This window comes from Pteronotus mesoamericanus, unplaced genomic scaffold (genome assembly GCF_021234165.1).
Source record: "Pteronotus mesoamericanus isolate MK-2021 breed Mesoamerican mustached bat unplaced genomic scaffold, CSHL_Meso_final contig_2, whole genome shotgun sequence".
NCBI lineage: Eukaryota > Metazoa > Chordata > Mammalia > Chiroptera > Mormoopidae > Pteronotus > Pteronotus mesoamericanus.
This window is the reverse complement of record NW_026555084.1, coordinates 28,519,218-28,635,000: the sequence shown is the minus strand read 5'-3', so window position 1 is coordinate 28,635,000 and position 115,783 is coordinate 28,519,218. Positions and strand designations below refer to the sequence as shown.

Here is a 115,783-nt window from a genome sequence, read left to right as displayed (position 1 = left end):
CGCAACCTTTCAGTTATAAGATGAAGCGCTGGGGTGTCGGGAACGCCATGACTGCTGGTAACGCCGCCGTGCGGTGTGCTTGAAAGGTGCTGGGAGTGGGTCCTAACAGTGCTCATCACAAGGAAAAACACGTATTTTTCTTCTCCTTTTTTTCTTGTGTCCATACGAGATAATGGATGTTAATTAAGCTTGTGGTAATCCTTTTACAATATATGTAAGTCAAATATTATGCTACATATACATTTTAAATGTATACAGTGCTGTATATAATTATATCTCAATATAACTGGAGAAAAAAGAGAAATGTCTATTTTTTTTTGAAAGAGAATTGACCTACCCAAAGATGTCTGACCTTTGTCCCCTCTCTGAGATGATAACCTCTAATTTATGCTAATGAGGCAACTCAAGGCTGGAGGGGTCGGGGAATGCGGTCAGCCACGCCATTATGCCACTGCGGTGTCAGCCCCACCTCTAGGGAGAGGGCCCAGGATAAGGTCAACGGAGGGGCCAGCGATTCAACCAACCGTGCCTGCGGGACGCCACCCCAGCGAAACCGCACGCGGAAGCTCGGGCGAGCTGCCCGCTTAGAAGTACTCCGCGCGGGTCACACAGCAAGGCGCCAGGGAGGGGACACGTTCTCACACCGCAGGAAGGCGACGGCGGGAGCCTCCTGCTGGGAACCTTTTGAGACCTCACCGTCTGACGGCACCCGATCGGCCCTCCCGCTGTAATAAAGATGTGCGGTGCTTTCCGGAGTTCTGGGGCGTTCTAGCAGATTACTGTACCTGAGGGCGCCAGGGGGACTCTGGAATGTGTAGCCAGTGGGCCCGAAGTGGGAGTGGACTGAACGCCCCCCGCCACCTGCAGCTGCGGGTGTGCGGGAGGGCAGTCTGGCGGAGGCCCAGCCCTAAGCGGCGGGGCAGGCCGACTCCATCCGCTGGCGCCAGAAGGCATAGCCTCGAGTTTGGCAAACGTGTTGCCCAGTCCCAACGGAACCATCTTAAATAGGGTCGAAGGACCTTCCTGGTCCAGTCACCCAGGCCCTGTCCTTCACAGGGCGCCGGACATTATAATGAGCTCCAAAGTGCAGGAACAACCTCTGCAGTCACCTCTCCTATGTGACCTTCCAAAGAGAGTCAAGAGGGAGAGGAGGGGTGGAAACAAGAGAAGGGAAGCAGAGAGGAAAGGAAAGGCTCAGGGAGGACACGTGTGGCACACTGGGGCACTGCCGTCCTGCCGCGTGACCGTGGCGCTGCCGGGCACTCGGCACCTCGCCGGGCCCAGGGCAGCTGGACTAAAGCAGCAGGTGGGCGGTGGCCATTGACAAGGACATCTGATTTGTAAACCAGTAAGGTTGTGGCTCCTTTAAAGATGTACTTAAGTTCCATTTAAAGAGCAGTCATTCCTGAAACCTCGAGATGGACCTAACGTGCCTAGCACCCCCTTCCTGGTAAAGACCTGCGCAGCTGCTGGGACGGAACTAAGCCCCAGCCGGCGCTCACTGTCCTTCGCCTGGCAGAAGGGCGTGCCTGAATGCCAGCCCCGGAGAGGACCTGAGCTCGCCTGCCTTCTACCCAGATGCAGAACCTCAGATCAACTTTTCCACAAAAGAAAAGTTTCCAAGATGCCACCCATACTTGGAAAAAGCCAGGTTAAAATACTATTCAAGTCAAGCTTTCTTGATATTACTCTATCTTTCCCCAGGAGGATTGCACTAAAACAAATTCGGACACCTGTGGCCTCTTCCTGCAAAGCAAAAAGCCAGCAACAACCCCAAGCTGATAAGATTAATCTAAAGAGCAAATTATGGTGTAATTTCCTATGCTGATACTTTGTAGTTAATTTTAAAAAAAGGTTTCATTTTCCTATTGGTCTGATTTCACAGGAACATTTTACCTGTTTCTGTGAGGCATATTTTTTCTCCTGGAAGAGAGGTGCTGATTGGCCCCAGCCCGGTGTAAAGAAAATTTCCAATGTAAACTCATTTTCCCTTGGTTTCAGCAATTTTAAATCTATATATAGAGATATCGTTGTCAGAATTGCATTGTTAGCTTCTCCTGGTAAACTAATTGTCTCGCATTGTCATTGCAAATAGAGATCTATTCATGGGTCTCCCCTCCCAACTGATTCCAGCTCTGGTCTGCTTACTAGCATGTAGCAGCGACTTCATCCTTGGACGCAAGTACAACATCCCCTTAGAAGAGACCATCAAAACACTGAACATCCTCACAGAGAGAAAGGTGAGTAAGCTATCTGGCACCATCTATCAACGTAGGGTAGTGCTGTGGGTGTTTCTTGGACTGCGGGAAGAATACAATAGCTTCCAGAGACGTTGGTCGTTGGTAGAGGGTGAGGGGAGACCTGTCCCCTGGTGCTTTGTTTTCCCCCTGAGGGACTGTAGGAAGTTTTCTTAGTTTGAGGGAGTGAAGGCTGCCTGCAAGGACTATTCTGCGCAGTTGGAGGTAACCCTCTCTCCTGTCTCTCGTTCCTGCCCAGGCCAAGGACCCACAGTGCATGGAGCTGACGGTGGCAGACGTCTTGGCCGCTCCACAGGTAGGAACTGTCTGGGGTGGTCTGCTTCGCAAATGGGTGACTTGGGACAGGCGGGCCATCCACAAATGTCTGAACAAGAAACTTTTTGAACAGAAAACAGGCCGAAATTAACTATGAGATGTTACATGTTTTCAAAGAATGAGAATTCTGATCTTTACTCTTAAAACCTGCTTTGGTGTTTCTGGTTGCACTTGATTGAGAAGGTGCGCAATAGAAACCTTGGCCTCTGGGATCCTAACTCAGCTCCCGGTCAAGGAAGAGCCCTTTGGGACTCACCCAGCTCTGGCCTAGCACCTGGATTATAGGAGATGCTCAGTGAATGCTTGTTGAAGGAGAGGATTTTCTGGCCCATACGTTTCCGAAAAACCAAATGCTCTCACACAAAACACAGATATTGAGATTACAGGTTGAGGAAGCTTTCATTTTGTCTAAGAGACTTCCTACGGCTACAGAGAGGGTTTTGCCAGAGGCCCTCCTCTTCCGCAGCCTGGTCAGCGAAGGGCCCACCAGCCCCAGGCTGGCTGTCCTTGGACCCCCGGCTCGCTCTGTCCTGCCAACGCCCCTCGAGCCTGGTCCAGAGCCTCCTGCCAGACAAGGTCCAACTCATCCCTGCCTCTGGCTGCTCGGGCATCTCACCTTCCCGCCTCCTGTGCGTCTCACCCCCGCCCCTCCATCTGCAGTGGGAGGAGATAGATTTGACAGCTGATAGTGCATTTTCTCTGACAAACACATGACTACAGATATATCAATAGCTTTGTGCACATCAGTTCCTGTTTTCATGGAAACACATAACTGAGAATGAAAAACCCAAAGATTCAATTTACCAGTGGTCTCCTAACCACTTGCTTTCCACGTGCACTGGGGGTAGCTCGGCCAGGAGTGCAGCCCCGTGGTTTGGGCAGGGCCACACTCCAGCGCCTGCGTCGCAGACGGACCCGTCCTGCTTGGCGAGAAAAACTCTTCTTCGGGTCTTTACCTGGTTCCCTCATTTCGTTAAAAATTATGCCAGGAATTTGATATACAGTAATATATAACATTATAATATAGTTATATATGTTATGTAAACAAACATATATAAGAATACATATTATATAATTTTGTCCTTCAGAAGCTCATTATGTATCAGACTCTATCAGTAGGTTAGAAGGACTCGAAGATTGTTTATACATATAAAATTATGTATGTTAACGTGATATAGTAATATTTTATATAAAGACATATACATAAATATTTTATATATATATAGAAAATAGACAAGGGTCCGCGGCCTAGTGTGCTGGATCTCCAGAGAGCCTGACCGAAGTCCAGAGCAGGGCAGGGGCCGGAAAATGAGCCAGCCTGTGGCTTTAGAGCCAGCTCTGCCGTCAGCCGCTGTGTGGCCTTTGCAAGTCTCCACTCCTCTTTGAGCCTCAGTTTTCACATCTGAAGAAATGAAAGTGATTTTGAAAGTTGGTTGGAATCCAGCTCTTAAGCGGAAAGTGTAATTGTAAGATGATACAATTCTTGATCGTCTGACAAAACTGGTTGTAGAGAAGCAAAGTGCAGAAGCAAGCTGGCTGGGCTATGAAGGATTTCTTGGGTGGACGGTGAACTGGAGGTATTTCTGCCAAAGAGGCCTAAAGTTCATAATTTTTCAGAAGGCTCTATGTCAACCCTCAAAAAATTTTTTAAGTGAAAGTAAAGGATTTTCTTATAAACAGCACTGGCTGACTAAATTTGGGCAGAAGTAGAGATAACGGATATGACACATAGGACCCAATTTTTATGACGCTCGGTGAAGCCAGTCACAACCCAAGTTAGAGCTCTACCGGAGTCACTGCCACGACTTCCGCAGAGTTCTAACTTGGCATCAGCTCCCGGACGCGCTCTGTCAGTCTGACATTCCCACGAGGGGGCTCCCTTCTGGCACAGGCCTGGGCCTCCCCCTTGAGACTCCTTTCTGCACAGCGAGGTCACTGGGCCGTTGAAGCGCGCCCCTGCCCCTGAGCTGTGCTGGATGCACGCAGGCACCGAAAGCTGGACAAGGAGCTGTAAGGTGTCAGTACGGGCGTCTTCCTGTTGCTGCAGTACCAATGGAGCTAAAACTTTGAGGCCCTTAGCTAAAGCAGCCTTTAGAATGAGGTGTTTTTAAAGTTTTCCATTTGATTCAAACTCTTTTCATTTCCAATTTTATCCAATTACCCTTTAACAAATGTCTTTAGAGGGTTTTCCTCTATCACATGGCCACATATGCAAAACTAAGAGGCAGTTTAATTTCTATGCTCCAAGCCTGTTTCTCAAAAGTCTCATTAGGTTTTAATGGAAAAATAGGCGAAAGGACGCATCTCCTCTTGGCCCTCGAACCTCGCTGTTCTCTCTACAGCCGCACGGGGTCCACCCCAGGTGCGTCCCCAGGTAGCACGCCCTTGCCTCGGCCTCGCCGCCTCTGCTCACCTGCAAAACCCCCGATTTGTGGGAGGTTCTTGGCTCCCTGAGCCCAGAGACACTGGTGTTGCTCTTCAATTTCCAACTAGAATCAGGGCCCAGGAGGGCTCTTAACCAGTTTGTTAAGCATGTGCCCTGTCCGGGTCCTGCCCACGGGCCAGCACGCCCGCCAGGGAGGCAGGAAGCTTTTGCAGCTAGGGATTCCGGCGCTTCTTGAATTAGCCTAGAGAAACAAGAGATGAGCACAAAGATTTACACCGACGACGTACTGCGGCATTATTTACAGAAGCAAAAACACTGCAGTAATAGGGGACTGACCAATTATGGTATAAATACGTCACGTGTTCCTACAGAGCTCTCGATCCCCTTTTCCAAATACTTTCGAACGACTTAAGAAAATGCTGGTACTATGTGTTAAGTATAAAAAGTTACAAAGCAGTACCGATACCTGGTCCCTATTTTGAAAAGAGTATTTTTAAAAACACTGGAAGATATTTACCAAAATATTAACAGTAGTTCTCTTTGGCTGGTGGGATAGTGCATGAATTCATTTTTTGTTGGGATATATATGATTTTTGTAGTAAACTTACATTACCTTGATAATGAGGAAAAAAATATGTAACAAAGCTGCTTGGACAGTACTTCTGAAATAAACCCCCGCCCCCGAGATATTGCTAATGCACATTTGTGATGCCGAGGGTGGGGGCGGGGCCCGAGAGTCTGTGTTTCTAACAAGCTCCTACGTGAGGCCTGTACCGCTGCCCGGGACCACACTGTGGATGACAAGGGACCAGAGCACGTCCCGGCGGAGACCAGGGAGAGCTTTGTCGGAGCCGGACGGGGCTCGAGCTGTCCTGCTCTCCAGGCCCTGTGACTGCGTGTCGGGGGGAATGCGAGGACACACCAGGCCTGATTCAGACTGAGGCACGATCCCTCTCTCAGGTTCCCAGCAAGAGCTGCTTCCCTGCCTGGACGCTCCCTCCTCTGAGGGCCAAATGTCCCCAGGAAGAGGCAGCTGGCCAGGCCCCCATTCAGGGCTGCCAGCTTTCTAAGCACCCTCCGAGCGTGCACATTCGAGGTCAAAGGCCCCAGACAGGAGCCCTGCCCAAGGCCCAGCGCAACGGCACACCCCCTCGGAAGCTTCCCCGGTCCCCTGAGACCAGACCCCTGGGACACCTCACCCCGCCCCTGGCCCCCACCTCACCGTGGGAGAATGTCTTACGTCCTCACCTGGACCTGAGTTTCTACGTGAACTGCCGTCTCCCTTGGGGATGGCTAAGTGGAGGGTGCGGCCCGAAGCAGCGCTGTCCAGGCCAAAGGGGCGACCGTCACTAAATGGGGGAAACCTGGATTTTAAAACCGGATCGGAATGGTGGAGAGCACAGCCTGACTGTGAGCTCATGGAGGCGCATCCCACAGAAAGAACGACTCGTGTTGCGCAGAGAATGGCCCGGCCAGGCTGGGAGAGATGGTTCTGTCTTCAGGCCACCACTCTGCCGCTTGCCTGGCTCAGTGACTTTATTCAGGTACCCATTCAACAAAAGCCTTTAGGGAAGAGAAACGGGGAGCCCAAGGAGGAGGCCGCTGGGTGTGCAGAGCACCGGGAGAGGTGGCTGCGGAGGATCCCGGCAGAGGCGCATAGCTGGGTCACCCCGTGTGGGGAGCCGTGAACGCCTGAGCCACCGCTCAGCTAACTTTCCTGCGCCACCTGTCTTCCCGGGAAGAGAAACCAGAAGGGAAAACCTCTCTCCCAGGTTCAGACGGAGCTAGTATATGACACTCCAATATTTCTCTTTCTAGAACACAACTGAGAAGGAGATCTTGTGCCGGGTGGCGACGGAGCTGCGGAACGTGTATAGGCACCACCACGAGTGCGCGGCCGGGAGGCTCCTGAGCAAACTCGACAGGAACCTCTGCGCCATGGCCGGCAAGGTAAGCGGTGTCACGCTGGACGTGGCTCCTGCCCGCGCCCTCCCGGCTAAGTGCCCCTCCCTGAGCGGGAGCCCCCTGTTAACCGACGTGCACTCAACTGACAGGTACTTGTTGAGGCCCCGTGAGTGCCAGGTGCTGTTCTAGGTACAGGGGGTGCAGAGCTAAAGAGAAGAAGGCGGAGTCCCTGTCTCACAGAATGTTCCAATGGGGGAGGGCGGGGAATAGAAAAGCAAACTAACATGTCCTGTGACACGTCCTGCAATGGTTAGTGCAGTGCAGAAAAAATAGAGGAATAAAGAGCGTAGGGGTGAGGAGGAAGGAAGAGGGTTGATATAGTAGCTGGTGTCACCCTCTGAGAAGATATTTATATGAAGTGAGGGAGCAGACCTCCCCGGGGACAGAGGTGCAAAAGCCTCAGGTAGAAACGAGCTCCCTGTGTTCAGAGATGTGGAGGCGGCGTGAGCCAGGGGGCTTTTAGCAGGAGACCCCATCACACGGGCCTCTGGCTTCCGCCGCAGGTGTGGTGGGAAGCGCCCACAGGGTTCTGTGCAGGCCAGAGGCCACGACCGGATTGAGGGATTAAAAGGATCGCTCTGGCTGCTGCGAGGGAAACAGACTGAAGTGCGGGTCAGCACTGAAGCCAGACGGCCTGCTGGAGGCCACTGCAGAGCCCCGGGGGCGGGGAGGCGGCTGTGGTTTTGCACGGTGGGAGCAATAGAGGCTGTTAGATGTGGGATGCAACTAAAAACAGAGCGAGCAGGAGGAGGTGACAGAGCCAGTGTGCGGGGTGTGCTGGGGTGAGTAGAAGGCGACCTGGTTCCAGGCTGGAGCCCTTGGGGGGTGGCTGGTGAGGACAGATATGGGAGACCAAGGGCAAAGCAGGGCTTGCGGCTGAGCAGAAGACCAGGAGTTTAATTTTCTGCAGACTAAGTCTGCGTATGTGCTGGACAGCCAAGTGGAGGTGTTGGAAGATTGCTGGAAAAGTCTGAAACTTAGGGGAGAGGTCACAGAGCCTGCGGTGTAAGATGAAGGGTCCGCAGAAAGATGTCATTTAAAGGCGTAGACCTGGAAGGCAAAGAGAAAGGACAAGGCCACGCTCTGGGCCGGAGGCCCTAACAACCAGGGGTCAGGCAGAGGGTCCAGCAAGAGGCTGAAAAGGAGCAGCAAAGTGGGGGAAACTGGGGAGTGCGTGGTGCCCAGAAGGCAAGGGAAGACACTTCTGAGAAGGAGGGAATGGCTAAGTGTGTCAACTGTCCTGGAAAGTCAAGTACGATAAAGAGATGGCCACTGGATTTGGCACAACAAGGGCATTGGCGTGGGGACACAGATGGAGATGTGGGAATGCGAGGCGTGGGTGGGGCGCAGCACGTGAGCACAGGAAACCCCCTGGAGGTGCTCTGCTTTGAGGCGGCCCAGAGAGGGGCCACCAGCTGAAGGGCAGGTGTGGCCGAGGGGGGGTCTTTGAAGGAGGCTACACACTCAGCATGGTGCCGGGCCAGTGGGAAACGCCCCGCGGCCAGCAGAGAGCCAGAGGGGACGTCCTCTAAGGCCCAGGAACGGAACTGGGGACATCATCCCCTCCCTGGGCCTGCCACCTTATTTATCCATGAGCTAAGGTAACTCAACAGGGAGCTGGCATGACATCCGTTCTCTTTTAATCCTCTGGAACATCTTATAAAATCGGCACTATCGCTCCCATTTTACAAAAGAGGAAATGGAAGCGTTTTATAAGTGCAGAGGTCTGCCCAGAGCTGCGAGCCGAACTGAAGCGGCGGCCGGGTGGCTGGTCGGGGATCCCCTCCACTACACGCGCCGCCCAGCTGTGGCGCGGCTACTGACCGGGCAGCGGCGGACAGCGGCCCTGGGCTGCCCCAGGCGGTGCGGGACACACCTCCCCAACACGGCGGCGCCCCCGAGGCCAGGCACGTAGTAAGGGTACAAGAACCATTTGTAGGAGTGGAAGCCTTATGCCCTGAACACAGCGAACCCGGCGGGCCGTGGGGCAGGGGCGAACGCCCAGCAAGCTGGCCTGAGGCCCTGCTCTGATCGGGTTCGGGCTCCACGGCCGGCTGGAGTGGGCGCGACTCGAGCAGGCACGTGCGACAGCAGGACACAAATACTGAGCGGCGCAAGCTAATGAGCTGTTTCTTTTGCAGACCACGTGTCCCGTGAGCGACGTCGGGAAGAGCACACTGAAAGACTTCTTGGAAAGATTAAAGAGGGTCATGAAAGAGAAGTACGCAAGGGGTTGAAGCTGACCGTTTTAATTTATGAGTTTTTAATGGCCTTATTTTAAAACTATTTATATATTTATAGCTCATCCTAAAATAAAATATATGTAGAACCTGACAGCATGATGCCGTTGTATACTAGTCCTGGCGCTTTACTCGGCAACTTTTGGGGAAATCACTTTAGTTTCCTGAGAAACTGGTACGGAAGTCAGAAAGGAGGGGCGTCTCTCCTCTCTCCAGCTGGGGACACAGGGCACAGAATGACAAACGAGGATGCGTCCATGTAAGACGGAAGTGAGGAAAGCGAGCTTGCAGAGCGAGCCCAGGAGACCGGTGACTAGCAAACCATTCTGAGTGGAAAAGATGTCAGCTGGGTGCTTAGACCATGCTTCTCCCATTGGCACAGGGTTGTTATATGGAGATTATAAGGGAAAAAGTAATTCTAGCACACGACGTGGCTCAGCGGGGAATAATATTTGAAGTCCTAATAATGTGAATGCTCTTGATTCTGAAGTCCTAAGACCGGCAGACGAAGCCCAGGGGAACCGTCACAGAGCAGGCCGTGGCTGCTACCAGGCTGACGCTGGCCAGGTGCAGCTGAACACGGTCACGAGGCAGAGCAGCAGGGGCGCGAGTGGCAGGGGCAGGCTCACTCTGCGAGGGGGCCGTGAAGCAACGCTGTCTGCCGCTGATGCATTAAGAACAAGAGAGTTTCATGTTTATTCAAAATTACAAAGGTAATAGAAGATCTAAAACTAATTTACTATAAAACATCTGGAAGGGATACATTAATGAGGTAAACCCTTGCTTTCCAATAGGGAAATCGACACGCAATATCTAAAGTTGATAAATCAAAACATAGTTGGCAAGAGAGGCCATGGGTGGCTGTGGTCGATGGGGACGGGCCCAGGGGGCGGCGGCCAGCACCTGGGGCACGGGGCTGCAGGCGCAGAGAGTGCCTGCGCATGGACGCAGGGTGTCCTTTGGGAGCAATGAATTGTTCTGAAATTAAATAGTGGTGACTACACTGAAAACCATCGAACTGTACACTTTAAAAGGAGGAATTTTACAGTACATGAGTTATAGCCCAATAAAGCTGTTATTTAAAAAAAATTAAAGGGGAAAAAAACGAGCGTCAATTCATTGAAACTTGCCTTCTGAAGACATGTTCTCTGCAAGAACATGGATCTGTGGCAATGAATGAGCGCTCTTTTCATCCTCGCTTACACATATGTGACAATTAACACTAGTACTAAAATTATACCAGAACATATAACATCTTTTTAACCCTATCAAAATAAGGGAACAAATCAAAAGCTTCAAGTCTCACCCTGACCACAGCCAGTTTCACCCTGCCCACATAAAATACCAGCATGCCAAGGGCAACAAGTAACTAAGAGAGTCATGGAGCCTTCTAAGGCCCCGCTGAGCGCATTAGTTTCCTTTCTTCTTTGATTGAGACTGATTTGCATTCAATGGCTAATGTGAGCTGTAGTCTGCCACAGGATATGCGCTGTGGGTTGGTGTGTGTGAGGCCTGGATGGTCAAAGAAAGGCTGTTGGGTCTTTAGCCTGGGCTGGAGAAGGGACACATGCGGCTCCAGCAGGTCTGCCCTGAGGTCAGCTTCAGTGGCCAAGATGCAGCTGAGTCTGTTTACGTCCAGACAGGCGAGGCTGGGCTGCGGAGCGGAGCGCCCCGTGTAAACCCCTGAGTTTACCAAGGGAGCGAGGCACCATGAACTGAGGACACACATAAAAAGAATGAGGGAAGGAACTTGGGGTTAAGTGAAAGTTGAGGTGTCTGTCACTTACGCACATTCATTTAGGAAACTTAGTTTAGCCACAGCCCATGCCGGCTTCACGGGACGTGCCTCCCGCCTGCGCTCGGAATGTGGGTGACGCAGGCGGCGAGGGTGGGGCCCCGCCCTGGTATCAGCTACCGCTCCCCGTTACCTATGAACGCATTGTATCTCTGACCGGCATTAGTTATTGAATAAATACATATTTGGGTGATAAATACTAACTGAATAAATGAATGAAAGAAGAAAACGTTTCTCAGAGAAAGACAAGTTCCATGTGATGTCACTCATACGTGGAGTCTAATGAACAAAGCGAACTAACAAGGAAAATAGAGACAGACTCACAGATGGAGAGCCGACTGACAGCCGTGTGGGGCGGGGGTTGGGGCTCTGGATGAAAAAGGTGAAGGGATTAATACGTACAAGTTGGTAGTTACAGATTATTCACAGAGACGTGAAGTGCAACATAGGGAATATAGTCAATAATGATGTGATAACTATGTATGGGGCCAGGTGGCTGCCGGAGATATTGGGGAGAACACTTTGTAAAGTATATGACTGTCTAGCCACGATGCGGCACACCTGAAACTAATGGAAAAGAAAACTGAACGGGAGCTGTAATTGAAAAACAACCCAACAAATAAAGTCTGATCCATGCAAGGGAATGAAAGAAGAACCCCGTTCACTCAAAGCTATGGCTGACTGTCTTTTATTGAAACCTTCCTGGGCCACAGTTAGAAACGTTGGCCTCTGATAAAAATGCATCGGGGCTCTCTTGCTGCTGCCATTAATTGGCATGTTCATGCCACTTGCCTGGCCCTGTTTCCCCTGCCTGCCGCCCCCCCCCCACCGCCTGTCTCTCCCTATGTCGTGTCAGTCGCCCTCCCAGGGTGCCCAAATCATCTGGGACTGAGGAATTTGGGGACAGAGCGCAGCACACAGCTCTCTCCTGGAGCAAGGCCTGGCCCGGCCCGGCCCCCGGCAGCTCTCACGCTTCGCTTCCCGGGTCCCACCAGCTGCCGCACGGGGCGAGGCAAGCACCCACTCTGGTCTCGGGGCTGACGCCTCAGTTCAATGTCTGCTCGCTGGAGTCCTCGTTCCCTGGTGGAAATGCTGCTTCCCATCATGCCTAGCACTTTCTGGACTGGCCATTGCCCCGAGCTCTCAGACATTCTCTCCAGCTCTCTAAGGTGTTTCTCTTCTAATCCATCCTTCCCATCCACTTTTTCCTAGTTCAACTTTCAGTCTTGAAGCAGCCAATCACCAGCGTTAAACCAAACACAAGCACGCGTTCACGGTTGGCGTGCTCACTGCACACCTGGGCACCTGCTGGGCAGCAGGAAGGTGCAGATGGTTCGTGCGTCGCGGCACCGGCCACGGCCACCAGTGCCAGAGAGCCAGTGGAGGGGAGGGGGGAGGCTTCTTAGGCTCCCGCCCGGGTGGGCCTCCAGGACATGACAGCATCTGCCCTCCTAGTGCCCCCCCCCCAGCCTTTCGTGATCTTTCCAGCAGTCATTTCTTTAACACACAAGCAGTGCGAACGACCCACGTAAAAGTCAGCCTGCTAACCGAAAACTCACCGCGGGATCCTGGCCCGTCTCTCTCCTCCTGGGGCGCAGCTGTCCCCAGCCCTTTCGCCTGACTTCAAACCTGCCACCCAGGCGCGTGGCATCTAGATTCAGCTCACTCCCGTCTGCCTGGAATGCCTCCTGGCCCCCCGGCCCCAGGCTGGGCTGCTCCTCTGGGGGGCAGCAGCCGTCTCAGACCCTTTGGTCACACGCAGGGGCAGCTGCTGGGGAGGACCACCCCGCCTGGCAGCGCCCTGGTCACCCTTCTTACTACAGCCCTCAACATGCTGTCACCCTCCGCTTCCTGGGCACCCCCTCCCCGGCCACCCGCGGAGGGAGGCCGGGAGCTCCGCGAGGCCTTGTGCCCGGCGCGGGGCACTGAGGGCTGAGGGCAGGGTGCCAAGGAGCAGGAATCAAGGTCAGCATGGTATTTGTCATGATTCTGGTACTTTTAGGTTGGGTTAGGCAATATCCTCTACCTGCTAAGATTGGTATCAACTCTGAGACATATTGTATTCAGTTGTAAAGTCCCAGTTAAATTCCTTTGCACAATTGGAGAAATAAAGCCTTTGATTAAAAACTAAAATTTCCCCAGCCCTCAAGAAAGGGATGGGGGAGGGGAGCAGGTGTGGAAGGATGTCTGATCTGTCATATTGTTTAGTCAGAGCCATAAACGTGTCTGGGTAAGACAAAGTGATGTTCTGATAACGTTGATAAAAGTGGCTTGAAGATTGGGTCACAGGAAGCCCAAGATAAATGCTGAGAGGAAACAGGTTCTTTTTGAAGTAGCCTCTTCATAATCATTTTCCCACACATTTGTTCAACTTCCGGAGGACTGAATATCTGATTTGCTTTGCAAATGAAACGGCTTAAGAATGTGACATTCAGATAATGTTATAACAAATGTGTTTGGAAGGCTCCTGCCGCTCGCTTTAAGCTGTGGCTTCAGAGCCGCTTACTGTTCCCGTGCGCACAGGCCAGCTGTGGTGCCCTAGGCCCACACTGGGGTGTTTTGGGTTTTGATTTTGTTTGTACTTGGTATTAAAAAAGATTTGGGGGGGGGTCTTCGTAAGAAGGTGGGAGGGACAGCGGCTGCCTGTGGAGGTGAGCAGGACTCAGCGGGGAGAGGACACAGCGTGAGGCGGCACTGCTTGCTGTCCTCGCTCCGCGCAGCCTGGGGGTCACAGAAGCCAGCAGCTGGGCGGGGCAAGAGCGCGGCCCTCGGGCGGCCAGAGGGGTCTCCTGCCATGGCAGAGAGCACATTTCAGTCCCTTGAAACTTGCCAACAAGCCAAAGCTTCTGGATCACCGCTGTGAATTTAAGGTCTCCTAGCACAGTGCCTGGTAATCAATAAATACTTGTCAAAAGGACCCATTATTAACAATAATCCAAGCAATGTTATTGTTTTAAAGATATTTAAGCTCATTAATAATTTTTGAAAGAGCACAGTATCACTACCACTCAGAAATGTCTTCTTTTACCTTTTAGTGAGATACATTCTGCATACACACTTCTTTAAGTTTCTGTTCTCAAACACCTAATGAAAAGGATAAAACTTGGATAGAAGATATTTTTTAATCCTCATCTGAGGATATATATATTTTTTATGGATTTCAGAGAGAGGAAGGGGGGCTGGGGAGAGAGAGAAACACCGATGTGAGAATCATCAATTGGTTGCCTCCTATACGCACCCTAACTGGGGATTGAACCCTCAGCCTAGGTGCGTGCCCTGACCAGGGATCAAACCTGCAGCCTTTTTGCCCATGGGACCATGCTCCACCCGGCCACCCGCCAAATATAGTAAAGTTTCTGCTGGGAGACCTACACCAGTATGAGTTTCTGGGTGTGAAATTAAACAGGCCTCTCTTAAATGCATGAAAACAAAACCCTGCCTATTAATATCAAGATGATCATAAACACAAAAACAGTTCGGTAAAGAAGCAGATCACTATTAGAGGCATTAGGTAAACATTTTTATTTGTTATTTAACCATGCTGCACATATATACAATATCAATATATACAACTTGAACAAGTACAATTTATACATAAAATACAGTGTAAAGTGTGGTTTTTGAAATTAATGCAACAAACTCATTGTACAATTTGTAATTTTGGCCAGTATACACTATTGTAGTAATGCTACTGAAGTTAATGATTTAAACTAGTCAGACTACTGTATAAGTTCAAAGGCACTAGGAAGACCTATGTTTTCTTCTAGTATTTTAAATCAAGAAAATAAAGGTATACATTAAGAAACTGGGCAGACAACTAGCGAACTTTAATGTACATCCTACCCATTCCTTAATTCATGGCCCTGCGGGAGAGACAGGGACCTTCCCTAAGAGTTAAGAGGAAAGACTTTTTTTTAAAGACTAAAAAGAAACAACCCAAAACCACGAACATAATTTTTTAAAAATGTTACAGATAAAGAGGCACCACACCCCAATCCCAAAGTGACCTTAACTTTCTTGCTGCAAAGAAAGGTCCCCTTTTCCTAGAAAAGTAGATGACACAGCTTATCAAACGGACTCTATGTGTGGGATAAACACATAAATGCAGTTCCTCCTCCTTGATTAATCTTACACTTTATGAGAATCTAAACAAAAATGAGGACTGCTATTATATTTTAATATCCTAACTATCAGTATATATAATTACAAAGTATATTAAAGAACATACCACAAACAAATAACATTCTACCAAGGCTCCTTTTAATAAATAAATATTACTTTTTTAAATTAAAGAGAAAATTCCCATTCAAAAACCTATTTATAGGTGACACTCATTTTAAATCTATTTCATATAATGAGCAAGTTTGCTCATCTATAGCCTTGTATGAAATTAACACTGAGGTTATGAAATATTTATTTTGTGCACAAAGACACAGTAAATGTGAAGAAGCCACAGAACTGCCGTGACCGAGGCTACAGGACAGCTGTGCAGTCAGCACCCGCGTTTTCGTACGGTTGTTCAGGCCTGCCTCACACGTCTAATTTTGGTATTTCGTAAGATGAATATTTATTGCCCATCTGGTATAATCAGTTCTATCAATTCTAATGTAAATGTTGTTTAAAAAAAAACCAAAACGAAACACTGCCAAAGCAGCCTGTTCTTAAAATTTCTCCAGGCTTTGACTTCTTTTCAGTTTCTCTGTGTTACTGCAGTGGAGTGGAATAGAAAAAACCTAACACATTGGCTTAAGTTTTCTGTAATGTTTTAGAGCTAATGTATAAGTTACTCCTCTCTTAGGAACTGGACGGCTAAAGGCTAGAAACATGAACTTTTAAAAAGAAGAAGATTTCGCTAGAGTAATTACTACCAGAGTGAAAGGTGCATCTACAGTTGCCAAGACATTCTGCTCACACAAAGCTCTGACAAGACACAAGTCCACCTCAAGTCTTCACAGTACAGAAACGGTGCCTCACAGGGTAAAGCTATAAACTTCTATCTTACACATTACAAAGAAAACGCTGCCAGTTAAATGCAGTGCTTATTGCCTAGCAAATACACACCACACACAGGACGTTCGGCGCACACCTCCGGAGCGCACTTGAAATTTGTGAGCGCATTCTTCCTACCGCCTCAGAAGTCCGCCTCCTCTCGTCGCCCCCACCCTACACACAGCTTTGCAACAATGAACCAGTATGTCACCCACCTTCTTAAAATAACGTGAATTTAATACTAATTTGTTGTAAAATCCACAAAAGATGATTAATTGCTATAAGTGTAACATAATGCTCAAAGAAATAAAAATTGTGTAAGCAGCTGACAAGGAAATCACAATACTATTTATTACAGCTTATTTTACTATAAAATAAAAATTATTTTTATTTTTAGAGGAAGAAGGTCTAACTAGATTTGTCAATGGAAGACTATTTTCGTAAGTTATGAAGAAAGAACAAAACAATTTTACAGGCAAAGAGTTAAAATCTATTTTCCTTGTTTTGGCTGCATTTTCTGGAAAATGGAGACTTTCTCAATTGGGAGATATGCAGCAACTTTCATAAAAAATTTAGAACTCAGAGGGAAGCATCCATTAATCACACTTCAAAATGAATTTTTAAAAATATACACATACGGGCAAAGTTTAGTGACCAGTATTTAGCTTCTGAATTTTCTGCAACTGTAACTCCGTTATAGTTAGGTACAAACTCAATGTTTCAAGAGAACATGAAATCAAAACAAAAAAAGTATATTTGACTTAAACTCAAAAAGGCAAAAAAGGTCATGAGAGATCTAGTTGAAATATATTTTCAACTTTTGTTTTTTAAACATGTATATTTCTAAAGACTGACTATCAAATTATGGATTTTGTGCAGATCATCTGGTACTTAGAAAGCAATAACTGATAGTATAAAAATTAGAGCTATGGAAACAGACCAGGCGGGTGTTAGGACTGAACCATTTCTTAGATACGCAGCCCACACGCTCATCTGTAACAGCACAACGCAGGACAATCAGAACTGCTACTGTCTGTGTGCAGGACAGAACACACATTTTTTTCTATTTTGAATATCCAGTTACGTAACTATACAGTAGTTGAGTAAATTACTAGCAGATTTATGGATGCATTTAAGCTGCAACTCTCTATAGCAGGCGCTGCTCCCCCAACTTCCCTGCACTGTATAAATTGAAGAGTAATAGGACTATGTGAACAATTACCAGTTATGCAATTTTAATATATTAACTTATATATAGACTAAAAGTTATTAGACAAATTACTAGTTCCAGTCTTAGTCCGTGATTTACAGCTTTCGTTCTTTGAAATTACACAAAAGTCTTCAGTGTTTTAATTAAATACTTGTCCAGGTGTGAGGCTATCACTGATTTTTATGGAGACTTGAAGTCTGTAACATTCACTGAAGTAAAGAGTCGATGACGGTTTCAGGCTTTGCAGAACGCTTTCTGGGTGGGGAAGAGAAAAAGAAAACACGAAGACTTGACTGAAAGACGGAAACACAAGCACTTTACGTTATGCAACAGATAAAAACAAGGGGGCAGAAACAGGCCGAGGCCAGCCGGGTCTGACGCGTTAGGAGACCGAGTCACGCCCGCCCGCTCAGGCTGGGGACGGGCGCCTGGAGCAGGTGCCAGGGCACAGCGCCGCCCCGCCCCGGAGCGCCGAGGGGTTCCATGCGCGACGGCTCCCGAGGCTGGACCGGACAGCTCAGCCAGGCCAAGTGCGCTGCGTGCCTGCCAGACGGCAGCCCTGGTGACCCTCTCCAGGGCCGGCTAAAGGCGCAGTTTATTCAGAGAAAGGGAGAGGCCACATCATCTGGGGCGACACCGCACAGATGCCCAGGTCCTGGAAATGCAGCATTCATGGGCCGTGTTTATAGCGATTTTGCTCAGTATATTGAACTATGCATTTCTAATGAGGAACATCACATTGAACACCATCATGTAATATAATAGGAATAAACCATTTATTGTGTATATTTGTCTGTGTTTGTGACCATCTATGGCATTCATACCCCAGCAGGCTAATTCTGGTGCAGGGATGGTGGGTCTGGCTTATCAAAGGTTGGCTCACATGTATTTTTCCTTTGGTTAAACCAAAAAAGTATATATTTTTAAGTGAGCATTCTGAAAATTGTACCCAAATAACTTATTAAATTGTTTTAGGTCCACATAGTTTTTTAAAAAGTGACTAAAAATGGAGAGATCTCATGTAAATAACTTGATTTCTGGCTTCTCCTTTGAAACCAGAAGAGTCAGAAACAATGGGCCCTCTGTTCCCCACACCAGCGAGGGCCGGGTGGCCGCTCGCCCGGACAGGCTGCGCTCCGGTTGCCCCCGGCCCCGCCGCCGCCTATTTGTCACCTGCGCTGAGGCCAACTGTCTTAGCATTCACCAAAAACACTGGCATTGTTAGTTTTTGTACTAATTTCAGAGTTAAGAGGAAAATACTTCTATTAAAAGTGGAAAAGTGAAAGCTCAAGAGAGAGCTGTATCTCTCTGAACCGCTCCGCTCCATTCGGTAATATCACACACGTGGCTTCTGCTGGCAGAGGAAAAGCTTTGAACCCCTGGCGCCTAAGTGCTAACGGTGTAAAATTTGTGTGCTTTGAATGCGCTCCTGACTCCTCCTCCCTGAGCGCAACCACCCCAAATTTATAAATGTTCGGTTATGTCTGTGAGGTCAGGCAACACAAACACATTAAACCCACAGAGCCTCACCCTACATGTAACTCAAAAGTTCAGTGCTCAAAGCAGGGGGAAAAATAAACTTTTTATTCCCTCTCATTTCGGGAGCCTGAAAGTTTTACAACGAGTTTAACTAAGCCCCACAGCACTTGCTGCAGGGCAGGGAGAGTGGGAATGCGCTCCAGGCTGTTACAGCCCGCTACGGCACGGGCACCGGCAGCCTCCTCCACAGCCCAGACCAGCACCCAACGGGGAGGGGAAGGCAGCTGGAGTTTTCTTTAACTGGTGGCTGAGGAAATCAAAGTCCTTGGGACAATGTTGATGAGAGAAAAAATGAATCAGCTGGATGCTTGGGAGTCTAACCAGACAAGGTAATTAGCATCGCACTAAAAGAATTGGTATAAGAATTAAGGATTTAAGATAGGAGATAGCGTAAAAAGAGCAAAATACATTACAAATAACTTCTCTTACTCAACACAGCTAAAGGGGGTGGAAGGCCTTAACTCTTTAGTAAGATTTTATTTTCTCAAATTATAACTACATAAGCACTTTGATATTGAAATATATCAACCAAAATATTTATCATCTTAAGTAAATTTCCTTTAAATATATCTAATTAGCATATCTCATGGCCTTGATTCCAGGAGACTCAAAGACCGCCCTTACCTCCTGCCGGTCTTTGGCCTGGCCTTGCCCTTGGACGTCCGCGGCCGCTCCAGTTTCAGCAAGGACTGCCGCAGGCTCTCCTCCGTGTAGGCGAGATACACGTGGGAAAGGTCCACTTCGAAGGGCTACGCAAAGGAAACCAACACCAGCCGCTCTTAGGGGGAGACTTTAAACCAGATTTGGGGAAAGATTTAAAATACTGAATAAACTCTAGAAGACAGCCCCAGGAGACAAGGCCAAACACATGTCTAAAGACATCTTCCTTAAGGCCATGATCTCACAGGCATCCGGCGAGAGTTGGTGAGCGAGCCCCGACCACACCATAAATTCCTTAGGGGTAAAGCAAAGCTGCTGCCGTCTGCCCTAACGCTGCTATTTCCACCGGGGGACCGAAGACTAGGACTAGCTTTGAGGAGGGCATTCTGGTCTCTAACCAGAGCCCCATGACCCAGAAGGGCAGTGTAAGGGTGAGCCCAAGCAGCGCCCACTGGTCTCGCGGTGGGAATCAGGCTGCGGCAGTGCGGGTGGCGAGTGCCGCCCTAACACCCCAACCCTGGAGCTCCGCTCCCCAGTGCGCAGCCTGCTTTTTCAGGGCAGCTGGTTAACGGACACTGTGCTGATAACATCCTTTAGTGACCCGTATTCCTATAAAAAAACACTGTAATTTAAAAAAAGGGCACTCTTACATCTTTCTCTTTTTTATCAGGAATTGGAGTCTGCTTCCTCATGTTATTTCCTGTGTAGGCAACACATTTCTCAAAAAAAAAAAAAAAGAGGCAGAGAAAAATCGTTTTAATTAGCAATTACTACTGTGAATTAGCAAATTACAGTGAGACACCCTGATGTTAACAAATGCTGGGACAGAAAGGGGCCCAGGGACCCACCAGTCCTGCGCAGCCCGGCCCAGGCCACTCCTGCCGAACGGTCTGTGTGCTCTCACACAGCAAGTGAGGAAAGCGTCTTCTGCGCCCTTGGACTCTCATCTGAGTCACCGTCTGGACCACCCGCCTCCCCCCTGGAGCCAGAGAAATTCCTAGGCTACAGGCAGTGCTCCACAACTCCTGTGTCACCAAAGGGTGAAGGTCATTCTCACCAGCTGCCATTCTCCTATGTCTTCATTCCAGTGGACGTAGTTCTCAATCATTTCCTTTTAAAAGAGTCAAAGATGGTCTATTTTTAACATTTAATAACATTTAAAATACTGAAAAGTATTCATGAAACTAAAATCTTTATAATTAAGGGGAAATTTGTCTCAAAACATTACATATTACATGATATACTTTTTATAAATTTAAAAATATATGCTTCTAAGAAATATATAAAAATAACAAGCAAGAAAATGAAGAGCATTGGACTTGGGAGGAAGGTTATCTTGAGCTGGAAGAGGCAAAAGCATTGGGAGCAGGTTACTGCCATGGCCCCAGCTTTCGTTCAGGGTGATGGGTTCACTATAAAATAACTAATTAAATGCAGGCAGGCCATCCAAGGACCGATAAGGAGCGTACCAAGAACCAAAGATCAATTCTGTACACCTGATGTCTGAAGGAAAAAAATACTAAGGCTTATTTGTAGACAAATAAATGTCTTACAGCCGTATAGAGGTGCAAAGTAAATTTTTAAAAAATCATCATGCTCAAGTTTCCTAAAATGTACTAGAAAGATGAACATTTTGAGTAAAAAAAATAGAGGCTGAGATTCTTAAATCATATGGTATTAAACTAGTATTAAGAATTAGCATCCGCCCTGGCTGGTGTGGCTCAGTGGACTGAGCGCTGGCCTGAGAACCAAAAGGTCGCCAGTTCGATCCCCAGTCAGGGCACAGGCCTGGGTTGCAGCCGGGTCCCCAGTGGGGTTGTTCAGGAGACAACTGATCGATGTATCTCTGGCACATCGATGTTTCTCTCCCTCTCTTCCTCCTTCCCTTCCCCTCTCTCTAAAAAAAATAAATAAAATCTTAAAAAACAACAACTTAAAATTAGCATCCATCTGGAAATGTACAATGATAATGGTTGTACAACATTGTGAATTTACTTAATGTCAGTGAACTATACTCTTAAAACTTAAGATCATACATTCCGTGTTATGTATATGTTACCCCTGCCCACAGACACACACGTAACTGGCACCATAAGCGGGGAGAAAAAGTGAACATGGGAGCTCTGCCTATTCTGTTCACAGGACAAAGGACGCTGAATGGGAAAACAGCACCTATACCTTGATTCTGATTGCAACTACAGTAAGTCCTCACTGAGTGTCACTGACAGGTCCTTAGAAACTGAGACTCTTAAGTGGAATGAGATGTAGAATGAAACCAGTTTTATCACAGGCTAATTGATATAAACAAGAGTTAAGTTCCTATAGTTCTGGTCACAAAAGTATCACCAAACTTCTAAATAAAGACCCAAAACCACTATAACCACTGAAATAAATGTAAGATATACATATATTCAAGAAAGATTAAGAAAATCATCTGGTTGAGGGGAAGACGTTCGCAGGAGGCCGGCGGGTGCCCAGGCAGCTGGGAGCGCAAGGTGGCAGCCAGCCCCGCCCACGGCGCCTGAGCCCCACGGCGCGCATCACACACGCACACACCCGCTCGGCGGGGCCAACGCAGACACGCGGGTGGCCTCGCGGCCACATCTTTGGGGTGTGGGAGGAGCCCGAGAAAGCCCACGCTGGCATGGGGGGAACGTGCCAGCTCCACAGACAGTGGCCCCAGCTGGGAATCAATTTTTCCCCCCTCATCTACGCTATAACGAAATGACAATGACCAAAACGGTTTTGTTTGAGGACCTGCTGCACCTGAATCTGGGTTTCTCTAACGGGCTGAGAAACTCTTAGACATTTCAGACACTCAAACACAGAGTCATGTATTAAGAAAAGCTAGCAGGTGAAGTGAAATGTTATAGCATTATTGCAAGAAAATTTTATTGTTGACAACTGAAAAGTAATTTACCACCAATTGTATTTGTGGTAAATTACACCAAAATGTATTTACCACCAATTAAATGACAGATTATATTTCCTTATTCCTTAACCCCAGCCAAGTGACCTAATATCTAGATCAGAGAACTTCCTTCCCTTTTACCTGATAATCCTGAGGTATGAAGTTATCAATAATAAGCATCTGAAGTCGAAGCTCCCGGCTAAGTTGTCGAATGTTCTCTAGTAAGCCTTCGATTTCTCTCTGATGTTCTTGTTGGAGATCAGCCATCTACGAGAAAATCAATGCAAATATTAAAGACAAACAGATGTAAAATACAAAGCGGTCTGATCCGGCACAGGGCGCCGGTCTAAGAAACCCCGGCAGAGCTCACGCAGCCCTCCCACAAAAACACCGGAGCGCGGCCACGGACACCAGCTCTTCCGCATTCTGCGTGAAGGTTGGAAATTCAGTTTAATAGCTAAAATTAAAAATTGCACATAAAGGAGAAATTTTTATTTCTTTAAAGTTGTAAGTATACATTATGATTCCTTTACGATTCTTAATTATATTTAATCAAAGAAACTCTTCTTTAAAAAATTCAGAATGACATTAGTAAGAGGCTTCTGAGGGACCAACCTCTGACTTCGCAGCCATCAGCATAGTCCAAACTTTCTTTAATTTCTTGGTCTTTCCCTGCGCTTCCTCTTGCAAACTGGTGTATTTTTCTTCAATATCCAAGCGTTCTTGCTATGACAAAAAAATCAATAAACGGCAGAATAACTTCTTTGTTAAATCACAAGTTTATTTAACAAATAATATACTTGTTTAGTAGCCATTATCTTCTAAGCAACCCATAGATCTGCTTTAAAATAGTATTAAAATTATAGATATTTTGCTTTTCACCAGAAAAGTTAAGCACCTGAGGCTAAGTGTCCCCTAAAACCAAAAAGCCACACTACCTCTTTCTCCTCCAGTTCTCTGCGAAGCTGCTCCGCCCTCCTCCTCCTCTCTTCCAGCTCCATGTTCGATTCTTCAAGGAGTTTTTCTTGTTCTTCAGCTTTTGCCAACAAATCAACACCCCCAACAATTACCTTCTTCTCCAGTGCGGATAGTTTCTCTAGTAAAGACTGATGCTCCTGTCTGTTGATTGAAATGAAAATACTCTATGTCCACTGATTACTATTCTACCGATATCACTTACCAAAATTTGATAAGAATTTAGATGGAAAATGTCAAAATATGAATATAACTATGTAACACCTCTATCAAATAACATCACCGGGTTCATTAATTTATTATTTGCTCTATAACTAATTCAAATCTACTGCTTTTTTTTTCTTTCACGGAGGGGAATTAATCAAAACAGATCTAATTTTTAGAAATACGACATATAAAATGAAACCTTCTATCCAAAAATAGCTACTCTGAAGACAAAAATCAAGATTTAATTATTATTCAGTTTTCTTGTTTATACATCCTATGACAAATACCAGAAATTTAAATCACAAATCCGCATCCATTCAGTGACACTCACTGGGCCTTAAGAAGGTCTTTCTCCCGCTTTTCTAACTCAGCTCGAGCCTTGTTTCTTTCTTCTTCTTCCATGTCAAGCTTTGTTTCAAGTGCTTTTCTCTCTTCATCAATTTTTGCTTGCATTTCAACCATCTTATCTGGGGAAACTTTCTTTTTACCTATTTGAGTCATTTAATTACAACAGTCACTTTAGAGTCCGTGTTTCAGTCTCGTACAGAGCCTCTGAATTTTTATAAAAGATACATTCCTCCATAAGATAAAATCAAATACTAACATTTTAAGGAAATCAAATAAATATTTTATGTTCTTAGAAGAACTTTTAAACTAATTGCTAAATTCAAACTTTTCCAATTGTGCAATGGTAACTAAGGACAAAAGTAAGCAAAAGAGAAGCAAAACAGATGAGCAGGAAAAAAAAAAGACAAAGATTAACAGTAAAGCCAAAAGAAAAAACAACCCAAAACAAAACCCAAAAAACCCCCCAAAGATCTGTGTGTTCCCAAATAACATATATGGTCAAAAAAGCAATATGACTATTTAGTTACTTTTTCTGATAACCAGGTTAAAAATCAAGTGGTTTCTCAAAATACCTCCCCGAAATTTATTATAATAAGTGAGTAAGTAAAAGTCACATATAGATATAAAATAAACAGATAAAAATATCGGTCAGAACTTATAGCTAGTTTTTAATATATATCTTCCAAGTGTTTATAAAATCTTTGTTTAATAAAGTTACTGCAAATTATTTTATTTCACAGTATACTTTTAAAGGGAAAATTCTACACTAATTATATAACAGTTACACAGTAATTGATCCAGTGTTTTATAGTTGCTGAGCTGTTCATGGTATACTTTAAGTAAAATAACTCATCCTGTCAAATGCAGGATCCTAAATCTCTCTAAGTTAGATTAAATATGACAAGTGTCATATATAATGTAGAAATACTACAAAATAATCAAGCTGGAAATACTACTTCCAACTGATTACTTTGATTATAATGTCTAGTAAGTAGAGTGTTTGTTACACAAATAATAACATAAATAAAAGTGCTACATTGTTATAAAGAGTATTCAATAAAAGTTTATTGACTAAATTTCCAAGTCATGAAATCAAAGTGAAAAACCAAAAAAGCAAAATAAAAACTAGCATATTAAACTGGTTATGAAACTGAATCAAAGATAATTCATTTCTGGTAATACAATTTCTTTGAAACATACTTTCCTTCAGAAAAACAATGAGACTTTTCGCAGAATTGGTGTGAGGCGCTCCTGAGAGCTTTCTGTGTTTCTTAACTTCCTTCCCAAAGGACCACAGAAGAGTGTGAACCAGAAGACTTTATAAATTGTTAATGTCTCCACCCAAAAGCTAACCCCTCCTGCTAATAAGGAAAGAGAACTGAAAAATAATGATAATGAAGGTAATACAAATATATATATCTGAATATATTCTTTCAGGAACCATGAGACAAGAATCATGCATAGGCTTTAACTCTGTAGAATAAAATTATATTTAAAAACCCAAGGGTTTAAAATATAGTACTTTTCACTTCTATAGAAATATAAGTCCAAAGCAAACTTAAGCCATGAAACAAATAAGTTAAATAAAAAGAATAAATAAAAGCACTGATCCAAATTCATGCTCTGGTGTGGTGTGATTCATTGCATTCCAAAACACCTGATTCTGTGGGCTTCTTTGTCGCCTGTATTTAATGTTCTGAATTACACTATTAAAAGATAAAGAATTTCCCATTGGTAATACTGTTTCTTAGAAATTTGAAGGGGAAAAGTATAAGTTCAGGTATAAAGTAAGTGCATGCGTAATAATTCATAGCTTCCTTTCCACCTCAGAATCACCAATATGTTTTTCAAAAATGCAAACATATTAAGACAAAAAAAAAAAAAACTGTGTGAAGAAGACATGGATACTAATGGTATAGAGGAAATGATCTGATTAACATATGTACATTAATTTTTTAGACTTCTAGGCTTCTAATTATTTTGTTAACAGTTACCAACCCATTATGAGGCCATAAAGAAAATTATATGTAGAAATACAAAAGTACGTCTGTTGATGAATTACTACTATGCTTAAATTGCATTATTTATTCAAAAACATTCAGCTAATATTTTCAAACCGATGTTTTAGCAACAAAGATCTTATTGTGCTCTTGTAACATTTTCATAAAAATGACCACGCAGCCCTGCCTGGTGTGGCTCTGTGGGTGGCCGTCATTCCACAAATCAAAATGTCACGGTTCGATTCCCAGGCAGAGCACGTTCCTGGGTTGCGGGCCAGGTTCCCAGTCAGGGCTGTGTGAGAGGCACCCGATGGATGTTTCTCTTGCACATTAATGTTTCTCTCCTTCTCTTTCTCCCTCCATTCCCCTCCAAAAGAGTTCAAAAACAAAAACAAATTTTTTTAATGACTGTGCATGTATAGCTAGGTTCAATTTCAAAAGTCTAATATTTCAGTAACATGTCATTACCAGAATTACTCTAGTAAATTATTATATTTCTCCCGAAATCATATTTAAGCTAAATGTAAATATGTAGCAACTCTCCTAACCAGGCACTTAAAAACATGCGATCACTAAAAGTCACTTTTACATTGACTTTTTTAAAAAATCTTAAATCAGTAAAGCCAACCAACCAAAAAAAAGAAAAAAATGCTTCTTCTAATACTGCACGATAGAATTCAGCACAAATTTCCAGATAAATATTTTTTTAAATGTTAATATCATAGAGTATTTAATTAAGCCAAACAGGAGCGGTAATATTTCTGACTGCCCTGTGCCACAATGCTCTATCCAAAACTGTGAAGGGAACTTTGGCAAGGTAAAGTTAAAAAGGAGAATCTCAGGGAAGTGTTAACTGAATTAATTTGATTTTTTTTAAAGATTTTATTTATTTTTAGAGCGAGGGGAAGGGAGGGAGAAAGAGAGAGAGAGAAACATCCATGTGTGAGAGATACATCGATCAGCTGTCTCTAGCACACCCCCAACTAGGGACCTGGTCTGCAACCCAGGCATGTGCCGAGTGAGAACTGAACCGGCGACCTTTTGGTTCGCAGGCCGGCACCCAATCCAGTGAGCCACACCAGCCAGAGCAAATTAATTTCACTTTCATTACACAAGCACCCATGGGCATAAGCAACTGGGCACCTGATTCCTCACTTTTTAAACAAAGGGAAAAAAATGCTTGACTGTGAAATCATTTATATTTGTACTAAAGTCCCCAAATTTGACTTAACAAGTCTTTAAGAATTTAGGAAAAAAGATTATGCCAGCTAGTTCTGGTGATACCTGTATTTTTGTCTCTGTTGTTAATTAGGTCTAGCATACCGCGTGTGCTGGTCACAGTCAATTTAATACTTCTGAATTGTTCCCCTGAAAAGGTCATTTTAAAATAAGAATGTTCCTAATATCTTCCTGAATAAAAACTGAAATAAATTTTAAAAAAACCAATTTGGGGAAAAAGGAAGCTTTTTTTTTTTTTAAGGCTAGAGTTGAAGGATTTTTTTTAATACAAAAGATAGATACTTACCTTGTAAAAAACTATTAAATTTTAAAAAATGTAATATAGTTAAATGACCAAATTCTTTATAGTTTAAATAACTGTACCATGTGGAGTGCAAATCAATCACACCAACCTGCTTGATCTTTCAATAAGAAGTAGTAAGCAAATCGTAGACAGGAAGCATATGCACAGAGATGAGGAGGAAAAAAAGAAAAACATTATTTCTTATGTAAAACAAAGAAAATTATATAATAGCATTTATTTTATAGCATAAGCATAGCTGTAATCAAATCATTATCAAAACTAAAAAAGAGCAGTTTTATGTAAAAAGAAAAGCATATTCAACACAATTGGAGATGTAATTTAAGCGAGGATAACAGGAAGATTAATTTAGTCTAAGATCACAATTCAGATCAACCCCAAGAGCCCGCACTCCCCCCAAACTCCCGCGAATCGAGCGGTTCAGCACCGTGTGGGCGCAGTAATGGCGGACACGGAACTGGGAAACTGCTGAGCCCTGGGAAGGGTTCTAGAAGAGCGAAACAGGAAAGTGCGCCAATTTTTTTAAATGAGTAAGTTAAAAGCAGAAAAATTCACATCATACGTTTTCAAAATTTCCCAGTTCGATGTTCTTCCACTGTAAGGACTGGTTACAGGTGTGCCTCCCTTTAAGAAAATCCAACCCAAAAACCTCAACCTCGAATTAGATTATAGCAATTTGCAGTGATTGTTTAACAAAGGGATTTAACGAAGAATTCTTTTTGAAAAGCAAGCTCTCCCAATACATTTTATTTACCAACTTGGTTTAAAAGCAATTTTTTCAGGAAAAAAAATTGACTGCGTAAAGTGAAGTACACCTGTATAATAACGAACTTGCATTCAATCTATTAGTAGATTGTTATGGATAATTACAATAATGATTCTATAGAAGTAAATAATCAACTGATGATTCAAGCAAGGGAACACCTAAATAAAAAAGCCATTCCTGTTTTTTAAAGGGAAGGTATATACAAGTTACACACAGCAACCACATGCTGGGACAACCATCCCTGTACTTCACCAAGACACCCACATCACACAAAAGAGAACTGAATATTATGTGCTAAGCACACAAACAGTACCTAAAACTGCGTGAACCGAGCAAAGTACAACTCATTTCATAACGTACTTTAGTCTTTAAGGATTAAGATAAGTTTTAAAACCGGATATTAAATTATAATCCCTCCTACTCAGATATTTTCTTGTATTTCACAGTTTATATTACAAAATAATACCTCTATATGGTTTCTAAAGCAATGTCATGTATTTTATATTGTCCTCTGAAATTAACTGTTTTGGTAAAATTTAAGAATTGTCAATAAACAATACAATTCCTAATATTCTTGGAATTCTTCCTCTAGAAAGCTCAAAACGTAAGAACAATGACCAAATGGGGTTGCTATTAGTTTTGAAAGGTAAGTATATAGATAATGCTTTAAAAGACAGTAAGCTGCAGGATAGTACAAGAAAGTATCAATTCCCCTTTCTTCTGAAGATAAAATATAAATAAAATTAAGAATACTTTTCAATTTAATTAAGGTTTAAGGAAAAGTCTTTAGATTTGAAATAAGTTGGTAGATCCTGCATAAACAATTTCTTGTGGACCTGAATTCTCCAATCACACATTAGAAAATTTCTTAAATCAGGCAATTTAGAAATAGGGATAGATGGCCATTTGATATACAATACTATACAAGTTATCTTCACTTGTTTCAAACTTCACGTTTCTTTGATTTGGGAGCTCTCACTGTAAGCTACCGTAAGAATAGGATACCAAAACCTTTGCGACTGTAGGACATGTTATAATGGGTACTGGTGTACTTCCAAATACAATTTGGACTTCCAGAAATTCAGGATTTGGAACTACATGTCCCTTATACGGGCTACGATTAGAAATTTGTCACGAAGCACAAAAGGGAATGATTAAGAAGTCTTCTTTTATACAGCTTACTAGCTCTCTTTACATTATCTCAATTGCAAAAGCATGAATCTCTCTTCCATTGTCTCGAGCATAAGCGTAAACACACGTTTTAACGATCATGGGTCGCTGGAAGCAATGAAGGGGGCGGGGAGTCATCACATGCTTGGCCCGAGAAGTCCAACATGTGCTCTTAAGGTCATGACAGGGAGCAGTGCAGCATTTCTCAATGAAGCCCATGGGTTATGGAAAAGCCAAAGCTCTGTTAGAGAACTTAAGAGCTACCACTCACTAGGCAAGAACTTATCCAGAGGTTTCTCTATGACAGAACATGTGGAGTCTGAACTACTGCTGCTGCTACTGCCTGGAAGACAAAGAAATGAGCCCGAAGAGAACCAAAGAAAAAGGCAACAAGAAAAGGAACACATACACAGAGAAAACTTCAGTTCCAGAGAGAGAATTTTAAAGGACAATCAAGCTTTGTATTACAGAACCAAAACTTACTTTCCCTTAAAACCAGTCTTGGTAGGCTAGCCCACATTCTCTAATAACAAAGCCATGCAGAGGAAGGAGGAACTGTGCTCCTTTAAGTATCTAGTGTGGGCAAACCCCAGTATTCACCTAAAACACAGTCATTCAGAGGGCTGGAATGACAAGAATAAAAAATCAATGTCATTTGGTGACATTTAAGTCTCTTTAAACTATTTAGGTTGATGAGTTAAAGGAACTGAGTTTTAAGATTTGAGGTAGTGCACAATTACAATTATAAAAACGATGGCACGCCCTTCGTTACAGACAGGCCGGTTTGCCTCTGGTTTCGCTTGCTCCCTCTAAAATGTCAAACTGTCAGTTATAACTAGGTATATTTTAAGTGTCCATGGCAAACCTTTGAAAAGCTCTCTCAATACTTTTAAATTCCTAAGCCCGAAAGAATATTTTACTATTAAATATTTTAACATATGAAACAGTAGCAGCTTTTGCTATTTAAAATTTCATTTTTAATATATCTATTATCTGCTTTAGCTTTGAATAGTTTACTCTGTGATAAATAGTACGAACATAAAATCAATTCTTTAAATCAGGGTTTGGCAAACATTTTCTGTAAAGGTACAGATGATAAATGTTTAGGGCGCTGGCCAGGTGGCTAAGTTGGTTGGAGCATCATCCTGGGCACCAAAAGGTCGCAGGTCTCCTTGCTGGTCAGGGCACACCTCGAGGTTGCGGGTTCAATTCCCAGTCACAGAGTGTATAGGGGGCAACTGATCCATGTTTCTCTCTCACATTGATTTTTCTCTTTCTCTTTCTCCCTTCCTCTCTCTAAAAAACCAATAAACATATCCTCAGATGAGGATTAAAAAATAAATAGTGTTTAGGTTTTGTGGGCCATACAGTCTCGTGTGAAGGCAATCAGCCATACCTCACACATAAACAAATAAGCATGGCTATTTAATAAAATTTTATTTATAAAAACTGGTGGTAGGCTGAGTTTAGCCAGCAGAATACATTTTGCTAACTCCTGCTCTAAATCATGCTTTTCCTGTCTTTTGAAGTTACAAAATCTTTAGAGTTTGTAAATGTGCAAATCCTGATCAGGCAGTGATGGTTTATTTTCAGCAAGATCAGTTTTATGTCAATGTTCAATTTCCTTCAATGACCCCCATCTCCCTAAAGGGCGGGGCAGGCAGCTAGGCAATGGCAACAGATGTTCACTGGAAGACCTTGCGCTGATTAAGATCATTTTAATAAGACAAGCAAAATATGCACCAGCTTGAAAACAATGATCCACATTAATGGAAGAGAGTTCTGAAATAAATAAATGTTTAGGATAAAAGATTTGAAATGTAGGCCATTATAATATGTCTCTCTCTTTTACATATTATCAATATCTTTATCACAACAGTCTTAATTCATACTTTGCAACAAATGGCACAAAACGGTGACAATGGAGGTGTATTTTATAACAAAGAAAATTAAATTAAAAAATAGAATCCGTATACAAATTTATTTAAAAATTCAACAACTTGTAAAGCTTAATTGTACTTGAGAAAAACTCTACATTATCCTAATTTCCTAAGTTTAGTCTCCTAACACAGATGAAAATCCTCAAATAAAATTAAAAATCTACATGAAATTTAAAAATGGTATATCCACTATCACTGACTTACAATTATAAATTCTAAAAAAAAGAACACATGGTGTTCTAATTCAGCTAAAACAGGAGGTCGACACAGGAGAAAAAATAATGCGGAAAAAAATCATGCCCAGTTACCCAGGTAAGTGTAACTCTGAGTCACTATCGTAACTCAAAATGGCGAAATAAAAGGCATGCACTCAGCGTCCTTGAGAATGTTAAACCATCCTTAAGTAGCGATCCCAGGTAATTTCTAGAACTAAAAAGAACTTACCCCTTCTTTTCTTCCTTTTCTCTCCATCTTCTCCCACCTCACCCTCTTCATCGTCATCCTCTTCTGACCCACTGATATCAGAGCCTGATATTTCTTCACCTTGAACAGAAATATTAATGCAATGATTTCTATTCAGTACCAGGTCATTGGCTATTTAGAAAGTGCCTCTATCAACTTCATGAAATTTTACTGCCCTAAACAAACCTTGTATCAAAATTCCTTGACAGTATATCCCATATGCTAACCTCAGAAATAGACATAATGTGCACAAAAGGAGTTGAATTCTTATCTATTTAAATTTCACATAATAAAGTACAGTACTAAGTATATATAAAAATTACATGTTTGAGTTATTTTAGTCTTTTAAAAGTATGATCACTTTTGGGGGGCATTTTCTCTTCAGTTTTTTGTTTAAGATATTAAATGATTCATTCAACCTGTATATATTTTTAAGAACCATAAAACTGTCATCTAACACAGTGATCCCACTTTTAGAATTACATCACAAGAAATATTTCAAAAGAGACATGTATTTGTACAAAGATTATGCTAACTTAAAAGAAAATAATATTAGGGTCAGTACTATATTGCCTTCAAAGTAGTTATTTCAAAACCCACTGTCCGTATATGAAATGTCAAAGGAAACAAAAGTAATTGGGGAAAAAAATATACACTAATCACAACAAGGTAATATTTGAAGCTATAAATAAAGAATGGAAAGAGATCACAGGGTCTTGGGATAAGGAATTCATTAAAAAGTACTTTTTTCTTTAGGTCTAGAAACAATGACACCTCAGTAGCAATAAGCACACCTAATGCTCTAATCTTGGTTTCTAAATACCATTCTCCAGTGAAAGGAACCAAGGAGAAACAGCTGATTTTAAGGCTGCGGGAGAGAAAATACAAAATGAACCCAAAACATCTGTAGTGCCAGAAAATAAGAAGTGCTAAACAAACAAAAAAACTTGTGGGAGCCTGCCGGAAGGATATAGGAACAACCCTGAAACAGCTTCGAATGGCCAATGCTGAAACAATTTGAGCAATAAAATAAATAATATTGTATTATAAACCACAAACATCCATGAGTCCATACTGACATATGTAACTAACTGAATAAATAAATAAGTGGGGGAGAAGGGACTGCTCTTCATACAAGAGAATTACAAACACTAAACATCAGAAGGAATGATGAAAAGAGCAAGTCACCAATTAATAAATGCCACAGAATTACTGTTTCAGGCAATAGCCTTTGATGGATGCTACAATTAGTGGGAGAGAAACAGAACCTTTGTATAGCCTCCAAGTAGCTCCACACAAGATACATGTTAATTACAAAGGAAAAAATAAATAGATTTATAGTAGAGAAACCTTACAGAATAATTATGAGAGAACTACAGACAAACCCAAACTGAGGAACATCCTCCAAACATATGACCAGTACTCTTCAAAAGCGTTCAGACTGCGGGAGACGAAAAAAGCCTAAAGAACTGGAGACTGAATGAGATGAAAAAGCCACGGCACCTCCGTGCACAAAGGGGCCCAGACTGGGCCTGGGGTGGGGAGAAGGGGCAGGGGACGCCCTCAGACGCTGAAGGAGGCCTTCACATCGGCAACTCCTGAAGTTCCATAGAAGTAGTTTACTGGGGCGGCCTAAAAAACTTTACATAAGATCTGTAGATTAGTTAATAAGTTTGTATTAATGTAGATTTCCTGGCTTCAATCATTGTACTATGATTATGCAAGAAGTTAACATTAAGGGAAGCTGGGTCATGAGCAATATAGAAACTCTTCTTAATACATTTGTAAGTTTTCTGTAAGTGTGAAAGTATTTCAAAATAAAGTTTAGAAAGTATTCTTTTAACATTTTTACCTACTTTTTATTATTTACATAATTAAATCTATTAACTCTGTCAACTGTGCCACAAAAACAAATGTCCTAAGAGCATAAATAAAATGAAATGTGTTAAAAATAAGGTCAGCATTGCCATATGATCCAGGAATTCCACTTCTGAGTACATGCTCAAAAAAGTTGAAAGCAGGGACTCAAACAGGCCTACAACAGCATCACTCATAACAGTCAAAAGGCAGGAGCGACCCACGTGCCCAGAGACGGATGAGTGGATAAACAAAATGCGGGCTATACATACAACAGAATATTATTCAGCCTTAAAAAGGAAGGGACGTCTAGCCCAGCCTGGATAAACACAACATGGATACGGATAAACCTTAATGATACAATATGGATAAACCTTAATGATATCACACAAAATGAAATAAGTGAGACACAAAAGGATAAATATTATATGATTTTACTTATATGAGGTACCTAGAATAGTCAACTACAGGGACAGAAAGTAAAAGAGTGGTTGCTGGGGGCCGCGGGAGGGAAGGGAACGGGAGTTGGTGCTGAAAGGGCACAGAGTTCCGTCCTGGGACGACGGCAGTTTTGGAGACGGAGGCCGAACAGCGTGAACGTACTTACTGCCACAGAGCTGTGCGCTTAAAAACAGTTACAGCGGTAAACTCCATGTTACATGTGTTTTATTGCAATAAAAAATGTAAAAAATTAAGCCAGCAAGATAAAGATATGAACTCAACATTAACAAATCTAAGAAATTTAAAATCTTTAAAACATACTGACTATAAATACCACCTAGTGGTCACATTTAAAATACCAAATTTCATTATCTTCAGAGGCAGGGCAATCACTACTGCTTTTCCTCAAGAGTCTTACTCGTTTACTGAATTAGCACCTTCTCCAAACACCTGTGGTGCTGGCATCTCTGGATGTCACATCTGGTCTCACCAGTATCCCCGCAGTTCCAAAGCCCTGCTCCGACCTGGTCTGCAAAGGAGCCTGTGCCAGGCTGCTCTCAGCCTGAAGGCAGTCGCCGTGTACTCAGTGATGGAGGGTAAGTTTCTCAACCTCATGAACAAGGTCTTCAAACTTTCTAACCTTCTAACATTATCTTGTTAGAAAAGCATTTCCAAAAGAGAGCCTCATGTTCAAATTTAAGTATGAAAGCATTATTTTCAAGGCCATGCAATAAACTTTTACTTAAACTTGGTTTACCCATGATTCTGTGATAGCTTTCTGTACTTCAAACACTAGTGATTATCTATCACAGAGAACATTGGTCACAGTCTCCTAAATAGATGGTAGAACTTGCTCTCATACAGAGACAACAAAAATTCATTATTTGATAATCGATCATATGAAATCTACAAAAGGCCATTGGAATTAATATGGGGGTTTAAACTAAGTTTTTTAATCATATACACAACCATATAATTTTACTTGAGCTTAATATGAAAATGCTATAAAGTATGTTATAAAGTTACCAGGCAGAAATATTCCCTTAAATATCAATGTTAGAGGTAAAAAGAACTTCTAATGGGTGGTTTTTATTAGAACACTTAGTGGTTAAGCAACATACTTTTAGGCAATAGTAAGATCAACACTTTGGGGAAAAGTTACCTTCTTCAAGCTTTTTTTTCAGTTCTTCTATTTCTTTCTGAAATTGACGCAGCAAAGCATCCTTTGGATCTTCATTAATTCTAGCTTTATTTTTAATATTCTTAGCACGATTAGCATACCGTAATGTGCTGATAGTTTCATCATAATTGTAATCTGCTGGCCCAATATTTGCACACTGTTGAATTAGGAATACAAAACATGTTTAACAACTGACACAGTTAAAATTAATACTGTCATTATGAAGACATCAAAGAGAATTTTTGAAGCACACTTCTACTTTAGTATTCTTAGCAAAGAAAGCATAACCAAGTGGGTTTCCAAACAACACCACATCGTGTACTAGAAAAAAGAATAACCACAAGTCAAATAAAGTAAAATAATCAAGTTTTTCAAATGTTATGCGTATCAATTATGGGATAAACAGGAAATGTTAAATTTGTCTGATGTAACTATAATATCATCAATTAAATCTTACCATCATGGTCTTTGAATTTCCTCCTAAGGAATCCTGAAGAAGACGGGTCAATTTAGAGTTACGATAAGGCACATGAGTGCTTTTTCCATCAACCAAGGCAGAGATCACGTTACCAAGGGTGGAAAGTGAAAGATTGATTTTTGTAGCTTCCTTGAGGCGCTGTCCAGTGGCTCCAGTTTTTGCTTGTCTTTCTGAACCCTGGCAATAAACAGAGGCAGAAATAAAGCTAAAATTAAAAATATAGAATATTGTTTCCAAAACTTAAAAACAAAGTAACAGTAACAAAAACTGATACAGTATCTGGAATTCACTTCAAAATAATATGAGAAGGGAAGTGAGGAATGGCAGATATGACACAGGTCTGGCCCCACACCGGTGACCGCTGAAGTCGGGGGATGGTTATGCAGAAAATCATCGTTCTATTCTACCTACTCTTGTAGAGGTTCTATTCCATACGTAAACCACGCCTTTTCACTTGAATTTTTATTCATTTATAAAATAAAAAGAGTATGAGAGGTATTCGTTAGGTAGTACCCCAGTACTTACAGCAAGATCTACCAGGTGGAGCTTCCCCATCCTGACGTGCATGTTGCCATCCACGCCTTTCTCGCTGCATTCAATAGTGATCGTAAAGATGGCATGGGAGCGCGAGCTGTGCTCATTCATGTTAGTCGCGCCAACAGAGCCTTGAATGAAGGACGGAAATTCTTAAGAAGTGTAGTTACAGGGAGTGTCTTTAAAAATTACTAACTATAACTATCTAGAATGGTTTAAAATACTTAATTTCATCAGAGCCAAAAAGCAGAGAGCATGGCTAAACCATAAAAGCATAGGTGTGTTTAGCCATTATTATAAGTTCCCGACAATTTCTGTTGATAACCAAAGAATTTGTAATGTTTCTCCTTTTTTAAAGAGGTAACTTTAGGACAAAATACTTAATTTTAATCCTAAGTATTATGGGCTACAAAAATAACTAATTTACATAAAAATACATGCTAAATAATTTTAAACATTATTACTGTTTCAGGTGTCTCTAAAAGCATTACGTTCTGAGAATCTAAACCACAGAAATACTTGTATCTACGCATTAGCCGGTGCCAGGGTATTCAGTGCAGCACTCTTCACAGCAGCAAGCAATCAGAAACAACTGACAGGACACGGTTACTCAGTTACAGGCCAGCCATACCACGGGTTTAAAAAAAAGAAGGCAGAGCTGTACGACACGGAAAGATACCCGAGACATGTGGCTGATAAAAAATGAGAGAAATGTAGAGTATAATCCCACTTCCATAAAACAAAAGCATCCATTCAAAATACACTAAATATTTGTGTGTATAAATATTTTACATGAATATATTGTGTAAAGGGTCTGTTTTGTTTTTTTTTATAGCATGCATATATTGGTTTTTCCCTTAAATTTCAAAGCACTTTAACAGCATCATGTTACTTTTATTCAATGCCAAAATTTTACCTCCTTACAATATCTTCATGTAGAACTTCTCCATGTAAGCTTTGATTTCAGAATTTAAACATTAAAATATAAACATTATTCATTATTAGCATATGGCTGTACTGGAAGACAGATAATTAGAATGTAAATTTCACTGATGCAGAAAAGTAAAGTCTAAATAAGTCAGGCAGAGAAAGACAAATGCCATATGATTTCACTTGTAAGCGGAATCTACAGAACAAAATAAATGAACAAACCAAGTACAAATAGACCCACGTTGCGGAGAAGACACTGATGGTAGCCAGAGGGGAGGCATTTGGGGGCTGGGTAAAAAAGGTGAAGGCATTGAGAAGTGTGAATTGGCAGTTACACAATAGTCACCGGGATGTAAAGCGCAGCATAGGAAATACAGGGACCAGCAGAAGTAAAGCAAGGCCTGCTTGAGTGTGGTTGGCAGGGTAATAATGTGGGTGTAATAATTTATAGTTTTAATTTGAACACTTCATCTAAAGTGTCATATGGTGTGCTTGAGTGTGATATTGTTATGTTACAGAGTTACATACCTATGACTTTAAAATAAAAAGGGGGTGTTACTTGTGCCGGGCCCTGTAGCATCAGTAATATTGCCATGTATGGCGCCAGTGGGTACTGGAAATGTGGGGGGAGGAAACTATTTAAAGTATATGACTGTCTAACCACTACGCTGCACACCTGAAACCAATATAAAATAATATTGAAAGTAAACTGTATTTTTTAAAAAAGGGATTTGTGACTTCATACTATATTTCCTACTTTCTTTTAAATCAAATTATGAATTTATAATTTTTCCCCAAAATATAAAAAAACTATTAAGCCTTGACTTTGTTATTCCCTTTCTGAGAGCTATTTGGGATGGTTTCCCATTTCAGGTCCTCATAAGGAACACTGAGGCGAACAGCGCTGAGCAGATACCTTTCTTTCTCTCTAGGATTATCCCCATGGAATGTGTTTTCCAAACGGGAATTACTAGGTCAAAAGGCAGAAACTGTTTTATAGCTATGGGCTATGAAATCATACTGAAGCAATGTTTTTCAATTAGGATGGAGAGAGAACATGTGATTTGAAACGATTATATTAATAGCTATTGTTTTTGCAATATAAGTAAAGCATGCTATTTATGACAGTAATTTTTCTGTATTTCTGGTTATGAAAACCAAGAAATGCAACAGACAAGCCGTGAAATGGAATCCCCATTGAATTTTACAACCCCTAGGAGAATACCGCTTGCAGCGATCAAGTAGACTCAGTGCTCCAATCCACTGACATGTTACACAGTGGAAGTAAAATAAAAAACACTCCCAGAGCTCTGATTTTTGTCAAACACTTATTTTGGAATAAAAATATTAAGTTTGTGTGTTTTTCAAGAGGGTATGGAAAAGTTCATTCTGTAAATATGCCTGCATGTGTATAAACTCACGTGTATGTACAACAAAAATATTTATTGCAGTATTGCTCATAATAGCAAGCCTGAAAACAACCCAAAAGTCCATCAATAAAAGATTGGGTAAATAAACTGCGCATACAGATCCATCCAGAGAAATACTACATCGTGCTTTTAAAATGCTTACATATATACTGGCATGTGTTAATGTGAAATGATCTCTAGGACAATATTGTTAAGTGAGTAAAGTATGCTATTAGCGGGCTCATAAAGAAAGAAGACAAGCACCCTGCCTGAAAACACATGTGCGTGGGCACACAGACTGCGTCAGAAAGGGCACACCAGCCACTAACACAAGCTGGTACCAGGTTACTGAGACAAAGGGTAGGGGACAGACTTGTTTTTCAGTGTATATTTTTGTGCCTTCTGAATTTTATACCATGTGAGGGATTACCTATTCAAAAAAAAATTATTTTTAAAGAAAAGAAACTTGGTTTAAAGGCTAGAAACACTGTCCTACAAAAATATTGATCCATTTACAAGGATGCGCACAAGGTAAATGAACTCGAATAGTTTAAGTTTGCACTTCAGTTGCTGGGCAGGCTGTTTGTGAGTTGACTGACTTATTTTCTTAAGTGTAAAATTAACTGTTTCTGTACTATGACACCTGTATAAACTGGGTACTAATTTTATACTTGTATTAATTTTTCACCTCTTTAGAATAGCAGCTTTTATTGTCCCATTTCTCCCCTCTGCTATTTACCTCTTGACAGTTATTTTACTATATTTCTATATGATAAAAGTTTATATTTACGTTGGAACTTTTATACTGGATATTTGTACTAAATGTTTAATTCTTGGATTCTATTTAAGAGTATTTTCCTCTCTGCTCTCTTAGGTTTTTCAACCTTTTTATATTTGTTTCATTTTATTTCTCTCATTAGAAGTTTTAATTTTCCTTGAACAAATCTCACATATCAAGTTAAATTAATTCTCAGGTAATTAATGGCAGGTTTTGGTCGCTACTATAAATGGAATCTTATGTTTAATGTTTAAATTAGATAAACAGTACATGAACATATTCCTGGTATAAAAATGTTTTTAATACATTAAAAAAAAGGAACAATGAAAGCTCCCAACATCCCTTCTCCCCAGTCTTGCTTCCGCTTCCCTAAAGACAACCACTACCGAGCGCCTCTGATTTTGCATTTCACGTGCACACATGCAGACACACACACACAGTGTCCACAAACAGAGTTTAGTAATTTGGCTTTTTTACACATATTAACAGGATAATGCAATAATACTATTCTGTAATTTGCTTTCTTTTCACTTAATATATCTTGAACTTCATTATAGTCCAGAGTATTTTTATACCATAATTTATAAACCCAATGTTTTGTTTCTAGTTATTTAAGTTGTTAAACTTTTTATTAAAAATAATGTTTAATAAAGCACGTTTTTATACTTGAAATATTTTTCTAGAGTACACATCTGCAATTAGAGACACTGGGCCAAAAGGAATGTATTTTTAAAATTTCAACAGATACCGCCAACCTGCTCCTCCAAAAGCTGCGCAGTAGTGACCCCATCACCAGTGCCCGCCTCTCCCGAGCCCCCCCAGCCTGGCCTCGCGTCCCCCGAGCCCCCGGGGAAGCGCTCCTGCTGCTGTTTCAATACGCATTCTACTGGCTGGTTGTGAGGTTGAACAACCTTTCATATGTGACTGCTATGTATAGTTCTGTGAATAACATATTCATACATATCTTTTGCTCATTTTCCTGTTACAATCTGGTCTTTTTTCTTTCTACTACTTGGTTTTTAAGAATACAATTGACTTTTAAAATTTTTTGTTTAACTTCCTTGAGCTTCCTTGATTTATAATGTAGTTTCAAAAACTGAAAAAAAAAATGTTTATTTCCTATGTTTTTATCTTTCACCTCAAATCTCTAATTGCTTTTAGCAACATCACCAGTACAAGGCCTGGGGCATTTGTGTATTAAATATTGCTGAAATTCTTATTCAGACAAAAACTGAAACAATTCCAAAAAAATGTCACTGTACTTAACTTTGTTTGGCTTTCCTTGTCAGTAGAAGGGAGGAAATACAGTGCCTGGTTATGCTGATTCATGGCCTAGGTTAAAATACTCACTCTGCCACTTATTAAGTAGTATATAACCCTGGACAAGTTATTTCAATTAAGTCTTGGTTTCCTCAATCATAAAATGGGACTATAATACCGTCAGGGTCTATTATGAAGATTAAAAGAGATCATTCTTATAAAGCACTTAGCACAACTAAGTGCTCAATAAATGTTAGCAAATATTATTATAGCTAACAACAAAGAGGTATATAAGAGTTTCAGAGATACAGCAGTAATACTAAGAAACAAAATTTTGGTCATCATAGAAAGCAATCTGATATCTTTCATCCATATGTGCTCACTACCTAGGAAAGAATCAAAGAGGAAGAGTTTTCAAGAAACTTAAAAATCCAGCCCTGACCAGTGTGGCTCAGGTAGCTGGGTGTCGTCCTGCAAAGCAGAAGGCCGCTGGTGTGAGTCCCAGTCAGGGCACACGCCTGGGCTGCGGCCTGGACCCTGGCCGGGGCACATGTGACAGGCAACCGATTGATGTTACTCTCCCTCTTTCTCCTTTCCCCTCTCTCTAAAAATAAGTAAAATCTTTAAAAAAAAAAAAAAAAGAAAAGAAAAGAAAAGAAAGAAAGAAATTAAGAAACTGAAAAATCCGGTCTCTGTGGGACAAAATGCCACACCAGTTTTGCTTCTAAATGAGCCTACACAAGACGAATGTTCGATCGCAACTATGTGGCATACTCACGGTTTTTGTGGCCTAGTGTCATAATTCTATCCATATCATCGGCATTATTTACCACATAAGCTGATAAATCTTTGATATAGACACCCACATCAGGCCTTTCTTTAACCTAAGGAAAAAAATTATAAGACTTGAAGCATATATATATCCATAATTCCTCCACAGCTATTCATTGAACATCTACTATATATAAGTGATATGTAAATGTGTTATTTATTGAACACAACTATTTCCTGAACATCTACTATGAGACACTGCTAGATATTGAGTACAAAGTGATGAACAAGGCAGGCAGTCTCTACACTTGTGGAAGTAAAAGCTACAGGGAGAATATACAAATGAATAATTAAAATCATTTTATTTCAATTGTGATAATGCCATGAATTAGAAAGACAGAAGACAATATGAGAAAACATTATAGAGAGACTTAAGCTAGTGAAGCAGGGATGTGATGTTTCCCCACGATGATGTTTAAGCTAAGACTTAAAGAAGCAGAAGGCAGCCAGTCTGGGTTGGGGTAGGAGGGAAAGACTAAATGCAAGAAGGATCTTGAAATAAGAAAAAACTAGACACGTAGAAAAAAAATAAACAAAGCCATGGTGGCTGAAAAGAGTAGAAAGCAGAATGGGGAAGGGGGTCGGGAGGTAGACTACCCGCCCAGAGAGGTAGACAGAGACAAAACGAAGCCATCGTTGGTCTTGACAGCAATCTGAAGCTGCCAGACAATTTCAAACAACTGAGTGAAACATTAGCTCTATAGCATCCATGCAAAAATACTTCCTTTCTGTGAGCAATCTTATTAGATATGTTAACAAATTTGAAGGATATATTTAGGAAAGATCTATATAAAATATGTATAAATAGTGTTAGAAATACAAAATTCACTTTGGAAGGCCCAGAAGGCACCCCCACAAGTCAACAAAAGAAGTGGAACTGAGGCAGAGGCCTGCGGCTGCCGGCGGGGGAGCCGTTCACAGACAGGAGGGCCCATAGACAAGAAGAGCTCAGAAAGCGATCCCAACGGCAAACACTGCAAGCGCACACGCTCCGAATGCCAGGTGTGGATTTTAGATCTAGTTGGGGTTTGGGGTTTGGTCTCTTTTATAATAATTTTTAACATATATTATACATTGGGAAAAAATTACCCCTTTTCTGTAAAGGGTTATAAATGAAACTCTAATTTTATTAGTAGTAAAGGAGTGGTTTTTATAAGCCAGCAGGTTTCAAACTGTGCTCTGAAAAGCCCTAGACCAGCAATTTTCAACCAGTGTGCAGCAAGAACTTTCAAAACACGCGATACCTGACCATGTAGTCGGGGGCACCGACCTTTTCCCTTAGACCGTCAAATAAAAAGATGACAACAGCCTACACAATAGCCGTGTGGTGTGAATGAATCAAAATTATGCCTATTCTTTGTCAGGCCGACAAAAAATATATTTTTAGTGTGCCGCAAAACATAAGTAAGTAACTTACGTGTGCCATGAGATGAAAAAGGCTGAACATCACTGACCTAGGGGGCGGCACTGAGGCCGCCGTGCGAGCCCGCGCGTCGTCGGGCCCACGCACGGCCCAAAGCAGGCCTCCGACCTTCATGCGCCTTCATGCGTTCCACACACTGTGTGTCCTCAGGAGGTCTGGGTCGGTGAAAGTGTTTAAATGCTTTAAACATTTTTAAAGGTTTGAAAATAACTAGTCTATTTCAATGTTTCTCAGAAAATGCATGGTAAAGCACAATTTGTGTCTGGCAAACTGACACTTGTGAAAAATACAAGAATCATGCACTTAGATGCCACAGCAACACCCAATTGCTACAGACGCTTTCAAACAGCCCTCTCACTTTCTGTGCTCATCACGCAGCAGACTGACAACACTCTTCAAACCGGCATCAGTCTGCAAAGTCTAGGCTTGTCTTCAAGCACAGAACGATCTTAATTCAAAATTCGACTAAGTGTAGACAAACTGATCAGATATGAAAGATGAAGAAACTGAATATGATTTTCAAATTTATAAAAGTTAAAAAAAGGGCAGTAATGTTAATCAAAGAATTTTTCTCATAAAAACACAGAAATTAAATTGCTATAACAAATACAATTTATAACACTAAAACAATGAATCTCAACGGGGGCAGTTACTGCCCAACTCTGAATGTTTTAGAAAGGTGGGGGGTAGTTTCCAGTTCACTTGAGGAGACTATTAGTATTCAGATAGGGACCGGGGATACCAAGCATCCGGCAGTGAGTGGGCTGGTCTCAATCAACGAAGAATTTGTCCCACGAAATTTTGAATGCACTACCAGTGAATGTCCTACAGGTGAATCAACTATATTTATCTGGGTCTAGACATAGACTCTATTTTACATATAAAGATGAAGTGCTTTTCCATGGTGGTGGTGGTAGTAGTAATAATAATAATAATATAGGAATGCAGAAATACTGAGAAAAGAATTAACTTTACTTTGCTCAGAACTCTACCAAGAGCTAGTCACTGTTTTAAGAGACCATGTCACTGACAGGAACACCAACCAAGGTGTTATCAGCTCGACATCCCTGTAACAGTCTGCACGTGCAGCTGCTGCAGTCGTGATGATTACATACGCCTCTGACTACTTCGTCATGTCAGAGTGTGGTCACCTCTAAGCATTCTATATACTGCAGTACTAACATTTTATTTTTTAAGTCATTTTATTCTCCTTTATATTACCGTTGGGCAGTATGTTGATTATTTTAAAAATTATGTGCCTAGGGATATTTTATCATCCATGATTTTATTTCAGGATAGTCAAAGAAGCACTACAAAATATTGTTATAAAAAGGAAGCACTGGCTCTGACCAGTGTGGCTCAGTTGGTTGGGTGTCGACCCACAAGGGAAAGGGTCGCCGGTTCTATTCCTGGTCAGAGCACATGCCTGGGTTGCGGGTTTGGACCCCAGCTTGGGGCACGAGAGGCAACTGATCAATGTTTCTCTCTCTCTCTTTCTCCCTCCCTTCTCCTCCCTCTAAAAATAAGTAAATAAAATGTTTACAAATGAGGGGAGGCACTGGGTCTAATACAGTTGAAAACCATTGATGAAACTGTTGCTGAATGGAACAGTTCCATTTCCATGGAAAGAACATTTCCATGTACAAAAATGGAAATGTTCTTTCCAAATGATTTTTATTCTAATAATTTGTGCAATAAAACAATAAACTTTTAAAACATAAGAGCACAGAATTAACAAAGTATCCATCAAAACTAAAGATGACAACTAGCACGTTTACTTAGTTTAGCACCCCAAAACTCCACATTTGCTATGTGTGCATTATCATTACAGAATAAGCCTTTATTAAGGTCCAACAAACACAAATAATCCTTACGCCTGTAATATATTGCTATATTGTTCCAAAAGCTAAGTTTATAGAGTAAACTTTTTAAAAAGCTAACATTTATTGAACATGATGTTTCAATCACTGACTTAAATACTTTGTATTACCTTGTTAATGTTGGCAATAATCCTATGAAGTAGATACTATTGTTTCCATTTTCATATGGCAAAATTAAGGCTAATCAAGGTATAGTAACTTGCTCAAAAGATCAAAGTCTGAACTCAAACTAAGGTGATAGGACCTCAGAAACCACCCTCTTAATGCTGGATGATACCACCATTCACCTGCTCCATGACCTTCAGCAAGTCAGGAAACTCCTCTAGGTTTCAGTTTTCACATCAGCAAAATTGACTGCTGGGAATAGTAAATGAAATACAGTATGTACTACTACCACACTGTACTGCACCGAATGCCTACAACCATATCATAAGAGCTCAGTAATAGTAGCTGCAGTTAGTCTACATACATTACTAATTATCTTACAATGCAATTCCACTCAAAATTCCAATATTAATATTTTAAAGGCTATTATTTTCCTTATGTTGGTCTCCTTTCCTAAAAGACTAAAATATTTTGCCATATTTACCACCTGACTCAGCAGTACTGCTTCACACATGCATCCTCGGATATGGCTGTGCATGTGTGACGCTTACTACAGAATTGCTTGTGACAGCAAAAGGACGGGAACAACCAAAGTGTTCACCAACAGAGGGCTGGCTAAGTAAATTTTCATTATGTCCATACAAAGGATATCATGCAGCTTTGAAAAAGGACAAAGAAAAAAAAATACGAGGAAGCCTTCTCTGTAATAATACTGAAAGATTGCCACAGTTCATTGCTCAGTGAAAAAAGCAAACTGCAATGGGGGGAATCATCCTTTCAATAGGCGGCGCTGAGACAACTGGACGTCTCCAGTCGCGAGAATAAAGGCAGTCCACCGCCTCACAGCATTTACAACAACTCGGAATGGATCAACAAACTAAATACAGGAGCTAAAACTACAGAACCCTTAGAAGACAACAGGCATAAACCTTCAAGATCTTGGATGAAGCAATGGTTTCTTAGATAGAACACCAAAAGCGGGAGCCACAAAACAAAACTAAATGAAGATAAATCAGAAATGATCAAAATTTCAAACTTTTGTGCTACAAGAGACCTCACCAAGAAAGTAAAAAGAAAACCCACAGATGAAGAAAAACTTTGCACATCATCTCTCTGATAAGGGACTTGTATCAACACTGTATGAAGAACTATTACAACTCAACATAAAAACAAATAACCCAATAAAAAATGGGCAAAGGATCTGAACAGACATTTCTCCACAGAAGGTACACAAATGACCAATAAGCATGTGAAAAGATGCTCAACATCATTAGCCATCAGGGAAATGGAAACCAAGCCCACAGTGAGATACCACTTCACACCAACTATAGTGGCTGTAATAAAAGACAGAGAACACAGTGTCCATGAGGATATGCAGCAACTGGAAACCTCATACATTGCTGATGGGAATGTAAATGGTACAGCCGTTGCAATAAACAGTCTGGCAGTTCTTCGAATGGTTAAAAATAGTGTTATCACATGATCAACAATTACACTGATATGTACACAACCAAGAAAACTGAGAATATGTTCACACAAAACACTGAACAAGAATGTTCATAACAGCGTTATTTGTAATAGACAAAAAGTAGAAACCACCCAAATGTTCAATGGATGAAGTAATCAATAAAATGTGGTATATCCATACAATGGATTACTGTTCAGCAACAAAGAGAAATGAAGTACTGATCCTGCTACAACATGGATGAACCATGAAAGATGATGCCAAGTGAAAGAAGCCAGTCACAAAGGACCGCATACTGCACTGCTCCTTTGCATGACACGTCCAAAACAGGCAAATCTATAGAGGCAGAGAGTAGATCAATCGCTGGCTATGACTAAGGAGAATGGGGGTGGGGTGACAGCTAGGGTTGTGGGGTTTCTTTTTGGGGTAATGACAATGCTCTAGAATCAGATAGTAGTGAGGGCTCTATAACATTGTGAATATACTAAGGGCCACTAAATTGTACACTTTAAAAAAGGGTGACTATTATGCTATGCAAATTATGTCTCAATTTAAAAAACAAAAAGCACTGGGTGGTGTGGCTCAATGGATCGTGCACCAGCCTGCAAGTGGAGAGGATGCTGGTTCGATTCCCAGTCAGGGCACATGCTGGGGTTGCTGGACAGGTCCCCAGTTGGAGGCATGCGAGAGGCAACAGATCGATGTATCTCTAACACATTGGTGTTTCTTCCCTCCCTCTCCCTTTCTCTACAAGTAAATACATAAAATCTTTAAAAAAAAAAAAAAAAGCACCAAAACCCACAATGAATGTGAATCAGCATCATTTGTCAGTTAACAGCATAATGTACCAATTAACAAATTTTGAGATTATCTGGTATTTATGCATATAATCTCACTTTCCCTTTTCTAAGGTGCATGATATAAGTAGTTTTTGGTGCCAATAAGTAGTTTTGGTTGTCAGAAGTGTACAAACTAGAATTTCTCAGTCAGAAAGCTTGGTTCTTTCTTCAGGTGAAGGAGTTGAAAGAGAGACTGAGAACACCAGTATCTGTGACTGCACTCCAGTCTTAATACCTATATTTGCACTACTTTAAAAATTTCTGATTTAAATTCTGGAGTACTCTTGGGAATTCATACCAGAGAATGAAAACTTATCCTTGCATAGAAATCTGTCTGAATATTCATAGTTGCTTTATTCATAATAGCCAAAACCTGTAAACCAACTAGATGCCCTTTAACAGGTGAATAGTTAAACAAATGGTGCACATACATACCATGCAATACTACTTAGCAATAAAAAGGAATGAACTAGAAATACATTCAACAACTTGCATGACTCTCCAGGGAGTTATACCAAGTGAAAAAAGCCAATCCCAAAAGGTTATATATATTGTATAATTATATTTATATAACATTGTTGAGATGAAAAAATTTTTGAATTGGAAAGCAGATACGGGGTTGTCCGGGGTTAGGGACGGGGACAGGAGAAGTGGGCGTGGTTTTGAAAGAGCAACATAAGGCGCCTTTGTGATGGACCGTGTTAGTGTCAATCTGTGGTAGTGAACATTCCCACCTACATGTGATGAAACAGTACAGAACACAAAACAGTACGAGAAAAACCGAGGGCACTTGGATGAGGCCTGGAGGTTGTATCCATGTTGACATCATGGTTGTAATAATGTACTATGTAAAAGTTTACCATTGGGGAAAATTGTATAAACAGTACATCTGCTTAAGTGGTAATCTCCCCATATTATTTCTTATAACTGCGTGTGATGTATATAGTATGTCACTTTTGGAGTGCAAATAAAATTGTTTGTATTTACATAAAAACAGTAAAAGAACACTGAAAACGATTATCTCTAAGGTGGGGAGAAATGGGGCAAACACGGCAGGAACAAGACTTTGGTGCATGAATTTTACAACATTTTTCTTTTTAAACCATGTGATCATATTATCTGATCAAAAAATAAGTGAAATATTAAAAGTACTTTTTGTACCAAAAGGATCTTAAGTTAGTAAACATTCTATTGCTTTGGAAAGTACTCCAATTGCAATTATCCTTACCTCTAACCTCTGTGTCTGATCCTTGCCCAAAAGGTCACGAACTTCTTCATTATATATTTCCAAGTAAGATACTCGAACCAAAAATCTACAAATAAAACATCATTTTAAAAACATGAAAGTGAAATTTTTATAATAGCAGTTTTAAAATGTGTTTATAAACTTGTACCATATGCCTTTCTTATGTTTGTACTTCTCAATATGAGAAAATAAAAGAATTTTTACCTTGTATCACCCTCTGCTTTTGCAATATGACCAAATATGTGAGCAAATGAATTTGGAATGATTCCTCTAAGTTCAGGAACAGCTCGAACACCCTCCATGGTAAAAGTTTTGCCTGTTCCAGTTTGTCCATATGCAAAAATAGTCCCTGAAACAAAGAGAATCAATGTTTTTTTAGAGTTTAATGCTACTAAAAATAGCTCTTAAAATAATCCCTTTGATACTGTGGTGCAATTTCTCCCCTAAATCCTTGTACAAATTTCACCTTTATTTTAAATAATTACAATATGTTCTCTGTGCCACATGAGCAAAGCACTACTAACATACTAGAGTCAAGGAGACCTTCCTAATTATTAATAAAAAGAATCCCAAACCCTACATGCAAAATCTTACACTGTGGGTCATTTTAAAACATTTCTTGTAATGTGTATATTAATTACTTAATGTGGATATTAAACGGTAGTGTAACTACAGCAAACGAGTACAGGCTCTAGAGCAGAAAGACCTCAGTGTGACTCCACACAGCTGCCACTTGTTATCCACCTTAGACAAGTTCTACCCAGAGACTGGCTCCTCAAAGGTAAAATGGGGGTAAAAACGTAGCTACCCTACATTAATAGTAAAAACTAAATAAAACACTTCACTTCAAGAGACCGACATGATGCCTGGTAGAATACAAGTAAATGGTAGTTATTTTCCTCATGATTCTAAAGTAACTGCATCCCAGAACAAAGCTCATTTATATTTATAGGAATAAAAGAATATCCAAGGCCCAAGGTAAAATTCATACTGTCTGGCATCCAACAAAAAATTGCTGAGCTTGCAAAAAACCAAAAAGGTATGACTCATAATGAAGACATCAATCAATCAAAAGCAACTCAGAACTGACAAAGGTGTTAGAATTAGCAGACGCGGACATTAAAATAGTTAAACAGTTATAAAAACTACATTCTACACGTTAAAAAGTTCAGTGGAAACTTTGGATCGAAGTTTGGAAGAACCCTGATGGAAGATATAATAAAGACCCAAATCCAACATCTAGAGATGAAGACTACAATGTGTGAGATGAAAAATACAATAGACAGGGTTAATGGCAGATCAGACACTGCAGAAGAAAAGATCACAAAGAAAACATAACACAAAAACAATCAAAAATGAAACAGAAAAAATTTTAAAAATCACTGAGCTGTGGGACTACTTCAAGTAGCCTAATATACACATCGATGTGGTCCTACAAAAAGCGGACATTGGGGACAGAAAAAAATATTTGAAGAAAAAATGCCTGAAATTTCTCCAACTTTGATGAAAACCACAAAACCCACAAATCCAAGAAGCTTAATAAACCTTAAGTATAGGAACATGAAGAAATACACACAAAGGTACATCATAATCAAATTGCTCAAAGCCAGTGATAAAGAAGAAAATGTTAAAAGCAGACACAGACAGACATGTTATATATAGAAGAACCAAGATAAGAATGAAAGCAGATTTCTGATCAGAAGAAATACAAATGAGAAGGCTACAGCACTATCGTTAAAGTGCTATAATAAAAGAAGAAACTACGAACCTAGGATCCTATACCCAGTGAAAATACTTTCAAAAACAAAGGCAAAATGAATGCCATCACCAGTGGACCCCACTCTAAGGAATGTTAAAGGAAGTTCTGCAAGGCAGAAGGAAAGTGATCTAGATGGAAACATGATCTACATAAAAAATAAAGAGCCCCAGAAATGGTGACTAATGGGTGCATAAGTATGTATGATGTTTTCTTACTATTTAAATCTCCTCAAAAGATAACTGATGGCTTCAACAAAAATAATAACAATGTGGTTTGGCGTTTACAACACACAGAAGTAAAATATACGACAACAATAGCATAAAGCTTGGGAGGAGAGAAATGGAAGTAGAGTGTAAAATTTTTATGTTACACATGAAGTTGTATATTACTTGAAGGTAAACTGTGAAATAGTAAAGATCTATAATATAAACCTTAAAGCAACCACTAAAATAAAACAAAGATATATTGTTACAAGCCAACAGGGAAGATAGAATGGAATAATAAAAATACTTGATTAATCCAAAATAAGGCATAAAAAGAGGAAAAGGAGAACAAAGGACAAAGAGAACAAATAAAAAACAGCAAGATGATAGATTTACACCTAACCATACACTCATATTAAATGTATCTATTAAAAAAAATGAGCCTGTAAATACCTTCCCTCAAAAACAAATAAATAAACAAACAAACAAAACTCCAGGCCCAGTTGACTTTACTGATGAACTCTTAGGAAAGATATAATACTAATTCTAGACATATTTTTCCAGAAAATTAAAAAGGAGGGAATATTTCCCAACTCCTTCTATAAAACTAGTACTACCCTGATAACAAAACCATATAAAGATGTTACAAGAAAACTATATACTTATGTCCCTCATGAACACAGATGCAAAAAATTTTTTAAAAATTTTAGAAATCAAATCTAACAACATACAAAAGGATAATATAACATGACTAAGTGGCATGTCTGGTTTCACATTTAAAAATCAATCAGTGCAATTGACCATATTAACAAACTTAAAAAAAAGAAAAAGAAAAAAAGATCATTTTCAATAGGAAATGCAGAAAAAATTGCTTTTAACAAAATGAATATTCCTGAAAGATGCTATCAGCAAACTAAGAACAGAGGGAAACACCCTCAATCTGGCAAAGGGTGTCCATGAAAAATCTGCAGATAGCATCATACTCGCTGGTAAAACAGTGAGTGTTTTCTCCCTAAGATCAGGAACAAGACACGAACGTCCACTCTCCCCACTTCTATGCAACGCTGCACTGGCGGTTCTAGCCAGTGCAGTTCAGGTAACAAAAAGAAATTAGGAAGCTACAGTGCAATCCCGGTAACCAAAGGATAGGAAAGAAAGAAATTAGTTGGACTGTCTTTATTTGCAGACAACATGCTCTTGCCTGTAGAAAATCCTAGGGAATTTACAAAATAATAATAATAATAATAATAATAATAATAATAATAATAATAATAAAAGCGTAACAGAAATAATAAGCAAGTCTAGCAAGGTTGCAGGGCACAACAGTTTTGTTGTTTTTTTTCCTAATGGACATCAACTGCAAAATACAATGATATCACGTCACACCCATTAGGATGGCTATAATCAAACAAATAATAAGTTTTTGCAAAGATGTGGAGAAATTGGAAGCCTCATACATTGCTGGTGGGAATATAAAATGGTACAGCCACTGTGGAAACGTAGAGCCATTAACCTTTTGACCCAGCGATTCCACTCCTAGGTACTCCTAAAAGAACTGAATTTAGGAGTGATTCCACTCCTAAAAGAACTGAAAACATATGTTCACATAAAAATTTGTACAAAAATGTTCATAGTAACATTATTCATAATGTTACTAAGTCAAAAAATGGAAGTAATTGTTTATCGACTAATGAATGAGTAAACAAATTATATTATAGTCATACAATGAAATATTATTTTGCCCTAAAAAAAGAATGAAGTACTGATATATGCTACAAGGATGAACACTGGAAACGCTATGCTAAGTAGCCAGACACAAAAGACTGCATGGCGCATGGTCCTATTTCCATGGAGTGCCCAGAACGGGCACACTCATGCACGCAGGAAGCAAGCAAGAGGTTGCCAGAGCAGAAGTGGGTGTTAACTACTAACATGGGTACAAAGACTCTTCGGGGAGGTGATGGAAATGCTCTGGACACAGGTAACGGGGATTGTCGCACAGCGCTGCGAATGTACTAAACACATGACTTGTACACTGCAAAATAGGTAAAACTGTGAATTTTATGTTATTTAAATTGTATCTCAATTTTAAAAAACTACTAAAATAATCAATTGCATTTCTATACATTCACAATGCACAATTCCGACAATGAAATTATAAAAACAATTCTATTCACAAAAGTATTCATAAAAAATACTTAAAAATAAACTTATGAAAACAAGTACAAGGTCTATATACTAAAAAATATAACAATACTGATGAGAGAAATTAAACAAGACATAATAAATGGACAGGTATATGTTTCTGGACAGGAAGACTCAACATTGTCAGAATTCAACAAAATCCCAAGTGTTTTTTATGGAAATTGACATGTTGATCCTGAAATTTGTATGAAAATACAAAGGACCTCAAAACAGCCAAAATAATTCTAAAAAAGAGTAACAAAGTTAGAGACCATATACTACCTAATTTCAAAACACACAATTTCAGAACAGGACACACATGGAATAGAACGGACCATCCAGAAATAAGCCCACACCTTTGTGGTCTATTAATTTTCAGCAAAGGCACCAATTCCAAAGAAAAGGATAGTTTTCTCAACAAATGCTGGAACAACTGGATATCCATAGGCAAGAAGGAAGAAAATAAGGAAGGAAAGAACAACTCTTACCTCATACCACATACAAAAAGGAACTCAAAGTGATTCACAGACCTTAATGTAAGGCCTACAACGTTTGCAACTGCTAGATAAAAATCACAGGGGAATCTCACTCACAGGGAAGGGCAGGCCAAGGTCCTTTCTCTGGCCTACACTAGCCGCATGAGCTGCTCGGCCTGTTTACCTCTGCGACCTAGTCTAACGCTCTTGGATTCATTGACCTGATGCTACTCCTCTGGCCTCTTCTCACTCCTAGAACACACCAGGCACATGTGTGTTTATGGGGCTTTGCGCCTGTGGTCTGGTCCTCTGCTTAGACTGTGCTGCTCTCAGCTATCCACACGGGGCGATCGCTCCCTTTCTTTAGAGCTGTGCTCTGATGGCACTTTCTTGGAGAGAACGTCCTTGTCCCCCAATCTAAAATTATGAACTCTTCCCAAAACTTCCTATCCTCCATCCCTCTTTATTTTTTCCTTTTGCACTTACTAGTTATCACACAATAACATTTATTTATCTTATTATCTACCCCATTAGAATCTAAGCTTCTTGATGACAGGGCTTTAATGTTGTGTCCCCAAGTACCATGAACAGTAAACAATATATTTTGAATAAATGGATGTTGTCAAACACTCACTGTAAGCTTTACATATTCAATAGGACTTCCACTCAAGCAGAAATTGTTTTTATGTAGCCTATAACCCACTTAAAATTGAAGAGTTTTGGTATTTTCTTTATTCCATGCTACATCTTCAACTATAAAAACAAATTGTAATTCTTTAGCAGGCCCCAAAAGGAGTAATTTAGAGATAACTTTATTAACACATTCTACATTCTCACTATTGCCTATCAAAAGTGATGAAGTGTTGTATAGCATAGGAAATACAGTCAATGCTATTTTAACAATTATGCACGGTCTCGCGCAGGTCCTGGAAACATCGGGGGGAGCACTTTGTAAAGCATATGATTATCTGACCACTATGCTGTGCACCTGAAACTAATACAAAATAACACTGAATGTAAACTGTAAATGAAAAATAAAATTTAAATTTAAAAACATAGGAGGAAATCTTTGTGGTCTTGGGTTTGGCAGAAGTTTCTTAGCTATGTCACCGAAGGCATGATGATAAAAGAAAAACGTGATCAACTGGACTTCAGCAAAATTCAACACTTTTTCTCTTCAAAAAACACCACTAAGAGAATGAAAACAGAAGCCACAGGCTGGAAGAAAATATTATAAAAACATTTGAATTTAGAATATACAAGGAGCAGGACTCAATAAGAAGAACAGCAACCAAATTTAAAAATCAGCAGTATTTTAAGAGACATTTTACCAAAGAAGATATATAAACGACTAACACGTAATAGTTACATGCAGCTTTTAGACCGTGTGAGAGTTCGACACCTGTAATCCCTGCATTGTTCATGGGTCAACTGCACTCAACACTGGTAGTCATCAGGGAAATAAGAGTTAAAACAATGAAATTCCACTATAGATCCTCCAGAATGGCTATAAGTAAAAAGACTGATAGGCTAAATGTTGGCAAGAATGTGAGGAAACTGGGAACTCCCACACCATGCTGGTGGCGGGGAAGGTATACAGTCACCGCTGTGGACAAGTTTGACAGTTTCTTCAAAAGATAAACAAACATTAGCTGTAGGACCCAGCAATTCCACTCCTAGGTCTCTACTCAAGAGAAACCTTAAAGTGTATCTGTACAAAGACTTAAAAAGAAGGTTCCTCACAGCATGATTTATAACAGCCAAAAAACGGAAACAATCCAGATTTCCATCAAGTATCATAAAAGGCGGTATGGTGATGCAATGGGACACAGCTCAGCAATAAAAAGGAACTACTGATAGATGTCACGACATGGATGACCCTCGAAAACATCATGCTAAGTGAAAGAAAACAGATAAGAAAAACGAGGTAGTGTGTGATTTGATTTACATGAAACTTTGAGGAAAGTCAAAACCATAAACAGAAAGCAGGTCCGTGTGGCTGCCTTGGGGTGGGACAGCAGACACCAAGGCGCGTTTGGGGGCGATAAACGGAACTGGGATCGACAGTTTCACAACTGTATGTATTCACTACAACTCCTCAAACTATGATTACAATAGGTGAATTTATGAGGTACTGCGAATACCTTGATAAAGTCCTTTTTTTTTTTAAAGTGAACTATATAAAGTACTCACCATTGTAGCCTTCAAGAACAGAATCAATAATAGGTCTTGCAGTTAAGTTATAAACATCAAGTTGTTTACTCTCTGGTCCAAAAACTGTATCAAAAGTAAACGTCTTTGGAGGTTCATTGGAAGAATCAGTCTTATGCACAGTGATGGTTCCCCTCATCTCGTCCACACTGACGGCCTGCTTGTAGCACATGGACTTCTCCCTCTCATTGAGGGGTCGGCACCTAACCACCACCTTCACATTATCACAGCTTTCTGGCTTCTCTGATTTATTAATCTGGAGGGGAAATATTTACAAATAATGAAAAGGACATTTACTTTTACCTTTAACAGATTAAATTTAAAACTCGAAAAAGGCTATTTTGCCATCTCAGTGCCTTGCACATGTAAGCACTCCATAAATATTTGTCGAATGCAATTTAAGATCTTACAGCTACATAGAAAAAGCTTATTAAAAGATATGAAAAAGGAAAGTTTCCTTTACAATACAAGTGAGGGGAGGGAAAGTCTAATTTACACTTACAATAAATGTTATTCAAGCAGAAATGAACCAGCATATTATTGACTCATTCTGCACAAAAGTCCCTGACCTCCTCTGAGTGTCCTACTTGCAGAAAAACACATGTGAACATAATTAACAACTTTAGTCAAGAATATGGCTCTGACTGGTGTTGCTCGGTGCGTTGGGCACCATCCCACAAACTGAAGGGTTGCCGATTGGATTCCAGGTCGTGGCTCATGGCACCAGGCACAACCGCAGCCGTGTTGAAGCAACCGATGGATGTTTCTTCTCTCACTCTCTTTCTCCCTCCCTTCCGCTCTCTAAAAATAAATAAAATCTTTTCTAAAGAATCCTTAAAGTGGTCTGCCAGATCTGGCTCTGACCCATGTCTGCTTCTCCTGTCTTGCTTCACACGTTATGCTGTGTGGCTTTCTTAGCCACGGCCACACTGGCTTTCTTTTAGGCCTTTTCTAGTCACCACAGGCCTTTTCAAGTGCTGTTGCTTCTGCCTGAAACATGTCTCACTCTCCTCTTCATTTATACTGCAGATTTCAGCCCAACAGTCACTGCATCTGGGCAGACTTCCCTGAGTAGGTCAAATCCGAGTACAGGCGTACCTCGGAGAGACGTAAGGTTCGGTTCCAGACCACAAAAGTAAATCGCATAATGTAACAAAGTGAGTATTGCGATTGAGGGAATCGTACTCTTTTTGCTGATGAAAGGTCTTGCCTTTAATTTGTACAACAAAAAACGAAACATCTGCAAGGCACAATAAAGCAAAGAATAACATGAGGTATGACCGTGCAGGCGCGGAGAATGCCGTTCCCGTGCCTTCTTCCACATCTGCTTATAGTTCCACTTCTGATTGCTCATCATTTCATTGTATGTCTTTCTCTCTGTCTACACCAGGGGTTGCAAACAGGTAGTCAAAGGGCTGGTTTCAGCCCACCAATGTCTTTTGTTCAGCTCATAGTATTTAAAAATCTTCTAAATTAGTTGCTAAAACTGAAAAATTTTACAAAGTAACAATTTCAGATTTTTTTTCTTTTAAAGATTTATTATTTTTATAGAGAGGGGAAAGGAGGGAGAAAGAAACGGAGAGAAACAGCAATTGGCCGCCCCTCTCATGCCCTCAACCCTGGACCCCATCGCAACCCAGGCCTGTGCCCAGGCTGGGAATCAGCCGGCGACCCCCGGTCCACAGGCCGGCACTCAGTCCACTGAGCCACACCAGCCAGGGCACAATTTCAGATTTTCTTGAAAACATGTTTGATCTGACATCTACAGGCCAGCATCCCTACATGGAAACACTTTACAATTCACCAGAATCTACCTCTATCTATTGTTTGCCACCGAGTAACTTCGTTAATATCAAGTGCCTCGTCTCTGTAAACACGCCTGGTTTTCACCCTCTACCCAAGAAGGCCAGGTTCCTTGTTCCCAAGGTTAAGAGCCAGGCTGGTTTTGCTCAATATTGCTCAAAATAGAGATTTTTCTCAATCTCTAATGCCTCACATGTGGTTGCTGCCCAATATTTGTCCAATTAATTGATAAACAACTTGAAAGCAACGACAGGGAATACTGAGCATTTAATGCTAGATGTCAAGCACGGTCCTTCGATTTTCCTGAGTAGTATCTTATTTCATCCTGATAACAACCCCAAGAAGAAAAGTTAAATTATGTGGGAACTAATGGCCCAGAAAGGTTAAATAATTGTCCAAGGCCTCGTAACAAGCAAATAACCGGCCTCAGCACAGGTGTTCTCCACGTCCCCTGTGCTGGACTACGGACGCCCCCTGACTAAGTGCTCGGTAACAACCTGTGAAATCCTGCAAGACAAACATACCAGCACCCACTCCCGACCTCCTCACACACAAAGACCCCTACGGGTTACATTCTTGCGCTGCTGGCTCAGGCGCCACACGAGCAATGACAGCTCGAGTCAGGGGGCCTGCAGTGGGGGAGGCAGCCCTCGTTTTGCTGCCTTCCGGAGATCCAACGGGGCGCGGAGCATCCAAAACCGACCCCCACGGCCGCTCCCAGGCGCCCTACCCAGCCGGCAGGGCTGCGAGCGAGAGCGCATCCTCCGGCACGGCGCCTTTTTGTCAGGCAGCGCAGGCCCTGCAGGATGCAGCAGCGACCAAGGCAGCGGGGCTTGCCCTGAGTCCCTCCCAGGGCCAGCCGGACCCCCGGGCGCCACGGGCCCACTCTCCAGGCTCCCCAACACACGGCCGCACGGTCGGGCCCTGCCCCGCCCCACCCTACCCCGGCCACCCTCCCGCTCCGCGCCTCCATGGTAACGGCCGCGCCCCCGGGCCAGGCCGCTGAGATGAGGAGGAACCGCACGGTCTGAGCCACTCTCCTCACCGGCATCGTGGCTCCGTCCCGTGCCCGGTGGGCGTCCCCGCCCGGGTGCAGTCCTGCGACGCCGGCCTCGCGGGAGAGGCTGGCCAAAGATTACCGAAACACAGCCTTGGCGCTTTCGAGACTGCGGCTCTTCTGAGCGAGAGTGCGCCGTGCGCAGGCGCACTCCGAGTTCGCCCCGCCCCATCCCCCCCGCTTCGGACTTCCCCAGCCTCTTGAATTACGCCTGCGCGGAGGCTTTCGGAGTCCGTCTCCTAGGACGCCAGAGTGAGGCCGCGCCTGCGCAATACTGCCATTCCTCTGCGCTAGAAACCGGGCGGGTATTGAGGCAGGGATACCTGGGTGTCGCCGGTTGAGAAAAGGAAGCTTTCCATCTTCTGGCGCTTGCAGTGCTCCAATATTAAAAAAAGAAAACAATAGCAATTGTACATTGTGTCCCATCTAGAGAGCTAAAGTCTCTCCATACATTACTGCGCTTGATTGCTGACTTATTTATGACCTCTCACCATTAGAAGGTGAAGTCGTGAGGACCTTTTGTTGTCTTTCTCACAAGTGTCTCCAAAACCTAGAATGGGACCTAGAATAGGACCTGGAACAGGGTAGGCTTTCAATAAATATTTGTGGAAGAACAAATGTTCCATCTATTGTCTTTCTTATTCGAACCTCGAACCTCTTTCCTGAATGCCCCTCCATTTGGGTGTGTAATGGGTATTTCAAGTTTTTATGTCTAAAACTAAAAGGCTGATTTCCATCCCTTCTTCAGTCCCCATTCCTACCCCCTCTACTCCCCTCACCAAAGGTCAAAAAACTTACCTCGTCACAATAAATGTAACCTGAATTCTGACAATTGCTTGGGTCAAAACCAGTCTCTTTCTCTCATACACAGGATTCAATCTTTCAACAGAGCTTGCCTCTGTCTTCAAAGTAGAACAAGAATCTGACAACTTTTCAGCACAACCACCGTTTCTCACCTATATTACTACAACGGCTCAGAAACCGCTTCCCTTGCATGCGTCCTTGTCCCCTCTTAGTCTGTTTCAACACAGAAGCCAGAGAGATAATGTTAGAACGTGAATTAAGTAGTGTCTTTTCTCTGTTCAAAACCTGTCAACGGTTTCCCATCTCAGAAGGTAAAAGTTACAAACCCTCTCCCCATGCCCTACAATCTTCCCCCTTGCCCAGTATTCTGCACCAGCCCCTCCCCCAGTCCCCTCGATTCATGACATTACAGGCATGCTTCTATCTTAGAATGCAAAGGCTTTTTGTGCTTGCAGGAGGAGCTAATAAAAATAAATACAAAGCCTTTTACTTAGCTCCAGTGTACAGTTCTAAGTGCTTTATCTTCTTTTAAACATTAAGACACATAATAACTTTTTAAAATAGGTACTATTGGTCATTTTAATAGAAAACAGGAATAACTATTTTACAGATGGAAAAACTGAGGCACCAGGCCATTAAGTAACTTGTCCAAGGTCATACATATGGACAGTGACAAAGCCCAGATACAAACGCAGGCCCTGGATAGCTCTCCCCCTAGATAGCTGCCTGACCCCCTCACCTCCTTCAGATTGTCTTTGATCACACATGACCTTCTCCGTGGGCCCTCCTACGATCTATTTAAAATTCCAACCTTCAACCCCAGTCTTAGCTCCCCTTCCTAGTTTTTTCTGTAGTACTTACAGCATCTGATATACGTCTGATATACATTTCATATATACATATACTCAGCTTCACTGAGATATGAACACAGACCATAGAATTTAAATTGCACAACTCCATGGTTTTTTGCTATATATAGAGTTGTGCAACCACAACCACAATTAGTTTGAGACATTTTCATCATCCAAAAAACTCTGCGCTCACAGCAGTCATTCCGCTTGCTCTGCCCCCCTCGCCAATGTCCCGGCCCCGGGCAAAAAACAAACACAAGAACAAAAACACTACTTTCTGCCTCTATAAATTTGCCTATTCTGGAAATTTTTAATAAAAAAATTATATAATATGTGGCCTTCTATGAATGGCTTCTATCACTTAGAATAATGTTTTCAGGCTTCATTTCTATTGTGAAATATATCATGTTTATCATTACTTTCATGGCTGAATAATATTCCATTGTATGGATATACCGTTGTGTGAATATATCACAATTTATCTCACTTAACTATTGGTGGACATTTGGGGTGTCTCCAGTTTGGGGCTCTTACAAATAGTGTTGCTCTGAACATCAGTAGGTGTCTTTTGGTGCACACATAGGCATTTCTGTTGAGCATATACTTAGGAGTGGAATTGTAGGGTTTCCATGTGTTTTTCTCATGTTAATTGTCTGTCTTTCCGGACTGAAATGTAAGTTCATCTTTCCGGACTGAAATGTAAGTTCATGTCACTGTTAGGTCCTAGCGCCTAAGACGTTGTAGGCCTTCAATAAATACCGCTGAATGGAAAAAGGTCTGCATGAATGAACGGTTTTGGGAGGGAGATAATGCCTTCTTTTCCTTCCTTCCTTCCTTCCTCCCTCCCTCCCTCCCTCCCTCCCTCCATCCCTCCCTCCCTCTCTCTCTCTTTCTCTCTCTTCCTTCCTTCCTTCCTTCCTTCCTTTCTTTCTTTCTTTCTTTCTTTCTTTCTTTCTTTCTTTCTTTCTTTCTTTCTTTCTTTCTTTCTTTCTTTCTTTCTTTCTTTCTTTCTTTCTTTCTTTCTTTCTTTCCTTTCTTTTTCAAGAGAGAAGGGGTAATCGAGACTCTGGGAGGCCGAGTCGCATGCACGAGGTCACACAGGGAGCCAGGGACCCCTCCCAAGCCTGACTGAGGAAGGAAGAAGGGGCCGTGGCTGGTGTCCTCCAGGGCCCGCGCCAGCACCCGTTAACCCCTCCGGGCTCGAGACTGAGCAAGGGGCGCGGGCTCCGGGCGGGGAAGAGGCGCGCACTGGGCGAGTGCTGGGTGGGGGCAGGGCCAGACGGGCCCCTCATCAACTTGCGCGCTCGGTCCCGCCGTGGCCCAGGTCTGCGCCCCTCACTGCAGAAGCAAGAGTCAAGGAGGAGCGGGCTTGCGCCAAGGGCAGCTCCTGGCGAAGCTAGGGTGGGCCCGCCGAGCCCGCCTGCCCCGTCCCGGGACGGCCCAGAGCCGAAGCCCGGGGGCCTCGGTTATAAAAAGCCCCGCCAAGGCGCACGCAGACCCGGGGACCGGCGCTCGCCGTGGCCTCGGGCGCGCGGTCCCCGCCGCAGCCGGAGGTCTCGGAGGAGGTAAGGTTGGCCCGGACGTTTGAACGAAATAGCCATCAGCCTCCTTCTCCCGCCGTCGCCACCCCAGCGCCGGCTGGTGCCGTGTGACTCGGCGGGAGTCCTGGACGAGTGCCGGCTGGTCGCGCATCTGAAACTAGCCCTGAGCCTTACGGCGCGTCTGCGGAGGACCGGCCGCCCCCCGCAGCGGTGTACCGGTCCCCGCAGCGGGGCGCTCCCGGGAGCACTTGCATCCGCAACCTCACGTGCGCACCGGACGCGGCCGGGTCCCACCTGCTCCCGCGCTCCGGCGAGCCTCCCCCTGCAGGCGCGGACCTTCCCCGGGTGCGTCCCCGCACGAGGCACGACGCCTGACTCGCTAGTCCTCTCACGGCGGGGTGGGGCTGGCGGGGTGCCTTTCGAGTAAGTGCTTGGAAAGGAGCCCTCCCTGTGTGGGTCTCGGGACGGAACACGGGCGCGGGAAGGGGGCGCATCGTGAGCCGCTGGGCATCCCGCCGCGATTTAGGGTGGAGGGGCTGCTCCCCCTAGGCAGGCGGCTTCTGCCACTGGAGGACCGACACCGGCCACCAGCCACCTTCCCTGCCATTCCTACGCCCCTTTTTCAGCAGGTGGAGTTCGGGGACACTTTCCAGGGAGTCGCGTTGCAGCTCCTGTGCCCGGAGAGCATCTTCACTTCCCCCAGGCCACTTTTAACCGGGCTCTATCTTCTGCCACCTCCTGGTTTCAGTGAAGGTAGGGAGCCCTCCGGGGGACGGTGGGGGGTGGGGGGAGGGGGAACTGGCCTCTGCTTCCCGTCGCTGCCTGGCAGGTGCGCCTCTCGGGCGCTCAGCTCTAGCCTCTCCACAGCCCACGCCTGTGCCCGTCGGCGGTCTCGTGTGGTCGTCAGGGGTGGACGTGGGGAGCTTGGGAGGATCTAGTTGGGAAAGGACTTCCCTCGTGGTAAGATGGGATGTGCTTGTCTGCACCTGTCGGGCGCCGCCCGAGCCAGGCTGGGCCTGCGTTCTCTGAGCAAGTGCCCTGTTCCCGGCCAGTCAATCCTCGACGGAGAGAAGGGGCTGCTGCCTAGTCATCCGCGGTTCCGCTATCAGGAGCGTTTCCACTGGTCAAATCTAAAACTGGTCCTGACTTATTTATGGAGGACAACAAGTCTTTTTTAAAAAAAAAAAAGGGGGGGGGAATTAGTTTCTTGAAGAAAAAAACACAAATGCTTTACGGTTTGTTTCTGGCACTCACATTCTACTCAATTGTTTGTTCCAGGCTGCAGATAAAAGAGAGGTTACTCCACATTGTCATAGTCTCCTTCTTGAGTCTTGCTGCAAAGGCTCAGGGAGAAGAGGGGGCAGCGCCCCGGGAAGCCCGCCCTGGGCTGCTTTGGGAGGTGGAAGGGTGTCACGTGGGTGCGCACGAGCTTCCTGTGCACCTGCGCATGGTGGGCATTTTGGAAAGTTATTACCTTGCCAGGCTCTCTGCTGTCCCTTCTTGAGGCTGGTCACCCACCAGTGGAGAAACAGAGCAGCTGGATTCTCCCAGCCCAGAAAACCCAGGGGCCTGGCCTCCTCACAAGTAGATCTTGCCTCCCTGGTTGATGTCAGATGTCCCTTCCCAGGAAGCACAGGCATCTGCTGCTGAGCTTGGAAAAAGGCCTCCCAAACCATGTGGCCTAGTGTCCACCCCTGGAAACAGCATCTAAGAAAGCTGCCTGAGACTCTGAGACTTGGCTGTGTCGATGAAACGTGTTCAGGGACCCGGGGACCCTTTTCAGAGAGGGGTAGGGGTAGAGGAGAAGCCTCCCCAAGTGCTCCAGGCTTGCTCGAACCTGCCTACATCTCACTGTGGCTTCTGTTCAGGAGAAGCCCCCCTCCCAGGACCCTCCCCAAACCACCTTCTCTCCTTCCCCTTCTCCCCCTGCCTTCAGGGGTAGTGGAACCACGGCCATTTCCCCAGGGTCTCCCTTAGCTGATTGCAGGACCTGAGGGGCCAAAAAAGTCACTTATGCCCAGTTCCAAGCCTTCCATAAATATGCTTTTAACTTTTATTAGAATATAATTTCTGCCCCCCAAAGTTGCTTTTGTCCAATTAAAAATTAAGTAAATGACCTTTAAGGGAAGTATTTCTGGGGATGATAGCAATACTTTATCTCAAAAAGTAGGGCCAAGTCTTGGATGTGCTTGGTACTTGCATGTTTACTCAGAGGCAAGCCTTATCAGTCCCTCTAGGATAAAGTCATAGTCTTTCCAGAACTGACCTGCCTTAAATTGAGGCTATAGGGAATTGTGTTTATGGCTACGGCGCTGTCAAAACTGGGACGCTGTGGTGCAGACCAGGAAACTCAAAAACTTGCTTTTTTTCCTCTCCCACAAGTGATCCCGGTGGGGCTCAGGAACGGGAGTGGGGAGAGCCCTCAGCTCCTGGGAGGCTTCGGGCAAGTGCCTGCGGCTAAACAGGGAGGGCGGCAGAGCCTCTGCCCTCAGAGGACCTTTGGGTGTGAGCTGGAATTAGCTGGGAATTAAAAGCTGTTTGCAGAGGGTGACCCTGTGACGTTGACTGCACATTGTCCCAGCTCCCTGGGGACTTCACAGATAGCCTAGATCTGGTTTGGTTTTTCTTTTCAGAAATATTTTCCGTGGCAGGTCACTGAACACAACTCTACTAGGCTCATGAATGCCCAGCCCCCATGGGTAAGAAAACAAAAGCTAGCATGACAGGAACAGGGCTTTGCCCTCTTTATTGTCTTTTTACAGTTCATTCCACACGTAAAAGACTTCTTAAAGCACTGTGGCTCTGGCTATACCCCGAATGAGTGCTGAGGATGGAGCTGGCTAGTTTGGACAAACCGCACCAGGACCCTTAGAGGGGGCCGCCACTGGACTTCTCAACCGTTAGTAAGTACGAGGACTTGGCGGAGTCTGCCCCACACTCGCTTGTGCCTTTGGAACAGCTCACAACAGAGGATGGCCAAGCTCAAGCGGACACACGTCCTTGCACATGCACCGCAGTAAGGTGACCCACAAGGCCCATGACACACAGGACAGTGAAAACGTATCTTAAATCCAACACAGTTCCACCAGACTCCCACTGCTAAAGGACATTAAATTTACTTTACAAAGATTTTTAGACGGCATTATTAGGGTGAGTTTCTCTTAAATACACATTGCAAAAATATTTAACTTTCCATTCTATGAATACTGTACATAAAAAGCTGTCTGCTTTTGCTACACTTTACACACATTCACTGAGCTGTCTTTATTCACCTACACACAATCCTTATTGAGGCTTTAGACCATATTGATCTGGCACTTAAAAAATATCATATTAGTCTGTATTTGTTTTAGTTGGGGAATGACGGTCATCCTTAAGGATATGATTCAGTTAGTAAGGCAAAATTATGTAATGGGGAAGTGGCAGGGGGTTTTGGTCTGTTATGAAGCATGAAGATTATGTCACTAAGGGCTGTTTCATTGAGAACTGGCCACTGTGGCCAAGTTGCAGTTTTTTTGTTGTTTTTTTTTAATCATGTCAAGCAGATACAAGTAACTTTTCTGCCACCTTAATCGGCAAGAGCATGCTTCTACTTTTCAGAATGGAAACATTGTTATCTAGGCACTCAGGCCTCTTCAGGCCGAGTTACAAAGCAGACTGCCTTCTCTCTCCGAGGCTGCAGCTCGGCCTGACCACGGAATGGGCATTTAAGCCCCAAGCCCCTGGTGGGGCCATGGATGGAAATGAAAGGGGTTGGGCCACATTTAATGTTCCCTGATGGAAATTTAAATTGTTTGCACTTTTGGTCATTGATATATGAAAAGTATGGGGTTTTCTGTCCTAACATTGAAAACCACAATGTCCGGTTCCACTCCTCGGTGGTCACGGGCCGCCCCACGTGGTGGAGCGGCCGCCTCAGAGGAATCCTTCCCTCCACGTCGCGTCCCTGACCAAGCAGCCGCAGCACTGCATGGCGGGCCACCAGCTGCTGCAGTTCAGGGGCTCCACGCTGGCCTTGGTCATCATCACCTTAGAGCTGGAGACACTCATGCCCGACTGGGGTGCTCCTATATCTGATCTGCTAAAGAAAGCACAGGGAGACATCAACTCGGCCCCAGACCGAGCTCTCGGTTTTGTTCGAGCTGCCGCGCTCTGTCCCCAAAAGGGTACCCATGGCCCTTCTTGGCCCCTGTGGACGCCAGAAGCAGCTCTGACCACGCCGGCCCTGTGGAGGCTGCCAGAGGGGCCGGGCTTCCCCCACGGGGCAGGCCCTCTGCACCTGAGTGTGGGATGCGTGGTCCCTGCACAGGCCCCTTTGGCGTGGGTTCCTCTGACAGGGAGGGAAGCGCTATCTCAGTGGCAACGCTTGTAGCCAAGAGGATGGGGCGGCGGGATGTGTCCCGTTCAGGAGGAAGCGACCCTGAGCACTACTGAGGAGGGTAAATATCAGACCTCTCACCCTCTAGACACGAGTCTAGGGGGACAGAATCCCTCGGGATGGACAGGGTAAGATGAAATGCAATGTTAGACTCGTGACAGGGTTTACTGAGTTTGGAGATGGATGGCCATGCGGTGGGAAGGTTCATGCATTTAAGTTTGCTAGTTGGACCTTCCTAAAATGGCTCCATGCTAAGCTTTCGACACTCAGCTGCTCGTTGCTTAGAACGCAGAATGGTTCTGTGTGCCAAGGGCGACCGCTCTGTTGTAATGACAGGCCAGTGCCGGGCCCCGGGCCCCTGCAGGAACCTGGGAAAGCGGCAGCTGGGAAGCCTTCAGCCCCTTCCTGCCCAGAGAACCTTCTCTTTCACCCGCCAGCGGCGCCCCTACCCAGAGCCCTTCAGAGCATCATGGCGCCCTCTCCTTGCTTGGCGCCCTCGAAATTCTAGGTTTTGTGGGTCTCGTAACAAGAAAGGAAGAGGCCCCTCAAAGAACAACTGAGAAAAAATTTCTGGGTCCTTAGAAGAAAATGAGGGGCAAGGGAAGGTTGGGGTCACTGGAGGGAAGGGCGGATCGTGACCCTGCGCCTGCCTTCCCCCAGGCCTTCCCTCGGGGAGAAGGAACGAGCGCTCGCCTGCAGCCTGGTTTTGCTTCTCCAGCAAGGGCTGGCGTCAGCCCCCACGGGAGCTGAATACAGGCCTGGGGGTGGCCTTGCTCGGGCAAAGGGCGGGGCTGGTTTTGACTGAGCAGTTCCTGCTCCTCTGCCCACCAGAGCCGGCCAGGTCCCGCCGGCTCCCCAGGCTCCCACCGGGCACACACGCAGCCCTTCGCGCCAGCCAGCCCGCCTGCCACTGCAAAAACAGGACAGTCTCTCCAGATGCGCTGACCCTGATTTGGCTGTGACTCGTGTCTTCTCCTTACGAGCATAGTTTAATGGACAGCCATTTGACCAGGCTTTAAGAATGTTTTTCCTTTATCCCTTTGAAGCAAAGGAGTTGATTGGCCTAAGTAGAGAAATTTTTATGCTAAAGAATATTACAAGGTGTGATCCCCGTGATTGGGGGCGGGGGGCTTGCAGCTGCGAGAGCTGTTTGTCGAGATGAGCAGGCTCTGAGGCAGAGCCCCTCCGACCACCGTGTGGCGCGGAGGGGGCGGAGGGGAGTCATTATGAGCGTGGCTTTGAGGGGGAAGCCAGCTGCCTCTCCTGGGCTGTGACACCATCAAGCCATTCTTTAAGCAGCCGAGTCCAGCTGGCAGCTCCGCTGCGTACGCAGTGTTGGGATGTGAATGGCTGAGCCACGCACTGGGTGATTTGTGGTCTATTCCAGTGTTAAGTTTCTGTAAATGCGCCGCGCCGCGGGGAGTAGGGTCTGCTGCTGTGAGCCACACGGTCAAGGCCACACACGCCTATGATGTCTGCACGGCAGCCAGGGCCAGTCCCGACCTTGTCTTGAAACAAACACGCATGCTGGAGCTTTTGTAAAAAATAAACCTGAGGTCCTCGCCACCCTGACTCTTGTTTCACATATATTGGGTGCCATGCACTTAGACTTGCCTGAGCCAGACGCAGTTGCAATAGCGGCTCCTGGGTCCTACCAGTAACTGTCCTCTAGTCCAGCACAGAGGGAGAAGCTGAGGGCGGCGTGTTGCCCACGGCCACCACTCTCACCGGTGGCCACGACTGTCGCTGCCTCCCTCCTTCCCCTGTGAGTGGGCACCGTAGCGAGAGGGGTGGGGCTCCTGCTGAGGGCCCACGCCAGCTGAGGCTGTCCCCGACTTTGCGGCCTGGTGGGAGGCTCCTGGACCTCTTCCCTAGGTGGGTCTGGAGGTAAGCTGGGTCCCCAGAGCTAGTCCAACTCTGAATTTCAAAGAGGAAGGTAGGCCCTGGCCAGTGTGGTTCAGTTGGTTGTAGCATCATCCCATAAGCCAAAAAGTTGTGGGTCTGATTCCCAGTCAGGGCACATGCGTAGGCTTTGAGTTTGGTCCTGGGTCAGGTTGTGTACAAGGGAACTGACTGGTGTTTCTCTCCCTGTTTCTAATAATAATAATGACAAGAAGAAGGAGAAGGAGAAGTAGGAGGAGAAGCAGCAGCAGCAGCAGCAGCAGCATGACCTCAGGTGAGAATTAAAGTAGAATAAAAATAAAAGCTGACTGTTTAAAAAAAAAAAAAGGGGGAGAGAGAGAGGGCAGACCTGTGAGCCCCAGCATGGGGCAAGGAGCAGCCCTGTTGCTGTTTTTCTGCAAATAATACTTCTCCTCTTTGGCGAAGCAAACTTCTGCATTGCCAAAGTACCACCTGTGAGTTTTAAAAAGTTTTATGCTGTTCAAGCTTGCGTTGGGGTCCTAGGTCCCACCCTACGCTCCTCTAACATTTCTTTCTCTCTTTTTCTTCTTCTTCTTCTTCTCCTTCTTTTTTTAGATTTAGGAACTCACATCCCACCCCACATCAGATTGGGGATCATTGCAGTGGGAGAAATAGGGACACAATCCTTCTTCCTGTTGTCCCCACCGCCAAAGGACAGGGATTGGCGGAGGACCGTGGCTGCGACCGACCGTGGAGCTGGGAGGGGCTCGATGGGCTACGGGACGTGCAGGCCGGCGAGCATCGCATGCCTTTCTTACACTTACCCGAGCATTACTGCCCTCTTCGCTCCCTCCACCAACAGGGCCCTTCTCCCCTGGCTTCCCGGACGAGCCCTGTCCTTCATGTCTCGGGGAGGACTTCGCTCCCTGCTCCCAGCCTCCACGTGGGTGGAGCTGAGCTGCACCTTCCTTAGGGGTGTCCGCATACCAGCCTCCCTGCTGGGCTGTCGGCTCCCCAGCTTTGGTCCCCACCGGCTCACTTCGGCCTTTCCAGAGATTAGGCTGGTGCCGAACAGAGAAAGCTCCTCAACAAGCTCACGGACCCCATGAGCTTGTCATCGCTTCCTCCCACCACTACTCTACTTCCTCAGCCAAGTGTCTGCCTGCCAGCCGGGGCGGCCCTCCTCTACACGACCGCCTCGGGTCCCCCATCGCGCACTATCCGGTAGCACAGTGACGCTGGCTGCAGCTCCACTGCTCCCCCACCGCCCATAAGGTTGCCAAGGAGTAGCTATAGCTCAGCAATGAAGGGTGCAGGTGGTTACCAACATTCAAAGCCCAATGCCTCCAGTCACCAGCTGTGTGGCCCTGAGTAATTACTCAACCTCTCTGTGCCTTAGCTAGAAAATGAGGGAAATAGTACCCGATCATAAAATTACTCCGCAGATTAGAGGGATTAATGCACGTAATGTACTTTAGAGCAATGCCTGGCACGTATCAGGGACTCGGGTGCTGGTGGCCCATGTCACGCCTCTTGCGCAAGGATGTGAACTCTTCCAGTTTGCCTGCTTCATGTCCTGCAGGAGTCCTGTGAGTCCTACAGAAGCTGCCCTCCTCCCCCGCCAAAGTTCGCAGAAAAGACAAGCTGTGTTTCACCGCAGCTGTAGCAGATTAATAGGCTCGGAAACTTGTTAAATCAGAAAGGCTACTGTCCAAAAAAGACACCACAAAAAAACTCAAAATAAATGCAAAATTTAATGGGAAAAACAAAAACGAGTACAAAGTGAATGGAAAGGAACAAAAACAGTCAATGAATGAAGGAGTAAATGAATTGACAAGGGAAGCAGTTTTAGAAAAGCGGGTTAACGTAACAGACTAGCAAGCCCAGGAGCATGAGCCCCACTTCACAGGGAACCCACACGTAGACATACGAACACGCACGCAGTCAGCCTGAACCGCTGCAAACCGCCTAGGCTCCGCTCCCTGCAACCGGGGTGGCCATGCCTCCCGGTTCGCCCGGGGCAGTTCTGGCTTATGCCTGTTGAGCTGAAATGATTAACAGCATCTCCTTTCGCTCTCAAACGTCTCAGTTTGAACAATAAATTATATGGTGATTCTACCCCAAATTAACTTGATTCACGAAAGATGCGAGAGAATATGCCAGCATGACCCCCTGACAGCCTAAATAAGCCGGCCAGCGACACGGAGGAAGAGGAGGGCGAATCGGACCCTGCAGGCAGGGGCCACATTCCACGAGGAGTCGCTTCTTAAATAACAGCAAGTGTCAAGCTCACCCTACACACCAAGGATTAATTTGGACTCAACTAGGTGACAAAATCCCAAACACAGGCAGCACCAGGAGAGAAGTGCAGTGAGGTCCATGAAAGCTGATGGGACCCTTGGAGGCAGCCTGAACTGCCACAGTGCCACAACGACAGACACCCCCATCCCCCAGAGATCTGCAGGCAGGTGGTCAGCCACCACCCTGGCCTCCCAGTTCGTCCTGGGGGCGGCCCGCAGGCCACGGTGGATGGCTGGTGGCAGAATCGCCAGACTGGCTCATGAACCGGGAGTCCTCATTTCTTATACAACCAGAGAGCCCACGGGGTCGGGGAGCCTCATCCTCAGAGATGCATTAGCCAAAGCAGCTGTCTTCAGGCCATACTTCTGCCCAAGTTTATATACTTTCAGGCGTGTCATTACCCTAAAGACAAGCTACTTGCAGCCCACATCGGCCTTAGATATGCTGGTTTACTGTCTGGCCCCACACCGAAGCATCAGTTATCAGCAGCCGCAGCCAGAGGTGGTGTCCTGGGAGGCTAAGAAAGCTCAATGCTCAAGGCTCCTTCCATAGCCCCATATCTAATCGTGTATTTATGCTCTTTTTCTTGAAGAAGGCTTCTCAAATAGTTCAAGTTTCTATCCCTTCCAAATCTGAATCCACCCCTGGTCACAACATAACACTGGGAGAATGTTCACTTTGAGCCTCAATAGAACTGCTCTGCTCCCGGCGAGCAGACCCCTCACATGCTAGGCTGCATCTTTCTGGCCTTGCCTCCGTGGACACACATGGCCCACCCCTCCAGCCCACTTGGAATAGAGCACCATTCCAGAAGGGCAGAAGGAATCGGGACTTGGTCCTGCAAATCCACAAAGCAGGCAATGGGAGGGAAGGAGGAGGGTGGGAAACAAACCACCGACCCCAAATCAATGGGCATGGCTGCCTAAGGCTTCCAGCCAGAGTGCATTAGCCTGTGATGTCCTCGAGGGGGCGCTGCGTGTCACTCTGGCAGCCTGTGCTCAGCACAGCGCTTCATCAGCATGAAGCGCACTCCTTCCTTTCATCTACGATTTCTCACCTCCTGTTTTATCGGGGCCGTATTCTCAATCCCAATCCTTGCGGGGTCGCTTGTGAGCCAAAAGGAACATGGAAGGACCAATGATGCTAGTCCTTTCTGAAAGCAACCCCTTAAGAATGCAGCAGAAGAGGAAAAGCTCCTTTGCCGGCAGTTTTTTCTTAAACTGTCCACAGACATCAGGCACCTTCCTCTTTTGCCCTGTGACTCAGCCAGGAAAAAGGAAACAGGGACCGTGAAATGAAAACCTCTTCCCAGCTGAGTGCTCTGTGCATTTGGAATACGCAGCCTTGGTTTGGGGGTCTTGGCTGGAGTCAGACACTGAACACACGCACACGGAGCTGGTCCCTGTTTGCAGGTAGCACCTGGGGGGCACACAGACAAGGGCGTTGGGCTGCTGTTCCATTTACATTCATAGTGAAAACACTGGGCGTGGTCCTGTTCGTGTTCCACTTTCATCCGTAAAGAAATTCCAAACACTGTCATTACAGGATGTTTATTACCCACCTCTCCCTATGTATTATAGGGATACTTTTACATAAAAAAGGCTGAGAGATATTTTTAGTTTTTAAAAATCAGGGAATCTGTGTTACTTAGGAAAATAATGGGAGAGGATATTATTTGTGTTTACGCTCGTGCCAAAATAAAAATTTAAAAGTGTTTTAAAAGTTATTATTGAAATTAAGCTCTAGGTTAGAAAAATTAAAATGAAGGGGAGCCGGGCAAATTTTGCAGCATGTACGCCGGCCCACACGGCCACGCCTAAGGCACCGCGTGAGTCACCATCTTGACGCTGAACAACTAGGCCGAGCACCGCCGGCGGGGACCTTGGCTAGAGCGGCGGGCACGCGGCTGCTCCATCAAGGAATAGTGACACTGTAAATGGAAGACCAGCCACTGGCTCTGAAAAAAATAAACCTCGTCAGTTTGGGATTCCAGCATTCATGGCTTTGTCGTGTTTGCATAGACCGGGGTGGCCCTCCAGGGCCGGGGTGGCCTGGGGATGGGGGCAGGGGACACTGCAAGGCTGTAAACACTGGAGTCTGTACCGGCTCCCAGTCCATCCTCACACCATGTTATGGGAGAAGGGTCACAAGGTGTAACTCAAGCAACTTAACACATGAAAGTCTAAAGTCCGCTCTTGACATGTAAGCCTGTACGTGCGTTAACTGAAAAATAAAAATAAAACAAACAACAAAAACAGACACATTAAAAGATACGCAGACAACCAAATCAAACAGAAGCAAAAGACAGCAAGATGGACACTGGGAAAGGGCAGTCAGTTTGGCATTTGTCCCAAGCAAAGCAGAGAATTCGCTTCCGTTTGTGGCGTCCCAGGCTGTGGGTTCAGATCTGACTGGGAAGTAATTTTGCAAAAGTGGATTAAAACTTAAAGAATACATACAACCAATCAAAACTATTCAACCAAATGGCCCTAACTACCGCCCCCCAACAAATGCCTTTCCGACTCACCCCATTCCCCTGACCCGGGCAGGAGGGCGGGGTCCCGGCCACCCCACCTGCCGCGCGCCTGACCTCCACAGGGCCAGCCCGGGCGGAGGGGTCGCTCTCCCAGAGGCCAAACTGACTGAAGCTTTCTGGCATGTCCAGAAAACAGAAAAGACCTGTGGGCCAGCCCAGGCCATGTGCAAAAAGCAAGGAGCCCTGACGCCGGGACGGGCCCCCACGCTGAGTGCGGTGCTGGGCCAGGGCGGCTGGCCCGCGCCCCACCCGCTGGCCCTCAGGCCCTGGCCTGGCCACAGGTCCTTCCTTGCCTTCGTTTCTGAGTGGTTTCTCCAAGTTTCTCGTATTTCCAAGAGGGACTCTGCCCGACTTTTCTTTGTGGACTGGGCCAGGCTGGCAGGGAGCAGGACAAAGCCACTTCGGGAGCCACAGACCTGCACACCCTCTTGCCGGAAACCCAGATTTCTGAGCCGCTAGCTTGAAATCCACACAGGCGCCCGTTAACCGAGCTCCCGCACTCACCAAGCCAAGAGCCGGCCGGGGACGAGGGCTGGAAGCAGAAGCAAAGCAGAGGGCAAGTTCGCACTGCCAAGGGAAGGGTGGCGCTGGGGGCCTCCCTGGGGCCAGCATGCGGGAGACTACAGAAGGGAGTGGGGGCTGTCCCACCGCAGAGGCCTGGCCTCAGGAATGGGAACTAGCGTCCAATTCCTAAAGGCCTGGCTTTGTCCCCGGTCTCCCGCAGGGAGAAGTGTAAGCTCCACTTCCTTAGATGTGTCTGTGCTTCTGTGCAGCTGCCTGGGAACGGTGTGTGTTGGTGGGGATGTGCCCGCGTCTGCGCATGTGATGGGGCAGGCGCGAAAGACAGTGCGTGCGTGTGCATGTGCGCGCGCATGGCGTGCGTGTTTTAGGGGATGCAACAGCGGGGGACGGAAGAGCGCTAGAGCCAGGAGCATCCCCAGGCCACAGCTGGCTGTGCGCTGCGTGGCCCTGACCACGGGGCTCCACGGCCACCCGGAAAGGAAGGGCCTGGTACACACGTTCCCAAACATTTCGGGAGAAAACAGGATCCCGCGGAGCCTAAGAATGAGGGCCAAGATGGGTACACCTGCTTAGTTCCTGGGCCAGCAAGGAAGGAGGGCGCCTGACACGGGCCAGGGGCCGGGAAACGCAGGGATGGACGAGATTCCCACAGTGGGGCGGCGGGGGGTGGGCACTGAATGAGGGGGATCAGGGAGGCAGGTCTCCAGGCAGGAGCCGGAGCATCGGGGCTCCCGCGGAAAGTGTAGAAACAGGCTATGAAAAGACAGCCATGAAGTGACTCTGTGTTGCCCCCACCTGGCCGATCTGCAGACTGACTCCTGGAGGCTGGGAAAAGCCTCCCTGCCACCCCCCACTGCCCTCCCTCCTGAGTCTCCGCTCAGGCTCAGGGGAAGACCTCCAGCCCCTGCTCTGGGGCTGTGCTCTCCCCAGCAGGGCTGCCTGAGCCCCGGCAGCCGGGAGCTGCTGTCTTCCTTCAGCCACGCAGTGGTCATAGAGCCCAGGGGGTCAGTGCTGGCGGGGGTCAAGCCCCCACTGTTCTGTCACCACCTGCCAGCCAACAGGGGTCCCGCGGCTGCCGTTCAGGGGCCGGGGGAAGCACCAGACTGTCCAAGCAGACACCGCAGGCGCCTTTGAAACCCGCCAGGAAGTGCTCATCTTCCCAGACCCTGTCCCTCTTCTGACCTCAAAGAACTGCCCTGAGACCCTGCACTCCCTCTCGGGGGACACTCCCTGCCCGCGTGGCCCAGCCTTTGGCGCCCCAGCTCAGAGGAGGCTACAGGAGGCTGGGAGGATGGAGAGAGAGAAAAAAAGAGAGAGGGAAAGGGAGAGGGACCCTTGAGATCAAGATCACTAGTGAAAGAAAAAGGAAGGTGAGCAAGAAGGAGGTGAAAGGGTGAGCGAAAATGAGAGAGAAAAATGGTAAACAAGCGAGAGTGACTGAGAGCGGAAGTCACCATGAAGGAGCTGGAGCGGGGACAGAGCGCGCGCCCAAGAGAGAGCAAGAGCCAGCGCAGGGCAGGGAGCCCGCCACCTACTTCTTCTTGTCCTTGTCCTTCCTCAGAGGCTGCTGCAAGGTGGTGTGCAGGGCCTGCGACTGCAGGGCCTCCACGGCGGCCTTCCTGCGGTTGAAGGCGTTGGTCTCCTCCTCCAGCTCCCGGCGCTTCTCCTCCACCTTGCGCTTCTCCTCCTGGTGGATCCGCTTGAGGTGCTCGAACTTCTCGTGGAGCTGGGAGCAGAACGGGGGAGCCTGGGCTTTCGTGTGTGCCGGGAAGGGGTCGGGCCCCCCAGCCACGAGGCCAGGCCCCGGCCGCCCCCCAGAACTCCAGCCCAGCACGCACCTCCCTTTCCTTCTCCTTCAGCTCCAGCTCTGTCTCCTTCACTTTGTTGACAAACATCTGCCTCATCTCCTCCTCCTTCCTCTGCAGCTCGCTCAGGAACTCCTTCCTCTTGGCCTCGTAGGTTTCCTGCAGGCTGTGGAGGCCCAGAGAAAAGAGGCCAAAGGTGGGGTTATAGTGGGAGGGGGCAGGCAGGGCCAGGGAGGCATGGGCACGGGGGGCGAGAGGACGCCGGGGCCCCGAGCCCCACTCCCTGGCTCACAGACGCCCGCACGGCACGTCTGGCTGTGGCCGGGAGGCAGGCGCTCGGTGCTCAGGACGGCACCTGAAGGGCTGGCTGTCCCCATCACTGTCCTGGAAGCCCATCTCCTCCAGCTTGCAGCGCCGGTAGAGCTCGTAGTGCCGACTGTGGGTCTGCTCGCGGAGGTCCTCCATGTTCACCCGGATCAGCATCTCCCGGAGCTTCACGAAGTCGCAGTGGTTCTCGTTCTCCACTGCAAGCAGAGGGCACGTGGGCGTCAGGCAGGCACGCGGGGGGCGGGGGGCGGGGGGCGGGGGAGTGGGCAGGGCGCTGGACAGCAGCAGGCTCTGGAGGCAGGACCGGCCATAGGGTCACAGGGAAGCCACAGGACAGGGGCTGCGGGCAGCAAGGCAGGACAGGGGACTGTGCCCCCCGCCACACTCACCCTGCACCACGCCCCACGGGTACTGCCGCGCCCGGACCAGCTTGTTCCCCACCTTCACCTCCTCGGTGCTGCCCACCACGGCAAAGGGCAGGTGCGCCTGGAAACGGGCCCGAGGACGTGTGAGCGCAGGGCTGCATAAGACCTGGCCGGACGCTCGCTTCCCAGCTGTCTTTTGGAGGAGGACCCTGGGACCTCCAAACACGGGCATGGGCTCAACCCACCCACCTCCTTCCTTGTGTTCTAGCATGTTCTCCCAGCCCTTGGGCTCCCCGGGGGGAGGGCATTTGAAGTTCCCTCAAAGCGCCCATGGGCCTGGCTCTTCCCTAAGTTCCCAGCCCTGGCCTCCTGCCTGCTCACCCCTATGGCTTTCGGGTCCCGCCCTGACTCATCTTGTGAAACTCGAACCTGGGGAAGCCCCAGTACCAGCCCAGTGCCCAAGTCCTCCCACCCCTTCCCCGCAGGACTCGGGACTTGGCCGGCTCCCAGGCACCCACCAGTCCTTCCTGGAGAAGGTAAGGCCGGAACCCGCGGGAGCAGGGGTCTCCTGGGCTTGTCAGAGCTCCATGCTGGTCCCACAGCCCGGAGGCCCTTGCCCAGCACTCACATTCATGACCGCGTTAATCTCTGCAACAGCCTCGTCATCAGTGGGAAACTGGTAGATCTGGACCCCGTTGCTGACCAGCTCGCCCATGATCTTGATCTTGAACTTGTGGAGCTCACTCTTGGAGATGGTGTCAGCCTTGGCAATGATGGGAATGATGTTCACCTGCCAGGAACAGGGAAGGGGGGCAGCGTTAGTCGCTCCCTGGCTGTGGACAGCCCTGCCCAGGCCTCATCCCTGGGCAGAGGGGCGGGAAGCCGGAGAGACAAGGGGGCTCCATGGAGGGGCCCAGCCTGGACCCAGCCACCTGGGGCCCTTCGGATGGGTTGTAGCAGCACTTCTTCCAGCCCTGGTTCCCCCAAAACAGCCCCCGACTTAGTCCCTTGGGCACCCCCAGCTCTGACCCAGGGTTCTCTGGAGGCCTTAACCAGCCTGGGACCTGACAGGAGCAGCGGCGGGGGGCTGAGCATCCACCTAAACAGGCAAGATGGCCCATCAGCAGTAGCCACGGGGAGACCTCCAAACGCTCCAAGGCTAAGGCTGTCCCATCTTCCCGGTGAAAATGTGCTCCCGGGATGGGGAGGGCGGTCACGGGAGCTGACAGGCGACGTGTGGGGTCGCACACCCTTCCTGGTGTCTCCGCAAAGCTGCCCTCTCGACCCCTCCCCACGCCGCCTCCTTCGCGTCCTCAGTTGTGGGCCTTGGCCCTCCCCACCCAGTGGGCTCAGTGGGACCCCAGGGAGCCCCACGGCAGGAAGGACGGGGAAGGGCAGGGGATGAGGGAACTGGGAACTGAGAAAGAGAAAATGAGCAGAGGACTGGGACCTCTGGGGAGAGGGTTGGAGGGTTACAGGGCGGGGTGGGGCGACTCCAGGCGGAGAGGGAGGCAGCCAGGAGCCAGCAGGCCGAGTGTAAGAATTCGGCAGGAAAGAAGGGGCTCAGGGCCAGGCCCAGGGGACAGAGCTCTGGAAAAGAGGCCCCGAGAGGCCTGTGCCCACTGTAGCGGGGACAGAGACACAAGAGAGGGGGCCAAGTCAAGGGGGCTGCCTGCAAACCCCAACCAGGGACTGCGGTGGACAGTCACCGCAGCCGGCCCCGCCCCCACGCCCGCCTACTGCCGGAGGACCGCACAGTCCACGGAACAAGCTGGGGGCGGTTGGCGGGCACACCTTGCTGTCCAATTTCTTCATGGTCACCAGATCCAGGGACTTGAGGGAGTGGCCGGTGGGCGTGATGAAGTAGAGGCACACGTGGATCCTCGTGTCGTGGTAGTCGAAGAGCGAGCGGCGGATCTTCAGCTCCTCCTGCAGGTAGTTTTCAAACTGCGCGTCGATGTAGTCAACGATGGGCCTGTAACTGCAGACAGCTCCGTCACCTGGGAGGCGGGGCTGGGGGCCCAGCGGCCCGCCCACCGGCAGAAGCAAACAGCTCGGGGGACCCCTGTCTGGACCCCTTCTCCTGACCCCCAAAGGGTCCTCAGGACCTCGGCTACTTCCTGACAGGCGCTCCCCTGCCCATCCCGCACCATGGAGTGTGGGATGGGCAGGAGGTTGGGTGGGACCGCCCTTCCCGCCTCTTGCCTCTCATCCTTATTGATCTGGTCCCCGAAGCCCACAGCGTCCACGATGGTCAGCTTGAGCTGCACATTGCTCTCTTGGAGGTCGTAGGTCTGGGGCCGCAGGCGCACACACTCCTCATGGTGACTGGCTTCCTCGGTCTCGAAGGTCGTGTTGAAGAGCGTGTTCATCAGCGTGGACTTGCCGATGCCGGTCTCCCCTACAGGCGGGGAGCGGAAGGGAAGGGTGTCAGAGGCTGGAACTGGGGCCGCCCCTGGCCGCGGGCTAGGCCGGTGGGGCTCAGGCACGCTCAGCCTCCACAGGAGGGAGGGGCGGGCCTCCCCCAGCATCCCTCACTGACCCTGTACCCAGGAGCCATCCCTTCTCAGTGGCCTGAGAAATAACATGTGAAAGAGACAGCCGGAAGGCTGACTTGGACAGGAGTGGCTGTGTGGAATGTCAGATGTTTATCGGCAAGGGGAAAGAGGCAGAGCCGGGCAGCTGAGAGACGCCGCCAGACACTGGCCTTTGCTGGCCCCAGTGGGTCTGACCCAGTCACCTGCTCTGCACGCCATCCCTTCCGGGTCCAGGAGGGTCATGGGGGACCCGCAGAGCCAGAGTCTGAAGCCAACAGAGGCTTGCCAGCTGCTCTGGGTGGTCCCGGCAACATGCGCTTTAATGGGGGGCAGCCAGCAGAGGCAAAGGCTCAGGCACCTGGGGAGGGGCTGGCTGCGTTCTCCGTGCCTCTGGGAGCCCCAGCCCCGAGGCCCACGGCATCTCCCAGAGCCTCCCTGTTTGGGGCTATAGTTGTTCAGACACACGTGCGCGGGAGCTCTTACTACCTGCTGCTACGATGGAGGAAGGGCCTGGTTTGCTACTATGTCCTAGGCATATAGTAGGAACAACAGTCAGTGTATTTTTAAATAAACAAACAACCTAAACCCCTGTGATAAACACTCCTAGTCTACATAGCACCTTCACGCGCCTGATCCTGTTTACTCTTCAAGGAAGCTCTGAACTGGGTTCTGGTTCCAAGTCTGTCCTTGACCCTGGCAGGACCCCCAAAGCCTCACCCCGACCTTCCAAAGTGTCCTCGGCCTGGGGGGGCCCCCTGGCAGCTGGACCAGTGGCCAGGGCAGCAGCGCCCCACCTCCCAGAAGGCCCTCGTCCGTCCTCTGCCTGGGGCTGCCCTCTGGCCAACCCCGACACTTACCCACGCAGAGGATGTTGAAGCTGAAGCCCTGAGTGACCGACTTGCTGACCAGCTGGTCGGGGAGGCTGTCGAAGCCCACGTGGCCGCCCAGGGAGAGGCTCCGGGGCTCTGGCTCCGCATTCTGCCGAGAGAGGAACAGAGCAAGGCAGTGAGCCCTCTGGGGAAGAAGGGCCAAGCTGGGGGAGGATGAACCCGAGTCTCACCCCCCACCCCGTCTGAATATTCGGCAACTCTCAGGACGCCACGTGAGTACACCAATCCAGGCCAGGTCTCCACAGAGGGAGCCCCGTGGGCCTCCTGGCCCCTGAATCATCTCAGAAAAGGCCCTTAAACCCTCAGCTCTGCTCCACCTGGGCTGGAAAGGGACGCCGGGGCCGGGGGCATCTCCTGGCTGCTACCCCTGAGGGCTCACCTGTCCTCCTGCCCAAGAGGAGGCCCCACAAGGTCCCTGGATCTTCATTCAGGATTTCAAGAGGTCAAGACTGAAGAGCACTATGTTCTAGGGGTCTCCTTCAAGACTTTCTAGACCCTCCTACAGAAGCAGGACTCAAGCAGAGGCAGGTCTGGCTCCACCCCCTCACTCAAGCTCCGTGTCTGCACGCACCCCTCGCTTCTCACGCACCCACGCGGGGGCTGCACACACGGGCCGGCTGAAGGGGCGGCACTCGCTCGGACCCACCCCCGGGCCTCCGGGCCGGTCTCAGGGCATCATGACCCTGGGGCCTCCTTCCTCTTGCCTCAGTTGGGCTCCCTAGGGACCCCCAGGCTCTGGTTCATGCCACCCTCCCAACCCAGCCCTGGTTGTTTAAGCAGAGGATTCGGACGAGAACAGGCAGGATCGTCCGATCGTTCAGAGGATTCGGGCAGAGAGGCCGGCAGCAGGTCCCAGTAAGTGGGGGCTGCCCAGAGCCGGCCCCCCGCACCATAAAAAGAAACCACAAGGACCCGAGGGAGAGGGTCAGGTCACCCATCTGCATGGCTTTCCTGGGAACGGGGGTAAACGTCTGTCCTCTGAGGGAAAGTCCCCAAGGGTTGGCCCCTCTTGCGGGCAGGCGCCAGCCAGCTCCATGCTGGGCAGAAACATGCCCCCCTGCTCCCAGCCCCCTCGCCCTGACTGCCAGCGGGAAAGGGCAGGGACAGGAAAGGGCAGTGGGTCCGGGGCTCATCCTGCCCACAGGCCCAGCTGGGGAGGAAACAGGCCCAGCTGAAGGCAGCCCTGGGAGCTATGGATCAGGGCAGCGGCGGCCCTTACGCCAAGGTACGGGGCCGGCCAACGAGTCCATTTGTTTTCTTCTGTACACTGGCTCTAGCGGCGCTTAGTTGTCTTTAACTTCATTTGAAGCAACTCTGTTAGGTTGTATTGTGACAGCTGTCATATCAGTGTGCATTTCTTAAAAGACCAAAACTGGTGAATTTGTGTGCAGTCATTTTAATATTGAAGATGGAAGATGTGCAACATCACTGGCATATTATGCTTTATTATTTCAAGAAGGTAAAAATGCCACTGAAATGCAAAAAAGGTTTGTGCAGTGTAAGAAGGTGCTATGACTGACCGAACGTGCCAAAAGTGGTTTGCGAAGTTTCGTGCTGGAGATTTCTCCCTGGAGGATGTTCCACGGTCGGGTGGACCAGTTGAAGTTGATAATGATCAAATGGAGAGATTAATTGAGAACAATCAATGGTATATCACGTGGGAGATAGCCGACATACTCAAAGCATCCAAATCAATAAAGTTATTGGTGAAAATGACAATCTGTCTTTTATATTACAGAAAAAACTGAACGGACTTTTTGGCCAACCCAACAGATACAGGCACAGTGGCAGAGGGGGCTCAGGACCAGACCGCAGGGCCGTGGTGCCTGCCCCCCAGCAGAGGGGTCTCCGTAGCACCTGAGCCCCCGGCCTCTCTGCAGCCCCAGCCTGCTGCCTCAGCCTGAGCCCCTCCGACCGCTCTTTCCTCCCAGCCAGAGCCCCCGGTTCTCCTCTTCCCTGACGGCACCGCCGGCCCAGCCTCAGCCCCGCTCGGTCACTGCGGCTCTGCGTCGGCAACCACCCTGCATGTGTGTTGGCAGCCTAGACCCCATGTGGCCTCTCTGGGCAGTTCTGTCCCCTCAAAAAGTCAGGGTTACCCCTAAACCTGCTCTATTCAATGACCCTTCTCAGCGGAGCCTCCACTCTTGTAGCTGACCCTTCCTCCCTCTCCCCCGTCCCAGGTGATCACATGATGGCCTCCCACCCAAGCCAAGGTCCCCCAGGGCTGCAAAGACAACCCGACAAAGAGGCCCCAAAGGCGGTTTCCTCTCACTGGTGCCCACATCAAATTCTGTAAAGGGAGCACAGGATGTGCTGGGTCGGGTCCCAACCCCCGGCGAGGCGTCGCGCCCCGCCCTGCGCAGTCTAAGGCCTTCCCCACGTGCCGCGCTCCCACCCAGCAGGTTACCTCTGAATTTACTCTTCAGCGTCGGCCTTCTCCCCGGCACACGCTCAGACCTGGCCTCTAGGTGCTCACATCCCAGACCCCTCACCGGGCAGTCACCCATTTCCTTGCACCGTTACATGTCCTTTTTATTATTTTTTAAACGCACCCTGGTTCTCCACTTCTTCGATAAGCACCTTGAAGTTGGCTGCAGGCTGGGGGAGGTAGGTTTTCCATTCTCCCCACCACTGTGCCTAACATGCCAGACAACACGCCGTTTATCACTCCCTGACCCGCGTCCTCAGCCGCCTCCGCACCAGGCACCTGCCCACTCACACGGGGCTGCAGCGGCTAGTCTGTCCTACCTGCTCGTGGCAGCCAGGACAATCAAACAGAGGACAACACAGTTAGTCTAGAGCTTTTTCCTTTTCAGGCGGGACTGAAAATCTCCAAAATTGAAGGCGTGCTGTGTTTGCAGAGAAGGCTCTGCAAGGATTCATCCTCTCCTTCCGGGGCGGCTGACAGGCAGGAGGCAAGCCAATATCCTGCAGCCTGTTGCCACACACCCGCACCCCCTCCCCCGGGCGCTGTGTCTGGAAACCACAGGCATGCGCCCGCCCCGTGGCAGGGCACCTGCACGGAATCCGAGGCCGTCCCATTCCTGAGTGTCCCTTACTTTCTCACAGTTCCAGGCTCCAGAGGCGAAAGGCAGGGGGTCCTCACGTGCACCGCCCCTCCACGCTCAGCCGACCCCCCTGCCTTTGCTCACACAGTGTGGTTCTCTCTGGGGACGTATGTGGCGTGCAGGGAGGTCTTCATCCTCAAGTTGTGGCCTAGGCTGCCCTCTGCCACTCCAGGGCCACAGCCCTGGGCAGTCATTGCCTGTTTGGGAGCCTCAGGGGCCATGAGAGCGTCCATCACGGGAGCATCAGTCTCCAGAGCGTGTGTGTACACAGACACGTAGCAGGAGAGCAGCCACTGGCCCTGCCAGAGCCAGAGCATTGTTCGCTGGTTTCAGGAGACTGACCTGAACTCCCCGCTCCACTGAGTCACTAACGCCGGCCTCCCTGATCCTGTATCTGGCGTCAGCAACGTCTGACCCAAGGGACACCGCTTGCTCCCAGGGGTCTGCCCCAGGTGGCCTCTGCCCACCTGCGTGGGGTCCCAGTCGGGGAGGAGCCAGCAGCTTCCAAAACATCCCGGGACCATCTCCGCTCGCACCTTCGTGTTAGCACCTCCCATTGGCTACCTGGCAATCAGCCCCGCAAGCTGGCAGGTGAAACAACAGCTCCAGCTCGGGGTGGGGCCTCACCGTCCTGAGCTGATCGGCTTGGTTCCAGGTTGAGCCTTCATGGCCAGCTTGTGACCATGAGGAGGGCCGGCTAGACTAAGGCGGGAGCCCACGCGAGGGCGGCAGAGCCACGGCATCACAGAGGCAGGAGCGAGCAGTGTCTGCCCTGTGTCAGGGCTTCTCCCTCGACGCCGGCCGCGTCTCCCCTTCGCTGCTTAAGCTAGTGAGGTGGGCTCTCTAGTCCTTGCAACCGAAAGCATCTTCGCTGCTACACTCTCCAAAGGGAACCTCTTTGGATGCGAAACAACAGGGAGAACGCAAGGGGAGACAGGACAGGGGAGGAAAAAGTGTGGAAAGAAGCTATCCCAGGGTTTACGAGCAAAGGAAGGAAGGATGTCCAATGACGACACCGCCACCTCGCTGAGGGCCACTGGTGCCGAGCAAGCCACGGACCTCACACCGTCTCCTACCCGGTCCGCTCCCGCCCTGCGTGGCAGACACCTATCACCCCCATTTCCTGGGTAGGGAATCTGAGGCTGGAGAACCCCTCAAGGCAGAGCAGGGAAGTGGGCGCAGCCGTGCCCTAGCCACAGACAGCCCTGCACCCAGACTCTCCTGCTCTTACAAGGCTCCCGGCTCATTCATTCAGTCGCTCCGCGCACGCTCACAGGGCACGTCTGCTGCGTGCCAGACGCTGGGGTGGCTGCCCAGGAAAAGACGAGGACACCAGATCCTGGACCTCGGGGGCCCAGTCTAATTCAGTCTACGCCCAACAGGCCGTAGAGGCCAAGCCGGTACCGGGAGTGGGTGACACGGAGCAGCACAGTAACACAGCAGCGACAGCTCACAGCAACCGAGCACTCGCAGGCGCAACTCCCATCGCGCTCAGGCCGCGCGTCGCCCTGTGAGGAGGTAAAAGTATCTCCACTGTACAGATGAGGCCATTGGGCCACCAAGAGGGTAAGCAATTTGCCCAAGACCACGCTGCTCAGAAAGGTGCAGCCAGGAACTGAACGGAGATGAAATGAAGGCACCACCCGTGCCTCCAGCCACTGGACTCCACTGCTGGCACCACAGTGGGGTCCCCCGGGGTGGGGGGGACAGCGGGGACCTGCCGTGCCTGGGCTTGGCCCCCGGCAGCCACGAGTCAGCAACTCTAGCCAACTGTGGGGATGCAGAACTTGCATGCCAAAGCGTCCCATTTTTTCATAAGAAGCCAGAAATCTAGAATTTTATGTGAAAGCTCCTCATTTTTAAAGGTTGGAAACTAATACAAATTGAGACCATGAGGGCCCAACACAACATGTCTGGGGGTGGGACCCGGCCCATCGCCCGACAGCCCGGTCCAGTAGGGGGGTGACCCAGAAGGACAAGACACCCAGTCTCCATTCTCGGGGCCTGGAGCCCCACAGGGGACCGCTCCACAGGGGGAGCCTTTGGGCTGAATGACTCAATGTGGACCCCAGCGAGAGGCGTCCCCGCTGCTGCCTCCGCACACAGCCAGCTCCCTGGGGTGCGGGCTCAGGGGGCTCGAACTGTCCTCAAAGCTCCGGGACAGAGAGCTGGCAGCTAGCTCTGAGCGCTACATACACAGTGGGAAACTCCACGGGGCCATTATTCCCTCTCTAATCGCTAACAAGCTTTTGGCTCCTGAGAGAGGCTCCAGGCTCCTATGTCATCATTTCTTTGGCACATCAAAGACAACAACCAAAATAATAAGTGCTCGGGCCAGCTGCGTCCCTCCATGCCCGGCGTCCAGGACGAAGCAGAGAATGGCATTTTGTTCTGTGCCCAGGGGATAAGGAGGGCGTCCTCTCCCTGACCGGGAAACGCTCCGTCGGAGCCTCCCGAAGCTGCCCCCTTCAACAAGCGGCGGGGACTGGGGGAGACGCCATGTCTCGCTGCTGCCCACACAAAAACAGGCTTTTATCCAGAAGGAGCTGGAAATCTGCTGAATGCCTGCACCAACAGAGTCAAGGACGCTGTGAGTGAATAAAGACCCCTAAGATCACACCTCCCAAACGAGGCTGGTTGTTGGGGTGGACGCAGTGGTGACACCCCACCATAAGCGTATCTGGCTCCTGAATCCGGGGCAAAGAGCGGCCCCTCCCCAGGCCTGCCAGAGTCCTCCGGTGCACTTTCCTCGCCACCCCGATCCCCAGGGCTCCCGTGCCCGCACCCACTGGCCTGAGCATCCTGCCAGGCAGGCAGGAAGCACCCCCCCCCGGGGGGGGGGCTATCGAGTCCTGCAATGGACCCAGGAGCCGCTGCTCCACTGGGAGCCTTCTCCGCCCGCTTCTGGCACAGACCGCCCACCCCCGCGCGAGCTCCTCTAAGCGGCCTGGGCCTTAAATAGCCAGAGCAGAGGCCTCTGGCCGGAGCCCATGGTCACAGCACAACTGTCCTTGAGTCCGATAGGAATCCTAGGAATTTTCCCAGGAAAGGCCCAGGCTCTGGTCCCAGGATTCCACAGCAAGCCTCTGAGCCCAGGTCAAGGGTTACGGGAAATAACCAAAGGGATGTATGTGGGAGCTGGGGCAAGAATGCTGCTAACCTGGACCAGGAGGACGGGCCAGGATATACCTGTCCCGAACCACGAGGACACCTGGGGGCCAGAGGGTCTCTCTAAGGCAGCAACAGAGAACCCGGGAGAAGACACGAGTCATTTGGGATGCCTGGTTTCATACATCTCATGTCAAAATCAGGTTGCTCAGAAGCCAAGCGCACAGACCAGTTCCTGGTCTCTGGGTCCACCCATCCCGCCCTGGCCAAGGACACAGTCACATTCTTGGGCTTTGCTGTGCTGCCTGAGAGGGAGTGGTCCATCCCACCAGGGAGCAGGGGGGAGGGTGCTCTGGGCCTTGGGAGGCGCGGGGACTGCAGGCAGCCCGCTGCCTTGCAGCAGGGAGAGGGCACGGCTGGGCCGGGGCGGCCTGTGTTCCACAGGGAATGAGACCCGCCCTTGGGAGGGAAACGTGGGCAGCACTGCGACCCTGACCCCTCCTACCCCAGGACGGGGCCGGCGCCGAGGAGGGGCAGAGGAGTGCGTGCGCCCCGCCATGGGCCAGCGGCAGCGCGGGGCAGCACTGCTAAACTCCCCGACTGCTTGCCCGCCCACCCAACGCCCGACCGAGGGTCAGGCTCACACCCAGGCCCCGCAGCCAGGTCTGCTGAGTGGACGAGGGTCTACGCCCCCAGCCCCTCCTGACCCCTCGGGCCCCGGTGTCCCAAGCCCAGGAGGCCCCTCAGAGAGCTGCCACCTCCTGAAACCTGAACTAGGCTCTTACTCCTTCCTCCCCTGGTTCTGCCCCTCTGATGTGGCCTCCAGGATGGCAGCCAAGGACCCCCCGGGAGCCACGTGTTCTGAGGAGGAGAATATCTAATTTGCTGCAAGCCCACCCAGGGCAACGGACAGTAGAGCCAGGACGCCCCCGGCCCTACCCTCCACCACGTCTCCTGGGCTCCCTGAGGGCCCGCCGACCGGGGTGGCACCCCTTCCCCAGGCAGACGTGTCACTCTCCCGCCTGCGCGGCTCCACCCCTGCTCGTCTGGCAAAGCTTGTGCCGTGGGGGCCCGGCCTGGGGACCCCGGGACCTGCGCGGGCAGCACGGGCGCAGGAAGGCTGAACTGGCCGCAGGGACACGCACAGGCCAGGCGGCCCTCAGCAGGCCCTCTGCTCTGCCATCCTGCAGCTGCTCGCTTCCGGAGCTGGACCCGAGCCACAGCGACATTCATGGTGGTCACTGCCCCAAATATGCACCCCCACCTAGCCCACCTCCGTCTCCAAAGCTCAGGGGGCTCCACCCTCTCTGCCATCTACCGGGAGCTGGGGCGGGGTCTCGGACCCAAACTAGCCCATGACCACAGCCTGCACCCTCACCACCTACAGGCTGCTGGTATCAACATGGTGACGGCCACAAACATCCAGCGCCCTCCCTGCCATCCAAACTCTTGACGCGAGTCAGGCCCTGCTTCCCGGCCTCCGTGCGTCCTCCCAGCTCACGGGCACTGTGATCGGCCTCCTTCGTGCTACGCTCTCTGCTCCTCCCCGGCTCAGTTCCTCATCGCGTGCTCCCTGGATCTCAAAGGCCTCCCACCGGCCCCCCTGCTCGGACCCACCAAGGTCTGAGGCAGACCCTCCTGACGTGGGCACCCACAGAACAGCCCGCCGCCCACGGGGGAGGGAGGGAGGGCAGGGCAGACCCACCTCCCCCGGGAAGGCGGGGCTCCCTTACGGCCCCTCAACGCCTCCAGGCACTGAGAGCCCACAGCCACCTTTGTGTGGCTCTCCTTCCTCCTTCGGAACAGCCCGGCACAGAGCGCCCTGGCCATTTCTGCAGCACGGGGAAGCGCCACTCTGCGACAGAGCCCCACGGGGGCGACAGGGCTGCCTCCCACTGTCCCTCCCCACCAGCTCTAGCTTCAGGGAGGGAATGGGCACTCCCTGGGTAGCCTGCTTCTTGGGGAAGTGTGAAGATTACAGGGGTGACAACGGAAGTGACAGATGGTGCTGGGGATAAAGCTGACGTGGGGGGGGGAGGCTGGCCGGGAAGAATGCCAGGCGTGAGGCTGCCATGCCGCACGCATCTTCCCTGTCCCTCTCATAGCTCCACTTTCCCCAGCCCTCGAGCCACCCCCAAGGTGGAGTTTGATCCCTGCCCAAGGAGACTGCCGGGAGAGGGCTCTCGGGCAGGAAAGGGCAGGCCCCGGGGCTGGGACCCCGTGAGGAGGAGGGGCGGAGCAAGAGTGGATGGAAATCTGGTTGCCCAAGGAGGGCAAGTGGCAACAGAAATTCCTCGGATGGCTGTCCCGGACACGCCCTTCCAGGAGCTGCCGTCCGTGACCCCATGGCCAACCCAGGGCTGAGCTGCCGAGCCACCAAGCACACAGGCTGCTGAGCCTGCGGCGTTCACCTTGCGCTCTGCGGGGACCAGGAGCCCAGCACATGCAGACTCAAAGTGCAATTCTGTGTGCTCACCTCGGCTCCAGGCTGGGACGGCTCCCGGCCCCCCAGGGCTGGGAGGACCACGCGCCAGCCGCAAAGGTCGCGCAGACCTGCCGCAGCGCAGTTCGATCAGGGCCTCCTGGCGGCCGCTTCACACCCCAGCCAGCCCTGGGGCTGGTGAGACACCTAAGCCTCCCTCCAAACATGCCACGGACTGCAATTAACCTCCAGCGCACTCTTTGAAGAGTATCAACATGGTTGTGCCCACTGTAGCAAGATAAAGGAAATTATTTTCCCAGGATGACAAGCCAGGAGAGGAAAATGGAGTCCAGTCTCCTAAACTGAGGCCAAAACCCCACCCAAAGTATCCACCCAAATTCAACCCTGTCCCAGTCCTCCCAGGAGTCTGACTCCCCGAACGCGGATGGTGTGGAAGGTGTCCATTCATCCAGCTTAACCCGGCACAGCACCCAGGCCCCTGAGCCCAGGCCGCACTCCCCTACCTGAGTCAGTCCCCTCTCTGTGCCTCCGCTCACCAAGGGGTTAACACCCCAAACCCTCAGAGAGCCAACAGGAGAAGCTGAAGGAAAAGGCCTTTCCAGCCCGCCTGGCAGTGCCTGGGCCTCGCGGCTCCGCCTCTGAGGACAGTCTCCGGACATGCGGTGACCGGAGCCCCTGGGTAGGGTGCTGGATAACGGGACAAACGTGTCCTCCGCTGCCTTCTTATACAGGGCCAGCCTTCACATCCACACGGGCACCAGGTGTCCTGTCTCATTCACCGTGTCTTACCACGTGCCAGACACCGCTCCAAGTCCCTCGCCGGGACCCTCTTACGGAACCCTATGAGGGAGTTTATTCTCTTCTTCAGATGAGAACACTGAGGGGTTAAACAACGTGCCCGACTTGGCCCGCAAGTCAGGTGGTCTGGTTCTGGTTACCCCACTGCTCCCACCTGCAAGACCAACTGTTAGAGCAATGTCTGGCCACACAGACACACAAGACCCAGACATAACTTTCTGGTCAGCTGGGCGGAAAAAACGCGCACAGGCACACACGCACTCGCAGGTCTCCGGGCCTCCCGCTGATCGGCGGGTCTGGTAGGACGTGGGCGCTGCCCTCCCTGGGTACCTAAGTGCCGACGAGCAGGGCAGAGGAGAGGCGAGTCTCTGATTCATCAACGGTGAATCTGCTCCTCCCGTATCTAAACTTTCTAAAACGACACAGCCCCCTCCCCAGCGAAAATGAAACACTCCAGACGAGCAGCTGTGAAATCAAGAGCTCCTGCTTTAGTTATGCATATTTCCAAAGGAGACCAACACATGTATTTTCAGGTTAAGGGGGAAATTTACATATATAAATTCAGATGACTGTATTTATAGCATTAATTACATAAGTCCTAGCTCCCTCATTTAGCCCCAGAACCAATTCCTTATCAGTCACATATTCAGCATTCTCCCCAACCCCCCAACAGCCCTGGGCTCCCCCGCCCCGACCCGCCCCCCCACCAGGGCCTCACAGGCTGGCAAGAGGACACAGCTTCCTTCACTGTCACAGCCCAGCCTCCCAGACACACCCAGATCCAGTCTTAGACACCAGGGGACATGCAGACACAACCCCCCAAAGGTCCCCCTCCCCGGTCTGGATTAGAAAAACCTTCAGGAAGTTGGCCATGGGCTGGCTCAGGCCCAGGGACCCCTGCAGGGACCGCCAGAGCCCTGAGTCCCAGACCGACAGCCACTGGGCTGAATCTGGAATCGCCCCAGCTCCCGGGGAATGGAATGGCTGCCTCAGACCTGACCACTGAGGCCGGACCTGCCTGGAATCGCACCCAGGATTCTGTCGCTTGTGTGCGGGGCCGGGGCGGGGGAGGAAGGAGGGGAGGAGAGGAAAAGCAGGCCCAGGGTCTTCAGGACGCAATCGGCCACTGCCCTGAGCTCATCTGGGTACTCCTCGGGTCCCTAAGGCTTCATCCTCGCCGGTGGTGCCCATCCAACAGCACCTGCGCGGGCAGGAATCTCCCCGGCGGTGCAGGAAGAAATACCCAGGAAGGTGGGGGTCGGAGTATCCACGGTCCTCCCCTCCCGCCCCCGCGGCCCCAGTCCGTACTCGCACCTGGCCGGAGCCGGGCGCGGATTTATTTGTTCCTTCCCGCGAAAGGGGCCTGCCTCTCCGGCGCCCATGGGGGGCGACCGCGCCAGCCGCCCGGCAAGACGCCCCCGCCCGACGCCCCCGGATCCTCGGCTGGCGCTGCGAAGGGCCCGCTCTGGCGCCCCCCGGCCGGGCCGGCGTCGAGGCCCGACCGCGCGGCGCTGACAGCCCGGCTCGCGACCCGCCAGCTGCAGGGCGGCCCCCGCCCCGCGCCCCGCGCCCCCCGCGCTCGCCGCGGCCCAGCACGGCCCTCACCGAGAAGCGTTCCAGGTCCGTGGCCGCCATGGCGAGCTCCGCACCGGGCGGGCGGGCCGGGGCGAGCACCCGGGGCCGCGACGGGGACGAGCCGGCTGCGGGACGCGCTCCGCCCGGGCGGCTGCGGCTGAATGGATCCAATATGGCCACTTCCTGGAAACTCCCCTTGGCGGCGGCGGCGGGAGAAGCAGCGGAGCTGCCCCCGCCCCCGCCCGCGGGACCGGCCTCCCCGCCCGGCCGGGCCACGAGCGCAGCCCGAGCCCCGCTGCTTGGACGGCCGGGGGTCTCGGCGGCGCGGCGAGAGGTGCCAGCTGCGGGGGCTGCTGGGACTTGTAGTCTGCGAGTTGGGGGGCCGGGGAGGGCAGCGCCCGGGGGGCCGGTGCCTCCCGCCTTGCCGCGTGTCCCTGGGAGACTGGGGCCGAGCCCGCGTGGGAGTGCTGCGGCCCGCGCCCTAGGAAGCCAGTTCCGTGTGGCGGAGAGTGGGGTGCTGCGTGCGCCCCAGGGGTCTCCCCTGCCAAGCCGCCTCCACCGCGCAGGAGCCTGCAAATGCACTGGGAACACCAGCCAGGGTGTCGATGGGCTGGCTGACTGCGGCCCCCCGGGTCCACGAGAGGCCGCCTCCGCCTCGTAAAGCCCGTGCCCTGGGCCCCACCTGATGCTCTGGATAGAGCCAGGGCGGGACACAGGGCGGGACCCGCACGTCTGGCCGGGCGGCCTTCCTGGCCAAGGGACCAGCCTTCAGCTCCTTGCGCAACGAATGCGCAGGATGCGCATTTCAGGCCCGGGATTTGTGCAATAGAAACGCCGAGCTCGACAGTCAAGGCGTCGAATTGCAAGTGACCATCGCCCTATCTGCCCCAAGGGTTGGGGCGACGTCTCAGTGGAGTCTGGGCGCTGTGCAAAGAGGACCACTGCTCCTAATGCCCCGTACTTTCTCTCTGCTATTCTTACTATCCATCCCGTGCGCAAAACTCAGAAAACAAACACCTCTGGCCAAGCAGGCGTCTTCAACCACTATCCATCTGAGAAATTCCACTCCGAATCCTCGGAGAGCCCCTCCTTTTCTTTCCCTTCCCCCTGCTTTTCTGTCCAGTCTTTGGGAAAGTGACACACTTTTCCTCCTGTTCCTGCATTGACCTCATCTACCGTCCCAACCCCCACCCCCTGCCACACACGCGCGCACACCGTCTGGTCCCCGACGTCTTCCTGAGAAGCGACTGGCCTGTCCCTCCTGCTCAGAATCTTTGTCCTGGCTGGAGATGCCCGAAGACCACATCTGGCCTTGGCACTCCTGGCCCTAAGAGGATCCCCGGACCCGCCCTTCCGCGGGCTTTCAGGCAGCTGACCTTCTCACCCCGCGCTGGCTCTCCCCTGCCCTCTCGCGCAGGCAATGGCCGCTCTCCCCAAGGTGAGCCGACGTCCCCCGGGAACTTTCTGACTACTTTCACTTGGTTCCTTTCTCTGTCGTGGCGGTCCACATGCACGGCAAATAGTAGCCTACCAGAAATGGGCCGAGCGGCAGGTGTGGGAGCGGGACCCAGCCTAAACCACCTGGGCTGGGATCCTGCTGCACCCCCTGCTAGCATTTAACTTGGACACCTCAGCAACTATGCCTGCCTCCCCTTCCTCATCCCCCAAATGAGAATAATCATGGTGCCTACGTCACAGGATTAAATGAGAGAAAATAAATAAAGGGCTTTAAACTATGCTTGAAGTAATGTTTAATAAAACCTCCCTCTCTAGATTACAAAGGTCTTAAGGTCAGAGCCAAGGGGGGGCGGGGCGGGGGTTGGGGGGCAGGGGGGAGAGATTGAATCGATCTTCCCAGGCTGTATCTGTCGTTGCCTTTTCTTTTCCTATAACTGGCAGGAAATCTGACCCAACTGCCATTTTCTGCATCACAACGCCCTAGGATCTTCCCTAAACTATGTTTAAAATGGTCTCTTTTTTTCCCCTAAGTTCGGTATATTTCAAAATATCTGCTTCTAGCAGCCCCAGCTGGTGGCCGTGAAAAGGAAAAACCCAGATTACAGCTGACTTCCTTCTTGTGGGATATGTTTGCTCTTCTAGGAGAATTCATACCTACTCCCCAAACCCCAAATTTCTTATTTTCCTTCTTTTCCCTCTTTTTCTCCTTCTCCTCCTTCCTCCCCCTCCTCCTTCTCCTTCCATTTCTCCTCCCACTCCTCCTCCCCACCGCCGGCCTCGACCCCACCCCCACCGCCCCATGCCGCTGCCAGTCAGAACCCCTGAAGAAGGGTACCACCTGTGGGGACATAGGGGGAACGCAACAGTCATTCCACACAAGGAAACGTGTTATTTCTTATGGCAGCACTTCCAAGGGTCCCTTACACACCCAGGAGAAGTTCACAGATGTTACGTACACACCCAGAGTGGCCCCGCAGTCAACTGACCACACGTATAGAATGCTGCGTTTCACACAGAAAAAGGTTTCCGTAGAAGCCCTCGGAGCTGTTGATAAGCTGACACGCACCGTCACCGGCTGGGAGGTTGGGGAGCGCGTGGTGCTCCCCAGACTCTGTTGGCCACCCCCTGCCCGCGCCCCATGCTCACCCAGCCCCACTGTGAACTTGAAGATGGCGGACCTCACTATTGCCTGCCTTCTACTTTTGGTTATAGCTTCTTTTCACGCAAAAATTTAAAATGTTGATGTTGTAAAGTTTCCGTTATTTCCTTTCTGATTTTCACCATAACGCCTCTTTTAAAAACATTTTCCTATCTCAAATTCAGGAAGATACTCTCTTTGTATTTTCCTATAAAACATTAAAAAAGACTCGTCAGTTTAGGTCCATCAATGATGCGCTTATGTGTATGCCAAGCCAATTGTTTCACTTGCCCAATGATCCACAGTGCAAATAGTATCACAGACTAAATTTCCACGAGTGTGTCAGTCTGTGGATGACTGAGGGTCCCATTCAGTTGCTTGGCCAAGACAGGGGTGTCCCTCTTCCTCAGGTTCCCCAGGCAGGCAGTCTAGAGACCTGACACTCTCCACACACCTTCTGTGTTGCTTCAGTTCGGAAGGCCTTGACCTCACGGTCCCATATTTGACGCTTGCATTCCAAGCAGCAGGAGGAAATGAAGGTGATAAAGAGAAAATGAGCAAACACTCTCAGACGATCCCAGAAGCTGCCACAGGGCAACTCTGCATCGATCCAATGGGCGAGAACTGGGAAATGGGGCCTTTATTCTAACCATCATGCACAGGGAAAGCTCCGTACGCTGTTGGAGAGTCAACGTGGAGAGACAGCGGCAATCTCTGCCAAGTCTGTTTCTGGGTGACTTACCCTACTCCAAGGAATGCCTGAACATTTTTTAAAAAACATTTTTAAATTGTTTATTTATTGGGAAATTAAAATATTGAAAAAAGACAAGAAAGTAATCAGCTACAGAATCAACTACAGAAATGACCGTAATATATATGCTCCTTTAATAAAAAGTATTAAATTTAATTTTACTTGAATTTAAAAGAAGTTGAAGTGAAACTGAAGGAAGAGTTGAATTTCAAATAATGTGTCTTGACCACAAGAGCTATTACTTCCTAAAAGATACCTCTGAGGTTAAACAAAAATTGTGAAAAACATCAAGAGGTTAGAGTAATTTTTTGTTGAAGATTGTATTTATTTATTTTTAGAGAGAGGAGAAGAAAAGGAGACAGAGAGGGAGAGAAACATCAAAGTGTGGTTGCCTCTCATGTGCCCCGCACTGGGGACCCGGCCCACAACCCACACATGTGCCCTGTCTGGGGATTGAACCAGCGACCCTTTGGCTCACAGGCCAGCACTCAATCCACTGAGCTACATCATCCATGAGTACAGTGACTTTTTAAATTACACATTTCAATTATGTGCATGTATTAGCTCCCATGATTTTTTTCCATCTTTCCATGTCCCTTGACCCTGCCTCCTTATACTTACAGTATACTTTTGTTACTTATACTATATCTTTATTTTCCTTTTAGAGAGAGAAACATCAATGTGGGATGAGAAATGTCACATGAGAGTGAGAGAGGAACATCATATACGCCTCCACCGGGAATAGAACCTGAAACCTAGGTATGTGCCTTAACCAGGAATCGAACCCTCAACGCTTTGGTGCACAGGATGATGCTCCAACCAACTGAGCCATTCAGCCAGGGCTACTATTATCTTTGTATTATCCAGGTTTATAATAATCATTACCTGTTCTGTAAAAACATAATTGCATAGTTAAGCAATTGCATTGTGATAACGAAAAACATGGAATAAGCAATACCAAGAGGGTCACTTAACACTGAGTCAGGAGGTTATCAGGTTAGTGGATCCTCTGGGCCCATGCACAGTGGGTGCCTCCGTGGCTACACTGTTGCTGAACTCAGCTCAAAGCCAGTCACAACCACTGTGGAGCTGCTGGGTGGGCACATACGGACTTTACAGCCTCCTTGTATTCTTTATCTCCCTCATCTGCATGTTGGAACTAACCAGTCCCTGTTAACCTAGACAGCAACCCTCCTGTGCATGAAAGGAGTATACTTTGTGCTTTTCACTGGTTATAAACTTGGCCCTTCTTTGTTCTCTCCCCAAAGAAGTTTGGGTCGCTACCTATATTTGTCTCCTGAGTTGTAACTGTGTTTGCTCAAATAAATGATTCTTATTCTTTTTTGTAGCCTAAACTTTTGGGTTGACGCTTAGTATACAGTCTAAATTTAAATGAATTCAATGCTCTCCCCTGATTCTTTGATCAAGACTTTTCCATTGGCAAGTTCCTCGTTTGCATTCATCTCTTAATAAACAGAATTTCGTTGTTAAGCTGTTTTTTTCAGGAAGGGTTTTGGCTGTTTAAGCATGTCTTTGTTGCCACTACACTACGCTCATCTGGGCTGGGCGCAATATTCTCAGGTCTCACTTTCTTTCCCATAGAATGTGGTAGGTTTAGCTCCTTCTCCTGGGAAGGGGTCTGAGGCTGGCCTCACTCTTCCCCCCTCATCGCAGACTTTTTTTTCTTGCTTGTATTCCTCAGGAAGTCAACCTTCTTTTTTTTTCTTATCTCTTTTTTACCTCAATGACTTCACTGAGATAGGTCTCAGTATTAAACATTCTGAATCAAGCTTTCCTGGAACATCACATGTCTTTCAATCCGCAGTTTTGGTCTCATTTTTCCTGCCTTAGACATGCTCCTTTGTCTCTACTTTTAGTTTCCCTTCTTCGGGGATATCAAATACTCCTTATAGTGGATCATCTTTGTCTGTATGTCATTTCTATTAATTCTGATTTCTTAAATCTCTTTATTGTGTTTAAATGCCCCAATTCAGTAATTTGAGTTTCAGCAGGGTTGGTTCTCTTTCTTATTCATTCTAACGTGTTTATTTGTTCTGTAAAAAATACTTTTTGTCCTTAATTCATTTCCTTTCCATCAATTCCTTTTTTTTATGGCCCCAACTTTGGGCCTCCGACTTATTAAATTCATGTTCTTACTAAGTCACTTTATTTGTGAAGCAGTTGTGAAGAATTTCTTTTTGGGAGAAGGGAGGAGGATCCCTTGTCTTTTGCCCACTATTTCCCCCTCTATTTACCATTAATAATTTGCTGTCATGTGTTTGCATCTATTTCTTGTCATCCTGGCACTGTACAGAGCTTTCTTTTTCTTTTTTATATGTTTTATTTATTTATTTTCAGACAGAGGGGAAGGGAGGGAGAAAGAGAGGAAGAGAAACATTGATGTGTGAGAGAAATATCAGTTGGTTGCCTCTCGCACACCCCCAACCAGGGACCTGGCCCACAACCCAGGCATGTGCCCCGACTGGGAATCGAACCAGACACCTTTCAGTTCACAGGCCAGTGCTCAGTCCACTGAGCCACACAAGCCAGGACTGCACAGACCTTTCTTTATGCTGTTGTAACATAATCGGAGAGGGGGAGCTTACTGACCGTCACCCCACGGTTGGAGACCAGTCTGTTTTTCTCTTGGAGCAAAGGGAGAGGCTGAGTGTTTGGATTCTCTCCACTCTCCAGTCTGGAGGGGCGGAGGCAAAGCGGAGCGCTCAGCAGAAGCTGTGTGACCTCCTATCCTGAGGTTCTGATTAATGTTCTGCACGAGGCTCATGTCACTTGACTGGGGCCGGAGAGGAGGACACTGTACACGTTTCCCAAGGAAGGGGGATGACCCAGGCTTTAGATCAATTTCTCAAGTAGGAGTGCTGTCTGGAGCCTTTATTTCCACTAGCTGAGTCAGCTCTGTAGATCACGTTCCCTGCTTCCCCTGTGCCTGTCTCCCCACGCACTCTTTAACGCCGCTCGCTCAGAAGAGGAAGAATATAAGGGCATGACTCCCATCTGTTTCCTTTCAGTTTCGGGGCCCTCGGGAGAGTGTTCAGGGTTTTGTCACTTTCTGGGCACTGAGGACGAGGACTGGGTGGGGAGCAGCGAGGTTCTGAGCGGCTCCTCGCCGCTCGGAAACCTCCTGTGTCTCCCTTTGGATGCCAGACCTGAAGTGTGTTGTCTTGGTTGCTGACAGTCAGTCTCCCCCGTGGTCTTACCTACTTTCTTTTATTTTGTTAGGAGCTGAGGTAGGGAAGCTCTGTGGGGAAGCCCTGAACCACGATCCGTATCCGGAAGTGCCTCCACACATTTTTAAAGCGACATTCGCTGCCCCTGGCTCCCAGGTCTGACTTGAACCACGACCTGTGAGACGATGCAGGGCAACTGCAGACCCGAGGAGCCCGCCGGGCCCGGGTCCGAGGCGCGGGGCTCCCAAGTCCCACCACGTCCCAGCCAGGCAAGCCCTCTCCCCGGTCGGGCAGAACACGACTCCTAAAAGCGAGATGTCGGAATTCCAGTCAAATGGCCAGGTCGAGGCCTCGACCAGGAGCCCTGGCCTGATGGGCTCGCGGATTCTGAGAGAAGGCGCGGTTTTCTGACTCCTTCTTCCAGGACCGCCGGCCGCCGCCGCTGGCCCCAGGGCTGGAGGCGGGAGCCGTGTGGCACAGGGGGAACAGCGGGCAGAAGGCAGGCCTCCCCGCCGCCGGGTTCCCGGCTGTCCCCGCCTCGGGTTCCACAGCGGAAACTGCATGCTGCCGATGGGGCAGGACGCGTGTCAAAACTTAGTCCCGCTGCCTTCTGCCCGGGCATCTGGCGTGGCGCCGGGCACTCAGAGCACCGGGAGCGCCGGGGGAGGCCCGGCTGAGGGGGATCTCTGCCCTCTCCCCGGATGGGCTCCTCTAACGCAGGCGCTCCCGGGTCCCCGGGGAGAGCCCCGAGGCCAGAGTTCCCAGGGACACGTCCAGGTGTTGTGGGGCCTGGAGCGTATAGAATTTAAGAAAATTCTTTGAGGAAAAAAAAAATACACAATTATAAATATAAGATCAGGTGTGGAAGTGATCATTTATTTAAAATGGGAACAGAACAGAACTGGCAAGGGACTCCATGCAAGGCAGAGGCCTGAACATTTCAGGGACACTCCCGGGTCCTGGTCCCCAAGTCTGCAGGGACTCCTGAGGCAGCCTCCCGGCCCAGGGCTGCCCGCTAGGGAGGAAACCCCACTCCAAACCTGGCTCGAGGGCCCCAGGGCCGGGGTTGACAGCAACTTGGCAGGGGACTCCAGGTGACCTGACGGAAGGCCCCGCTCGTGGCTCCGCCCCCACCCCACCCCAATAGGCACCTGGAAACCTGGGCCTCTCTGAGGTGGAAGCATTTCTTCTCCAGAGTAGTTGCAACCAAAAGGAATTTTCTGGAAAAAAATAGGCCAACTGTCCAGTCACCAGAGAGCTACAGTCTATGTAAGTGGAGCGGCCAGGTGCTCCCTTACCCTCAAGGCCTCCGTCCCTGCAGCTGCAAACAGGTGGGACACATGCAGGTAGGAGGAAGTCCCGCAGGGCAACACGTTGGGGAGAGAGAGGGAAGTTAAAACGTTGTGCTTTTGGCAGGGGGGAATTGTGACCTTCAAAGGGCGTGGGGGACTTGAAGAGAGAACAAAATGCTTCACGCCGGCCAAGGTGCTGAAAGACACCGTCTGGAAGGAGACCGTCACCTGAGGAGAAGCCAGTGGGCAGGGCCAGGCCTAACAAGGGCGGGGCCGGGCCGGGGAGGAGGGGCCCGCCGCAGAGCACGGTTCTCAAACCGGCCGAGGCGCCACCGAAGGTCGAAGGTCGGGCAGAGCAGGGGCTCAGCCGGGGTGGGGGCCCGGACTCCGCCTCAAACTGCTCCAGTCCGGCTGCCTTGTATGTTGGGCTTTCATTTCAACAGAGGGTTCTTCTGCAGCTAAAAATAAGTCTGAAACCACGTCTCTGGGGGGAAGGTACTGAGACAGACAAAGCGGGTCTGGAAAAGGCTGCGGCAGGAAGGGACCCAGGGAAACCCCTGCGCTGGAATCGGCCGAGCGGCTGTTTTACCTGGAGCCAATGTGTGTGTTCGCCTGGGAGATCGGGAGAAGAGACTCAGGGAGCTGAGAGATATCACTCTACTGTGAACCAGGGGCAGCAATAAAAGTATATTAGCAATATAGAAAACACACACATGCACACACCCACGGGGCGGGGGGCCGGCTGACTGAAGAACGAAAACAGAACTAAGGGCCGGATGGACGCAGGGAACCCAGTTCAGGCGAATGGGTGAGCAAGCGCCAGGGCCCCTAACTCACCTGTTTGGTTCATACTGCTGGTTTGCTAAGCATTCCTCCCCTGCTCGCGGGGAGCAGGGCGTACTTAGGAGGGCAGAACAAGCCAGACGCTTTCAGGAAAGCAGGCGGAGGTCTGAGGAGTCACCCCTCCATTCCCTGGTGTGGGACAGAACTTGGGCCCTGTCGGTCCAGGGCCTGGTGTGGCACAGGACATCGGACCCGTGCAGGCAGGAGGATGTGGTCGTCAGAACAATGACACCAAAGATGTCCCTGTCCTAATTCCTAGAACTGGTGAACATGTTCCCTCTCCTGGCAACCAGGGCTTTGCAGATGGAGGAGCTAAGGAGCCAGAGACGGAGAGGTACCCTGGGTCACGCAGGCCGGCCCAGTGCCCACACACGCGTCTTCCTGGCAGGGGGTCAGGAGAGTCAGAGATGTGGCAACGGAACCAGAGGTCAGGACGCGGGCACAGGCACGGCGTTCCGCCCCAGAGCCCGCAGAAGGAGCGCGGCCCCGCACGCCTCAGCGTTAGCCCCGCGTGGGACCACGGGCCTCCAGAGCTGTAAGGCACCAAGCCTGCATCGTTCCAAGCTGCGAGGTGTATGTAACTTGCTACAGTGGCCTGAGGAAACTGACAGGTGACATCATGTCTAGGAGGTAGCACTCAGCTCACGTTGTCCAGATTCAAACTCCAGGGCCCCCAACTACCCGCTGAGTGACCTCAGGTAAGTTACGTGATCTTCTGTGCCTCAGTTTCCTCGTGTGCAAAGTGAGGATAATCATCGTCTTCCCCTTATGGGGTATTCTCTCCATCCTGCTCCACCTTCCCGAGGCATGACCTCAGCCACAGATGCGTGGACTCCGTCGTTGCCCACCCACCTCTTCACCCAGCTTTGTGCTGAGCGTCTGTTCCATGCCAGCCGCTGTTGCAGTGCTGAAGAGATGGGGAGGGAGCAAGGGGGACAAAGGACTTCATCTTCCATCGCTCTTGTCTTTTGTGAGGGAAGAAAGTCTTTCCCAGGTGCCCCCTAAAATCTCGCGCTGGGGTCTCGTTGGCAAGAAACAGATCACATGACCACACAGAAGTTTCGGGATTGCCATAGAGTGGCTCAGACTACCGCAATGTGTGCCAGCTGCGTTCGAGAGAACATTTAAATGTGCCATGGAATGCCAGAAAAACAAAGCCAGGCAAAATTCATGAGATGTGTTCAGTAGAGATAGAAAGTTGGTAACTCGCGAGACATGCTAGACATAGAAGGAAACATATGGATGTTGAGCATAAAAAGGATACAAGAAGACCAGAGTGTTACTTGTAGATAGAAAGGGATGGGAAAACCAAGAGATAAGGGAAGGATCATGCTAGTTCCAGATGGACAGCTGTCACCCCCAGGTCAGCCCCCTTGCTGACCCCCATTACGCCTCTGTCCTAGCCCCTCAAGTGCCCTTCCCTAGCTGCCCATGGGGTCGTCAGCGTCAGGGTGCGGTGGCTGCAGCCGGGGTGCTTGCCCCGTGTTTCCTCCCTGTAGAGCCGTTTGCTGAGCCCCTTTGTTCAGTCCCAGTTGTATCCTCCCAGCCAGGCAGGGGGCCGGAAGGCTGATGGGGAAGCCTGGGGCGGCGGGGGGGGGGGGGGGGGCGGGGGGACAGGGGAGGCAGCCAGCGTGCTCCCTGTGCACTTCCATGCCTCACCCTAAGTGGGTTCGCCAACCCTAGTTCTTCCCCCATGTTTCTCACTGCAAGCTTTAAAATAAAGCATTAGGTTGCGTGATCTTAAACTGGTCTAGGAGCCCTTCTGTTCATGACTTTGGGACAGCTTGTCCGGTAGAGTGCTTGGAAGTGTACAGATAATTTCCGACAACAAGCAATAATGACGTGGTCCCTAGGCTGGGGCACGCGGCTGTCTGAGCACAGCTGGAGTCCTGCTGTGGAGCGCGGGGTGCGGGGAGGGCGGGGCGGGGGGGCGAGGCGTGGGGGCAACGGCTGGGGCGTGCGGGCCTGAACGCGTGGGAGTTCCCTGCGTCAGAGACCCTGCGCTCATTTCAGATGAGTCCATTTTTCTGATAACCTGCAGGCGCAGGGCCGTTCGACTGCGTTCCCATCTGTGAAGTCCCTCTTGGAGGGAAGGGACGGGGCGGGCTTGTTTCTCAGGGTCCTGCTGGTCCAGGCTGTCCAGATGACAGAAGTTCTCGGACTGACTAGATACTGAGTCATTTAGTCACGACCCGCGCCACAAAGATTTACGGCGCATGACTGTGGGCCGCAGGCGCGAGGGTAAGAAGGGATGGTTACGGCCTGCCAAACTTCAGGGTTCAACAGGGAGGCAGGCTTACAAATCATTAATTACAAACATTTACAGCTGAACTTGGCCACTCACCTCTTCAAAAATCTCCCCTCAGCCAAATGAAATATGTTGGGAGTCAATTAGAAGGGCACACGCCCCAGCATTAGTAAGCCCGAGTCCCGGGCCTGCCTGTGCCAGCGCCCCACCCCAGCCCCTCCCCGCCGGCCTCCACCCGTCCCCTGGCACCTGACCCGCTCCCCTCGCCTGCCCGCAGAGCCCTGGCCTTGGGTTTTCTCTAGGCCTCCAGACCCCACGTCCTGACGCGTGCCCGCCTTGGCCCAGCAGCCCCACCCATCCTGCTGGCGGGTGTCTGTTCGCTCAGCCTGGCTCCTGCCCTCCCAGGAGCCCTCCCAGTAAGGGCCCCGGCCTGGCAGCCCCCAGCCCCCCAGCCAAGGCTTCCCAGCGGGGCTCACAGCGCCCCCTGCCTGGGATCCAGGGGAGGGAGAGGCAAGGGGAACGCTTCCCTGGGGATGACACTTGGACTGAGGCTTACACACTAATTTGCTCTGGTCACAGCAGCTACCAACACAAAGGATGGGCCCACCCAAGGCAAGAACACTCTCTAGGAATGAAGCCAGGGCCTCAGAGAGCTACATCAGCTCCTGCAGGCCTCCGCTGAGAGAATGACAGCAGGGCAGCGCGCATTACACAACCCCATCTGCTTTCTCTGCAGGCCCCTGCACCGCCTGACAGCGCTACCTCCCGAGGGTTCCTTGCTCAACACACCTCACGGAGTTGCTAGGAAATCCTGCACTTGTTCCTCCTCGACAGCCGGCCATTCTCCATGGCAGCTGCTCTAAATGTTAGCCACCCTCCCCCACCCCGCCCCTCTTCACTCTCAGCTGGGCCTGGGCCACCTGTTCACAAAGAAAATCCACCCATGCGGCCAACAAATATTAACTAAAGGCCTACTGCATGCTAGAGCCATGGGCGATAATCAGGCCCCATTCCTGCCCTCGCAGTCCAATAAGGGGTCAGAAAGGGATGGGCAGGCGAGACACAGGGCCCACAGGCCACACTGCCACCCAAGCCCCCAGGCGCGGGCTAGCTGAGGCCCTCACCCCCAACCCCACCGTCCCCCACTCCCCGAGCCCAACGCCTGTATCCACGGTGCCACCTGGGCCACCCTCCCTCTTGGCTCCAAGGACAAAGTGCCCCAACTCTTCCCCAGGGCATTTCCTTCCTTTTCCCAGATCTTAAACTTCTCCCTTCCTCCTTCTCCAGTCCTCTTATCTGGCCAAGACCCTCCAGTCGCCTCCACCTGAAAAAGCCCATCTTGACCTCCCACCCCCCTGTGACCCCTCCTTATCTCTCTCTCCTTCCCCTTCCTGTCTGACCTCTTGAAAGACCGGTCTACTTTTTTTAAGTCATTCCCGTGTCTCTCGTCTCTGATCAATCTGTCTTTTGTCTCCACAACTCCAAGGAAACTGTTCTTGTTGACACCACCTCTTCAGGGCTCAACCCAGTGGCTTCTTTTTAGTTCCGCTTCTACTCCAGCCTCAGCCCACTAGGCTCCTATTACTTCCTCTGTAACATTGTATATACTCACCAGAACAAAGAGCCAAATGTGTCAGAAGCTCAGAAGAAGAGTGGGAGACCCCTGCCCCCACCTCCCACCCATTGCTGGGTGGGCGCATGTCTTTTCAAATATTTGTCCAGAATAAACAAAAGTAGAATTCATGCACAGAGTTTGGATTTTTTTTGTTGTTGTTAAAGCATGAAAAACTACATCTCATTCCACAGGCTCCATCCCCTCCGCCCTTGATTTCCCACAGTGGGTCTGGCTGTAGCTCCCACCTCGCGGGGAGCATTTTTAGCCTTTGGATAACAAAGTCACGGGAGCCAAACTCCTAGAGGTCCCCACTGTGGCTGCAGTCTCTGAATCTGTGTTCCTCTTTTGGTCCACAGAAATGTTGACCCTTGTCTGAGGTACCTTGGACTTTTGGATTTTCTCCTCCTGTGCTTTGCCAGTGCCTTGGGTCTTCAAAGCATGAACTTTCAAGGCCAATGTTCTTGCCTGATGAGTGATTCTGTGGACGCACCAGTCAGACCCTGCTAGTGCCAAGCTCATACACCTGCAATGGCTCCCACGTCCACGGAGCAAAGGCCTTTGCCCTCATCGTGGTCGCAGCAGGAGCCCTCTGCCCTCTCCCCGCTCCCCGCTCCAGCCACACCGGGCCCCGGCTGTCCCCTGGGCGCTCTGGGCCGTGCCTTTCCCTTTCCGGTGCGCTCCTGCCCTGCGTAGGCTCGTGGCTCGCCTCCTCACACTCTGCGTCTTTTCTCAGGGAGGCCTTCCTGGGCCAGCCTCTGCGAAGTCGCAACTCTTCCTGCCTTTCCTACCCTTCATCCCTGCTTTATTTTTTCTCTTCAGCACTGGCCGCCTTCTCATATACTGTGTTCTTCCTTCTTCTCATGTGTCATCTGTGTTCCCCACTATACTGTGAGCTCCGTGAGGACAGGGATCTGGACCAGCTTTGCTCCCTGATGAATCCCTAGTGCCTGGGCACTTAGTAGGTCCTCAGTAAGCATTGGTTGCATGAATAAAGTTGCTGGGTTCATTTAGCAAATGCCATGGGTGCACACGGGTCCTCGTCAGTCCCAGCTCTTCTCATTCACGTTCCGAGGGCATGGCCAGGTCACAGTGCAGCCCCTGCCCTACGTCCTCTTTCCTCGCTGCTCTTTCCTCCCTCGGGTTTCCTGCTTCTCGGGCCTTTCCTTCCTTCACCCCCATGGTTGCTCCTTCACCTGCCCCTTCCGGACTGAGATTCCCCAGTCTTCTCCTGCTCCTTCCTGCCCTTCTCTCCCTTCTCCCTGCATGGGCTCACCCACACCCTCAGGCAACCACCGTCCAAAAGCTCCTGACTCCCACAGCCCCGGCCCAGACGTCTCTGAGCTCCAGCTCTTCGTTGGCCATTCAGCTTGTACCTTCCCCGTCTTCAGTCTATCACAGCGAACAGCAACACGGTTTTCCTCTTCTCACAAGACAGACACTGTCGGATTAACTTTGAATAGTCGCATTCCCTCATCACTGTAATAAAGGTCGCCGAATCCTGATGGCGTCCTCCCAAACATCTCTTCAGCCGGCCTCTGTCCCCCACCCTCCTCTGCTGCCCTCCGGCCTGCTGCGCACCCCCGCAATGGCTTCCCACCCGCCTCCCCGACGCGCCCTGCTGCTCCCCGCCCGCGTGGCCACTGGCCGGCTTCCTCAAAGCCATGCTGGCCGTGCATTGGCTGCTGGCTGCCCAGAGAGAACTTCCTTTTTTTTTTTTTTAAATCCTCACCTGAGGATATGTTTATTGATTTAGAGAGAGAGGGACAGAGAGGGGGGAACATTGATCAGTTTCAGTTGCCTCCTGTGCCGGCCCTGGGATCAAACCTGCAGGTCTTTGGTGTAAGGGATGACACTCTGACCAACTGGGCCACCCAGCCAGGGCTCTAAGAGAACTTCTTTGAAGCAGGAGTATAACCTTGGACAAGTGAGGGCGTCCTGATCTAGTGAAGGGTCAGAGGAAATTTCCTCAAGGAAGGAGCGCAGATGGGAAGAGGGGCAGGCAGTCTGTGTGGGGTGGGGGTGGGGGTGGAGGAGGAGGAATAGTCCGAGATGAGGGGAGGGAACACGGAGACCATGAGGCCCCTTCCAGGCACCGTGAAGAGCTAATGGGGGGGGGCGCGGGGGGCAGGGGGGTCATTGAGAGGCAAGGCCAAGACTCTCCATTCACGCTTCCCCCCTCTCTTCCCAAGCCCCCTTTACAATAACTGTACAGAAAAATTTTAAAGTACGTTTCTTGCTGCCACAGTATGGAAGAGAAGGAGAGATCTGTAATAAAGGATTTCAACAAATTTCTAAGAGGAAGAAAGTGGCAGGCTAAGTGTTCGGGGACAGAGCGGAGCTGGGGAAGTTGGACCCCCCCACGGGCCCCCCACGGAGTTGTGGCATCTGCGGGCTCGGCCACCCCGCAGGCCCGGGACTCCCGCGGCCGCCGGGGCATCGGGAGAGGGGCGGCAAGCCAGGGCTCCTGGGCCTCTTGTTTATGGAACAAGAGGCCCCCCATCCACCTTCCCAAACAAGGGTGGAGCAAGGCTATTTTTTAGAGACCCACACCTGGACATGTGAGATTCCAGAACTGCAGGGGTGAAGAACAGATCCTAAAAGCTCCTCTAAATGAGAAAAAGAAAGGCCACATGCAAGAAAAACGTCAGAACGGCATTATACTTCTCATTGGCAACATTGGTTGTTTAGAAGAAAATGGAGCAATGTCTTCAATGTTTTCGGGGGAAACTATTTTCAACCCAGAACTCTCTATCCCAGGCCCAGCTGTCAGTTCAGCATAAAGGAGAATAAAGAAACGTTCAGACATTTTAAAAGGTACAAAGCTTATCTTGTGTTGGATGTGGGAGAAAGGAGCTAGAAGGTCCAGGAGCTTAAGTTAAATTCATGTTTAGCATGAATTTATGATGTAGTCTCTTTTTGAAATGTATTTCTAGCTCTGTCTGCTGAAAAGGCCTAGAAAAGTCATCAACCCAGTAACAATGAGAACTGGTTTGTCCCAGGTCTAGGAGAGGAGATATACATGATGAAGCTGGTAAATATCAAGGAAGAATGAAGGAAGAGGCTCAGAAGCCAAATCAACAAAGTTTCTGCCCTGGCTGGTGTGGGTCAGTGGACTGGGCACCGGCCTGTGAACCGAAAGGCCGCTGGTTCAATTCCTGGTCAGGGCACACGCCTGGGTTGCAGCCAGGTCCCCATTTGGGGGTGTGCCCATCGATGTATCTCTAATGCATCAGTGTTTCTCTCCCTCTCTTTCTCCCTCCCTTCCCCCTCTCTGAAAATAAATAAACACAATCTTAAACAAACAAACAACATTTCCACTGGCTAAAGAAGGTATATCATTAAAGATGATAACTGTGATGAATCAAAACAAATGCATTCAAATTCATGAGTAAAAATTTACAAAGCTCACAGTTTCCTGTGGGAGATGCTAGGGGCAAATTATTCTGAAAAATGATAAATAGAATTTATCTGAGCCTTCCGATAGGAACCTCAGAGTAACTAAGTAGTAAATGACAGGAAATTTCTCTAGCACAGAAGTCTTCCAGCTAATAAGTGAAGGAGTGATAGGATTTCACCATGGTGGAACCCCCAGAAACATAACGGATCTAGGCAAGGATCATCGATGGCTATTCATGTTATAAAAAACAGACAAGGCGACATGATGTGCCTCCTTTTGGAAACACACAAATACCACCTATGAAGGTTCGCCCAAAATAATCAATTTGAATCTGATCAAGAGTCTAGATTTAATGACTCATTCACAGGAAGTGCAGGAGACAAAAGAGCTGTGCCATGCGTCCCAGCAGGCGTGCACTCAGCAAAATCCAGATTCTGAGAAACTTTATAAGGAAAACAAAATTCTCTTTTCAACAAATAAACTTCATTGGAAAAAAAAGAGATAAGGGAAACCACAGATTAAAAGAGACTCAAGAGACATATCAAATAACAGCAATTGGGTCCCCTTCAGACAAACATTTACATGCATCAGGGGAATTTGAACACTGCCTGGCTACTGGACGGTGCAAAAGACACATGGCTAACGCTTAGGTGCACCCTTACCTTTCCGCGATACATACCTAAATATTTACTGCTGATACGATGTCCGTGAGCTGCTTCGGAATAACCCGGGGCGCTAAGAAGTGACTAGGAGTGCAGACGGAGTAAGATTGGCCACGAACTGACAAGTATTGAAGCTGGTTGATGAACATAGGAGGGTTCATTATATTATCTTGTCTCCTTTTGTACGTGTTTGAAGTTTTCCATAACAAAAAGGTAAAAAAAAAAAAAAGTAAATTATCCTCTTACACATAGTCTCTTAGGAAGTTACTTTTATAGCATAGCTTCGGCAGTTACCAAGAGAAAGAAAAAGACGGGACATTCAGAAACAGTGCACCTAACCCAGGGGAGCAGGAAGGGGAGTTCTTGGGGGACAGCTGGGAGCTGGCAGCCGCCAGGACAGCCGTCTGGACAGACAGAGGGCTCATGGAGGGACCTGGGACTGGGGGGGCGGGGGGAACTCAATAGACTAGATGGTGTGACTGATGGCCCCGCAAACTCAGAGAACAACGGAGGAGCAGGAGGGGAGAGGGAGGAGGAGGAGGAGAAGAAGAAACAGGTACATTCCCAGTTAACCAAATAAACAAACAAACAAAAGAGGTGAGACATGCAGGGGGTCAAATATGAATCAAACGGAAACAGCACAGACATGAGCTGCAGCAAACACTGTTTTCCATGGTTATTAAAAAGTCAAAAACACTGTGTTTGCCTTTTAGAATCAACTTAGAAAGAAGGTACAGAAGATCTCACTGTGGTTAAGGGGAAGGCAAATGTCCTCAGACGGCGCCACGCGTGGGTCGCTGCGCAGGCCAGGAGCGGCCGGGTGTGACGGAGGACGGCCGGGCGCCCGCCCCCCTGTGCGCACCCTACGCGGGGAGGCCTGCCCAGGACGGAGGAAGCCAGAACGGAGGGTTTCCGCGTGGTTTCGGAGGCTTCCGAACAGGCCTGAGGAGGGACTAAAGAGTCTGGGGGTGGGAAAGGGAGACACAAGGTGACAGAGGTCAACCCAACCCTCACGTATTACTGTACTAGGGTGCTGAAGATTGGGACATCCAGAGACTTCGGTACAAGCGTAACACCGGGGGGACGGCGGTGCCGGCAGAGGCACCGAAGCCCGAGCCGGCCCCGGGCTCTGCGGGGAGGAAGCACCGAGGCAGACGTCAGGGCTCTCCCGCGTCCTATTATCAGCCCCTCGGGCGCTTTTTTTTTTTTTTTTTTTTTTTTTACCAAAAGCTGTATTATACGGGTCTTGGGAGCCATTCAAAATAGAGTTTCCGCACGCAGGCTGTGATACAATTAGATCTGCGCTCTGAACCGATCGCTGGCTGCACGTCAGCGTGCGGGGGAGGCGGTGGCCCCGGAGCCGGAGCGGGAAGGCCCGGGCTGGACGGCGGGAGGCTGCGAGGACCACGGCCCCCGCCCCCGCCCCCGCCCGGCTGGCGAGGAGGGCGGCCTGGCACAGCACGGGAGGCGGCTGGATGGATCCCAGAGGCTCTGAGGAGGGTGACGGAGCACCACGCCCGGTCCCCAGGTCTCTGCCAACTGGGTGGGTGAGGATCCGTCTCGTGAGCAGGAGGAAGAGGAAGGTTCGAGGAGATAACCAGTTCAGTTGGGACACGTTCAGTTTGAGTCATCAGGGATGCGTGTGGCCCTTAATAAGCCTGGCACCGAGCACCTCCTCCAACTTGTTTCTGGCCTTACTCACTCCCAGCCTCACTCCTGTTCTCTCGTGACCCCGAGCTTCCCCGCTCTTCTGCAAACACGCTGCGCGCACACGCTTGCTCGGGGCGAGAAGCCTTCCCTCCCTCCTCAGTCCGGGGCGTTGCTGCTCCTCGCTGCCCGCCCCCCCCCCCCCCCCCGCCCTCCGCCCTGGCCTGCCTCCCAGCGAGCCCGCAGAGCCTCGGGGAAGGGCTGCGTCCCCGGCCCCGCAGCGCATCTCCGGCTGCCCGGCGCACCCTGCCCCAGATCTCTGTGGGCATGGCTACCTTCCCTGCCAGGCGGCTGCGTTCCTGCGCAGGGATAGGAACCTATGGCTCTTTACACGGGAAGTCCGAAGATATGCCACCTTGTCCGTCAACTCTGTCCCCGTGGGGACGGCTACCTGGAATGCCATGCTGCGCATGGTCCCAGAGAGGTGCAGGCAGCGGTGGAGTGCGGGAAAAGCGAAAGTCTGTCGAAAGCCTGTCGTGGGGGGAGAAGGAGGCAGGGCCCGCAGTTCAGTGCCCTACTAATGACCTAACAGACAACACCCCCCACGCCCCGCTGCCCGTGCCCAGGCCGGGTGGCTCAGCAGGTTCAAACATTGTCTTGTGTACCAGAAAGTTGCGAGTTTGATTCCGGGTCAGGGCACAAACCTGGGTTGCAGGTTCTTCTATCCCAGGCCAGGGCGCCTCCAGAAGGAAACCGATCAATGTTTCTCTCCTTTCCTCCCACTCTAAAATAAGTAAACATAACCTCTGGTGGAGACAAAAAAAAAAGGAAGAAAGGATGAAACACCCCTCCCACGCAGAGTAAAAGTGCTGGGTGGGACTGCCATCTCCCTTAGAATGGGGAGCCTGCCCCTGGGTCTGCATAGCTCTGTACCCAGCGGGTTTTTTGCTCCCAAAATTTGGCCTACGCATCAGGACTCTGTACTGTGGAGCCATGCAGTCAGTGCTGGTTGAGACACGCCCTGGGTCTTCACAGCCCTGGGTCACCTGGGTCCTAGGACCTGAGGAAAGCCATTTGAGGGTGGGGTCTTCCAGTTCGGCGGGATTGGGACACATCCCCATTTCTTTCTAACATTCTGTGTTTGTTTCCTATATCTGCCTTAACAAATCACCCCACGCTGGGCGGCTTTAAGCAACAGAAACGCGCTCTCACAGTCCTGGAGGCCAGGCGCGAGGGGCCAGCAGACTGCACTGCACTCCCTCTCCAAGGCCCTGGGGAGAAGCCTTCCCTGCACTTCCAGCTTCTGGTGGCGCCAGGCGCTCCTCGGCTTCCGGGCTGCATGGCTCCAATCTCGGCCTCCATCTTCACGGGGCTTCTCCTTTCCCATGTCTTACTCTCTTCTGTATTTGATAAGGACACGCGTCATTGGATTTGGCACCTCCCTGGATAACGCAAGCTGTGTTTGCCTTGAGACCCTCCATTTAACTACATCTGCAAAGACCCTCTTTCCAGATAAGGTTGCACTCTCAGGTTCTGGGACAGACATATCTTTTGGGGGCCACCATTCAACCTACTACACCTTCTGGATGGAAAATGACCAATAGGATGTAGGATTTGTTAACTTTGAGACTTAAACAATTCCTCTTAATGGAGACATAAGCAACGTTCTTTAAAAATTTAGACTGAACAGTGGAAAAACTACGGTGAAGAAGCAGCAGGAAAAAACCCCAGCCCTGACCAACCACATTAGCATGATTGTTTTTGTCTTCGCCGTCATACACACACACAGAGGCTCTGAGCAGACTGTGGTCTTATTGTCTCTCCCCTGGGAAGTTTCTAAGGCCCAGTTTTGTTGAGCTCAGAGGACATTAGAACATTGTGACATTTTGACAAAATTTTCCACTTAAGAAAGAAAGGATCATTTTGCCCAGTAAATTCTGTCATGATTGTTAAAGATGAGAAAGATTGGAGAAGGAAGAAGAGAGGAAGGAACAGGGTGCCCCCAGAAAGAGCCACGCCGCAGCCTCCAGCCTCCTCCCACCGGGACGGAGCCCCCGGACAGTGTGTGTTGGGGAGACGGTGGGGAGGCGAGCCTTTCCTCTTGCCGAGCGAGCGCCACAGGCACCTCTGTGTTTTCGTTCCTTGCGCTCGCTGTAGACATTCTACCTGGAATCATGCCCTGCAGTGTTAGCACAGATGTTGTGCTGCTAACTATGCTACGCTCCCCGCCATTCAGTCAGCCTCTGGGAAGGTGATCAGAAGTTTACATTCAGAAAAGTCCAGAAAAGCTGCCCTCTCCATGGTCTCACTCCTGGCTTTTAAAACTCAAACTACGGCCCTGGCTCAGTGCTCCACTGGTTGGAGCGTCATCTACCAACAGGTAGCAGGTTGAATGCCCCGTCAGGACACATACCTAGATTGTAGGTTCGATCCCTGGCCAGGGCATGTACAGGAGGCCCTCAAGAAACATGATCAATTGATCGATGTTTGTCTCTCACATTGATGTTTCTCTTTCTCTAAAAATCAATGAACGTATCCTCGGGTAAGGATTAAAATTCTTGAACTATGTTAACCTATTGTAACATTCAAGTTGTTTACTGACTCAGATGAGAGGTATGTAGACAGAAAAGTCTGACCCCATTTTCTTTTCTTTTGGGGTGTGTGTGTGTGTGTGTGTGTGTGTTTGGTTTCTTTTTTTTTTTTTCTGATATCATTTTTAAAAAGAACAAATTGTTGTTGGTTCATTATCATCAGTGATTGTGCGAACACATTGCATAACTATTGAATAGTTATTGACAATGATACCCTGTGACCCCACTCTGAAAAAGAAAAATCAAAGCAATGCAAGTCATTATTCTGGGACAAATTGTTGCCCCTTCGTCACTATCAATATTTATTGAAAATTTAGAAATATATCCCAACTGATGAGGACACACCCCCTTGCTCTTGGGAGCGTGAGCCACCTTGGGGATGGGTACCTGGAAAGAGACCCACACCATCCTTGTTGTCACTTTAAACTGCCAGCGTTTCACTGGTGCTTAGTCAGGCAAGTCAAAGCAACACTTCCTGGGACGCTTCCCCACAGCCCAAAGCCTCCGCAGCAAAGCTCACTTTCCTGCCTCTTGCGTGTCGTTCAGTGTCACAGAGAATTGCTCAGAGCGCCGTTCCTAACACTGTTCCATGTCTACCTGGCTGATAGACTCAAAGCGGCAGGCGAGTGTATCTCCTGGGAACTAACCCTTTGGCAGCCTTCCACCTCCCACCTTCTACCTCATTCGGCTTCTCCAAGTAGACGTGGGCTCGACTCCTCCCCCAACACATTCCCTCAGGAGGGCGGGTCTCAATCAACACATGACTTTCAGTCTTTCAGTATAACTTAGCTTAAAGCTTTTATTTATTTTTTGAGAGATGGGAAGGGAGGGAGAAAGAGAGGGAGAGAAACATCGACTGGTTTCTCTTGAACACACCCTGACCAGGGACCGAACCCACAATCCAGGCATGTGCTCTGACCGGGAATCAAACCTGAGACCTTTCACGTTGCCAGACCATGCCCAACCAACTGAACCACCCCAGTCAGGTTTAAATTGTAATAGCTTAGCTTCAATTTTAGTTTGTGCTCTCTTTTAATGAGGTCTTCGAACCATTGAATAGGAAGCTGGAGAAGTTGCTATCTCACGGCTCTTTCTGCCTTTACCCGTGTTGCTAACCAGGAGGCAGGCTGAACACACGGGTATGCCTGTACCCGGGCTTCGGGAGGAGCTGAGCAAGTCCCACCTGCCTATCTATAAAGCCAGGTGCTGGTGGTGGCTCTGTACTTCCAGACACTCAGTGCCGCCATTTCCAAGGCCACCTGAACGGGTACCCACAACGGAATACAAGTCTAGCCTCCGGGTTCCTGATCTGTCCCCCGACCCACGCAGGGACTCCACTCTGCAATTACAGAAATGGTTCAAATAGCACTTTGCAGGCGTCTCAAACTAAGCTCTCCTACTGTAGACGCCGACCCATGTGGAAGGAAAACGGGGTCCCAAAACGTCCCTCTCGGTATGGGGGGAAATCTTTTAAGTTGAAACTCATCTGTCAGAACAAAGAGACCAAGAAAGGAGAACCAGAGGCAGCCAAGGGCGATGTTCGCTCCTGAGTCCCCAAGCCGGGACACGGCCTCCCAAGCCTCTGTGGACCAGGCCTCCTGGCTCCCTGCCCGGCCACCCAGCCAGTCTGAGGAATCAGAGCAGCCGCCTGAAAAGCCCGTCATGGACACGAAACCTCAGCGTACACAACCTCAGAGGGAAAGGATCTGACACTGGTCACTAAGGTTTAGAAATAAAGTCTCCTGGACTTGGAAAGGACTGGGCTCAAAAAGTCACAGGCACGAGAAAGAAGAGGCCCTGCCCGTTGCCCCTGCCCTGGGAAGCAGGAACAAAACCTGATTCGTTCCGGAAGTCCGACTGCACCACTGGGTATCTGGGCAAAGCCCCTTTACAGCCGCTTCTGGGGAGCCCATCCCCCCACGTGCTGGGGCCCCAGACACTAGTCTTCTGTACTGATGACCGTGTTTTGGTGAGACACCCGGGGACAGAGGAGCCAGGCTGGGGCGGACTAAGCCTAATGGAAGAAGACCACTCGCGCTGTGGCGATGGGACAAGAGAAGACAGTCACCAGCATAGAGCGTCCATTACGGCTCCCTGCGGGGCTCACAGCGTAGCGTGGGTCGGAACAGGCAATGCAACGTAACAACATAACAATGCAACATAACATAATACAGATCATAGAGGGTTAATTTTATACTTATTTAATCATGTGACTAAAAAATACAGAGTGCTGCCATGGTCAGATGGCTCCGTCGGTTGGAGCATTGTCCCGTACACCCCCACCCCAAAAAAGGCTGCCCGGTCAATTCCTGAGCAGGGCACATACCTAGATTGCAGATTCCACCCCTGGTCAGGCACGTTCGGGAGGCAACCGATCAATATTTCTCTCTCTCATGTTGATCTCTCTTTCTCTGCCTCCCTCCTTCCTCTCTCTCTAAAATCAATAAACATCCCTGGGTGAGAATTTAAGAGAACATACAAAGTGCCTTCTGCCCTGACTGCCTCCGAGGTTAAGACACTGAACTGGGAACAAAACGGCCTTCCAACTGCTTTCTCCCCTACTCGACACATTATAACCTTTAATCCTGGCCAGAAACATACATTTGGTATTTGACTTTCCCAATGTTTACAGGCAAACTGCGGGTCACTGGAAGAATTGATTCAACAGCCTCAGTGACCGCAGGGCATCAAATTTAAAAGCAGCCCGAGGAATGGAATGTCATGGGCATCCTTGCCCTCATGTTTGCTCAAACAATAAACCAGTCACGGAAAATATTAAAGCACAGTGTGTTCAGATGCCCAAGTATAAAGATTTAAGCTAGATTTTGACTTGAAGAGAGGTTTTTCCCTTTACTTATTAACATTAAGAACATCCATTTTAAGTAATTGGTGATCTCATTTTACACAGTCAATGAGCACAAGCTGTGGTATCAGTCTGGGGTTCAAGTTTGGGCTCAGCCAATTAACGGTGACCTTGGGCTCAATGCTTTGTATAGCTCAGAGCCTGAAGCCTGTAAGGCATTGTCAATGAACTTTGCTAGTACCAGCAATTCCTTTTTGATCAATGTTTAATCCCTTGTCTATTCTTAGTGATCAACAGTCAAAATGAGTTCAAACCGCATAAATCAATAATGATCCTGAACAGGGGAAACTTCTCCCTCCCCTCCCCCCGTTGGAGCGGGATGCGGGGGCAGCAACAAAACTCCAAGTTGATCCAGGCTCCACCGCCTATGAGATCATGGGAACGATTTTTCCGAGGGACCAAGCAATTGGTCCTGAAACAGCTAAGAAAATAAAATATTAAAAAGTGGCTATTGAAATGAAAATCACGACGAAGGAAATGTGGCTTTAAAAATGAAAACAGGCAATATAATGCAAGTTCTGTTTCTGAAACATCTTTGGCATCCATCCTTGTCTTTCGGGCCCCACTGCCCTAGCTCCACGACCCTCGCCGGCCCTCACAGGGACCTGCCACCAGCCCCCCGGCCCCTCCTCCGCCCTTTCACCATCCCAGCATTGGCTACAGCAGGCAGCGAAGAAGTATGGTTTACGAGACAGATGTGTGGTCCCGTTCCATCTGCGCAGAATGGTATGCACGGCTGCGCTTACAGCTTGGATGTATACAGAAAACCTCGGAGAATAAACGCAAAATGTTCCGAGTGGTTCCATAATATGCGATCCATTCTTTTTATAGTTTGGAAACTACTGAGAATTAGGAAAACGTCACTATTAATTTTATAATCGGAACATAATTAAAGCTACTTATTAAAAAAGAAAAAAGAAGCAAGCTGTCAAAGGTAATCTATTGCAAATAGGATAAAGTCCAACCCGGCATTAGAGGTCCACCATCCGTGACCCTGGATTACTTTTCCGGCATGATCTCCTTCTGTATCTCTGACACGTACCCTCAATTGAAAAGACACCAGACTGTTGACCCAGAAGCAGCCTTCACAGTCCAGCCCCCTCGCCCATCCTGTCCGCACACCTGCCTCTTGCAGACTTCCTCACGCTCCCTTAGAACCAACCCACTGCAAGTGCATGGAGCATTAGTTTCATTTGGGCACATAACACAATCAATTGTGGTTTTTCTCTCCTTCACTCAATGGTAAGCTCTTCAAAGAGAGGTGCCTTCTTCCCAGCGTGCCTGGCTCACTGCCTTGCACCCAGAGATAGTCAATAGATGTTTGTGGAAATAAATTACAGAAGTGGAGGATGGTACACCTGGGGCAGGTGCAGAGCACATTACAGGGGTGGGATATGAGCTGGGCTTAAAGAAGGGGTCACATTTAGACAGAAACGACAGCTGATTCCAGTGATCCTTGTATGTTAAAGACACAAGGACTTCCTCCCAGGACATTGTCATCTTTTGGATGTAGATGGCTTAATACTACAGGGTAAGCCGATCCTAAAAGTCCTCCTCTAAATGAGAGATGTATCTTCTTGTCATGCACTTACATAGTTAAACTAAAAGGACACAATATTGACAATGAAAAACTAGTTGCCCGAAACTGAAAGCGTTATCAGAAAACAAAATTAAAGGACCAGTGATGAATTGGAAAATATTTACAGCACAAATTGTAAAGGGTTAGTAACACATGTTGTTTTCCCAATTCTCAATAATTTCCAAACTATCAGCAATTATTAATAAATGGGCAATCAACAAAAGAACAAATCCAAATAGACAATAAATAAGAGGCAGAAAGCTTAACTTACTGGTCATAAAAGTGGAAATGAGAAGGAAATAGCATTCAATGCCGGTGGGGAAGGCGAGGTATTTTTGTGGGGCTGTCAGTTTCCTGGGAAACAATTTAGCAATAAATTTCAAAGAGTTTTAAAAATAATGAGTTCCCTTTGACCCAGTAATTCTTCTAATAGGATTCCATCCTAAGGAATTGATTTTTAAAATGTGCACAAAGTATCATATATAAGCAGCACCATTCCTAAGAATTAAAAACTAGAAACAGTCTAGATTATCAAGTATAAGAAAAAGCGTGATACTACATTTATGTGATTCTAGCATTAAAAATCATCTGTTTTTTTAAAAGAATGTTGTCATTGAGGGAAATGCTTGCAATAAAATATTCAAGTGAGGAGGAAAGATTATATCATATGCATTTGGGAAACAGGGCTGAAGACAGAAGTGGCCTCTGGGAATGAGGGAAAGGGGCTCTTTCTCATTTGCCGTTCTCTTTTTCTTTCCAACACGTAACAATAAA

The 115,783-nt window shown here is 48.4% G+C and overlaps 3 protein-coding genes across 9 annotated transcripts; 1 reads left to right on the top strand and 2 right to left on the bottom strand.

Moving 5' to 3' along the window:
- The first annotated feature begins 2,105 nt into the window (after positions 1-2,105).
- On the top strand, positions 2,106-9,161 carry IL4 (interleukin 4). The gene is made up of 4 exons (XM_054567862.1): positions 2,106-2,240; positions 2,503-2,553; positions 6,778-6,909; positions 9,066-9,161. Exons 1-4 carry the CDS (start codon positions 2,106-2,108, stop codon positions 9,159-9,161), a joined length of 414 nt encoding a protein of 137 aa, XP_054423837.1.
- Positions 9,162-15,483: 6,322 nt separating this feature from the next.
- Positions 15,484-58,163, bottom strand: KIF3A (kinesin family member 3A). Of its 2 annotated transcripts, XM_054568490.1 has the most exons (18): positions 58,014-58,163; positions 55,148-55,421; positions 48,537-48,681; positions 48,315-48,399; positions 41,322-41,427; positions 36,158-36,297; positions 35,612-35,809; positions 35,137-35,311; positions 31,659-31,757; positions 29,546-29,617; positions 23,782-23,938; positions 23,207-23,387; positions 22,884-22,994; positions 22,410-22,535; positions 20,415-20,468; positions 20,008-20,076; positions 19,322-19,446; positions 15,484-17,413 (listed from the first exon to the last, which is right to left on the bottom strand). In XM_054568490.1, the coding sequence occupies exons 1-18, from the start codon at positions 58,017-58,019 to the stop codon at positions 17,365-17,367; spliced, it is 2,172 nt and encodes a 723-aa protein (XP_054424465.1). In that variant the 5' UTR covers positions 58,020-58,163; the 3' UTR covers positions 15,484-17,364. The 2 variants fall into 2 exon arrangements, with proteins under 2 accessions (XP_054424465.1, XP_054424466.1); XM_054568491.1 differs by lacking the exon at positions 29,546-29,617.
- A 5,833-nt stretch (positions 58,164-63,996) lies between these two features.
- On the bottom strand, positions 63,997-89,894 carry SEPTIN8 (septin 8). 6 transcript variants are annotated; one of them, XM_054568486.1, is made up of 10 exons: positions 89,768-89,894; positions 78,713-78,833; positions 77,524-77,719; positions 77,113-77,293; positions 75,947-76,108; positions 75,343-75,439; positions 74,982-75,150; positions 74,660-74,792; positions 74,357-74,547; positions 63,997-65,302 (listed from the first exon to the last, which is right to left on the bottom strand). In XM_054568486.1, the coding sequence occupies exons 1-10, from the start codon at positions 89,795-89,797 to the stop codon at positions 65,137-65,139; spliced, it is 1,446 nt and encodes a 481-aa protein (XP_054424461.1). In that variant the 5' UTR covers positions 89,798-89,894; the 3' UTR covers positions 63,997-65,136. The 6 variants fall into 6 exon arrangements, with proteins under 6 accessions (XP_054424461.1, XP_054424459.1, XP_054424460.1 ...); XM_054568484.1 differs by having other exon boundaries at positions 77,113-77,299; positions 89,768-89,892; XM_054568485.1 differs by having other exon boundaries at positions 63,997-65,299; positions 77,113-77,299; positions 89,768-89,892.
- Between the last annotated feature and the right edge of the window lie 25,889 nt (positions 89,895-115,783).

Excerpts from the sequence above, each read along its gene's own strand:
- SEPTIN8 (XM_054568484.1), bottom strand. The coding sequence starts at position 89,797 with ATGGCGGCCACGGACCTGGAACGCTTCTCG. Across the intron at positions 77,720-78,712 it reads CTTCAACATCCTCTGCGTGG|GGGAGACCGGCATCGGCAAG; the intron begins GTAAGTGTCGGG and ends CCCCGCCTGTAG. Across the intron at positions 74,793-74,981 it reads GGGGACAGCCAGCCCTTCAG|CCTGCAGGAAACCTACGAGG; the intron begins GTGCCGTCCTGA and ends GGGCCTCCACAG.
- IL4 (XM_054567862.1), top strand. The coding sequence starts at position 2,106 with ATGGGTCTCCCCTCCCAACTGATTCCAGCTCTGGTCTGCTTACTAGCA. Across the intron at positions 2,241-2,502 it reads ACATCCTCACAGAGAGAAAG|GACCCACAGTGCATGGAGCT; the intron begins GTGAGTAAGCTA and ends GCCCAGGCCAAG. Across the intron at positions 6,910-9,065 it reads TCTGCGCCATGGCCGGCAAG|ACCACGTGTCCCGTGAGCGA; the intron begins GTAAGCGGTGTC and ends TTTCTTTTGCAG.
- KIF3A (XM_054568490.1), bottom strand. Across the intron at positions 48,400-48,536 it reads AAAGCAGAGGGTGATACAAG|ATTTTTGGTTCGAGTATCTT; the intron begins GTAAAAATTCTT and ends TTTTATTTGTAG. Across the intron at positions 35,810-36,157 it reads TCCACCTGGTAGATCTTGCT|GGTTCAGAAAGACAAGCAAA; the intron begins GTAAGTACTGGG and ends GTTTATTGCCAG.